General features: G+C 43.0%; 5 protein-coding genes across 5 annotated transcripts; 4 read left to right on the top strand and 1 right to left on the bottom strand.

The window, feature by feature from the left end:
• The first annotated feature begins 18278 nt into the window (after positions 1–18278).
• Positions 18279–19196, top strand: LOC148092546 (uncharacterized). Its single transcript, XM_087819963.1, has one exon. The coding sequence runs from the start codon at positions 18279–18281 to the stop codon at positions 19194–19196; it is 918 nt and encodes a 305-aa protein (XP_087676089.1).
• A 3822-nt stretch (positions 19197–23018) lies between these two features.
• Positions 23019–29268, top strand: SPATA3 (spermatogenesis associated 3). Its single transcript, XM_016204620.2, has 4 exons — positions 23019–23119; positions 23231–23430; positions 26751–26925; positions 29163–29268. The coding sequence occupies exons 1-4, from the start codon at positions 23019–23021 to the stop codon at positions 29266–29268; spliced, it is 582 nt and encodes a 193-aa protein (XP_016060106.2).
• Positions 29269–44630: 15362 nt separating this feature from the next.
• Positions 44631–50737, top strand: LOC148092545 (uncharacterized protein C2orf72-like). The gene is made up of 3 exons (XM_087819362.1): positions 44631–45219; positions 47664–47777; positions 50534–50737. Exons 1-3 carry the CDS (start codon positions 44631–44633, stop codon positions 50671–50673), a joined length of 843 nt encoding a protein of 280 aa, XP_087675488.1. The 3' UTR covers positions 50674–50737.
• Positions 50738–58906: 8169 nt separating this feature from the next.
• PSMD1 (proteasome 26S subunit, non-ATPase 1) lies at positions 58907–133151 on the top strand. The gene is made up of 25 exons (XM_016204679.2): positions 58907–58991; positions 63019–63062; positions 63707–63780; positions 63970–64139; positions 68212–68417; positions 70608–70751; positions 72725–72951; positions 74888–74948; positions 76132–76260; positions 76801–76889; positions 77571–77649; positions 78145–78318; positions 79927–80038; positions 80551–80747; positions 81638–81733; positions 82717–82781; positions 110067–110181; positions 113056–113172; positions 119678–119780; positions 122929–123098; positions 125727–125819; positions 127230–127316; positions 127823–127969; positions 131269–131424; positions 132937–133151. The coding sequence occupies exons 1-24, from the start codon at positions 58976–58978 to the stop codon at positions 131413–131415; spliced, it is 2862 nt and encodes a 953-aa protein (XP_016060165.1). The 5' UTR covers positions 58907–58975; the 3' UTR covers positions 131416–131424; positions 132937–133151.
• On the bottom strand, positions 89215–119147 carry HTR2B (5-hydroxytryptamine receptor 2B). Its single transcript, XM_016204680.2, has 5 exons — positions 119091–119147; positions 102178–102334; positions 100725–101315; positions 93889–94089; positions 89215–90265 (listed from the first exon to the last, which is right to left on the bottom strand). The coding sequence occupies exons 3-5, from the start codon at positions 101071–101073 to the stop codon at positions 89376–89378; spliced, it is 1440 nt and encodes a 479-aa protein (XP_016060166.2). The 5' UTR covers positions 101074–101315; positions 102178–102334; positions 119091–119147; the 3' UTR covers positions 89215–89375.
• Positions 133152–143218: the final 10067 nt, after the last annotated feature.

Genomic DNA, 143218 nt, shown 5'->3' with positions numbered 1-143218 from the left:
CTGTTCCTGACACGATCCAAAAACAAGCCTCCTGCTGGTACAGCTCAGAGTCTCAGGGTCTGTTTCCTGTCCTCTGGCTCTAGTGTCCCTGACTTCAGTGACGTTCGGTGGAAGCAGCTTAACACCTCATGATCTACCTGGAAAGGGCTTCGCGGTTAACGGAAGGAGCTGGAAGGAAAGAACAGGGTGACCTAGGTGCCACGGTCTGGTCCACTGGGGACATTTGGTCACATTTTCAGCTGTCGGCGGGGATTTTTTAGAAGCATTCACAGAAACTTGTTTTCTCAAAACAGAGGATGACGTTTCTACTGAAGGACTATAGCAATACCGCAGAACCACTGAAAATGAAGATGGGGAATTTTGCAGTGGCATTTAATTCACTCTGGTGCGTGCATTTCTTCTAAATAATGATTTGTCAGAGAAATACTTCATCATTTACACAAAGGAAAGAAAGAAGTGCCCTATGTAGTATATTAATCAAACGATCTAACTTAGCTACATGGAAATGCACAATGCATACAATCTGGGCTCCGCAGTGAGGTAAGGTAAAGGTAACGAGAGTTAAGCTAAATCTAAGTTCACTGCATGACAATCTGGTCTCCGCCAGGGCTGCTGAAATATTAGATCATTGTTGTACTTGCTGAAATGGCAAAGAAAAAAGGCGATTTATTAGAATTTCCATTTAAAGGATCCTGGATCCTGGGACAGGTCAGCACCTGCCGTCTCACAATTTGGGAATCCCTAAGGAGACAGATCATTTATGCTGCCTAACGATTGCTCCAGTCAGAGATTATGCAACTGCAGTTTGTTATATAAATGAGGTCCATCTAGCCCAGGACAAACATACTTAGAGATGTCTCACTGACTCTAGTCAGTGGGAAAGCTAGAGCGCCCCACTAATAAATCAGAAACTGATAAATCAGCATTACATGTGTTCAAAATTTGTTTATTCAGATCAAACACAAAAAATCATTGCAGTTTTGCTCTTCTAAGGCATATAGAACAAACTCCCTCTCCATTAGAACCTGTGATTAATCACCAACAGCTGTGCCTTGTGCAACTCTATCTATGAACCAGAAGATACCACCTCTGGGAGCCCAGTATCTTAATCTGGGAGTGTATTAAGGTCTGGGAGTGTATTGACGAATGCATGTGTGCTGAGAAGCAAATATAATCGTTGAATTAACATCCTACAGCTGAAGTTTGCCTTTCTTTCATTCTTACTGGTAGTAAAGAAAAAATATATAGATTTATGAAAAGCATTTGCGTTTGAATTCATTCTATACATATGAGCAGTTACATTTTATTTATAATATATCCATTCTATGTGTGTGTAGTAACCTCAGATCTACCGAAATTGAAGTGATGTAAAGGCCTATAACTTGTCATTGATGTTCTTCCTTAGGTCAAATTAGAAGGAACAATCAGAGAATTTATTATTCTTGAGTCAACAAATGGCCAAACTAATGTTGTTAGCCATGGTGACAACCAGGAAAGAAGCCAGGATTGGGGACATATAAATCTATATTACTAAAAAAAGACTATAAAATACAGACCACTGAAAATCAAACTTTGTGACTAGACAAATTCATCTAGTAATAATGACAGGAAATGTTGTGATAAAGATCAGATCACAGGATCTAATAGCCCTAATTTTCAGGCTTTACATTTTTTTTAGGGCATTGCCTTTGGAAGATCATGATTTACAAGTAATTCATTCAAGAGGGATTATTTGCAGCCCCCATGTGCCTAGTGTTATGTCGTCACGGGGGATACAAAGGTGATTAAGGCGAAATCTTGCCCTCGAGGAGTTTTGTTTGGAGGAGGAAAGGTAAGTCAAGAAATAATGACAATAAAATAAGAATAAATACTATAACAAAGGCACAGATTGCTATGATAGCACCGGCAAGGGGAAATTAATCCTGCCCAGGTCAAGGGAAGGTGTGGCTGAGGTTAAGACCTGTGAAAGGGAGATTAAGTAGAATTTACAGATGGTCAAGATAGGAGGGGGAATTCCAGAAAAGGGAGCCCGTGGGACTAAATCACCGAGGCCTGGAGCGTACGGCAAATTCTAGAATGAACCAGGGGAAAGTGGGTGAGGTGAGCTGGAAAGGTAGCCTGAAATCTTTATTGAAGTATAATAATATCTATTCTTCTACATTATACACCATCTTTCAAATTTCTATGGCCTTTATATTAAAAATAGCATTTCAAACAATTAATTAGTAATGATGGCTCCAATCAACCAAATCACTAAATTAAATATATATATATATTGATCAACTTCACAATTGCTTGATCTCTGAATGTCTCATTAAAACTCAGTGTATCACAGAATTCCACTGAGTTGAGAGTTAGGAGATCTGAGTCCCTCCCACAGACAAAATAAATCATTTCACTGCCTCGAATGTCGGCTTTTTACTCATCAGTAAATTGCTGGTTTGAGGTTCAATTTTGCCTCAAGGTTTCTTGCAGTTCCAAGAGCCTGATTCCTATTGAACTGAATTTCAACCCTAAAAGAAAGCCCGCTAAAGGGAAATTGTTTTTCTGAAAAGGAGAAAGGCAGGTTAAGTGAAAATACAATAGGCAAGGATTCAGGGGTCAAACGGAGAACACACTGAAGATGAGTTGTAAACACCATACTCCTTAAAAAGTTAACCATTTCTATTAAATGGCAAATCCTGCTTTTTCCAAAGGCTGCATGTAGAAAGTTCTTTGAAGGTAATTTGAAGTATATTTGCAATTTCCCTTTCATCTAGTTATAAATATCTATACAGCATCTACACTCCCTTTGGGGGGTTTTGATAAACGCGATTCCTAAGTGCTGACAACAGGCTCTTGTGAAAGGCTTCCTGGGGTAACAGAGGGCATTGGCTCTGCAACCTGGCTCCTGACTTCTCAAGGCCATGGCCTCGGGCAAGGACGACACCTCCTCTCTAGGCCCCAGCCCTTTGATATGTGACCGTGGAATAAAAATGTTAAAACCAGCCCCTGGAGTCACAGAGAAGAAAACAAGGGACAGTCCCTGTCGTACACTAGCAGGCACCTGGCAAAGGGGTGGGCCCGCGGGAAGCACTGGCTCGCGCTGGTGTCCGCGAAGGTGCTTTCTGTCACTGCGTCAGGTCCCATTAGTGATCAGCGAGAACTCTCTTCTTTGGGTCAGACCTAATCGGGTTCTTCAAAAATAATATTAAAAGATAAAATTTCAAAACACTGATAAGTTTAGAGACAAGTCAAAAAGACTTTTATACCCCCCTCTCTTTTTTACTCAAAACAGCACCATAGAACTTCCAGGTATTTATAACTATATTGATTTTAAACGTCTGCTGGTGAGAGATACGTGTATATTGATCTGGATATTTCCCCACCTTTTCTAGATGCAAATAGGATTTTTCTTACGGTTGGACGTTTACCTGAAAGGAGGAGCACACACCAATGTTTATTTGTTTTAGTGTCAGCCCCTTGTGATGACTCAGACACGCGGATATGTAATCTAAACCACACATTTACACATAGGAATTGTTAGACTTAAGTACAATACTCAGCCATGCACTGAAAATCTGGTATGAGGATCTTATCCATTGGCTCAGGGGGGGGAAATAAATGATTTTCTGGTCATGTGAAGGAGCAGACACATTGCATCAGCCAAGGGACATGCACAATATGTGTTGAGATCTTTGTACAGATTCTGCGTAACACTAAATAAGTGGCTAAACAGGCATTTGCTCCTCTGTCCAGAACACGCTCTCCCGCTCCAAACACAGTGAGCCTGTCGCTGTGAAACCCCCTCATCTTTTCTCTCCCCTGGATTTCCCCTGACGTCCCCCCCCTCTGGGCAGGCAGTGCTGGGAACATCAGCGAGAGAATTTTCAGAGGAATACGGTCCCTTCCAGGCAACCTAGGCCACGCACGCACACAAGTTTACAAATAAGTATGCTCTTCAAAGACACTCTTTTAAATCTTCTCTTGAACAGCGGCATCTCTTTCTCTTTAACTCTGTGTCAGGTTGACGTCAAAACCATTAGATTATTGAATTGTTTTCCCTGTTTGGAGCAGCTTCTTGGCTGGAGGCCACAAACATAGTTTCAAGACTTATGAGGCAGATAAAAGAGACCTATTTAGGCTGATTTCCCCCTCCAAGGACAATCTAAGGGAGTTTGCCCGGGCACAGTGGGCAGTGCCCACATGAGACAATGGCCATCTGACTCGAGGGCCGGGAACTGGGTGTGCCCATGCCGAAATAATCCGTCGGTAACCTGCTGTTTTAATGACTGGGAACTGCCTTACGAATGACACAAATAACAACGTCACAGCTTAAGAAGGGGGAAAGTTATCCTAATTGACCTTGGGAGAATTCCTCTGTCTTAAAATAGTTAAAGTACACCAGTTTGCACAGGTAACATTAACTCTGTTCTAATTAGACGGTTTTTCCCCCTGAGAAATTGATAGTATACAATATCATAATAAGAAAGCTTAAAAACAGGTTATTTGGCAGATTGAGTTATTTATAATGATATTTTATATTTATTCTGCTCATTATTTTCTTTATTTCATCTATCTATAATCAATTCTTGACTTTATCTCCTACAAATTCTTGCATAACTTAACCTTTTCTATTCAATGCACACTTAAATTTCCTGTCTCCATTTCTATTTCCTTTCTTATGTATTTTAAAGGTTTAATTGTAGCATGTAACTTGTTACAGTATTATCCAGAAGAACAAATGATAAATAATGATATTATAGAGGCCAATAAAACTGTACTAAGCAGTATCACTTCCAATAGGGGTCAGCAAGCTTCTTCTGGAAAAAGCAACGTGATAAATATTTCAGGCTTTGTGGGCCATACATCTCTGTTTAATTCTGTTGCAGCACAAACCGCAGCCACAGACAATAAATGGGATGGTCTGTGGTCTAATAAAATGTAGTGAGACCAGGTGGGCAGGCTGGGTTTGGTGGTGCTAGTGAGTTTGTTCATCCCAGACGTAGGTCATTAAAAATGGGCCTGGAGATGGAAAGGTCCCTGAGAAATGAAAACCACGCTCTAAGCACTAGGAGGGAAGTTCAGACGGAAAGGTTCCCTTCAGTCCCAGCAGTGAAGCTCAGTGCCGGCCTGGCTCAGCCTCTTGCAGAGCTTGTCCACGTTTTTATTATGAAGGGGAGAACCTCACCACGCTGCAAATGCTTCTTCGACGTGTTTAAATCTGTCCCTACTCAATGTGAAGTTAGGAGCCCAGGAAGAGCTGAGGGGACTGACACCAGCCAGCTTCCTTTTTTTGGGCATGTTTCTCCAGGTTTCCCTCCCACCCACCTTGGCTGCGGCCCTGCTCAGGTTCTTTCTCCCCGTGGGCACTGCGCTCCCGCCCCCACCAGCCCCCACTCCTGTGCCGGTCTTTCAACACCTCGCTCATGTATCTGCCTTTTTGGTGAAATCTCTGACTCCCCCTAAGTTAGGTACCTCTCTCTGAGTTTCCATTGCTCTTAATATTATCATCGATCAGATGCAGAGTTTATAAAGTTGAATTGTAATTCTTTGCCTTTTTTCCTGCAATTACACTGTGAATTTCTTGAAAACAGCGGTCACGTGTGGTTGCAATTTTTATGTGTGCCAACACTTAGAAAACCGGTGGGCATATAGTAGCCCCTGGGTAAATACTAAATAAGTAATTAAGGTAAGTACAAAATATCAATGAAATCAGAAAATCTGTAAATTATTATGCAGATGGTAGAACTCATTAGTTTGTTCAAAGTCATTTTCTTTCTTTTAAAAATTCCAACAGGGAGCTGTTTTTCTAAATTGATATAGAATCTTTGCCTATCTTCGCTTTCCAATGGTTTAGAGTAAGTCAAAGGAATTAGCCCAGATTGTCTCTTAACCTTTAAATTTAAAAGCAAATTTAGGATTTTACATGTAATATATACATATTGCATTTATAAATACATGTAAATAAGTGCAAATGGTAGTGAATTTTCACTTTTATGTAATATTAGTAAGAGTTTTCAATCATTGCAGTTCTCATCAGAAACTCCCGCAACACAAAGTAAAATGCTTAGACCGTGACTTTATCTAGACTATAAACCAATAACATTTTAACTGCCTGCATTTGCGGGCTTGGTCATCTTTGTTTCTCTCCTCTTGGTCTGAATCCTACCTGGCAGAAGGGTTTAGCCTTGAGACTGCAGACCACAGGTAATTTCTAAGTTCTTGCGTAAATTGCTTGCTGAGAATTTGTCAGGGTCTTTGTCGGAGGCTTGTCCCCCTCGGTGGCCAGGGTCCAGCTGCGACAGGCCCTTGGCGGCCCCTGGTGGCCAGGAGGCAGCACTGCTCACGTCCCACGCCGCCCCCGAAGCCAGCTCCTCTCCGCGCTCTCCCTTCAGATCTTTCCTTTCTATTTTGCGGAGAAACAGGTCACTAACTAACAAAGTTTCCCAACTGTGTACTTCTGTTCTAATAATTACTTTAGCCTTGGCCTTCCCGACTATAAAGTGAGCTGCCCACGTAAACCAGCACAACAAAAACCAAGACTGAGCTCAGGGGGAAGGCTCTGGGAGAGGAGACAGCTCCCGGGTCTGAAGATTTGGCAGGAAAAGGAGGCACGTTTACGCCACATCACCCCCGAGGGGAGTGTACTGAGCTACACAGCCCCCTGCCGAAGGCGGGGGGAGCATGCACGAGGCTGAGCTTTGGAGCTCTAGCTGGGGAGCTGTTTGCCAGGCAAGCCGGAGGCCGGAGGCCGAGCTGCGCACTGGCCCCGCCACCCTGCAGGCTCCCTCCCTCCGGTGCTTGAAAAGGTTCGTCTACAGTTCAATCCACCCTTGTAAAAAAATCCTATTAATAGTGTGTCATTTGTATGAGCCACATACAGTTACAAAATTAGTTTTACGTGTAAATTTAGGTAAATTTCTTCTTAATCTGGGACTCGGTTGTCTCCTATGCCCAAATGAGGAGCTAATCGACACAGGTCCTGAGCATCAGAACTGGGCACAGAGCCATACCCCCTGCCCCTGAGGCCTCCAGGGGGGATTTTTTAAAAGTTTTTAACTGTCTCTCTTTTTTAAAATTTAATTTAGTTTTATTGTTGACAGTATTACAGATGTCCCCCAATTTTCCCCCTTCACCCCCCTCCTGCTATCCCCTGCCCCACCCCAGGCCTTCACCACACTATTGTGTCCATTGATTATGCATTTATGTATAAAAGTTCTCTGGTTAATCTCTTCCACCCCCCACCCCACCCCCCACCCCCGAGATATGCCAGTCTGTTCCATGCCTCCATGCCTCTGGACCTATTTTGTTTGTCAGTTTATTATGGGCATTAGGATCCAGGGCTTCTGCCATCAGGCTTGTCCCCTATCCCTACCTGGAGGCTGCTGGCCCAGCCTTGACTACACAGGTTCCAGGCCTCGGGTGCCCCTCCTTGGGAAGCGGTAGTGAGCCTCTTGCTTCTCAAGAGTTTCCAGGGGAGCTTCCCTGCCCTCATCCAGGCCATCTATTTTCCCACAGCCTCTGGAACAGTGTTTCCCAGCCTTGATTGATTATTAGGGTCATCTGGGGACCTAATTAAAAGCAAAGACTCCCAGAATCCTCTCCGAGATGGATCCCTAGATGGGGGCAACCTCAGGGATATAATTGTATTTACAATGACTGCCAATGACACTTAGGAAGGGCAAGTTTGAGAATCATTCCTCTAGAAAAATATTTGTCACAGTACAGTCTGCAGAGCACCTGCAGAAACAGACAGGAAGCATGTCAGAAAGCCAGATGCCTGGACCCCATCCCATCCTTATAACCATGGAAACCACGCTAGTCTTGCGAAGAGGATTTTCTCGGTGCCTGGAAGAGCACAGCTTACAGTCACAGAAGAAGGTGGATGATTTTAAAAGTAAAAGGCGATTCTAACGCCCGAGGCCAGACAGGATGGTGACTGGCAGTAGAAATGGTAAGAAGTAAAAACATTTTTCAATGCTTCTTAAAAATATACACAAAGCACTGGATTTTGGGTTAAACCTGTAAAATGTGGGTTTTTATTCTTCCTTTATGTTAACATCATCAGTAGATGCCACCTTCCTTTCATTTTCTCAATTGTAGGATGTATTTTACAAGTAAAATTTTATGTTACTCTTAATTTTTCAAAATAAAGTTCTACTCAGAATCACAAAACAACACTAAAAGCTGAAAACAGGAACAAATTTTTTGTCACCACAATGTGTAATATTTACAAGAACCATTGCTATAAACAAATCGCCAAACACCATGAGTATTAGAACTTGGTTGGGTAAATGCCATACATAGTCTGGCAACAAATAATAAATCTTCAAACTGTGCAGGTCTCACTTTCATATATGAGAAACAAATACCGTTTTGTGACCCAACAACTATAAGAGTAAACAGAGTTTTTTTCTTCAAAAGTAGAACAGAGCACCTTTCAAAAATTGCCATAATCTTACTACTTATACCCCCTCAGAATTAGCATTTTGTTATACGAGTAGAGATCGCCTTTCCCACAAGCAAATGTAATGATTCGGAAATGAGTATTAGAAATTTTGCTATTATTAGATGGATCACAATGTTGAAAAATCTGTTATTCTAAAACTTAAATGTCTGAATAAAAATGTTTCTGTTAAGATGTTCTACCAAAAAACAAAAACCAAAACCAGCAACCCTAAACTGCACAGGCATAGATTGCTCTCCGGTTTATGGAGACAGATGCGGCTCTTCCCATCACGTCTCATTCGCGGCCTTTCCTCTCGGCTCCTGGTTGCCCTGCCTCGTCCGACAAAAATGAGTCACATTCTGCGCGGTGCCAGGCGCTGCCAAGCGCTGTGTATTCAAATGCATTAGATGAGGCGGGGCGGGTTGGGGGCCCCCAACTCACAAGGTGAGAGAGGCGAGGGTGACCTCTGCCAGACGGGCAGTGGGTGAATCTTATCAGACGCAAGGCTCAGCCGGTCGCCCCGAGCCGTGGCCGAGCCCCTGAGGTTGGAGCGAGGACCGGGCCAGGGACGGGCCTTCCCACGGGCCCTCGCTCTGGCCGGGGTCCGAAGGGGTGCAGGAGGGGGTGCAAGCGCAGGCGAGGCAGGAAACACAAGCACACGCATCTCCTCTCGGCAGAGGCCGGCACAGAGCCAACAGGCGGCGGCCCACGGCGTCAGCAAAGCAGCTGAGACATTCGCTCCAAGTGAAACAAAAACGGGGCGCCCCGCAAATACTTTTAAATAATTCTGTTTATCACCCTTACGGGGCGTGAGGAAGAGACAGCACTCGGCAGAACGGAGCAGGAACCTGAGAGCAGCTGAGTCCAGTGTTCCTTCTCCGCTTTCCAGCAGTGGTGATGGTGACTCGTCTTCTTCTGGCCTGTTCAGTAGGAAGTGAACTACCTGCAGCAGAACATCATTAAAACCCTTCACATCTTTGTCTTCGACAGCTTCAGGGGCTTACGTTGTGGCCCCCGACATAGACTTTTACAAGTGTTATTCTGATCAGCCTGTGCCAAAGTCAGTGCCAGAGTATTCACTGGTAGCAGAAGAAGGAAAAGTATTTTCCATCTGTGATCACGCCCGGAGAGACAGAAGGAGTAACATCTGCTTCGCCCCAGAATCCTAGAGAGGAAAGTTACCCTGCAATTTACGCCAGAATACATTTTACCCAAACAAAACATACATGTTAGAGGGTATCGAGTACCTGCCAAAACCTAAGTATTCACCTACCAATTTCCTAAAGATCTCATCAAAAATAATTTCCTCCCATCTACTATCCCCAACTCATGACCCATCTTTTCAACAACTTCTGCCTTTAACAGCTTTCAACCCTAACCCACTTCGTGGAAGAGCAGCAAGCTGTACCTATGCGGACTTCCCTGCATCTGGAATTAACTACATCACTGCTCACCAACTTCAAACATGTTCCAGATTCCCCCACACCAGTATATCTACTATCCAATAACCACAACGGCCATTTATTTCACCAAATATACCAAAAAAAACCACCAACCCTTCAGGAAAAAACCGCCTTCCTAAGGACTTCAACCATGGCCTTAAAACAAATTGTGCCTTCCTTTCCACATTCAAAATTGATTTTATGAGCTGCTATCATTTCCCTTAGCACGTCTTATGTGATAAGCCTGCCTCAGCCTTAACGACTCAAATGTTCCAACTTCTTCTTATCCGGGCTGACTTGCTTTAATACTTTAAAACCCACCGCCAGGGTCACGCAGTAGCTTGATTTCCCCACACTTATTTTATAACAGCCTTAATGGAGACAGTCAACAATGTTAAAATATGGAATTAATTACACTGCAATAAGTACTTTATCTTTCATGAATAAACAGTGCCGTCCTAAGGTCTTCAAGAAAGATTCTCCACTTATTTCTATTACAGAAATGCAAGCCAACAATTCTGAGCATAAGGTTAAAATATATACAGAAAGGAAAAAGGTGAGCTTGGCCATAACTGAATCCGTACTGAAATTCCTCCTGGGTACTTACGCAGAATTAAGCTGGGTACATAGCACACCACTTCAGGTTTTGTGATAAAAGCAAGTGCCCCCCGTGGGCCCCAGACGTCCTGTGTGATGTGGCCTCTGGCTCCTCCCTTTCTCCAGCTGACCTCACGGTCCTGAAACACTTGGAGTCCGTCCCGGCCCCAGAGGCCGGCTTGCCCGTCCGTCTGCCTGCAAGGCTCTCGCTCCCAAGTTTACACTTAGGCTACAGCCCGTCACCACTGCCTCTGTTCAGTCGTTTTTCTGGAGCCCTCCGCTGAATTACTATGTTTACGCAGGTTCTGCCCCACATCTCATTTACACCTGCACCCCATAGACCAACCTACGCTCCCCCAGTAACGTCCTTCGCGGTGTTACCGCCGCCTGACATCCCCTGCCTGTTAGCTCACTCTCCTCACCGGGACACAAGCTCGAAAGCCTGGGATCTGACACTTCACCTCCCAGGCCAACAGCGCTTGGTGCACAGAAAACATCCACTATTGACTGGATGAACGAAACGTCTCCTAATCCGCATCCTTCCAGTACATGATAAAGAAGAGCTATGAGTGGGTCTAAAATCCAGGCCCCCACAGCGAGGCCTGGTCGGGCTTCGGAAAGCTGTGACCCCCGCAGCGCTCCGAGCCGGGCGCCGCCTCGGAAACGCTCGGGCACCACCAGGAAACACGCTCGCACTGCAGCAGCCCGCGTACAAGTGCCGCGTGCCAACCGCAAACGTAAAATATTTAATCATGGATTTTAAAAACGAGTATGTTTTGTGGTAAGGCAACTTTTCAGAACGTTAAGACTCAGCCTACATTTTAACCAAGGAAATGAACTATTACATTTTTTAAGTGTCGGGTATCTTCCAGCGATGCCATAGCTTTACCTTGACGCATAGTTTTACCTTGTGCTCGAGTCCACGCAAAAAGGCTGGCGATAGCGTTAGCTCTAAAAACTACTTCTATCTGATCAGCATAGTTTTTTTCAAAAGCCTTTCCCTTCTTAATTTGTCTAACAGGTGAAACTGGGTGTGACCGTAACAGTATGGATCTGCTGTCCTTGAAGAGCAAAAGAGAAACATGTGACATGAAATGACATGCAGAGAACACCTGGAGCACCTGTCCTCAGTAGTTGCTCTAAACCCATCCCTCGCCTCTGTACATCACGTGACCAGTATTCAAAATGCACAAACGGGAAGGTCGGTTTACTTACTGTATTGACTGTAATAAAGTTACATTTCACAGGGAGGTACAGTCTGCTAGCTTTCACCAAGCAGCTCACCATGACACAGGATCAGCCAAAAGAATGTAAAATGAATTTTAAATTCCTATTATTTCAGTTTTTTCAAATGCATTAGTCATAATAAGGATACACACACTTCGTGACTTAAAAACTTACCTTATGCCCAGCCGGGTGTGGCTCAGCGGTTGAGCGTCGACCTAGGATCCAGGCGATCAGGGTTTGATTCCCGGTCAGGGCACATGCCCAGGTTGCGGGCTCGATCCCCAGTCGGGGGCGTGCAGGAGGCAGCCGATCAATGACTCTGTCATCATTGATATTTCCATCTCTCTCTCTCCCTCTCCCTTCCTCTCTCTGAAATCAATAAAGATATATTTTTTAAAAAAGTATTGTGCATAGTCAAGAATATTGTAATAACTATGTGTGGTTCAAATGGGTACTAGACTTAGTGCTGTGATCACTTCATAAGGTCTGTAAATGTCTAATCACTATGTGTACACCTGAAACTAACACATATAATATTGTATGTCAACTGTAAATGAAAAATAAATTTAAAAAAACAAATAAAAGTATTGTACAAAAGTATCATAAAAAACACACATAAGCAAAAAGAAAAATCTCCATATCAGGTTGCCAGATAAAACACAGGATATCCAGTTAAATTCAGATTTCAGATAAACAACAAATAATTGCATGGAGCATGCTTGTTCTAAAAAATTATTCACAGTTCACCTTAAATTCAAATTTAATTGATGTTCTGTATTTTTATTTGCTAAATCTGGCAAATCTATATTCATAACCTAGTTATACTCTAATAAACATATTGAAGTGTATTTGCACAGCTTTTTAAAAATTATCCCTAGCCCTGGCCTGTTTGGCTCAATTGGTTGAGCATGGTCCCATTTACCAAAAAGATCATTGGCTCAATTCCCAGTCAGGGCACAGACCCAGGTTGTGGGTCCAGTCCCTGGTTGGGGCACATATGGGAGGCAGCCAATCAATTTTTCTCTCTTATATCAATGTTTCTCTCTCTCCCTCTCTCTTTCTCTCTCTCTAAAATCAATTTTTTTAAAAACTTGTGTTTTTTTAAAAGTATCCCTATATACACATTATTTACCAAAAAAGAGGGGTGGGGGGCTCTATAATGTAGACTGTTTTGCAACCCAGTTTCTCCATTTACCAATTTCCCATGAACACCTTTTCATGACATTGAATGTCCTTTTACAGCCCAGTTTTCCATGCTGACATAAGTAAGACTTTTAGACACCTGAAGGCCATCAGTTTCCCGACCCCCTATTCTTTTTTCGAGCACAAGCTGCCCTGATTTTCCTGTAGTTCCCAGAACTGCCCCAGTGGCTCCCTTTCCTCCAAGCTTGCCGCAGGCCTTCTGCAGCGCATGTGACAGGTGCGAGCCTGAATTCTGCAGCAGGGAGCAACAGGAGGGGCTTCTTCCGAGAAGCACCGCGGATCCGGCTTAGGAACCAGACCGTGGGGCCGGATGCCTTCCCTGGGGCTCCTGACTCATTACTCCACGGCCTCAGCCAGAGCCTGTAACTGCTCAGCCCCGCAGCCTCCCTGACTGCAAAATGGGCCTGATGATCTGATATTGTGAGGATTCGTCCTTTTCCTCCCCGCTAGATGGCAACCTCTGCCTGGACAAGAAGCTCCCCTGTGGATCACAGTGACCTTTGTAGCCTCAGAGAATATGCCCAATGTTTGGACATCACAGGCAAAAATACATGTTGTCTAAATGACCAAATGACAGTGCCTTTACACACGAGGAAAGGGTGCGACTGTCCACTTTGGGGGAGATAATGCAGTGCCATTAGGATCTGGTAAAAGATAAACTAAGGCATACTAAAAATTTTAAGGGTTTATTTGAGCAAAATCAACTCGAATTGGGCAGCCTCGAACTGGAAGGGGTTAGGAGCGCTCAGCCGATTGGAGCCATGAGAAAACATAGAGAAGGTGCTGAAGGGAAGAAAGGAAAGTATTTAATTGGCTCCAGCTTCAAGCCTTCGTGGCCGTTTGTAATTGGTTGTCAGCGTGTTGATGTTGTAACCCTGAGGCATTTCCAGGTTTAGACTGTGGTGAGCTTACCTAGGCCTCGAGGGCCTTACAGCCACCTCAGTCTCCTGTTTACTTAATTTACCGCATCTGACCTGTGTTCTAACCACAGGCTCCTGAGAAGCCGGGCTGGCCTACCTGCCCTCGCCCACAGTAACGCAACTCCCCACGCTTCCCACTCACTACTCCGTTATCAACATGCCCTGAGCTCCTTCTGCAGCAGAAAAGGTGAGTCTTTCCACTAAATGGGAGCCAGGGCAGGATGGGGTAAAGGGTGGGCTTCGGGTCAGATCTGAACCCTTGCTCTGCCACTTTCTGGCTCTATGACCTTAGGTGGTTTCTTCTTGCTGCAAATTGCCACACACTCAACAGCTTAAAACAACACCAATTTGTTATCTTACAGTTCTGTGGGTTGGAAATACGGCACAGCTCTCTCTGGGCTCATACCAGCATGTTGGCACAGCTGTTCCTTCCTGAAGGTTCGAGGGGAAAACTCATTTCTGCTGAGGACTGAATGTCTATGTTTCTCAAAATTCACATGCATGTTGAAACCCAATCCCAATGTGATGGTATTTAGAAGTTGGCCCTTAGGGAGGTACTTTGGCCATGAAGGTGGAGCCCTCATGAATGGGATTAGTGTCCTTATAAAAGAGACCCCAAAAAGATCCCTTGTCCCTTCTACCAGGCTAAGTCACAGTAAGAAGGTGGCTGTCTGAGATCCAGGATGTAGGCCCTCACCAGACACCAAATCTGCCAGGGCCTTGATCTTGGATTTCCCAGCTTTTCAGAATCAGGAGAAATAAATTTCTACCGCTTCCAAGCCACCCAGTTTATGGTATTTTGTTTTAGCAGCCCAAGCTGACTAAGACAGTTTCCTTTTTTGCCTTTTTCAGTTTCCAGAGGCTGCCCACATTCCTTTGCTCATGGCCCCTTTGCTTCATCCTCAAAGCCAACACTCTGATGTTCTTCTATAATCACATCTCCCTCTGAGTCACCCTTCTGCCTCAGTTTTCAATACCTTGTGGTTTTATTGGGCCTACCTGGATAATACAAAATAATCTCCCTATTTTAAAGTCAGGGATTAGTAACCATAGTTCCATCTGACACCTTGATTCACCTTTACCAGGTAACCTAACATATAAAATATATTCACAGTTTGCAGGAATTAGGATGTGGGCAGCTTTAGGGGGGCATTATGCCACCTACCACAGACCTAGAGTAATTATATCACTCCTAAGAATCCATTTCTTTATGAAGTGGAGTTCCTCCAATAGATGGAACAGAGATTAGAGATGGTAATTATATCAGTCATCTATTGCTATGTAACAAATTACGCCAAAACTTAGTGGCATAAAACAATATTATCTCACATTCTTTATGAGGGTCAGAAATTAGTGAGCAGCTGAGCTGAGTAGTCTACTGTGGGCTCTTTCATCAGGTTGCAGTCATCTGAAAGATTGGCTGGGGCTGAAAGCTTTTAAGACGGCTCCCTCAGTGGCTGTTGGAAGGATGCCTCAGCTCCTTGCATGTCGACCCTTCCAAAGGGCAACTGGCTCACCCTAGACAGAGTGACCCAAGAGAGCAAACTAGATGCCTCAATGTCTTTTTTACCGAGCCCTTTGGAGCTATGCACCCATATTACCTATTTAAATAATTTTTCAAAATAAATAAAAATTACCCATAACATTACTTAGGTTGGTCTACTTCAGAAGTTTCCAAGCATTATCAGCAAAATCCTTTCCTGAAATAAAATTTTCCAGAGAATCACAGTATAGCTACCAGATACAACAGCAAGTGGCTCCAATGGGCGCAAGGCCTGGGGACCATCTCTGCACCTCTTCTTCCTCAGGGTATAAGCCTCTGGACTCAATCTTTTATCTGAGCAGGGACTTCCTGACTTTCCATAGCTGGAAATAAGAGCTTTTATGAGATTTAAAATGGTAAAGAGACTACTCTCCCTTCCTCCCAGAGTCCTTTCTTTTCAGTGTCCCTTCCTTAGGAAAACATTCAATTTTATAATTTTTTTAGTATGAAAGTTACAAACCTTCAAAGGAAGAAAGGAAAGATTAGTCATTTAATTTGAACAGTTTATTCCCAATCTTTATTCACTGTGCCCTTAAAACTGTGTACACAGAATGCTATGCAACCCGAGTGCCTAAAACAAATGGGGGTCTTGTCCTATCCCCCCACCCTTCCCCTTCCTTCCCTATACACCCCCCACCCCACTCAGGATTAGCCTCAGAAGCCCTTTAGACAGAAGGTCAGCCCCACCTCTCAGTCTCAGGTTGCTGTAGCACTTACTATGCCCTGGTGGTCACCTACAATTTGCAGCCAGTCAGGCCTGGGTTTAGATCCCAGACCTACTACTTAATGATTGAATTTGCACAAGTCACTTAACCTGTCTGAGCCTTGGTTTCTGCATCTGAAACTTGGGGACAGTGCCCTCACCATTGCTGGGCTGCAGTAAAGATGACATATGTAAAAACCCAGCACACAGAAGGGCCCCAATTAATGGCCTCTTGCCAATACGGGACTCCCGCCTTTACCTGCTTTTCCCAGGCTTCCTGGCCTGGGGCTCCTGGAACGTTAGCAGGATTCTGGTTGACAGCTTGCTTTTCAGAGTCTTTAATTTTTATATTTTTCAAAATAATTTTTTTAAACTTAGTTAAATGCCCTGGCAGGTTTGGCTCAGTAGTTGGAGCGTAGGCCTGCGGACTAAAGGGTCTCGGGTTCCATTCCTGGTCAAGGACACATACCCAGGTTGCAGGCTCAATCCCCAGCCCCAGTCAGAGCATGTGCCAGAGGCAACCAATCAATGCGTCTCTCTCTCATCGATGTTTCTCTCTGTCTCTCCCCCTCCCTTCTCTCCACTCTCAATTAAAAAAACAAAACAAAAAACAATGGAAAAAGATCCTCAAGTGAGGATTAATAAAAAACAACAAAAAAACTTAGTTAAGTTCATTTTTTTTTAAATTAGCAAAGGGAAAAAATTTCCCCACCATTGTGTTCACAGTCACTGAGGCTGTTCTGGGTACTCTGTCCCACCTCCCCAGGGCTCCGCTCACCTCACGTGCTGGGCAGATAAGGACTTTTAATCCGTTTTGCTTTGTTTTCCTGAAGATCGTTCCTGTAGGTACTTCAACAAGCCTCCGGTACCCTGTGAAATAGTAGAAAATATATATTGGCCTCTGCCCCCTGTTCCTGCGACAGAGCTCTGAAACCCTTGTAATTTCCTAAGTGATAAGAGCACTAGGAGCATCTTTTGTTCTAATATTTGGCCTTTGACTCCTTCCTGACACACAGCTCCTAAGTCCCTTGGAATTTCCTGGGCGATAGGAGTGACTTTTGTTCTGAGGCAACTCTGGCTGGGCTCCTGGTCACCAGAAAGACCAAGCCATGATGAGAAGCTTAGAATTTTCAGCTCTACCCCCGTCCTCCAGAGGCGGGGCTCGAAATGGAGTTAATAAGTGATCATACTTCTGTGAAAATCCCAATAGTATGGGGTTTGGAGACCTTCCAGGTTGGTGAACTCAGGTGCGGGCAGAGTGGTGACCTGGAGAGGGCATGGACGCGCCGAGCCCCTTCACACATACCTCGCCTTATGTATCTTTTCCATCTGGTGGTTCGTCTGTATCCTTTATCTTATCCTTTTATAAGAAACTGGTAAATAGTAAGTAAACTGTTTTTCCTGAGTTCTAGGAGCCACTCTAGCAAATTAATGGAACCTGAGGAGGGGGTCATGGGAACCCCCAATTTCTAGCAGATGGGTGAGAATCACAGCTAGACTTGTGATTGGTCTGTGACCCGAGGGGGGGAGGGGGTCTTTTGGGACTCAGCCCTTAACCTGTGGGACCTGCTGCTTTCTCCAAGTAGATAGTGTCAGAATTCAGTTAAATTTTAGGCCTCCCCAAAGTGTCAGCGATGATATGTTCTGTGTGAGTAGTAAGGGAGAAACATGGGAGAGAAAGACTGGTTTTCAAATGCACACCCACAGAAAAAAGGAATACCCCCAAACCATCTCCTGCAGTCCCATCGCTTTCAGTAGCCCAGGGCCCTGGGCAGTGGGCTGAGCCTGGATGGAGCCTGTCTCCCAGGCTGCTGCGGTTTAGAACCAGCCTTCGCCCCTCATTACTAGCCCGGTGGTCCAGGTGCAGGGAGCATCCGGGTCCACTGCTTTTTAAATGTCCTGGTTCCACAAAAAATCTATTTTACTTGGAGACTTAGACATAACAGTCCATCCAAGGGATGAAAGGATGTGTCCTTTTGACACCAAGGAACCTACAAAATGATAGAGAAACGAAACACATCCAGCATTAGGCCAGCGCCCCAAGGCCACTTCCCTATGTTGGAAGGTTTCCAAGAAATAGCGGGCAGAGACCCTCGGTGGCCACAGGAAGAGGTAGGGCGCAGGGGTATTGTGACATGCTCCGGGGAAGGGCAGCTTTCCCGCTTGGCCAAGGGAGGCCTGGGCTCAGAGGTGCAAGGGAGCCGGACCGGACATGGAGCCCCCCGGGGCGCCGCAGGACGGGCGGGCCCCGCCGCAGCCACAGGCGGCCACCCAGGCCATCGAGGGCCACGGCCAGGTGCTGCTGCTGGGCGAGCTCTGGCAGGACGCGCGCTTCCTGACCCTGCAGGACATTCTGGAGCAGACCCTGGCCAGCGGGCCCGCCGGGCCCTCCTCCACCCGGGCCACCAGCGGTCACAGCAGCTCCAGCAAGGGCTCCAGGCGGTGTCTCAAGCGCCCCTGCGACAGCTCTTTGAAAGGCACCGACGGCCCCGCCGCCGGCCCCGCTGCGAAGTCCAAGCGCCCCGCCCAGAGGCCGCCTATCCACAGGCTCCAGGCTGAGGACCTGCGCGAGTGCGAGCTCGAGGCCGCGTGGGGCTCGGCCGGTGCGCCCGGGGCCCCGGGGCCGGAGGATCGCGCGGCGGGCTGCCCGGAGCCGCCGGCGGCGCGGGAGCGCGCGGAGCCGGGCGCGCGCCTGCTCCTGGTGCTGTGCCGCGCGTCGGTGCTGCGCTCGCAGCTGCCGCGCCTGCAGCTGCTCCTGCAGCAGGTGCACGCGCGGCACCGCCGCCCGCCCGCCGCGCTCGTGGGCATCGTGGTGCAGCCCGCGCGCGACGAGGAGGCGGAGGCGCGGCGCCGCATGGAGACCCTGCTCCGCAGCGCCTTCGCGCCGCGCGGCCGCGCCGTGGAGGTGCACACGGCCGTGTTCAGCCCCAGCCGGCCCGAGGGCGCCCTGGACGTGCGGCGCGCAGCCAGCCGAGCGCACAATGTCGCGGCGCGGGGCTGCGTCCCCCTCGTGGAGCGAGGGACTCAGACGGATGGTGAGGGGCCTGAAGGCGCGGGGTGGGAGCCCCAGGCTGCCACCGACGTCCCCAGGGTGGGAAACTTCAAATACGGAGGGAGGCCTGGGCCCTGACCCCGCTGGTCCCAGCAGTGGACAGGTCCCTAATGTCATGGTCCCGCTCCTGGCGCTTCCACACACTGTTTGGGTGAAGGTGAACTAGGTTTCTGTCCCCAGGGGTGCTGGCTGGGATAATTTTGGGTCAAAAGTGTTCGAATTCGTTTAATTTGTTGCTACATTTCCCACCCACCCACGTGCCCCTTTACCCCCTTGCTCAGGACTGGGAATCAGCCCTTGTAAGGGACAGATTTGGGAGTTTGCAGGCCCCAGGCCCAGCCCCTCCTCTCCAGGCCCACTTGGTCCTTGCTTGGTTCCCCAATCTCCTCGCCCAAGGGAGCCACAATTCCAGCAAAGCAGCCTCTGTGAGCCGGGCACTGTGCTAAGCTTTCACCTCTACTCCTCACAACCTCAGCAAGGTACTGGCTAAGAGCAGCTGGCACACTGTACAATTCTTACAGCCCTCGTGGCCCTTCCTGTGGAGGAATCCAGGCCTGTGGCCCCAGAGGGGTAACCTGTGGGCCTAAGGGCCCAGGGCAGCAGGCTCTTAAATGAGCACCAAGTGCCTTCTGTGGCCAGGAGCCCCTCGGGGCAGCGTGGGGAAGAAGGAAGTGCTCTGTGCAGGGTGGTCCAGCTGGGTTACTGAAGGCTCTGCCACTGCCCTGCTGGAAGCCAGAGCTAGTTGTCCCCTCTGTGGGCTAGCTGCCCTCCTCACATGTGGGGGCCAAGGCCAGTGTCTGTGTTAACATCGAGTTCTCAGATGTTAGCTTCAAGACAAGTGTTGACTCGCCTGTTCTCAGATGTTAGCTTCAGGACAAGTGTTGACGCGCTTATTCTGGGTGCCCAGGATGCTCCCAGAAGGCCAGAACCACTAGGGACGGTCTGGTCAGGACCTTATGCTGATGACCTAACTTTGCATGCCCTTAGACTCTTCTCACTCTCCTAGATAATCCTCAAGATTTTCCCATGGTTGCCAAGCCTGGTTAGGGAAGCCTTTGACTATGGACTGCTCTAACTGCGATCCTCAGCCAAGGCCAGAAAACCCTAGACCACCTTTGAAAACAACCCCTTAGTAATGCGGTCTCTGAGGTGCCTTGTCCCCCGTCATCCATGCCCACCCTGTGGTCAAACAGTTTCCCGCTTTCTTTGTCTGCTTTCTACTCTCACCTTCGAGCAGCTTACATTGAGCTCTTTCTCTGGACATTGGCCCTTCGCAGTCTCCACAGTGTGGGAGTGGGGACCGCCACAGAGGACAAGGGTAGACGCCCTTCTAACACCATGCAGAATGGGATCTGGGCTCTGAGAGGGAGAGGTGGCTTCCAGTTGGAGATCCTGAGAAAGGCTTTACGAGTTGATGGGTCCACTGGAGATGGATCTGGTTGATGGGAAGTGTCCTGACATGGAGGTGGGGGTGGGGGACTGCATGGAGGGGGAAGGGCTTCCACAATGCAGGGAAGTCACCAGATTTCCAGTGCTCATGGCTGGCTAGCTAGAGCTAGACTCGGCAGCATCAGCCGGGGACAGTGGGCTGTGACTGTGCGATAAAGGAGTCAGGCTTCAGGCTAGGAAAGTGCTCCAGCCAGAAGGCAGAGAGCATGAGAGATGTCCTAGCAAAGAACTATGACAGTGCCATTCTTCATTGTCCTTCTGGCCCAACCTGGTACTCCACCAGTGCCCTCCCCTGCTTCTTCAGACCACCCTTACTAAGGAACCCACACATATTTTCTCTACTGCCATAGAAAAACTCCCACTCCTCCCAAAGCCTGGCCCTCTGTGTTTCTTCCATTGCTCTCCTGGGGAACAGGGACCTGCTTTCTGTGCCCTTTTTGGCTCCTTGGTGTGAAATTAAATGCTTCTTTCATTCCTACCAGGACATTCTACCCCTGTGGGTCTACACCCATTTAATTAATTTAAACCAGTGGTTCTCAACCAGGGGCAATTCCCTCTCTCTCTCTCTCTCTCACACACACACACACACACACTGACATTTACCAACATCTGTAGATATTTTTGGTTTCACAACTTGGAAGGAGCAGTAGTTGCCACTGGCATCTTGCGGGCAGAGGCCAGGGCTGTTGCTAAACTTCCTACAATGCTCAGGACAGCCCCAAGAACTATCTGGCCCAAATGTCAATAGGGCTGATTTAAACCAGGTTGAGTCCTGGCCGGTGTGGCTCAGTTGGTTGGGCGTTTTCCCATGCAGAGAGGTAGCCTGTTTGGTTCCCTTCAGGGCACATGCCCTGGTTGTGGGCTCAATCCCCACCCAGTAGGGGGCGTGCAGGAAGCAGCTGATCAATGTTCCTCTCCCTCTCTCTCTAAAATCAATAAAAACATATATATTAAATAAAACAAAAACGGGGGAAGAAAACAGGTTGAAACCCTCAGTCAAAATCCCGTTGGTGCCTGAAAATCCAGTTTTGTGGAGATAAATGCCTTAGGAGGAGTGACCTGTCTGCCAAATCTGGACAAGGTCCCTGACTGGGTTCCAGTCTCTGATTCTGAAGTGAGCCCCCGGAGGGATCCATTGCTCTTGACTTCAGGGAATTACCACCTTCTTGTAGCCTCACCTGCTCTCTGAATTTCCTCACACCCAGGTTCAACCCAATTCAACCCAGTGTATTGATCTGAGCTTCCCTTCGATGCCCCCGAGCTGTGTGACTTTGGAAAGTCATTTAACTTTGAACCTCAGCTTCTCTGCAGAAAGAGAATCAGCAAGGTCTTTTAGGCTCGAGAATCTCCAAAATATTTCCCGTCATTTCACAATTCACGTCAGGCCTGACCTTGTGTGGAGATTCCTCCTCGCCAGGTCTACCCTAAACCCTCTCCCGGGGCCGGGGTCACCCCTGACTCAGGGGCTGCCGGGGGAATACTCACCACCTCGCGGTGCACTGACGGCCGAAGCAGAGTCTTCTCACGTGAACAGATTTCATGTTGGAGTCAAAATGTGAAGCTTAAGGCTGTCTTTTTAAAATGTTTTTTCTCTCCCACCCTAAAAGGAAAATCACACTGTTGACTTGGACAAAGACTCATAATCTCCCAACTGAGCCAGTGGTTTGGGGTTCGAAACGTAGTCTGCTGTGGCTGGCCTAATGAAACCGAGAAAAATGTGGTTTTCCAGACAGCCGTTTCATGGTTAGGGGAAATGCTTTTGCCAAATGCAAGGGTTCTTATCGAAGTTGGGGATCCCCAGCCCCTTCCCGCAGTGGGGGAAGGCAGGTTGGGGAAGAGGTGGAAGCTAGTCTCTGAAGGTAATCTGGGGGGAAAGCTGAGATGGTAAGAGGCCTTGGGCTTTCCATGGACCCCCAAGTCTTCAAGAAAGTTACCTAAAACACAAAATGCATGGTGAAGCAGTGCTTTGGGTTTGGTTTTTGGCTTTCAGTTTTTCTGGTATGTGGAAACCAGTGACAGGGCTGAGCACCACAGCCAGGGTTTCTTAGAGCGAATGGATAGCTCTCGGGGGACCCAGGATACACCAGCAGGGAGGTGCCTGAAGGAGGCACTCCAGTTGCAGAATCGTGAGGGACCAGGTTGTCATGGGCTCCACGGCCAGGCTTAACCCAGGTTCTCCGGGGGTCTGACAGCTGCCCCCTGCCCATCCCAGTAGCTAGGGAAGGAGGACAGCAGCCTGGGCAGAGAAGGCTGTCCCCGGGGCACTGCCATAGGAGCCACCCTGGCGTTTGTGACCTCACAGGAGGGGTGTGGGTGACCTTCCTTTGTGGTGCCTCGGTCCAGCCCAAGGCCAGAGCGCTCCCCCAGGACAGAGGCAAACGGCCCCTCCAGGAGGGAGCCGGGAGGTTAGGCAGCTCCATGTAGGGCCACATCTAGGGCGGGAGACCCACCATGAAGAAAGGCAAAAAGAAGAAGCCAGAGTCCAAACACCGGGGCTCCACCTCACGGCACTGTAGCTCTGAGTCCACCCCCCAACAGCAGCAGAGCTCTGAGTCCACCCCCCAGCAGCCCAGCTCGGGGTCCACCCCCCAGCAGCCCAGCTTAGAGTCCACCCCACAGCAACTACTGAGCTCTGAGTCCATCCCACAGCAGCCCAACTCGAGGTCCACCCCACAGCAGCCCAGCTCGGGGTCCGCCCCACAGCAGCCCAGCTTGAAGTCCACCCCACAACAGCCCAGCTCGGGGTCCATCGCACGGAGGCCTGTGCCCCCGGCCCTCCCAGCTCCCCAAGTCAGCCAGTCGGCTCAGGGCCTGCTGGCTCAGAACACCGGCACAAAAGCATCCCCTGGATCCAAGAAAGCAGGTGAGCAGGTTTCTAGCTCCACAGTCCTAGCCTTCCTGCTGCTGGAGCCCCAGGGTCACCCCGAAAGCTGGTTCTTACTGGGCAGTGACGCATGGTTAACGTGTATTCTGGAACTGTGCTTGCGGAGCGTGAGGATTTTCGGCTTTGTTTTTACCAGGAGACCAGGACTCCCGGGGGCTGTCATTCCTCACCATCCTGAGGCTCGCTGAAGAAGGCAGCCGCACATCCGTATTAACACCTAGCGTGGCTCTGTGGCATTTCTCGCTCATTAGAAATCAGGGTGATGTGTGTGGCTGCTCAAAAATAAAAACCAAGGATGCGTTGATAAAATTACATGGTTTAGGACCAGGGAGGTGGCCATTCTGCTCTACTCTGTCCTCATTAGGCTATCCTCGAATGCTATAAAAGATACCTACAATCTAATCCAAAGAAGAAAGGCCAGGTTGATGTGAGATGAGAGAAGCAGGGGGAGGCAAGAGCCACTTGGTGTTTGAGATTTGATAAGAGAAGTTGGAGGAAATCTGTCAGGGGGAAGATGTGAGTAGACTTTTTCCACATTGTCCTCAGATGTCTAAGGGCCCACGGAGAGAGTTGCCAGTAAAATACAGGACACCCAGTTAAATGTGAATTTCAGATAAACAACAAATAACTTTTTTAATTAAAAAAATTATTTTAGTGTTAGTGTGTCCCAAATATTGCAAGGGCATCCTGTGTTTTTATTTGCTAAATCTGGCAACCTTACCTATGGAAGACAGAGGGAGATTTCTCTCCTCAACATTAAAAAATCTCCAACAATCAGCTCTGTCTGACAAAGAAATGGCCGTCCAGGAAAAGTGGTCCCCCATCTTCTTGAGTAGCCACAGTCTGAATGAGCATTGGATTGTGTAGAAGAAATTCAAGTGGAGTTCAAGAGGTGGGCTGGTTAAAACTACTACTAATAATAATGGTAATAGCTAACTAACATCATCACCAAGCATTTACTGTGGACCCAGCATTCAGCTCAGCCGTCTATGTTAATTTTCTCATTTAACAACTCTATGAAGGACATACTACTATCACCATCTCCGTTTTATAGATGGGGAAACTGAGGCTCAAAGAAATCAAACAACTCACTCTCAAGCAGGCACTGGTAGCACTGAGGGGAACCTCAGTCTATTCTGACTCCACAATCCTTGCTCTTAACTGTAGCCCCAACCTTCTGATCCCAAGAGGTGTAGTGGTCTCCCCTGGAGGAAAACCACCCTTCTCTGAGCTTCTCCTGGATCTACCGTGAGCCAGTGTCCATGGCTCTGTGGTCCTGAGCAGGCCATACTCCCCAGGCCACAGCGTATCCCTTTGGGATAATGTGGACATAAAATAAACAAGAGGTGTGCGTATATCCAAGGTATCGCTGTGACATGATATTTCTGTGGGTAGGAATCAATCCGTTCTTAACATCTGAAAGCGGTTAAGATGTTAACCACTTATAATACATACAATTATACTAGGTATTGTATACATTATGATCATCCCCCACTGAGCTAAACATTTCTGGATTGTGGCCTTTAGAACTGGTATCTGTAGAAAACAAAACTTGACATTCCCAAACCTTTTAGTGAATGCATGTTACTCACCCCCATAGGGATTTCTACTTATGGAGGTGGCAGAGCAGGAAATGGTGGTGGTTCTGCAGTGGTTCTGATGGACTCCTCCTCTCCTGCCAAAGGAATGTTCTCCCTTTGAGCCAGAATGGGAAGGAATGTTGGCTATTAGTGACAGGGGCCTTGAAATAAAGGATGCCATTTCCTACAATCTGAATCTTCTGTATGCAGAAAATACTGTAGCTCAAGAAAATACAAGTCCTCCACTATAATCAAAAGATGGACATTGACAAGTTTTGGTGAGGCTGTGGAGAAATCGGGAGCTTCGCACACCACTGGGGGGAGGTAAACGGTGCTGCTGCTGTGGGAAAGTCTGGCAGTTCCTTGAAGGGTTAACCACGAGGTTACCATAGGGCCCAGCAAGTCTGCTCCTGGGTAGATGCCCAAGAGAATTAAAAACATGTCTACACAAAAACTTGTACACGAATGTTCACAGCAGCATTACTCAGGATAGCCCAAAAGCGGAGCCAACTCAATGTCCATCAGCTAGTGAGTGGATAAACAGCCATGCAATGAAATACTATTTGGCAATAAAAAGAGTCAATATGCTGATACATGCTACAACATGGACCGCCCTCAAAAACAGTAGGCTAAGTGAAAGAAGCCAGTCCCCAAAAGCCTACATGTTGTAGGATTCCATTTCTGAAATGTCCAGAATAAGCAAATCTATTGCCAGGACCTGGGAAGAGTGGGGTATAGGCAATGACTGCTAATGGGCACGGGGTTTCCTCGGTGGGAAATGAATGTATTCTGGAATTAGATAGTGATGATAGTTGCACGCCTTTGTGAATATACTAAAAACCACTGAACACATTAAAGGGGCGAATTTTATGGTATGGGAATTATATGTCCTCTTCAAAAAAAAATTCAACTAGAAACAGGAAAAAAGATAAATTCTTGCCTTTAGAATCTCTTCCTTCCCCAGTCCAGGAAAAGTATCCATCGCGGGCAAATCTAGTCAAGAAGTGTGCTGAGACTGCCCAGGCTGACCACTGGCTTCATGGACCTCTGGTTGGAAGAATCCACAGTTCCCTCAGGAAGCCAAGGTGGAAGTAGCTGCGAGGGGAGGCAATTATGTGCCAGAAATCATCTTAAACAGCAGAGGGCTATCTCTGAGTCCCGCTGGGATCCACTACACAGGACAGAAATGGAGATAAGTTAGGGAAAGTCTTCCAAGGACAGTAAACTGGAGCAGCAGTTGTCATCTGGATGAACCAGTGAACCCCACAAAAATGAGACGTGGCAGCTCCAAGTGCGGGAATCATGGTGCCACCTCCCTCGGCAGGGCAGTCATCGGCTGCCACCACTTCCTCCAAATTCCGCAGAGAGAGCAATGAATCGAGGGTTAGAAATCCTGAATTGAGGCCCACTTCTTGGATCGTAGGTCATGTCCTTCTGAGCCTCAGTTTCCTCATTTGTAAACTGAGAATAACAATATTCCGCCTCACAGGATTGTTCTCACAATTAAAGGAGACGCGTGAGATGTGAAGCTCGGAGCACCGTGAGGGGCAAAACCTCTGCATCATTGTTTTGATTGTGCCCAGGTCGCAGCAATCTGCGATACGCCAGTTTCCCACGCCCTTCGTTTCTCTCCGTGTCTTCCTGGCTGTCCCCGAGCCTCCTGGAGGCCGGGCGGGGGCGGAGGGGGTCCCTCACCTCTCTCTCTTTCTGTCCACCCAGGGCCTCCGACTCGGGCGGGCCCGCGCCCCTTCTGTTCCTGTACCACTTGCCCCGGCAGCTCTACCTGCTGGCGTCGCCTGGGCTTGTGCCACAGCCGCATCTTCGACGTCCTCCTGCCTCGGGTCTGGCTGACCGTGTCAGGGAGAGGATTCCCAAACCTCCTCACCTTCTACAGGTTCTGGAGCACGCGGAGGGCTGGGCCCGCGGGGCGTCCGGGTCCCAGGGCCAGGCTCTGCCCCGGATCCTTTTGCGGTCATGTGTAACTTCCTCTTGGGAATCCTAGGCCAAAAGGAAAGCCTCTCCCTCCGGTGGCCACAACCTAAGGTTTGGCACCAGCCCTTTCTGATCAGACCCATGGCACCCTCCTTTCTCAGAACACGGCCCCTCACAGCCCTTCATAAATGCCGCGTGACTCAGAGCTTTGTGACTAAATGTTCTGTTTGGGCGTCCGTCTCCTTCCGTGGCCCACACCCCAGCTGAGAGCTTTAGATTCTTTTCTTTTTAAAAACACACACACATGTTTTTATTGATTTCAGAGAGAGGAAGGGAGAGGGAGAGAGAGAGAGAGATAGAAGCATCAATGATGAGAGAGTCCTTGATCGGCTGCCCTCTGCACACCTTCTCCTGGGGATCGAGCCCACAACCTGGGCATGTGCCCTGACCGGGAATCAAACCGTGACCTCCTGGTTCATAGGTCGATGCTCAACCACTGAGCCACACCAGCTGGGCGAGCTTTAGGTTCTTGACCTGCATCTGAATTTCCCCTGGAATTTAGTCACAAATACTGACTGTAGCTCACATGCCCCTTTGGTAATAGCAAGACCTCGACCCATGCAGAGGATCTCAGGCTATTTCTAATAGCCCCAACAGGGAACAATACCCCCAGGCCGGTCTGTCCATGGCAGGGCACCCCCTGCCCCCAGCATCATCTGAAGTTCTGCCCTTCTTTGCCTTTTCCTAGAAACCACCAGGTGGAACCTTTTCCTGTGATGCCAGGCTGTATTCCAGGGCTGGGAGAAGGGCCTCTGCCCACCCCTGGCTCTGGGCCCACTACAGCTCTGCTTGTACTCAGGGTCTTACAAATGCCCAGGGAAGAGGTCTTCCAATTGGCTATGTCATACCCCTGACCCAGGAACAGAGCCCACCCATCCCCTACCTTCCTCCTGCCCCTCTTCCCAGCCCCTCCCCCTCTCCTGCCTATCCTTGAAAAGCACCATCTCTTAGACCTATGAAGAAAAACAAACAGATACCCAGGTGTGTTGGAAAAACATGCCTAGAGCTAAAAAATACTCTATAACCTGGTAAGTCCCTGTCAAGGAAGGGCCTGCCCCCCCCCAACACACACACACTCATTAACTGTCTTCCAACACACTTAGTATTTCTGTCCACCTGGTGCCAAGTTGTGCCATGGATTCATATCACTTTAAAACCAACAAGTAGGAAAACCTAATCTGCACAGGATGCTAGGTACTAAGAGGGAAACAGAACAGGGAACTTTATCCTTAAAAACTGTACAGCCTGCATGGTAAGCTAAGACATGCCCATTGAGAAACTAAGATGCGAGCCAGGTGATCTGTGTCCCATAGGAGATGTTCAAAGAACTTCAGGAAAAGAGATGCTCGCTCCTAAACTGGGGTCCAGGCAAACCATGTAGTGTCAATCATATCCGAGCTGAGTCTGAAAGGACCTTAAGATCCTCTATGGCTTATTTTAAAGGGAGAGCATTCTAGATGGAGGAAAAGGCAAGTGCAAGGCTCAGAATTAGGAGAGTGGAGGGGAAGGGGCAGGGATCCAGTCTGGCGGGGGTAAGACATATTCTGTGCCAATTTTAGCACCTGCTTCCATAATCTTTCCATTTCTCAGTGGAGCGGAATGCTGCCTCTCGGCTGCAAATACACATTCACGTTACATAAGAGCCACTACTTGAATGGGATTTCTGTCGAAATGGTTATCGCATAGGTGAAAGCCTTCCTCACAATGGTTATCATGCTCATATGTCTTCCTTGCCTTCGTGGTGGGTGTAATATGCGCTTCCTCGGATTCTTGGTCCCCAAATGGAGCTACCTGGTAGTACCTCCTCCACAGGGCCATTGTGAGGCTCGAGGAGACACGGGGTGTGAGGTGCTCAGCACAGGGCCTGGCACACGGGGGCTTTGACCAGCTTTGTGACCTGGCTCCCTGAGTGTCCCGGGGAGTTGGCATCCCAGGCCAGCCCATCCTCAGATCCTTGGGTCCTGTGGTAGGGTGTTATTGGCAGGGGTGGGGGGAGTTGTGTTCCCTTGAGAGGAGGGTTGGTAACAGGGAGATGGGTATTCCTGCAATCCTGAGGGGACCCTCAATCTTCCCTTTCCCATAGACAGGCACTAGAGCCCAACTTTCTCCAACCTGTGGGCTTTCTACTTTGCTTCACAGACGATCTACCAGGAAACACTCCAGTCATCGTAATTCCCATGCTCCAAGCTCTCGGGACTGTGGCTGCAGCTCTGGGAGCCCTGGCAGCTGCCTACTTCGTCATTGAATCCTTGTGAACAAACCCCCAGGCTCATGGCCCAGCAGGTAAGTGGACCCTCTTGATGCCCACTGACCTTGGCAGAAGGAGCCCTTGGGCCCCCTGACTTGCCAGCCCTACGCACAGGGCTGATGGAGTGCCTGTCCCTTCTCTGGGGGGGGAGAGAGGTCTGCACTTTCTTCCTGCCTAGCAAGCTTTTTCCCTTTCCCTGTACCACACCCCACAGCCTCTCGCCGGGAGCTTGAGGACTGAGTGAGCTCTCCTGGACTCAGAGTGGTCTGACGTGGCTCTCTCAAGCAGCCCTGTGAATATTAGATTCATTATTGGGATTGTCAGGACAGAGCTCCCGCCCAGCTGGTGTGGCTCAGCAGCTGAGCGTCATCTCAAGCACCAAAGGTCACGGTTCCATTTTCCGCTCAGAGCACATGCCCAGGTTGCAGGCTCAGTCCCAGCAGGGGGCATGCAGAGGCAGCTGATCCGTGATTCTCTCTCATCATTGATGTTTCTATCTCTCTCTCCCTCTCCCTTCCTCTCTCTATAAAAAAATCAATACAAACATATATATTAAAAAAAAAAATGGCAGAGTTCCCCAAACCCCCACTGACCTGGGATGGTTCTCCTAGTCACAGATACCAGACAGGAGGAAATTGAAGAGGTGAGGGCAGAGGTTCCCACCCTTCTTGGGGCCTTTCCTTGGAACTTGCTTCGTGCCTAGAAAGCTTTTTTCCTTTCCCAACATTTCAGGTCCTACCTGTCCTTCATGGCCTAGTCCTATTTCTTCCATAAAGCCTTCCTCCCACACTGCACCTCCAGTGATGTCTCCCACCTGTGTCATCACTGTCTCCAGCCCAGTCCATCCTGTACTGTGGATGATCGTTTTGTGTGTGTGTGTGTATGTGTGATCTATCTCCACAACTATATTGCAAGATCCTGGAGGGCAGGGAGCATGCCTCACATGGCATCTTCAGTCCTCCCTGTTTCAGGCTGGGCTCCCTAGAGGCAGAGCCTGAGACAGGGTTTCGAGTGCACAAGATTTATTGAGGAAAAAGGGAGTGAGGGAAGCAAGGGAGGTCGAGGGAAGGAGCAGAGCAAGGACAAGGTCAGCTGAAGTCCAGCCTCAGCCTGAACCCACAGGTCTCTGGAGCATGAATTACGCCATAGAACTGGTCTCACCTTGAAGCAAGAGGCTTGGCTTTTTGTGCCCCTCTGTCACTCAGCCACTAGCAATAGGGGTGGGGGTGGGGAGTGCACGTCTTTGTGGAAAAACGCTCCCATTTGGCTGAACACAGTCCCTGGGGAAAGGGGCAGTTCTGAGTCCTTAGCAGCCAACATCCACAACTCACTGGAGCTGAACAAAGGGTGCACCAGTCCAGAAAGGGGATCTGGGCAGATGCCAAGAGCACCCACAGTTGTCCCCATTGTCAAGTCCACCCACAGGAAGTGCCTCATAAGTGATGATGGGGGGCAATAATGGCAGCCTTTCAACCACCCCCAGACCTCCACCAGCCACAGGAGTGGACAGGGAGTGGCCACAGTAGGGCACACGGTGTAGGGCACGCAGTGGGAGCAGATGAATATGTACCTCCCAGGGCGATGGCTGTGAGGATTAAATGAGGGATGTGCAGGCATGCGGAGCCTGGTCGCAAGGGTTCGGTGGACGGTGGCAAGTGGCGATGTGAGGACCGCACTTGAGGGCAAGCATTTTGTCCTAGAGTCTCCTTAAGGCAGAACCCACTGGTGCGAGTTCCGGCCTGGGGGCAGGCAGGCTTGGCCCATACCCTCCCTTCAGCATTCAGGATTTCTGGGGCCTGGGCAGGTTCCAGAACTCGTGAACTGGTCGGTTTCCATGTGCAGAGAGGCATTTTAGATCGATTTAATAAGTGGATTATGAGTTTGATTACTTGGTGCACATTTCAGAAAACCTAATTGAAAATGGTAGTAAGGAGATTATCTCACACAACAATAGGACAGTTGGGAAGTGTCAGGGCTGGTTAAGTCAACAGTGTCATCTGAGAGTTGGGGAGGGACTTTTCCAGCTTTGGGCTCTGACACCCTCAGCAGGGGGCAGGCTAGTCTGTTCTGTGGGCAGATGGCTGCAGAAGCTTCCGGAATCACAGCCTCATAGCCTTGCGGCCAGAAGCAGGAAAAAGACTGCCTCCTCCTTGTGTCTCTTCTTGAGCTAAGAAGCTCTTCCCAAGAGTCCCCTTGCCCAGCATAATTGCCATCTCATTGGAGTGACATGCCCCTGAATTGGGCCTCATGTCTCTTAAGCAAATTAATAGCATAGGGGCTGAATTATCATGGTTGGATTAGATCCACTTAGATCCATCCTCACTCTCTTCTCTGGCCGGGGCTAGGGGTTGCTTCTGTCCAGGACAAGCCTGGGCAAAGGAGTGGAGCAGCCTAATAAAATGGGGCCCCTGCCAGGAAATAAGTGAGTGGACTGGGGGGAGCAGCCAGCAGCAGCCTCTGCAACAGGAAACAGCATTTTAGAAGGTGACATGGTAGCCAGTGTGAGATGGACCTCAGTGTGCAGACCTGTTGGCTGACAGGCTGGAGACCTGTTGGCTTAGCCACTGAAGGTGCCCCTGAGGGCGCGAGAGTCTGTATGCATGGGGGTGGGGGTGCATGGTGGGGGTGCACTGTGAGTTCTGTAGGCTCAGCTCTTAGATCCTCAGGGAGGGAAACAGGTAGTTTGGTGTCCTTCTCAGTCCAGACAGTGAAAAACCATCTGATGACAGTGGCCAAGTCTACTCTCTGGGAAAAGATAGTTCTGGAATTTTCTTTCCTAAAGCTTGGTGCACCTACCTCTCAGCATCCCACCAGCAAAGGATGAGGCACTAAAACAGCAAGAGGCTGCTTCCTCTCTTCTTTTGAGCACTGAACACAGTAAAACTCCCCACCAGAGCCAAGCTCTGGGGGAGCGAGGTTTCATCTTAGCTTCTGGGGGCCCTGGGGCGGGAGGAGGAATGGAAAGTGCCAGCACCTCTGAGTCAGGAGCAGGCCAGGCACTTTGCATAAGTTCATTATGGCCGAAGGGAAAAACGAAGTCTCGGGTGACTGTGTTTGGATGAAGGAAGAGTGCACACAGAAATGGAAGAAATGTGAATCCTAACTCATTTCTCTCCCCAGGAGGACCGTCGCTGCTGACCTCTCACCATGAGGCGGTAGAGCTGGAAAGCCACCAGCACTCCGGAGCCATGAAGCCCCTCGTAAGCTAAGGGCTCAGTTCTTGCTTTCCTTACAGGTCCAGCTTCCATCAGGGATCTCTCTTGTCACCAAAATAGAACAGTAAAAACATAAAAGAATTTTGTTTCTTGACTGTTTTACCCAGAGACACGAAAGCTGGGCTTGGCAAAGGACTTGGTAGGGAGGTAAGGGGGGGTGGGGGAGCGGCTTGGTGACTTCCTGAGGTAAACCAGGGTGGGATCCTGCCTTCCTGTTGGGGGCCACAGACCCAAGTGGAGGCAACTTTCTCTGCACGCTCACAGAGCAAACCCTTTCAGATTTTCCCACTCTAAAAGCAGGAGTTACACAACTTAATTCAATACCTAGCATAACTAGTCAACCCTACTTCTGTCCCGTGGTGATCCTGGTTAGTGGGGGCAGGAGGAATGTGCTGGCTCCTCTCCAGGCCTGCACCTGAAGAGGGGCCCTGTGCCAGGAATGCTCAGTGTCTGGGACTCGGCTTCATTCAGCCTCACCTGTGATGGGCAGGGGCAGGGGCAGGGGCAGGGCGAGGCCAGGCCTGCAGTCTGTAGTCTGTCCGGTGACTTGTCCTGCTGACTTCGCTGCACTCAGCCAGAGCCTGGATCCTGAGCAGCTAGGGCAGAAGTCTTAATTCAAGGTGATCCCAGGAAACACCAGTAAGGGAGAGGCATGTGAGACCGAAGAGGAAGATTCTTAATCCTGCTGGGGCAACTCTGGGAAACAGAACACACACCAGAGAGAAATTTCCCCCGAGGGAGATGGTTTACATACCTGTCCTGTCAGTCATCAGGAGGGAGGTGGTTAATTCCCCTGCACCTTGGGCCGCTCTAGAGAGGAAGTCCCCAGGCAAAGAGATGCAGATGGTGGATATTGGAGGTCCAGAACCCTAGAGCAAAGGCCAGGGGATGTGAGGGGGGAGGGGGCGTGTAAGTGGGGGCAACCCTGAACTCGAGGAAGGGAGTGCACAGAGCCAGGCCTTGTGACCTGCTGCGCCTCTGTGAGCTGATCAGGCCAGGACCAGAAGGACAATCCTTGGGGGGGCAGAAGCAGCCCTTGGGAGTGTGACTGGGCAGGAGGCCAAGGCAGGTACGAAGATCCCAGAGCCCACTCACCACCTCCCAATCCCAAGATTTCCTTCCCTCACAGGCTCTGGTAGACTGGGAGAGGGTACCCCTGGAGTGAGTGACAGGAGGCCTTTCTGGGATGGCAGCCTCCCAAAGGAAAATGCTGACTTCCAAGTGGAGTGGGATCGTGTTCTGGTTCCGTGTTGCAGGTAAGAGTAGACAGGCCCCGGGGCTGCTGCCTCTCATCAGCCTGGCTCCTGTCTGACCAAAGATACTCAGCTCCTTTTCCTGGCACATTAGTTAGGTCCCCTTTTATTGTCAGTGTTGGACAACCTACCCCAAACTGGTCTGAGCAAACGAGAATGTACTCACTCCTATGAAAGTCAAGAAAGAGTTCTGGGTCAGTTGTGGCTTGTTCCAGGGGCGCAGACCATGACCCAGAACCATTTCTCTCTCTCTGCTTTTGCAGCCTTGGTTTCATGCTCAGGCCAGAAGGCTGGAGCAGCAACAGCCCCCAGCCTCTGAAGGTCAAGCCTGGCAGGGAAGGCAACCTGTCTCCCAGCAGTGAAAGGCCTAGGACCAGGTTCTGAGTAGATCCTGGGTCCACCCTGGAACCCATGATCTGCTCAGGGGAATACAGTGCTCTGATTGACCAAGCTTGTCCTGCACAACCAGCTTTGGAATTGAGGCTCAGGTCCATGGAAGGTATGAGGGCCGAGAGCAGGGAAAAGACAAAAACAGTAATTTTTGGTAATCTGTTCCCAAAAGAAATGGGAGTGAATGCTAGGCAGCTAAAAACAGCAGATATCTACTCCAAATGGGTTTGGGCCTGCGGCCCTGATACTCCCCTCCCTCCCCTCCCCCTACCACCATCACCACCGCCGGAGTGAAAGCCTGAGTAACCAGGAGCCAAGAATTCACAGCAGCCTGGAGCCGTGGGCCCCTGGTGGTTGGATTCCCCGGGGCAGCAGTGACCTGGGCAGCACCGCTTCCCCCCCCAGAGGGAGGTATAAGCAGTGCTGGTTATCACAGTTACTGGGGGATAGCACGGCTGTTAGTGGTGAATGCCTAGGACGGACCCCATGCTACAAACTTTTCCCACCCACAATGCCCATAACATCCTCATTGGCAGCCACCACTGGGACTCGTTTGTGGATACCCCCCTCCACTGCCCTTGCATCGGTTCTCACAGTACTTGTCAAGGCAGGAGTTTAAAACTAGAAAGAGGAATGACCAAGTATATTCTGAACTCAGTGCAATAACCGAGGCTTCCATGGTTGTGAGTCTGGGGACAGCCTGGCTGAGGCGAAGCCTGTGGGCATCTTCACCAGGCTGGATTCAGACCTTGACTCTGAACATGGTCTCCAGACCACAGATTGGTTATTCTTGAGAAAATTGGATCTGTCTCACTGGGTGGGACAGATCCAAGGGTGGGAGAGATGCACAGGATAAGCCTGCAAGAAGGCAAAAGGCAGAGCCAAGTCGAGACGCCCAACCCTCCTGCAGCTGTCCATCTGGTCCACCAGGCTCATTGGCGCCAGGAGCCGAGGACCAGCTGGAAGGTCCTGAACTTTTGTGATACTACTGTGGTCTCCATTCTTTCCACCCCCACCTCCAGAGGACAACCACTCTCACACGGGCCGAGGAACCTGGTGGGCTACAGTAACCGGGATCTAGAGAACTGAACTGATAAATCCAGTCCTAGAACTCAGGTGAAACACCTAAGTGCAGCCTCTTCCGTTTCTTACCTGGGTCCCAGGCACAGTGCCATGCAGGCCTGTAGTCACTGGTAACCCACAGGAGTTAGGACAGCTCTTTATGCTGCTGTTGCAAGGTTCAGCTCCACAGGAGACTCAATAAGACCCCCTGTCCCTAAGCAACTCCTGCTCTGTATATACAGTGACAGCAAATACATTAATAATATGTAGATTATATATGTTGTGAAGCCTCACACAGCCAGTCACAGAGACTCAGAACAGGAATTTGAACTGGCAAAGTGCCCTTGTCAGCAGTCCCAAGACGCATTCTTCGCCAAAGCCAGGAGAAATTGAGCTGTGAACTGGCAAAAGGATTGGGACAGAGAAGGCTTGAGGCACCTCCTTGCTAGGAGTGTAGCACCGTTTCCTGCCAAGAAGGAACAAATATATCTAAGGAAGAGAGCCAGTTGGTTCTAGCTACAGGGCTGGGGCAAGGAATCCAGGCTCAGACTCCAGGAGATTGAGAGCTAAAGAGTTCCTTTCAGATCTGGGGTGACTGATCCCAGTTAAGGAATGTGTAAAATAGGTGAATGGGAAAGCCCACTTCCACTGCATACAGGATGAAGGGTCTGGGTTGACCAGTTGACCAGCTCCACAAAAAAGCTGGTTCCCTAAATTATATATATATATTTTTCTTTTCTTTTCTTTCTTTTTACCCTTTCATTCTTTCTGCCCCAGTCCTTTTGCCTACCCACCTCCAATGTGCAAGATAAACTGCTTGTACCATGTTCTAAGGAATCTGGTTATACCCACAACGTTGATATTTGGACTGGAGAATGGCACTGGGGTTTGGTTTAGTTTTATCCTACTGTGCTCTATTCTGCAGGTGTGGCAGGAGGTTCCTTTAATGCAGTGATAAGCCATCTTCAAAGAGGTGGCCTGCGTGGAATATTCCCAAGGCTACAATTGCTCAAAGAGCCCCAGGCTCCCAGGAGGCCCCTAGGTGAGGCCCTGGAGCTGGACAGAACTAAGGCACAATGGGCTGGAGGATTATTTAGGGTCTATTTTGCACTTTTGGTGATTACTATTTCACACATCTTTGGGGGTGTTGCTTTCTCTGCGGAAACAGCAAAAGGAAAGTCTTTTTGTTCTGATGGGATTAGGAATTGATTTGGAGTAAGAAACTTCAACTTCCTTGCCCATTTCCCTTCATCTTACTTGGCAAAGCCACAAGCTGGTTCGATCCAGTTTTCTGTCTCCTGTGCATGCGACTTGTGCAGCTGAACTTGGGGAGGCCCAGCCATGTGTGCCCCCAGATCACTCTCCATCCATGAGCTTAAACTCCAAGTGGGTTTCAATGCTGCCGGGGATCAAATTGCCTCACATTCCCCAAGGCTTTGTCTTGAAACCTCCCACACCCCTCCTGAGACTTCTAAGTTCCCCCCCAACCAGCCCCTATCTAGTCAATACCTGCCCCTCTGCACCCGAGACAACGACTGGGTGAAGACAGACGCGCACCCTGCCTGTCCTGGACACTCGCGTGAATGGAAGCGACCAGCACGCACTCTGTGTCCAGCTTCTTTTGTTCAACGTTGTGTTTTGAAACCAGTTCATAGTCTTGTATGTGTTGACAATTTCTTTTTCTTCCTGAGTCATAGCTCCTGGGTGACCATATCAGTTGTATGTATCCACTTACCTGCTAATGGACATTCAGATTATTTCCAATTGGGGGATTTTAAAGTTGCTATGAGGATGTTTGTACAATTTTTTTTGCAGACTGAAGTTTTCATTTCTCTTTGGTAAATACCCAGGAATGAACTGCTGGGTCCTAAGGTTTACAGCTCGATATGAAGCTACCATGCTGGTTTTCGAAGTGGCTGCTCCATCTGATCCGTTTGCACCAGCGTGAGAGCGCTCCAGGCGCAGCACACAATCTGACCATTTAAAAGAGTAAATCGGAGCATGTCACCCTGCTGCAAAAAACCTCTAATGACCTAACAGCTGAAAATGTAAAGAACTATTATAAATTTTTAGGTGTGAAAATGTTATTATGGTTAGGCTTTAAAGTAGTTCTTATCATTCAGAGATACATGTGGGAATACTTATGGATGAACTGATGTGAGGTGAGGAAGGCAGGAGATGGGGTACAGATGAGACAGACTGGCCATGAATTGCTCGTTGTGGGAGCTGGGTGATTGGTACACGCCTTCCTTTCTACTCTTAGGTTGTCAACACCAGAACCAGATGGAATTTAAGCAGTAGAGGCAAAATTTATTCAGGAACTGTTGCAATAGGGGAGAGAGACCTCAGTGTAGCCCTGGGCTCCATTCCGAGTACAAGGACTAGCCGGGATATATATCCAAGAAACAGGGTGGGGCCCCTGGATGGAAAATGACTGAGAGGAAACATGGGGGTAAGGGAGGGTCTGGCTAAAGCAACTCCACAGGACTCTTCACTGAGCAGTCAGGCTGAGGGGTGAGGAATCTGATCAGATACCGAGGGTGGTCAGATACCAAAGGTGGAGGATTCTGGCTAAACTGACCCAGCAGGATTCCCACAGAAACTGGACCAAACAGGCCAAGGGCGGAGACTGAGGTCAAGGCCCAGAAGAGCCTGTCAGATCAAGAGAGAATCTTCCTCAGCTTGCTCTTAAAGAAAGAGTTCTTTAAGACCCTCCAGGGGCTCTGCATCTCAGAGCAAAAGTTGGGTCTTTACAGGCCCCATCCTCTCTAACTGCATTTCCTGTGCTCCCGCCTACCCCACTCCAGCTGGGGAGTCCTCCCGCTGGTTCTGGTCCGCGCTTGGCACCCTCCCCGCTGGCCCGCTGTGCTCGCCAGTCCTGCTCCTGGACGCTGTTCCCAGATCGCCCGTGGCTACCTCAAGCTGAAGGCACTGAGACACAGCAGGTGCAGGAGGAACTCAGTGCCCTTCCCCTGAAGCAGGCCATAGACCCTCATGTGAGAGGTGGCTCTGCACCCAGGGGAAAGGAGCAGCCTTATGTCCTGTCCCATTTTCTCACAACTTTCCAATCATCAAACTAGCACAAAAAATAAATGCTCAGGTTTGTCTGCTTCCTCGGGCCTTCATTTCCTTATGAAGGCTCCGTGTCGCATAAAGCTTCTAGTAAATAAGTTTGTATGCTTTTCTCTTGTTAACCTGTCCTTTGTTACAGGGGCCCCAGGTGAGAACGTAGAAGTGTCGAAGGAAAAGTTCTTTTTTCTCCCCTACATTGGCCTTCGACTCCTCATTCAAATGTTCTTTTCTCAGTGGGGTTCACCCTCACCACCCTGCTTAAAACCACACACCTCTCCCCCGTGGCCCTTGGTGCCGTCCATGTGTTGTAAAGTTTGCTTATTGCTTATGGTGATTATTTACTGCCTGTCTCCCTCCTCCAGCCTGTAAGCCCTGCTGGCCAGGGATCTCTTGGTGTATCATTCACTAAAACATTGCCAACTCCTAGAACAGTGCTGGCAGATAGAAGGCAGTCTGTAATCCTTTGTTTGGGGTGCAAAGAAAGGAAGAGGGGCACAGAAGGAGAGAGGGGAAGGGAGGAAAAGGCAGAGGAAGAGACAAAGAATAGGGTATAGTGTGACATTTTTCCAAGGGAAGGAGGCGACATACAGAGGCATTTTGTTCTGCTCATTGGTTGTCCATTTTATGACCTTATTTGGTTATTTAAAATCAGAAATAAAATCAAGGGTAGTTTTTGGTCTAGTACATAAGCTGGTCTTAGAATAAACTCACCTGAAATGATGTCCCATGCATGCTGGTGGCTTCCCGGGGGCATCCTGAAGTTACACGTCTGGACCCCTCAGCTCTTTGGTCCCAGGTGCACGCATGAAACCTGCAGCAAGAATTGTGCCGTAGCCACCACAGGTCCCCACTGAAGTGAGAAGAGATGGAAAAGGAGCCCATCTGCTTGTGGGACTGAATCCCATACAAACACCAAACAGCCAGGCTCCACCCACCCCTCCCAACACTGCCCATTTGGCTACAAAGGTGCTCAGAACAGGCTCCCCAAGACGTGCCACTTGGCATGTGAATTCTTTTGAGCTGAAGGCAACCGAGACCATGCAGGTTCACTTAGAAACACTTACCTCTCCCTTAAAGAATTTAATGTGAGGCCTTGTCCATAATAACAGTTATTACCAAAAATAACTTTTTATAACCTTTTTTATAAGACAGGGCAAACTTCTAATTCCTGAACATCTCTTCTTATTGTCCTTTGAATGAACTTCCTCCCCTCTGAAGTCCCAGGCGCCTGACCCCACCCCTAGATCAGAGTGTCATAGCTACTTCACGTTCCCTTTCTGTCTCTGAACCTCCCATGTCTGTGGGATCTCTGACTCTCATGCATGTGGGGTTCCCATCCGTACGTAGGTAATTAAATTTGGTCATTTTCTCTTGTTAACCTGTCTCATGCCTATTTGATTATCAGAACAGCCAGAAGAACCTAGAAGGGTAGGGGAAAGTTTCTTCCTCCCCCACAGCTACCCTGCCCCTTCCCGCAACACCACCTCCGTGAGGCGAGAGGAGGCCACAGAGCATGGAACAGCGGCCCTTGGTATCGGGAATCAGGATGCATGTTTACCTCATGCAAACCAGCTCCCTGGAAACCTGCAGGGGAGACTCAACACACACATCCCAGAATCCTCCCTGCCTCTTGGCAAATGTGCCTCCCTCCCCAGCAGCAGCTGCGGGGAATGCAATGAGCCTCCTTTCTTTTCTCCTGCACTGTTCACAGGGAGCAGCAAACACAGAAAGACTTCATTCATGGGCTCCATCGCTGGGCCTCTATTGAAAGTTTTCTGAAAATGCAAATTCCTCAGAAGTGGATTCTTTTAAAACACTTTAAAGTTGTGTATTCCCACTGAGAGCAGCTAAGCAGACCAAGACTTCCCTGGGCTGGAGGCTCCTTAAAGATAATATTTACATTCAAAGAAGAAACTCCAAACTGGCCAGAAAACAGAACTTCTGGCTGTGAAGTCAGGCTTGGTGACTGCAAGGTGGGAATGTAGTTTCTAGGTCCTCACTCCATTGGGAATGCACTTGCATGAAGCCCGAATTTTTGTTCCCTGTGCCCCACCCCCACCTTGGCCTTGCCTCCTTCAACCTTTCTTTCATTCAGCACTGCCCAGCGCTGGTGCTCACATTAGTCCTGGAGGACTGGGCACTCAACAAGACAGAACTGTTGCCCACCAGACATTCAAATGCAGTGACCTGCACAAACCTCCACATGAGCCAACGCTCCCTTCTCCAGGGGCCCTGCGTCTGCCTGCTTCTTTCATCCTAGGGCCAGGAGATTGTAGTTTCAGTCCCTCCTCAGAGGAATGGACCCCCACTGGGATGACTTGTGTGCATAAGCATTGGACATTTTAACACCTGTACTGGCTGAGGGGATTAGGGGCAGGGGGCCAATTCTCTGTTGTCAGAAACCTATACTCAGATCGTGCTTGAGACATCTCACACTGCTGACCCATCCTGGGCTGGGCAAGGATAGAGCAGGGGCTTAACCAGGGCCTGTGGCTCACAGCATTTCCTCCCTTCTTTACAAACCTTCATTAAACCTCTGAAGTTCAGGTAAAATTGAGATGCTTGACCCCCACAGGAACACCTACTGTCGTGGAGATCTGCATTCCCAGTGCCCTGAGGGAAACCTGGTAGATAGCGAAGGGGAGCAGACTATCCCACCCCAAAATGTGTCACTTTAGCATCTGGACGACTTTGAGCCCAAAGCCGTCAAGACCCAGTAGACTCAGGAAAAAACTTTTTACCTCCCGCTTAACTGCCTAAAAGAATTTAGACAGGTGGCCTGTACCAGCAAGAGAGCTATTACCAGAGATACCTTTTTTTTTAAATCTGAAAAACAATCTGCATGGCAGGGTGAATATCTGATTGCCAAACATCTTTCTCATCTGCCTGTGAGGGGCCCTCCTCGCCTGTGAAGCCCAAGTCCCCACCCCTGTCCTCAGCTCCGGATGGCTCATAGGCTTCAATGGCCTTTTGAGTCTCATCTCTTTGTGGGGCTCCTGCACATATGTAATTAAATTGGTTTTCCTCCTGTTAATTTCTCTTATGTCTTTTTGATTATTAGAACAGCTGAAGAACCTAGAAAGGAGAAAAAGACATTGTTTTCTGCCTCCACCTAGAGGAACTGAAGTCCTAGCATAGTGGGGCCCTATTTGGTCATCCAGCAGCTAGACACGGCCCGGGAGCCGCTTCACTGCCCAGCTCACAGCCCCTTGAGCCCTAAAACTTTCTGCCACACCTCCCCCACCCCAGCCTGGGGGCTCCCCCAATTTCCTTTCCCCGCAGGATCCCCCTCGCATTTAAGATCTCTCTCCCTCTATCTGGCTCCCCAGGAAGCCCATAAAATCTCCCCAAATGCCACATTTTTTTTGTAGCTCCCAAAACAATTGCCTTAAGAGAGAAGAGAGGGTGTGGAGGGAGAAAAGAAAAGAAGGAAAGAAGAAAAGAAAGTGATGGAAAAAGGGAAAGTCAAAGGTGGGGACAAGGGAAGGGGAGGGGAGGGGAGGGGAGGGGAGGGGAGGGGAGGGGAGGGGAGGGGAGGGGAGGGGAGGGGAGGGGAGGGGAGGGGAGGGGAGGGGAGGGGAGGGGAGGGGAGGGGAGGGGAGGGGAGGGGAGGGGAGGGGAGGAAGGAAAGGGGGAGACTGGGAAGGGGAAGGAGAAGGAAGAAGGAAAGCAGGGGATGAAAGAGGGAGAGGAAAGAGAGAGGAGGTACCACCACAGGACCGAGGCTATTCCTAGTTTTCCAAATCAGTACTTTCCCTACCAAGCACTGCTTGAGTGAGCGTGAAAAGCAAATTGGTTCAGAAATCCTAGTTTCACTTTATATCTTGGTTGAAAACCAGAGAAATCAGCAAAGGCCTATTTGTTTTTTGATATTTTCTAGGGCATGGACAGCGAGGAGGAAAAAATAGTCTTGGCATAGGGCCTTTTTTTTTTTTTTTTTTTTTTTTTTTAGGCCTTTGTAGGTCCTGTTAATTTAATACCTGAACCTTCACCGTGTAAACAGCTCGGGTGAAGATAAACTTCGCTGGCCCTGGACTCTGCCCTTAGTTCGGCACCCAGCCCCCGTCTGATCCATCCTCTGTTGCATCACTGGGAAGGTTGGAGTTGTTAACCTGTAGCCTTGGAGCCAGAGAATGAAGAGACAGGGCGTGTGGGTTTGAGACAAGCCTTGCAAGAAAGGACAAAAATAGCAGCACCTCTGAGAGCTCTTCCCTGGTTAGCGGCTGGCTTCCTCTCTTCCTCAAAGGGGTGGCTTCCACGGGTCAATTCCCTTTCCTTTCGCTTGGTAGGATTCCCAGGCTCTGCCACCCTCTGCCCACCCAGACCGTGCTTTGCTGGCACTGCCCTGCACCATTTCCTTAGACACGCATCATTTAAACAAGTGATTTAATCCTTCTACTCACTTTTTTTTTTTTTTAATCTTCCCCCAAGGATTTTTTTTCATTGCTTTTCAGAGAGAGTGGAAGGGAGGGGGAGAGAGAGAAACATCGATGCGGGAGAGACACACCGATTGCTTGCCTCCTGCACACGCCCCAACCAGGGCTGGGGATCAAACCAGAGAACCCTTCGGTCCTCCGGCTTATACTCTAAGCACTGAGCAAACCGGCCAGGGCTCTCCTCACTATTGTCCAGCACCCTACAGTATTTATTTCTCCATGTTGGAGCACTTTCTCTAACAGTGTTTTCAAGGGGGGCTCTGTGACAAACCTCCCACCCTCTGAATACCTGACAATTTAGCTAGAACTCAAAACCCAACTTCAAAGTTCTTTCTCTCTGATTCTTTACAAATATTATTCAGCTATCTTGTTACAGTCCAGTGTTGCTGATAGGAAATCCCAAGTCAATCCGATTTTTGTTCCTTCCTCGGCCCTCTGCCATCCAGCAGCCTGGAATACAGATGTGGTGCTCAGAAAATGCAGGTTGAGCGACGGAACCACTGAGCAGGTCCTGGAACCCCTCCCTCCCCGATTCCAGCCCAGGCTTCTTGCTTCAGCCCCAGCTTTTCCGCCCTGGGCAAAGTCGGTACCCAGAGGCAAGAGGACATATTAACTAGAACCCCAACAAAGATATGGGGCCCTTCCCCCAAACATTGGCTGAAAACAACTGCCGGATGATCAGACTTAGGGCAAGGTTGCTAGTGCATCTTTGTATCCCCACTGTTTGCACACAGTAGGTGCTCAAAAAAGGTTTGCTTTATTGAATGGGCATATGAACTCTCCAAGAGGAGATGGTTCAGCATAACTATAGAGGGCAAGACACAGGGTAACTAGAAGAGCAGATTGGGAGTTTTATGGTAAAGGCGAGAGCTGACTATTAACATGTTTTTGACCCAAAGGGCCTTGGGTCTATACTGTGTAATAGAAGGGAAGTGGCTGCTTCCAATGATGCAGCCACTAACCACACGCAGCTAATTCACATTTAATGCAAATGAAATAAAATGTAAAACTCAGTTCCTCAGGTGCACTAGCCAGAGTTCAAGCCCTCAATAACAGCCACACGTGGCCCGCGGCTACCGCTTTGGACAGTACAGAGAATATAGAGCACTTCGGTCATCACAGAATTTCTACTGCACAAAGCTGACCTAGACCCTTAGAAGGAAAGGAAATGCATTCCTGCTGCTGGCCTGGCCGACTGGCATGCTGCTGACCCCTTCCTCCCCCAACGGAGATCGGAGCACCACCAGGCGCTGCTTCTTTAGGGGAGCAGGAGCAGAGCACTGCTCCCCTCTGCCTGTTTGGTTTACACCCGCCAGTGCCCAGGGCAGTGCCCTGCCAGTAGTAAGCATTTGTTGAAATAATGAGCCCTCAGTTCATTTTAGTTAAATACCAAAGGCCCAAAAGGTGAGTTAGGTGACGGAAGTCATGAAGAAACCCCTGCCTCCTCGCTCTGCTCACCCCCTTACCCCTCCTCGGGTGCCCACCACCACTCCAAAGCGGCGCAGGAGGCGCAGGCCTGACCCTAAACGCTCCTGTCCCAAAACCATGTGGACTCCACAGACGCATCCGCTCCAGGTCTCAAAACGACCTGAGAGTGTATTTGTTCACGTGATAATTTTCTGTCTTCCCCTCTGCGCTACCCTGAACCTAGTAGGCGCTTTTATTAAGTATTTGTTGGACGGATGGACAGATGGCTGGATGGGCGAACGCGCGGCTCAGATTGCGCGGTTCCCCAGCCCGGTCCGCCGCCGGCGCTGCGGGAGGCGCCAGCCTTGCGGGGCTGGGGGGCGGGGAGGCCCCTGCGCGCTGCCCGCTCCGGGCGGGGGTCGCGCGGGCCGCAGCCCCGGGGGCGTGTCCTCCCGGGGCGGGGCGCCACCGTGCGGAGAGGACCGCGACGGCGGCGCCGGGCGCACAGGACCCGCGCGGCGAGCATGGAGCGCGAGCTGGAGGCGCTGGCGGCGCGGCCTCCCTTCCAGGCGCTGGTGGAGGCGGCGGGCGGGCGCGGGCAGGTGCTGCTGGTGGGCGAGCTCTGGGAGCGCGAGCAGAGCCGCGCGCTGCTGCGGGACTTCGCCCGGGCGCTGTTCCCGCCGGAGCCAGCCGCCTGCAAGCCGGGCGACGCGGCGGCCGAGGGCGCGCGGCCCGGGGCGCGGGGGGCGCGGGGGGCGCGCGGGCCAGCCAGGGCGCGCGCCATCCGCTCCGCGCTCGTCTTCGTGCTGTGCCGCGCGTCGTCGCTGGCCGCCGGGGAGTCGCGGCGCCGCCTGCGCGAGATGCTGCGGGACGTGCGGGAGCGGCGGGCGGCCGGCGCGGCGCTGGTCGGGGTGCTGGTGGCCGAAGCCGGGCCCGAGGACGCGGCGGCGCCGGCGCTGCGGCTCCTGGAGGCGCTGCTGCGCACGGTGTTCGGCCGCCAGGCGGGAGGCCCGGTGCAGGCGGTCGCCTACTGCCCCGGCCACCCCGCCTCCAGCCTGGCCGTCCAGGCGGCCGCCAGCAGGGCCCTGCAAGCGGCCGGGCCCGCGCGAACGGGTGAGCGGGCGCCGGGCCCGGGAGGGCGCGGAGGGCGGGGGAGGCCAGCGCCCTCCAGGTGCCCCGAGGTAAACGGAGGCCCGGAGCGGGGAGGTGCCCGGCACTGGTCCTCCCAGCCAGCGCGGTGCAGGCCTGGGCCAGGGGCCGAGTCTGTGCCGCAGGACCCTCAATGCGCCGGGGGCACGGCTTAGGAAAGCCGAGGGGGCGCGCAGAAGGCGGGGCAGCTGGCGTCCGGAGAGGCTCGTGCTGGGCTGGTCAGAGAGCTGGGCGCTGGGGGGAGGGAGGCGGGGCGGGAGATGGGAAAGCCTCGGGCTTTGCGAGTTTCCCGGAGGGGTCAGAACGGACCAGGGCCTGGAGGGAGGGGGTCGGCAGTGCCAGGAGCCCCTGGGGCGCTGCGCAGCGAAGGATGCGGGGGTGGAGGCTGTGTGCGCGCAGCCCGGCACAGGAAGAAGGCAGAGTAGATGCCGGACTTGGAGGTGTGGGGAAGGGTGCGAGGCACTGACTGAGGGCACAGGACTAGGTAGTCCGTCTTGACTACCCACCCTGGGTGTGCCTCCCTCCCTTCCCCTCACACTCCCCTGAAAGCTTGGGGAGGAGAGTGAGGGTCTTTTTCTGCTGCCATCTGCAGAAGGAACAGAATCTCCTCCACCCTGGTTTTCCAGGACCTTTCCAGTGTCCTCGGATTAAAATACAGACATTAAGTACAGCTGGATCTGGCAAAGCTGGGAGACCTGGGAGCATTCTTTGCACTCCCGCCCCCCCTCCCCCCAGGAGCACCTGCTCTTCTCCAAGCCCTGCAGCTTCCCTCCAGCCCCTGCCAAGCTTTCCTGTGGAGACAGAGGCTGTGCTCTGCCTCCCTGGGCACTGCTGTGGTAATCAGCAGGCCAGACTTGCAGGGGGGCCTTGTCCAGCAAGGAGACCTGGTACCTCTGATGTCACAAATGTCACAGACCTACCTGCCAGCCTGGCCTGCCAGGGTGAAGGCTGTGCATCTCAGCTTTGAGCCTGCCCTAACCTTCCCCGCCCCACCTCCCATGCCTACAACCCCTCTCTGCTGAGTCTGTGGGGAAGTTGGCTAAATTTGAAACTCCACAACCTGCATCCTGAAAGATATGGGGGTGTCCTGAGGTGGATTGTCATTCTGATCATTGATACTTGGCCCCATGGGGGCGGGGGTGGGAATTTTTTACCCCCCATAATGAGCTGGTGCCTGGAAATTCTTTGAGCCCTTAGGTTCTTCGCCTCTCCCGTTCCCAAGGAGTAGCTTTTAATTCCCCAGAGCCAGGCTTGCTCTGGCCTCCTAAGCTTTTGTACACACCTTGCAGTTGCCTGGAATGAAAAGCTGTAAAAGCTTCTTTGTCCATTCCACCTCTTCGCCTGACCAACCCCATCTCGTCATTCAGAACTGTACTTCCTCCTCCAGGAAGTCTTCCCTGACCTCCCTTACTCCTTTGCAAGTTCAAAAGTGAAATCCCAAAACCCACCTCCGCTCTCTAATCTCTTACATGGTTTTGTCACCTTCCCTTGTGTGTTTCATCCCCACTGTATTCCCAGCCCCAGCCCCTGCCTGGCATACAGAGTCTTTGCCTCTTTTTTAGACACTGAACTCATCTCCACTGCTGTAAACTCACTTCTACATTTATAAAAACGTACTAAACAGTATGAAGCCTTTCGCTAATGACTAAAGGTCGTGAGTATGATTATAACTCCCTGTCCACTAACTTCTTCCCGGCTTTGGCAGCGGGCCGCACCACACGTTCATGCTGCTAAGGCTTTGCTAGCAGTTGCATCTGGCTTTTTCAGGTCTCCCAGTCGCCCTCCTCACTGCCTCATGGCTCTTCTTATACTTTTAGGTTGCCTGCCTCTTGGCATGCCCTTTTACTCAATTTATGCCTGATCCAGCTGCCTTTGGGTTGAAAAACTACAAATCCAGTCTTGTTAGAACTGGGTGCAAATTAAGAGTAAATAAGCCTCAAGTAAAGAAAAATGAATAAGGATTTTCTGTGTTTTGGCTGCCTGGAGTCTTTTTAAAAAAAAAAAAAAATGCATTACAGTTACCTTGCTCCAGATGGTTGGGTCTCTCAGGTGGCCCCCAGAAAACTTAGGTGGTACTATAATAAGAAAACTAGAATCGACTTGCAGTATAAGTGTTTTATGTGTGGTTATCAAAAAATATTAGATCTATTTCATTCAAACCAGAAGTCAAACCGGAAACCTTTTGGTGTACAGGAGGATGCTCCAGCCAACTGAGGGCCCTGTTTTTGTTTTTGTTTATTAAGTACAAAAACTCCGCCCCTTTTGCAAATCAGAATCCTTGTTTATAATCAGACAGTTGAAACTAGGGCAGTTGACAGTTGAAGCCCTTGGTTTGCTGAACAGAAAATCTCTCAGTCTTGTCAAGCACCATGTGACCTGCTGCCTCTGGGACTTTGTGTTTCTTCTAGGGGAAGGAGCCTGGGAGAGACCCGGCCTCCCAGCGCTGCTGGCGTGCTTCTCCTGGGGTCCCTGGAGCCGGGGGAAGGACCCATATGCCACTGCCCCCAGTGGCCCAGCTCAGGGTGAGTGTGTTGCTTCCTGCTCCTGGACTCTTGAGGGCCGGGTGCTTGGGATTATGGGAGTGGTCACATGCACAGGGACCTCAGGGAGAGAGAGGACCAACATGCGTGGAGCGCTGGCCATGTGTGCAAGGTGGGGGTGAGCAGTGTGAGGTGCTCCAGCCACCAGGAGCCAGCACACAGGCTCAAGCAACGGGTCTCTAGCCCAGGAGTCTCCACCTAGTGGAGGGGATGTGGGCAGGGCCGTCAGGCAGGTGTAGGCCATGCGCATGGTGAGGCACATGGAGCTAGATGCATGGTCTCACGGAGCAAGTGACATTTGAGTGGGGGCCGGGGGATATTCTTGGGCAGGAATGGGAAGATTTGAAGAGGGAGCATCGTGAACAAAGGCTTAACAGAGCTGGGACCAAATGAGAACCCTGGGCCTGAGTCTCAGGAGTAGTGAGCCACTGGTGACTCCTGAGCAAGGGTATTGAGACTAGGGCTGTGTTTAGAGATGTTACTGGACTGGAGGAGCAGGGAGCCACCAGAGGCAGACTCAGCTAGGAGGGGACTGCATAGACCCAGGAGGGACCACGAGCAGCCTGGGCCCAACGGGAGCAGCGCTGGAATGGAGAGGAAGGAGCTCACCAGTCCGGGAGCCATTTCTAGGGTAGAATCATCAGGCTGCTAAAAGAAGGGGAGAGAGAAGAGAGAAAGATAGCGAGGTCTACAGAGGCGCTCCATAGGCTGAGAGTGTCGCAACCCAGATAGGACTAGAGTCATTTGCTGCTTAACCACAAGAAAACATTCTGAGAAATGCATCTCGGGTGATTGCGTCGCTGTGCGAACATCGCGGAGTGCACTTACCCAGGCCTAGACGGGCTAGCCTACTGCGCGCCTGGGCTGCGTGGGACAGCCTGTCGACCTCAGGCCTTGAGCCTGTGCAGCGTGTTACTGTATGGAACAACTCAGGATTAAATCAAGCGCAAGAGCAAATGATGCAAGCAGAAAGAGTATGCCCTAAAATAACGATACATAGTATAGTCAAAATATAAACCGGGAACACAGTCGTTTATTATTATCATCAAGTATTATGTACTGTACATATCTGTATGTGCTACACTGAGACAACTGGCAGCCAGTAGGTTTGTTTACACCAGAATCACCACCAGGCCATAGGAATTTTTCAGCTCCATTGCAACCTCATAGGACCACCATCGGATATGCGGTCCATTCCTGACCGAAATGGGGCGCTTGACTGTCCTCAGGGGAGCAGGTTAAAACCAGTTGAATGTACATGACCCCACCCCCAGAGTGCACTGAACAGTATAGCTGTTATAGAAAAAGTGAGTAGTACTTTAAAATGAACTTTTATTGTCTTTTTGTTTTGTAATCATTAGCTGATGTTATCAGTCTCCTATTGCCTCATAACAAATAACCACAAATTTAGCAGCTTAAAACAATGCCCATTTATTCCCTCAGACTTTCCAAGCGTCAGGAGTCTGGGCACAGCTTAGCCGGGCCTTCTGTTCAGGGCCTCGCAAAGCTGCCTCAAGATGGGCCCAGTTGCCTTCCTTTCTGGAGCCTGGGTCCTCCTTCCAGCTCACCTGGCTCTTGGCAGAATTCATTTGTTTGTCACTGTAGGACTGAGGTCCCTGCGGTCTTGCTGACTGTCAGCTCCGAGGGGCCCCGCAGTTCCCTCTTCTCCTTCGTCCTACGGGACTCCCCAGGCTCCTCTGACGAGAGTGACTCTCCATCACGTCTGTCAAATGAGGCGCCCAAACCAAGGGAGTGACTATCCTATCATAGTCACAGGTCTCACCCACGCTCGAGGGATGGCATTATGCAGGATGAGCACCCCAATGGGTGGGAATCTTTAAGGTCATCTTAGAAAGCTCAGCAAGTACAACAGAAGGGACACAAATATTAAAAAATCATTCATTGAATTCCATCACTCAAAGGTAAATACAAATCCATACTTGGGGTAGACCATTTGGTCCATCTATCTGTCTATATATCCTCGTAATATTTAAATTTTAATAAATTTGCTTCTATATAATATATAGATAATCTGCATCTGATATTTAAAATATTTAATTGCAGAAATGTTAACTTTGACTTTTCTATCATCATTTTGGGATATTGACATTGAAACAACCCACAGATCTTGATATTCATGTTTCCCCAATTTCACTTATAGTTATGTGTGTGTGTGTGTGTGTGTGTGTGTGTGTTCAGTTCTGCAGAACTATAGACGTCCTTCTGAATGCCCGAATCCCAGTATGTGGCTGAGCCACTTAATTCATCCAATCCTTTTGTTGGACTTCAAATCAGTTAGGATGTAACTGATTACAGTTACAGGTAAAGAAACCATGACTCAAACTAGCATAAGCAGCAAGGGCATTATCTGGCCTAAAAGAACGTCTAGGTGGATCCAGCATCAGGGCTGATTGACTCCGGGGCCCAGTGACCCCATCGAGGACTCAGGTTCTTCTCTTCGCGAGGCCATCCTCGTGTCGATTCATCCTTAGTCTGGTAGCAAGATCACTGCAGCATTTCCACTAATTATTCCTAATTATTTCCTTAGGATAAAATCCTAGAAGTGGAATTGCTGGGTCAAAGGGTATGTACGTTTTTAAGGTTTTTGATACGTATTTTGTTGTGTGTGTGTTTTTTAAGTAGATAGTCACTGGGGCCAATTTCCTCCCTTTCATTCCTAGCTTACTCACTCATAGACTTTACCTTCTGGTTGGGTGATTCCCTGTCTTGTGTTGCAGGTAACTCTCAGAAGCCTGAGGAGGAACTGGCGCTGACAGTCATACTTCCCATTGGAGACGGTGAGAACCCTGGAAAGGGGCCGGGAGCCTGTGACGGAGCCGTCCACACTCCCGCAGAGCCCGCTGGAGACTCGAGATGAAGCCTGGACCCCTGGGCTGCCCCAGCTCTGACCAGCAGAGTGGGGGCCGGCTCCTCCTCGCTGGGTCCCCAGGCCTCCACGTTGACCTTGGAGTGGCGATCATATGAAGGCCTCACCTTCCAGGGGGGTGCGCATGGAGGTTACCAGCAAGGCAGTGGGACTTACTAAGCTAAGCTGGACCTAGGAAAACGTATCCTCTGGGAACTTGCCCCCACCTGGCATTTGGTCACTGTAGTCACAGTGAGGTGGTTTTTTCTATGCCTTGGTTTCTCTGTGCCACTGAGACAGACGGCTGCCTGCTTTGAGGCTTGCGGTGCTGTGGTCTCCCGCGGCTGTGTGCAGGAGCACCCATCATTTCGAATGCTGCTGAAAAGAACTCTGGACCAGCAGTCATCAGATGAGGGTGGGCAGGAGCTCTGAGACCTGTCGCTCAACCAGCAGCACTGGAACTGTGTGCGTGTGTGCGTGTGGCGCGAGGGTCACTGTGACTGTGGGTCACCCCTGCATTTAGTGGGCACCTCACACTGTGTAGGACAATCTCCAACGGCACAGAATTGTTCCACTCAAAATGCCAATCTGGCACCTTCTCTTCTCCCTGTCAAATTCTAGGAAGAGTCCCCCGGAGCAGAGAGGGTTGGGCTTCCTGGGACCTTGGCTCCTGAGCAAGCCAGAATAAAGACTGCACTGCCACCTGGGGGCCTCGGGGACAGAGCCAAGATGCTCGGCGTGCTGCTGGCCCAGGACAGAAATAGCCTTGCACGCCCTGAGAAGAAAGGGCCCTCTTTCTTCCTCATGTTCACATTGACTTTCTTTCTGTGCCAAGCTCCTCTGAGAATACAGTGCTGGGAGCTGTCCGTGGCACCAAACAGAAGGAAAGTTAGGTTATGAATTAATACAAGGGCATAGGGCTTGCTCTCAATCTCAGGTCCTAGTCCAAGGCCAAAGCCGACCCAGAGGTGCCGAGTGCCTGAATCCTTTTTCCTGTTTGTGAGTCAGACAGGGTCAGTGATGCTCCCTTAAAAGCCAGGAAGGCCATCTGTTCACTTAGAGGGACCTCTGCATCACCTCCCTTGTCTTCCTCACCTACCCCTGGAGAAATCCAGTCTTTGGATTGGCAAAGACAGCTCCTGATTTCCCCTAGTAGGAAGTACTATCTAAGGGAAGTCGCGAAATTCATTCATTCCTGCCCGATTCACTCGGCAGACGTGCAGCTGTGCCTACTATCTGCCCAGCGTCTGCCAGGTGCTGCGTGACTTCCTTGAGTTGTTTCTGCGCTCTCTGTGATGGTGCCAAATGTGGAATGGCAACCTCCTGTGGCTCAGGGCTCTGCGATGTTGAGGAGGACCCTCGCTGCTCTCTGCCTCCATTTCTTCTCTACAGTAGGGAGCCTAATCCCTATTGGAGTGAGGGCAGGTAGGATGACATCTTATCTGGGGTGGGTTGACAGCATGTGCCATTTTAATAATGCAGAACTATCTCGCCCATAGAAGGACCCAGCTGACTTCCTTCTGCACAAGAATGAACTCAATGGATTACTGTTGATTTTGTTTTAAAATAGGGGGACTGGTATTGTTGAAGCTGCTATATTTTTCTATTTATCCATTAATTTCTTTGTAATGATTTGGTTAGAATTTTATTATTTGGTTGTGGGAGGGAACTTTTCTTAAGGTAGAAAATTGTCTAAGGCAGAAGTAACAGGCAGCAGCCTCTGCTGCATCGAAAAACTCAGGAGTTCATTGCCAATATTTCAAAATTTGCACATAAAAAAGCTTGTTTTCTGGTGAGAGGATGGGCATGCCGTCATCTCTGTCTTGCTGTAATTCCACCCCGCACACTTGAGCCCCTCTCCCTCCCTCCCACCCCACCCCTCTACTGCTCTTCAGTCATACGTGCCCCCTGCCTGGTCCTGGTCCTGGTCCTGGTCCTGGTCCTGGTCCTGGCCCTGGCCCTGGTCCTGGTCCTGGTCCTGGTCCTGGCCCTGGTCCTGGTCCTGGTCCTGGCGGGCATTTGAGTTTGCAAGAGGCTGGTGTAAAGGGTGGTTTGCCTGTTTTTTCATTACCTTCAGTATTTCCTGTGAACAGTTGGAGAGAGAGCATCTTTCTTGACTGAGATTTGGGTTCTGCCTTCCAACTGACAAAGACAGGACCGAGATCCTTCCAGGCCCATCTCGGCTTCCATGACACAGGGCTAAGACAAGCACCATTCTTTAGGAGCCGTCTAGTTGCTCTTTTCTAGCAACTTGGTACTGGGAGGGACCTTGATGGTGGGCCTCCTCCCCCAGGGCTATTTCAAGGCCTGAAAGTTGGGGTGGGCCTGAGAGTAGAGGCCCCAGGTTAGGTCAGTGGTACCAGAAGCCATTGATGAGGGGCCTCCATCGGGTCACGGTCTGGGCTCTTGGGTACTAATCTTTCTAACAGGGCAGTTGTACTGCTTCTGACTTGAATCGATGATTCCTTAAATCTAATAAAACCAAACAGTACCTCGCTGTTGTCTAATCAAAAACACAGTGGATCTTCCCTTTATTGTCTTGAGGTGTTCCTCCTAGGAGCCCTGAGAGCAGGGTTTCTGGGCAAATGGTGGGAACCTCTGGGATAGTTTGGCCTGAAAGTCCCCCAGTCCACCCTGAGTGACATATCCACAACTTTATTGGCTGGGGTCAGAAAGTAAATATTTTAAAAGAGATTGTTTAAAATGGGTGGGGAACGTCCGGCCCGAGGGCCATATACAGAATCATTTGGTCTCGCCCTGCCAAGACAACCATAGGCAGGACTCGAAATTCAATAAATGTAGGAGCTTTTCTCATAGCTAACTTTTAAGTTGATAATTTTGTATGGCCCAAGAATGGCATCATAAATATCCAAATGGCCCGTGGCAGAAAATGGTTCCCCACCCCGGTTAAAAAGATAGCATTTAGCTTGGTATTTAATAGGGACATAGGTTTCGTATGCACACGCACATGTTTCACATGATTAAATGGCCTTCACTAAGATTCAGTCCTTTTATAATATTTGTGTCAGCTTCTCTCCTCTCAAAGTATTTGTCTCCAAGATCAACCACACAAGAGGAGTTCCCAGGTTTCAAGCCAAAACCATGGCAAACCTGAGAAGGGGCCAGTGACTGTGGCCCCCAACCCTGTGGTCTACACAAACCCCTTACCCCAGACAGAGAACCAGGGCCCTCATTTTGAGTCCCAGTTGTAGAAATTGGGTCTCTGTCTTCTCACCCTGAGTTCCTTCTCTCCCTCAGTGGTCACTGAGGTCTTCTCAGAGTGGGGCTGGTCATTACTCCAACCCCACACTACTCTTACCCTGACCACCTACCACCCCAGGTCTACTGCCTGCTCCAGAAGTCCTGGCCACCAGGGCAGCCTCTCCCAGCCCCTTGCTCCCTGACAGGAGCAGGTCTCACCCTCAGCCTCTGGGCCTGGACTGGTCTGGTCTGGACACGTGCCAGAACCAAAGAGCAGGCAAGACCCAGAAGCAGGTAATAGGGCCGGGGCCAAGTGGGATGTCGGAAGGAATTGGACCTTGGACGAGCCTAGACCAGCCCTGCCCAAGAGAAATCTAGGGCCAGGCACATAGGTAGCTTTAGATTTTCTAGTAGCCACGTTGGAAAAACAAAAAGAAACAAGTGAAATTAATTTTAATAATATATTTTATTTAGCCCAATATATCCAAAATAGTATCATTTCATCTGTAAATATTAAAAAATGAGACATTTGCATCTTCAAAAATCCTGTAAGAATTTTACACCTACCGCCCAATTCAGATATTAATTTTTTATGTGAAATACTTGGTCTGTCTTTAGATTTTGTTAAATATGCAGTTGAGAAAATAGATTCACATCCTCAATTTGTTTCAAATATACTTAAAAGTTCTCCTATAACTGAATGGGTATCAGTCTTTAAATTTCAGTGACAGAAAGTTAAATTGAAAATAAGTTCCCGAGTTGCACTAGCTGCATTTCACGTTCTCCATGGCACCCAGGGCTAGTGGCAAAGGGGTGGGATAGTAAGGGTCATGAAGACCAGGAACCTGCAGAAGACCTGCCTTGGAGGTCCACTGTGGCTCCTCCCATCCCTGGCTGCGTACCCAGACCTGGCTAGTCATCCCAGACACCGGGCAAGCGGATGACAGTGGCTTCCAGGATCATTCCGGGCAACCTTCCAGTTGCCCAAGGTAGGAGTTGCCCTCACAGACACCATCATTAGAGGAGGGGAAGCCCAGCATCTCCCATGGCTTCCTTGGTCCCTTTGTGCCTCAGTGCACCCAAGCCAATTCCAGCCCTGGCCAGGCATTTCCCTCCCACCCAGCACCCACCCACGGGAGGGAGGCCTCTGCCTCTGGCTGCATTTCACATTTCTGCTCCCATGAGTAAATGTTTTTACCCTAAAAGCATGGGGCACCGGCCTCCTGGCCATGCTCAGTGACATAATATCTGAGGTTTATTGAGCGCTGCTCTATGCCAGACCCTTGAAGAGAGCACTTCCCCTCACAGCAGCCTTGCCAGGAGGTGCCCTACCCCCCCCCCCCCCCCCCCCCCCGTGGCAGGGCTCAGCTGACCACGCGGCCACAGCGCTGCCAAGTGGCAGAGCAGGGACTTGATCTCGGCCCCCTGGCGCCGACGCCTGCCCTTTCCACCTGATCGCACTGTAGCTCAAAAAGCAGTCGAGCCCGGTTCTTGACAGTTGGGCAGAGGGTGCCTAGGACCCAGGATTTCAATGCCAGGAGGCTGGGAGGCTAGGGTACAGGGGTAGGCGGTGGGTCGCCAGGTGCACGTCCCGTCCCGCGTCGCTCGCCGCCTGCGGAGCGCTGTGGCCGCTAGAGGGCGCGCGGGTGCGGAGGTGCTCGGGCGCAGCCTCGGGCTGGACCCCGCCGACGGCGCGCACGCGGCACCGAGAGCGCCCCCTCCGGTTCCCTCCATCCCCCGACGGAGGCCCCGGCCACGCGCCGCCCCGCGTGAGCCCGCCGCTGTCCCGCTTGGGCTCTGGGACGTTTTGTGTCGCTCTTAAAATTGGAGGAAGGTAGTTGTTTATAAACAGAGCCCTCAGTAAGAATTCTTTCTGTGATTGTAGCGTGTCCTAAACCTTCTCTGAAAGTAAAGAGAGCTTGTTTTAGGGTCTTGGAGATGGCAGGGGCTTCTGAGACAGAGGTCTGAGTTCTAGCCTGGTGCCAATAGCTAACTGACACTGAGATGATTGAGTTGAGATGAGGCCGTGCCCTTCAGTACTTCCTTGCTCAGTTGGGACATGGGAAAAGAGATAAGACTATAGCTGTAGTGGGGTAAAGGCTGTAAGGGGACACGTGGTGGAGTAGTCAAGGAGGGCTTCCTGAAGGAGGTGCTGCTTGGCTGGGACTCAAGCAAGTCATGTGAGACAGAGGTGAGGGGGAGAGAGCCTTGAAGACAGAAGGAAGAGCAGATACCAAGGTCAGACGCAAAGTACAGAGCCTCATGGCCACTCTGGGAGTCGCAGGAGTTCTCCATGGCTGGAGCGTGGCATGCCAGGGCAGAGGGGTGGGACATGAAGATGGGGGGTAAGCAGGGTTGGGTGAAAGCCCCGGAGGAGCTTGGAGAAGAGAGGCCTTGGCTTCCTTGTTCCCGCTAGTGCTTCTAGCTGGCCGTGCAGAATGGACTGGAGAATTGTGCGATGGTAGACAGGAAGTCAAGGCTGTTGGAAGCTGTCGCAGCTGGAAAAGGAGAGGGGAAGCCAAGAGTGAGTAATAGAGCGACATGGGAACTGGGCTGGTGTGAGAGGAATTAAGACCGGATCTGCTGCAGACCTGGTCAAGGGTGCCTCCCAGGGTCCTGCTCCAATCGCTGATGGATGCCCCTCATCACAGTGAGATCAAGCAGGAGACACGGGGGGGGGGGGGGGGGGGGGGAGGCATGAACAAGTGTGTGCAGCTCTGAGATCAAGCAGAGATGTCTGGTAGGTGTGGGGAGTCCAGTGCTCTGGAGGGAGGGGAGGCTGCAGGGTACATTTCAGGAGTCACCCCCTTGTCCATGGCAATAGAAAGCATCGCTCTCTCACAGGGAGAACGGGGTGAGAAGATGGCTGTGGACGGAAACACGGAAGAATGAAGCATAAGAACAGAGCCCAAGATGGGGCTCAGGGTTTCGAGGAGCAGAGGCAGTGGTCGGAGGTGAGTTTTGAAAGTATTTCACTGATTAAATGGGATGGAGAGGGAGAAGCCACAGGCGCGGGGCGGCCATCCAGGTGGGAGAGCAGCATCCCCGAGGAGAGGGGGGCCTCTCCCAAGGTTGCCGTGGGGCTCAGATGAGGTTGTGGCGATCACAAGCACAGCATCCAGCCAGAGATATGATTGTGCTCCCTTAGAAAAGGTCTTCTCTTTGAAGAGCGGAGGTGGCAAAGTGGCCACCTCTCCATTTTAAAACATTTGGAACTAGTCGCCAACATATTTTTTTAATTGAGTATAATTGGCATGAAACATCGTGTTAGTTTTTGGTATACAACATAGGGATTATATTGCAAAATGATTACCACAGTAAGTTAGTTGATGTCCATCACTGCACACAGTTACAATCGTTTTTTTCTTGTGGTCAGAACTTTTCATTTTTACTCTCATAGCGACTTTCAAACATACAATACAGTATTGTTAACTACAGTCACGGGGCTGTACATTACATCTCTAGGACTTGTAACTGGAACTTTGTAACTTTCGGTCACCTTCACCCATTTTGCTAAAGTTGCCAACATTGGAAATTCAGAAGATTTCACATGACATTCTGATTTTTGGCTTTTCTTGGAAGAACCATAAGCTCTTATAGCAACAGCCCTGCATTTTTGCACGGCAACACTGCAGGAGCCGAATAGCCACTGCCCTCTCCATGGGGCATTCACTCTTCATTTTGCCACAGTTACCACCACCCCCTACTGTCTCCCCAGGTGTCCGTTGCAATTCACCATCCTGCTGAGCTAGCACTTTCTTACTCTGCACCTGCTTCACTCATTTCCACTACGTGTTGGTATTTGTTTGTGATTCCTCTAGGAATTTGGGGACCAGGAGTGTCTATGCGAGGAACTGGCCAAAGTGCCTCTGTAAAATGATCCTCAAAAACATCCACTCTTAAAGAGAAGTGCCTTTCTATCTCAGCTACGGGCTCTTCAAAGGTGTTTAATAATTACATTTAATATATTTTAACAACCACAGCTTAAGAATACTAACTTTTTAAAAATTCACACATACATTCAAAGGTGTTATCAACCAAGTTTTAACTGAACCACAAAACACTGGCTGTGCCACTAGGTTGCAGTGTTTTGAGAACTAAGCTTTAGTAGCTGCTGTCCAATTAAATGCAAGGCTAGTGGCTTTAAAATGCCATCATTGGCCACTAGTATTTGTCAGTGCTTATTTAGAACTATTGCGGTAAGTTGGCTATTGAAGCTGGTCTAAGACTGCACGTGGCGATCACAACTGCCATTTCAAATTTCTAAAGATGTGTTAAAAATCAAGAACCCGTAGCTGGGGGGGGGAGGGGGGGGAGCAGCCGGGCAGATGGAAAGCAAAACTGGATATTTTTCCCCCTTTTGAAACTTTTCACTGTATATCTTTTAATACTTAACGATTTTTCAAACCATGTAATTGTACAGGATTAACTATTCCAAACATAAAAACTGTCACTGTTCAACTTTATAATAAAGTAAAAATAGATTCCTTATTACAATAAAGCATTTCTGTGAGGGTTTCTTTTGAAGACGGGCTCTGCTTTTAAAATTTTTTTGATTATCACTTTTTTTAGAAAACGGTCTTTGCCGCGCGTCCTTAGCACCCAAAGGCTTGGCTGGGTGGGCGCTGCTGCAGTGAGACCTCCCAGGCAGCAGGTGGCGCGGCACGCCCAGCTCGCACTTCCCCTCAAAGCCCTTTCTCAGCAATGGCGGGTGACGGGAGCGGGGGGGGTCCTCTTTCTAGGGGTAGCCGTTCTGAAGCCTGATCCCAGGTGCAGACGAGTGTCCCCATCACGTGGGAACTCTGACCCCGAGGAGGGCTAGAGAAAACAGTGGAGCTCTCTGTGCATCCTCCCGCGAGGGCCGGGGCGGCGGTGGCGGAGCGGAAGACGTAGGGCCGGGGAGAACTCTTGCCAGGCGGCAGGCGGGGCGGTGGACAGCCCCAGGGCTGGCGGGGTCCTGAGCGAGAAGTGAGCCGGCGGCCCGAGGAGGCGACTGACTGAGCGGCGCACCGGGGTAGTGAGAGGCGCGGCGGAGCGTGCGGGTCCTGAGCTGACAGATACACTGCGGGGCCCGGACGGCGAGCGAACAGGCGGGCTAGTGCAGGGCGCAGCCATGATCACCTCAGCCGGTGAGTGCGACCGCAGCGGGCGCCAAAAGGGAGGAGCCGCCGCGCCGGCTTTTAGCTGAGTCAGGGCGGGTGACTGGGCACCTCCCGGCGGAGCGCCGGCCTGTGCGGCCGCTCGCTGCCCAAGGCCCACTCCCGGGCCGGGGGCTGGCAGTCCAGCCAGGCCTCTTTGCGGGCCCGGGACCCCCTCAGGCCCGGGGGGGTGGGGATCGCGCCAGGTCGCCGGCCTCGGCATCCCTCCCGCCACACCCCCGTGCCCGGACCCGAGGGGCTTCCGGGGCCCTTCTCCTACCCGGAGGAGTTTTCCCTATTAATCCCCAGCCTCCCGAGATGGACCACGTGGGGGACCCCAGCCCCTACTCGCAGGCGGTTGGGGTGGGACGGCCCCCCCGGGTGGCGGGGTCGTTAGGCAGCCTGACTCCTACCTAACGAACGCTTCTGGACCTGGCCCGGCTCCGTTCGCCTTAGAGTGAAACCTGGCGTTAGATTGGAGGCGGGTCGGTGCTGGGCCTCCCGCGAGCGTGTTCAGTGACAGCACCCGGAGGACTCCTGTGTTCGGCGAAGGCGGCTTTATCCTGAGAAGCAAGCTGCGGGGTTTTTGAGGCTAGGTGCTCAGTAAATACTCTGCATTGGAGAAAGAGCCCAAAGGTGTGCGGGGCAGGTTTCGTGCGCTTACTGAGCGCCGCATCCACGGATTGGTGTCGTGGCGCTGGAGACTGGGACAAGTGGTGGCTTTTAAGCGCCCTCACTACCCATCGATTCGCTTAGAGCTGTCCGCAGCCTTGGTGCTTTTTCCTTGCCTGCCCGCCCCTTTTCTCGTCCTGTTTTATTCTACACTCGTCCCCTGAGTACTTTGTTGTAAACAACCGGTGATCAGAAGACAGTAACTTGTCTTTGGATGGAGCTCACACCCCCGTTTTTGTGAGGGTTGCCTAAAGAAATTGGTGGAGATGCTGGGAGGTGTCAGTCATTTTGAAAGCTTTGAAGAGCTGCCACCTGTCCTTGGAATTAAGCATTTATCTCCAAGAGATACAGATGGCTGGAAGATGAATTTTAGTTTAATAAGAGGAACAGCTTTACCAGTCAGCGCTCTCTAAAGGTAAAATAAGCACTAAGTATCCAGCCACCTGTAAACGACGGCCTCGTTCTGTTTCATATGTATCCATTACCAGTTCTCGGCGGGCCTTCCCTCTTCCCTGGCCGCCCGTGACTGTAACAGCCTCAGGACTGTTTTTCCACCGTTACTTCCCAACCGTCCATTCTTGTAGTGGTCAGAATATTCCTTTTAAAACTTGAATCACTTAATAGCAGTACTTTGCTTTAAATCCTCCAGTGCTTTCCATTGTGTTTAAAGTAAAACCCAGGCCCTTAACCAAAGGCCTCGCGATGTGATTTCTGCCTTGTCTTGTGCCACTCTCTTCCTCCCTCCCGGCCCCCTAGTCGTACTGGCCGCTTCAGTTTCTCTCCTACTTCAGGGCCCCTGCACATTCTGTTCCTTCTTCCCAGGCTCCTCGACCTCAAGTTTTCTCTTAGTGTCTCAATCTGTAGTCTCAGCTCAAATGTTAGTATTTCCTGGTCACTTTATTAAAACATGCCACCCCTCTACCCCTTAGCTGTCCCCTTCCTTCATCACAGCCCTGTTATTACTTTGTTTACTTGTCTGACTACTGTCTTTCTCTCTGGTAGAATTTTGGGTAGGAAACGTTTTCATAATCCTTAGAACATTACCTAGCCGGTGGCCAAAGTTCAAAAGTATGTCTTGAATGAAGAAGTCAGTCCCTGAGTGTTTGAAAGTAGAGGCTGAAAGAGCATTGGTGGGAATATAATACAGATAATTTAAACCTATCCAGCGTGGCAGGAGTAATGATTTTTAGGTCTCCTACCCTGAGACTTCTGATGATAGTATAGGGTGTATTTGTTACTATTATTTGTTACATTTACTGGATTACATATCAGCTTCTGCTCCAAACATTTTGTCACCTGTTTCCTGTCCTTTGGCTCACTTTGGCTTAGGATCGGCCCCAGGTGCTGCACAGGCTAGCAACATGGTTCTGGTGTGGAGTAGTCCGTTTATGTGTTCATTTTATCCACGAGGCACTGAAAACACAATAGTGAGTAAGAGGTCAACATATATGTTAAGTTTTCCAAGAGGCTTGACAAAGAGGGAGTGGAGAGAGAGAAACAGGTGTTTCCTGGAGGGGGATGAGAGACTGAATGGGGTTTGAGGTGTGTGTTTTCTTTTTTAACAACATAGGCATATAAAAGAAAATTATGCTAAAAAGCTTTAAAACCATAGTCTCCCACTCCTCTTTCCCCTTCCTCATCCCCAGAGGCAACCATTTTCAACTTTTAAGCAGTTTCTTCTGGAACATACCATCATATTTATAAATAATGTCCAAATATTGCTATAAATTGATGCAACAATTTTAAATACTATCTGCTGATTTCCTATTACGAGATTTTTTTAGGGCCTGTAACCTTTCCCATTCCCTGTTCTTCCTACCCCACTCTAAAGGAGAGCTGTTTTGTTTTTAAGATGGGAAATATTCATGTATGGAATGTAGAAGTTGATTTAGTTGTGTTTGGGGGACAATGGCTTTATTTCTAAGCCAGGACAACTGTGTAACAAATTAATCAGAAGTGAAACCAAACAGGAGAATATAGAAAAATCTATCACCTCTTTTGGTAAAAGCAACTTATAACACACTCTTGGTTGCTGATAGGGAATGGGGTAGCCTTTTTAGTATTTTGATGAAGTATTAGCTATTCTACATCACGAGTTTGCAGTCCTCCCTCCCAACACACACACACACACTCTCTCTCTCCCTCTCTCTCCCTCCCTCTCTCTCTCTCTCTCTCTCTCTCTCTCTCTCTCTCGATTGCATTCTTTAATTTGTCTTCTTTCCATGCTGTCAGTTCAGTCTCTATTCTGGATTTGTCATACCAACCTAGAAGTTCTTTTTATCTGCTTTTATGCTTTTAGAATAATAGTATGCCCTAACTGGCACCATGGCATAGTTTTGTTTGCTAAATTTTGTACCTTTTACTGTATGACTCTCTAAAGACTGCTGAATCTGTTTGGCAAACCTATACTTATCAGTTAGTAATGGTTATATTTCCTAAGTAAAGTTGCCTCAACACTTTTTAATCAAATCACAATTTCAACTCAGTGTTCTAGAATGATTTTAAGACCTACATGGTATATTAGAGACAGTGTGGTTTCCTTTTCTTTTATGGCCTAAGGACAATTCCCATATCTTTATTCTAATATTCCCTTTAGCATATGACTATATTTGAAGGTGTGTTTTTTGAAGAGGACAGTTGTTTCCTTTACTCTCCAGTGTTAGTGCTAACCCCTCAAGGCCACATGGGGAACACTGTGCTTGCGCACTTCAAGTCAGAATAAGTAAGATTGCTCATCATTTAGCAAAGCCTAGGTTACTTGTGATACGAAGGTGGTGCCTTTATATCGGCATCTTGAAATAATTAAAATCTTGTATCCTGATGAGTCAGTGACTAAATATTCCCTTCTTTTGTGTATAATTGTATAACTGTTTGGTGTATTTTGTGAATAATTTTATTCTAAAATTGTATGGGAAAGCTTCCTGTTTTAGTCAGTAAATTAGGCTTTTGATTTTCAAACTAAGGTGAGCATCAGTATCACAAGGAAGGCTTGTGGCCCCTTTGGTGGACCCCATCCCTACAATTTCTGATTCAGTAGATCTGGGATGGGGCCAAAAATTTACATTTTTAACCAATTCCCAAGTAATGCTAATGCTATTGTTCCAGGGATCATACTTTGAAAACCACCGAATTAGGAAAACAATGTGATATATGTAGTGTTATGAGGGTTTGATAACAGTTAATTCTTAAACTTCGAAATATAAACCTTTATAGTTTTAAAGAAAAATAATCATTCCTCTAGTGAAGTCACCCCTCAGAAAATACTTATTTTTTCCAATAATCATATTTTTTACTAAGTTTCTGTCTTAGCATATATTTTATAATCATTATGTCTTTTGTCTTATAGCTGGGATTATTTCTCTTCTGGATGAAGAAGAACCACAGCTTAAGGTATGAGTTGAAGGAAAATTAATTCGGCTAAGTATGAATACTGTGAAGCTCTTTAAATTCAGTGGTATCTGTATATCTTCCATCATTTAAAATAGCCATCCTGGCCAGCCCTTACCCAGTCATTGAAAGCTAGCCCCAGAGGACAGTGCTTTTTGAGAACAGCAGTGGGTTTTCCCTAAGTTTAACAAAGCTAAGGCAAATAAACCTCAACATAGCACTTGAGCACCTCCCACACACCTCTCAGTTTATCAACAGCACAAAAAATTTCTTCTGTGTCACATAGTTTAAAATTATTTTCATTTGATAAAAATTTGGAATATACTTTAAGTGGCTCTAGACTCCTGAATTCATTTACATATAGTCAAACTAGCAACTGAAGTCAAACTTGTATGTTCAAAGAAAAAAAGTTCATTAAATTAAGGAATGACATTATATGGTAGCCTGATGTTTGATGATTGGAAACAGAAAGGAAGTGTGTAAACTGAAGAGGAAATGTAAGTCAGTTGGTAAATTTTTATATTTGTCACAGATTAAAAGTTTTAGTAAATGTGAGAATTTGGCCATCAATTCATTGGAAACTATTTTTTAAGGAAGTGTAATGGTGAGTCTGTCTCAAAATTGAATCTTGGTTTTATCTTCTACAGGAATTTGCACTACAGAAATTGAATGCAGTTGTCAATGACTTCTGGGCAGAAATTTCTGAGTCTGTAGACAAAATGTGAGCATTACTTTATTTCTATAAATTGGGATAAAGTAGACCAACTTAACTTATCTATAGATGTGGGTCTTGTGGTTTATAAATTCATTTAGAAATTTGCTGCTACTGAATTGTGGCTTGAATATTTAGATTGGGGATTTTTAAGGAAAACCAGACTTTGAACTAGGCCTATACTTCCTATTCTTTCAGAGAAGTTTTGTATGAAGATGAAGGTTTCCGGAGTCGGCAGTTTGCAGCCTTAGTGGCGTCTAAAGTATTTTATCACCTTGGGGCTTTTGAAGAGTCTTTGAATTATGCACTTGGAGCAGGTGACCTCTTCAATGTCAATGATAACTCTGAATATGTGGAGACTATTATAGGTAATTATCTTCCATCTGCTAAAGCTTTATCTTGTCAGCTTCTTTCTTTCTTTAGTGTGTATAGCATTTTTTTTTCTGAATTACTTTTTGATGTTGCCACATTTTGTTTTAATTGGAAGTTCATCTTTCCACAATAATTTTATGCAGACTGAGTTTTTAGATCTAATTTTCAATTCTGTGCTTTATTATTTTTTATCATAATGAACAGTAATAATGATGCTTTATTATTTTTGTCATAGTGAACAATAAATTAATAACAGTAATAATAAAGACACCTCACAAAACATTTTAAGAATGAATCTAAGAAATGATTCTGAAACAGCTAACTTAATAAACACAAAGATAGATATCTCAGTGATTATGGTTCTCTCTAGCCCAATGAGCATAGTGTTATGAAAAAATTAAATCAGATTATTATCAGTAACAAATTAAATGATAGTAATTTATAGAGTTGCTTCTAATACAGGAAACCATTATTGAGTATCTCCATTGTGCTAGGTACTGGGCCAGTAATGCTTCATACTATGATTTATTCCACAGCTGCTCTGTGAGGAAGGATCTAGCCCTGTTTTACAAATGAGAAAACTTGAGTTTCAATATGATAAGTACACATGGCTATTAAATAGGAGGGTCAGAATTTAAAACCCAGGCTTACTTTAGAACCCATACTGTTTCTACTAGTAACCATTGATTTCTCGTTTGCTTCTTTATTTTTGAAATGAGGGGATAGCACACAGGCAAGGCTTCTGGTTTTCTGTCTCAGCATTTTCAACCTTTTTTATCTCATGGCACACATAAACTACTAAAGTTCTGTGACACACCAGAAAATATATTTTTTGCTGATCTGACCAAAAAAACAGGTATAATTTTTATTGATTTACAAAAAAAAATAATAATAGTAATTACCTTCCCTTTTTGCTCCAGAGTAACTTTAAAAAATCAGGTGCCTATACTTGTATATAAGGATTTCTGGTACCAAGAATTAACCAATCAGACACAACCTTATTATGCAAAGTGACTAATAAGATACAACTCTATTATATAACCTATATATTTATGGTTCAAGACAGGATATTCACACCAGACGGCTATTGTTTTGTTGGCTGTTTTCATTTTTTTATTTGACAATCTAAGGGAAAAGAGGTCAGTGCTTCTGACTAAATAGTCAGGTATTGCATGTTTTTAAAAATTCTTGTAGTACACCAGTTGCAAATCGCTGCTATATCTTGTAAGTTGATCCAACTATTTAAGATTTTGTTCAAAGATTTTGTAGTTTTAAAAAGTATTTGGAAACTTCTGATCTAGTAGATGAAAGAAGAGACTGCAAACCCTTCAGATATGTCTTTATGAAGAGCAAGCTTTAGATCATAGTTACAGAGAGCCCGAGGGTGTGTTGTCTGAGTACAGTATGACTATTTTTTTAATTCCTGATTAAGAGGAATTGCATTATCTACCTGAACCCTTAAAAGGAGAGAGTTGGTATTCTTTCAGAAGTTGGGAAATGCTGCACAAGGTGGTCCAAAGGGGTGCTTTCAAATGTCCCTGAAGTTCTAAGTAGGATTCTGTTTTCATATTTTTAAAGTTTTTGCTTTGATGGTGTGAAAAAGGTTGCAAGTAACTTTACTGCTGTTAGATGCTCATTGAATTGGAGTTTTCATTTGTGGATCCTGTGGAAAGAACAGATGGTTTTATTTTATTTATTTTACTTTTAACCCTCACCCAAAGACATGTGTTTTTTTAATTGACTTTTAGAGAGAGAGGAAGAGACATGGATCAGTTGCCTTCCATGTGCACTCCGACTGGGGATTGAACCAGCAACCCTTTGTTGCACAGGACTGCGCACAGACCAGCTGAGCCACTCAGCCAGGGCAAGAACAAATGGTTTTAAAGAATAGATCATTATATAATTTGAAACTAGAGCACTTTTCCTACATTAAGTTATATGTGAGGAGTTGCACTTACCTCTTTTCTCTTATTTGAAGGATTTTTTTTGATGAATGTTGATAATTCTTTCCAACAGTGATCAAGTGCTTGTAGTGGTGTTATTTTAAAATTATGCTCTATAAAAATTTTCTTTTTTATATATTTTTATTGATTATAAATTATGCTTTTAAACAGGACTGTTGGTCTGTATAGGGCTGTGAGGTGGTAGATGCCCTCTCTGTCTCTAAAACACTATTTATCATCTTTGCTTGTAGGAGGTGATTGTTGATCAACAGGTGTGTTCTGTTTGCTTTTCTTTATGTGGAAGTAGGGCTCACCCTTCTAGTGTTTTGTTTTGTTTTTAATCCTCCCCTGAGGATATTTTTTCCATTGCTTTTCAGAGAGAGTGAGAGAGAGGAAGAGAGAGACACATCAATTGTTTGTTTGCTGCATGTACCCCAACTGGGACTGGGGATCATTGCCTGCCACCCAGCTGGCTGCATGCCCTGGCCACAATCAAACCCGAGACCCTTCAGTCCTCAGGCTGACGCTCTAACCACTGAACAAAACTGCCTAGGGCACACCCTTCTAGTTTTATGACAGTCAGAACAGATATTTTTTAAATATCAGAGGAAGTTGTGAGAGGTTATACAAAATAAAAATTGGGAAAGGTTTCCTGTTGTCTTAATATCATAAACAGTGTACATCCAGAAAATTAAGGACTAGTAAGTCTTCTCCCAGTTCTGATAAGACTTCTGCTGGGAATGATTCTGGGATATAGTTATGATATAAACCTGCTAAGTGAGAGCACAGATATAAAACTGGTACTTACCTTTTTTCTTCTCAGTGAAAATCTAAGGAAAACTCCCTAAATTCTTTACTTCTGAGGTTCCTTTTTAATGCGTAGAGGTAATATTTTTCTTATTTAACTACATTTGGTTCAAAAAGCTTATATTAGGGCCTGGTAAAGATATTCTGCAACCAGAATTGTTTAAGGTCTGCTTTGTTACTGCCACTTTGTCTTATTAACCATATCTGAACCTGTATAGTTCTACCCGAGTGGACCTTGAATGTCATACATTTCAGTTTTTAAAAGTCCTTTGCTTCCCCCAAAGTATAGATCTATTATGGGCCATCTAATGGACAGCAGTTCTTTATGCTAGTTCAAATCATTTCTGTTTCCTGGGGCTATATTTTGCAACTGTCTTTGTACCCTTTCTTCTTTTTAAAGGAAAGAACAACAAGCCAGTGGATTATAGAGAGGATACTATTGTATATGGCATTCAAAATGGGTAGCTATTTATCTTCCATATGAAGGTGGAAGAAGGCTTAGGGAAATTTCCTTTTTTGTTTTTTCCTAAAAAGTTCAAAGTGTGATTGCAAAGTACTATAAATTATAAACAAATTTAAGTGTTTTTTTTTATCAAGTGCACTATTGGCACCCTTCAATATGTGGCCCCCTCCTCCCCTTCCACCCAAGTAATTGTGAATGTGAAAGCCAACTTGTGCACGTACACCATTGCATGAATTTTTAGACTCCTGCGGGGAGGCAGTGAATAGCTTCCACCCATCTCACACTGAAGCAATGACTATTTCAGTTGATGTACTACAATTACTGGAAAGGTTTTTGGAAATCTTTGGAATTGCCTTTAGAACCTGTGACACATTTCAGGTCATTTCACCATTATTGTACAAAGATGATTTAGACATAGTCCCTTCTGTGAAGGAGCTAATAGTTTCATTAATGTGAGGGAGTCTAATAATTTATTGCCATGTGATAATTGCTACAATAGCCTTTTTTAATATCAATAATAGCAAGTGTCTGTTTTTTTAAAGTGAAACAGCAACTATTTGTAGCCAACTCTGTTGAATAAGCAGCTTAGTTGAGTGATATAATTTTGGTCAAAATAAAGTAACAAGATAGAAATGTTTTCAGTACTATGGGCCTTGTTGGAATTAGTGTGTAGCCCTCCAGTGTAACTGTTATGAAGGGAAGAGTATTACTTTGAATGTATAACTTCTAGCATTTAAAAATTTTGAAATGTGCTCGTTACTCTATAGTCAACCCATAAGTTTTTATGATTATAAGTGTTGGCATTGTCCTTTCTAGTAGTTTGGTCCAATCAGAGTTATTTTATTTTCTTCATAGCAAAATGCATTGATCACTACACCAAACAGTGTGTAGAAAATGCAGATTTACCTGAAGGAGAAAGAAAACCAATTGACCAGAGGTTGGAAGGCATTGTGAATAAAATGTTCCAGCGATGTCTAGATGATCACAAATATAAGCAGGCTATCGGTATTGCTCTGGAGACACGAAGACTGGATATCTTTGAGAAGACTATACTGGAGTCGGTAGGTAGATGATGTGATTTTAGAGATTGTTTTGATGGGGAATCGGCAAAATAAATTATAAAAACAGAATCTCGTAGGTAGTGAAAAGAAAATCTGGTTTAGAAATAATAAGGTGCTCTTTTGCCTAATGCTTTATTTTATAATTTATATAAGAACCTTGGCTGTGTTTTGTGTTCATTCAATATCTGCTTTGGTCTTACTGCATTTATTCCTTTGAAGTCTTGTGTGGGGAAATTGAATTAATTGTCCTGACCTTTTTAAGAAGACTGTATTGATAAACTGCTGTATTATTGTACTTATGGCAAAAACTATAAACTGGATTCCTGGTTTGGGAATATTTTGCAATAATTATGACAACTGTAAATCACCAACCAAAATGGTCAGAAAGGTGCAAGACTGAGTTAGTTGGACATTGATCTGCATGCCATTTGCTGTTCTCCATTAGCTAGCTCTCTGCACTCCAGCCATTTTGACCTCCTCTCAGGTCCTAAATGTACCCTGCCTTGTTCCCCTTGCCAAAAATACTGCCTCATCCAAAATTATTTTTCTTTTTCTTTACCTGCTTTATTTCTGTTCAAGATCCAGAGTTCAGTTTAACTGTCACTTGTTTACAGATCCTTAAATCAATCCCTGCCACCCATACTCTCCTCAACGCCTGCTGCAAAGACTAGCTCCGATTCATTTGTTAATCTCTTGGAGCCCTGTATTTTTTTCATAGTGCTTACCACTATATTAATTGATCAATTGTGTTACTAGGCAGTTAATATCTGTCTTTACCACCAGATTGTAACCTCTGTAAGGACAGGTATTTTGTGCCTTGTTCACCACTGCATCCCCAAAGCCCCAGGGCAGTGTGAGAAGCAGTGGTAAGATTCTTTTAAGTGAGTAAGGGAATGAACCACCCACTGTGATAAAATGGCCCGTTTTATACTGTTTTCATTTTTGTGTTGTAGTCTCTCCTTGTCTTCATGAGAATAGAATGAAAATACTTGTTTTCATTTGGTCAACAAAGACTTTTTTTTTTTTGAGTGCCTACTATGTAGCAGACTATTCTAGGCATTGGAGATATCAATACCAATAAAGTTCCCGCCCGGATGAAACAGTCCATTGGAGGAATCGGCATCCAGGCAAATAATTACATGGGTAGACGAAGTAGGTTTACAGTTGTTAAATTACCACCCATCATTACCTAAAAGATAAATCATAAGTAAGGATATGTAATACTAATAATAATAATAATAAAAAGAAGACAAATAATAAAAGTAAATAATGTAGTAATTACTACTTTAATAATACAGAATAAACTGTTCGTGTATTTACAACTGTAAACCTTTTGCCCACCCCTGCATATAAGGTAAAGGGATGATAAATGTTTAAAAAAAGAATAAAGCAGAATAAGAAATGCATCTTACTTGGCATCCCAGTATACAGCTTTATATAGATATAACTTGTTTTATGAAAGAGTACCTACTTTTATTGCTTGTAATATAACTGATATTTTTAATTTGTATTTCATTTTAAAAAAATAACAAAAACACTAGTTTCATTAAGTTGATTTCATGAGACACTGATGAGTCATATCTCACTATTTGAGAAATACCCCTGTAGCTCTTCAGTATGCTTATTTATGTCGAAGGACTTTTATAGGTTGGTACCACAAATATTGGGCATGCTTTGGAGAATCAGAAGGAAAATGTACATAGTCTGGAGTTGAAATTTGCACCAGCCAGATGTGACAGCTCTCAAAACTTGAGTCACTTAGAGCTCAATAACAGTTCTGTCACATTTATGTTCCTGGCCAAGACTATAAGCAGTAAGTCATGGAAGAGTCTAGCAGCAAGATTGGAGACAGAAAGACTTGAGTAGACACAATTGAAAAAACATAATGACTCAGTATACAGACAGTTATATGTATCTTTTTAGAATAATTAATAGCCTTACTCTGTTATAGCGCCCTATACTCATATAGTCCTGGATGATCCTGGATGACCACTATATGTATTAAATTGTTTTCCATCCATTTTTTCATGAAGACAGGGAAATATGTAACTTCCTTTTAAGATTGATATCTAAAAGGGTTTAAATCTTTGGCTGCCTAGAATTAGTAAAGAACATAGATTAAATAATTGATTTTTAAATAGGATGCTTCAGTAATCAGATAATGATGTATCTTTAAATTATTTCTTTCAGAATGATGTCTCAGGAATGCTAGCTTATAGCCTCAAGCTCTGCATGTCTTTAATGCAGAATAAACAGTTTCGGAATAAAGTACTAAGAGTTCTAGTTAAAATCTACATGAACTTGGAGAAACCCGATTTTATCAATGTTTGTCAGGTAATTACATTATGTTACATTACTTTACACTGTACTGCTGGGCTGTGCCTCACTACATTACATAATACTGTGTTTGATTACATTACAGTACTGTAATGGTTTCATATATGTATCTCAGTTGATCTTCACTACAGCCCTGTGAAGATAAAGTATGTAGTTTATATTCCTTTTTACTTACAAGAAACTGAATCTCACAAAACTAAAAGCTTATTTTGTTAAAATCTATTCTTTCTATTCTTCTCCCCCCCCCCCCCTTTTATTGAATTTATTGGAGTGACACTGGTGGTTAACAAAATGATACAGGTTTCAGGTACACAATTCTACAACACATCATCTGTACACTATCGTGTGTTCACCGCCGCAAGTCAAGTCTTTGTCTATCATCTTTTATATCCTGCCCGTATTTTTTTTTTTTATATTTTGAAAATAATCCAAGCATTTAAGGAAATTTTGGAAACGAAGAAGGTTAAAAAAAGTAAAAGGTAGAAGAAAACATAAAAATAGTACCTATGTTATATCACTCTAGAAAGAATTTCAGGTGTAAAAATTATGTTTGGTTTCATTACCCAAACACAACCAAAACACATTTATGTATATATTTATCTCTTTTCATGTATGAATTTGCTTACACCTTTTTTAAAAATTCAGTGTAAAAAATCTATAAAATAAAATGAAAAGTGTATCTTTTCCTTTGTTTGGACCTTTTCTCAGAGGTGATGCATACGTATTTGTCCTTCACTTATTAGCACAGTGCAGCTGCTTCATTCTTTTCGGTGGCTATATTGTATTTTATTGGCTGGAGGTGCAAAGCAAGTTAGAAACAAAAAAACTGGAAAAGTTCCACATTTATATCACCCTAAGTCAGCTTAACATTTTAGTGTATTTCAGTTTTCTCCATATAGGTTTTTGGAGTTTTATTTGCTTCTAAGTAGTATTTAATAATTTTTAAATAGTTTTTTAAATTTCTATAAAAAACAGTTGTCCTCTGCCTTCTTCCTCTGTGTATTTCAGTTTTATTCCTCAGAGAGAATTTTATTTCTTTTAGCTCTTATTCCTTGTGCCTTTAAAACTTTTTAAATTTATATTTTTAAAATATATTTTTGAACAGGTAATAATACATTCACGTGATTTCAAAATTCAAAAAGAACCAAAGGGTATGCAGTGAAAAGTCTTCTTTTCCACTCATCCTAGCTCCCAAGTTCCCTTCCCTGGAAGCGAACAGTACCAATTAGACATGTCCTTCAATTTAACATTGTTTTATGTTCTAACTCTTGTTCTCTTTCTTGACTGTAGTAGTCATTTAGTGGGTGTACCTTGCCTTACTTAGCCAGTCCCATTACTTGCTACTTATTTTGTTTCCATTCTTTTCTGTTCTTAATTTGTACTAACTTTGATTATGTGTTCATTTTAAAATTGAGTTATTTGCTACTGAAGGGAACAAGAAAAGTTTAAATTAATTTTTAAAAGAAAAATTCTAACATTATTGGATAATTTTGTTAAAACATATGGCAGGTCATAAGAATAGTTAGAGAAATGTTTCAAAGTGGTCATTTTAGTTGCACCTTGTCCTGGCCCGGTACAGTACAATGTGTGTTAAATGAATGACTGACTGCTACAACTTATGGTAAAGCAGAAATTACAAGTTAAGGAGCACTTAAATGTAAATTATGGATAAGATTTAAAGAAGCCAAGATTTATTCACCAGCCAGTTACCGAAAACCGCTAATTGCCGGGCATGATATTCGGAGCTCTGAGTATAATTTGTACGGATTATCTTATGGAAGGCAGATTCTATTTTCAGGAAAACTTTATCTAGTGCCAGAATCAGAAGTAGAGTGCTAGATTAGATGGTTAGTCTGCCCCAGCTTGCCTATGCTTATATTTTAAGTTTTCCTATATGTTGACTGTTTGTCACTCTAAGTATCTTGTAGAGTTTCCGATTATTGTGTAATTGTTCTTTATCTGCATTTCAGTGCTTAATTTTCTTAGATGACCCCCAGGCTGTGAGTGATATCTTAGAAAAACTGGTGAAGGAAGACAACCTCCTGATGGCTTATCAGATTTGTTTTGATTTGTATGAAAGTGCTAGCCAGCAGTTTTTGTCATCTGTAATCCAGAATCTTCGAACTGTTGGCACCCCTATTCCTGCTGTGCCTGGATCCACCAATACGGGTACTGTTCCGGGATCAGAGAAAGACAGGTATAAGAATCTTTTTCTGCATCAGAACTGAACAACCTTTATTTTATTTTGGGAATGCTCATAGTCTGCATATTTTAAGAATAAATTTTACCGTTAGCTTTCATAGATTGTAAAGTTTTATTAAAGCTGTTCTGTTTTGCACTGTGCTGGGCACATTAAGGAAAACCAGAGAAATGGACCTTTCTGGAAAGAAGTAAAAGTGATTTTATGACAGGGAGGGCCTGCCGGACAGCATGTGTGCCATATAATCCAGTCAGTTACAAACCTCAGGACAGGCAGGTAGACTAAATTTCAGAAATTTAAGTTAATTAGAAATAAGAAACAGTCTCAGCTTTTTGTGCTTTCATTAGAACTAAATATGTATATGTCTTAGACTGCTACAGTATTAGATTTTATTTTCCTATATTTTGGTACACATTTAGGCCACTTATTAAAAATGTTCAAGTGTGTGTTTGCTGTCACCTGCTTCTTTTGACTGTTGTAAGCCTTTTTGCATTTCTGTATCAGCTTGGGATTGTGTTGAATCTCTTCAGCTTGGAGCAAACTGAAACCCTAACTTTATTGTCTTGTAATCCATAAACATGGTATTCTTCATTGTTTAGATTTTCTTTAGTTTTTCTCAGCAGTGTTTTTTAGATTATAATGCAGAGATTTTGCACATATTTCCCTAAATTTATTCCTAAGTATATTATGATTTTTGAAGCTGTTATAAGTGGTATGTTTTAAAGTTCAATTTCCAATTATTTGTTGTTAATATATAGAAATACAATTGATTTTTGTATATTAATGTTGAGTTCCATAACCTTGCTTAAATCAGTAGGTCTAATAAAATTTTTTATAGATCCTTTCATTGGACTTTCTACATAGGAATCATGTCATTTGTGACTAGATAGAAATTTTACTTCTTCCTTTATAACTTTTATACCTTTTCTCCCTTGTCCTGCATTGTCTAGAGTTTCCAGTACATTATTAGGTAGATGTGATGAGAGTGAACATCTTTACCTTGTTCCGATCTTAGTGGGTTAGTGATTAGTTTGTTTCTTTTTGACTTAAAATTTTTTCTCCTTACTGTCTCTTTTTCCTGTGCCGTAGTTATTTGTTCTCGTGTTCCTTCTGAATTAATCTTCATTTCTGAAATGATCATTTTTCCTCTTTCATTTCTGATTTTACCTAATTCTATTTCATTTCTGAGCTTTTCTAATTCTGATATATAATATTTTATACCTTGTGTAATTTTTTTAATGTCTCACCTTCTCTGAAAATTTTTTTCTTATAACATTTTATGGGATTTTACTTTGACCCTCTTCTGTAGCTTATCTTCCCTGAAATTAGTTTTCCTAAATTTTTACAAAGGAGGTTCATTTAAGAGAGGTTTTATAATTTCACTGCCCTCTAGAACTTCCTCTTCTATTGTGTTGTGAAGTATTGAACAAATGGTGTCTTAAAGTTCTGAGGTCTCCTGGCTCTGCTTCCTTTCCCACTCTTGCTTGGGCCTCTTTTTCCTTCTGATTTGGATCCTGTGCTCAGCATTTCCTCCTCAGAGCACAGTGCTTGACTCAGAAGGGAGTAGTGGCTGGTAAGTTATAAGTTGTTGCAGCCCAACTGCTTCACATCAAACTGGTCTTGTAAGCTGTTGGTGATAAATCTCCACTTGACTGTGTTTTGGGAACTTGGGCTATACTTTGTCACCTGGTTTTGTTATATTTATTGCTCATGCATTTTGCTAACCTAGTTCATTGCTTTGTGTATTTTAATGAATATATTTGGAGGAAATTCAATATCTGTACCACCTCCATCTTATTAGACTCTTTAGTTTCTTAACAACAATATTTATTAATTTGGACATAGTTCAGATCTTCAATTTGATAACATCACCCACACATACTATTCAGAAAAGATTTATCAGATTAATAACTGTTGGTTCTTTACGTTTTAGTGAGTCAATGGAAACAGAAGAAAAGACAGGTAGTGTGCTTGTAGGAAAGACACCAGAAGTGGTAAGTGTGCTTTTTGAAGTTGTGGTTGCTGTTTAACATATGGCACAGTACATTGTAAATTATTTTAAAATGTTACATACCTGTTTTTATGGAGGTTTATAATTAGGTTTTATACTGAAGTCATTTTATTTAATTTATCTTTTCTTTATCTTTATTATTGTTGAAAGTTTTACAGATGTCCTCCCTTTTCCCCCCATTGACCTCCTACACCCTACTCCTGCCCCCACCCCAGGCTTTCACCACATTATTGTCTGTGTCCATTTGCATATAAGTTCTTTGGTTATCTCTTCCCACTTCCCCCTTTCCCTTTATTATACATCAGTCTGTTGCATGCTTCAGTGTCTCTGGGTCTATTTTGTTCATCAGTTTATTTTGTTCATTAGATTCCGAGATCATGTGATACCAAAGTCATTTTATAAAACTGGATTTTCTGTAAAAAGTACAATTTTAAAGACTGATCCCAGGGAGCACCTAACTTAGGTGAAATCAATCTTTAGATTCTTACCAATGAGTGAACTCTTCAGAATAACTGAATTGCCTGTCATGGGGAAAGAAAAAGGTATCGCCTCTATATAAATGGCAACTGATTGTAGAGGGGCCAGTTTAGTTCTCTTTGTTTTTTTGTTTTTTAGTATTCATAGAAGAGTTGGCTAAATATTAGAGCAGCAATATGAATGGATATAAGTTTTTCCTTCATCAGGACTTTTGGTTTCTGATGCTCAGGTATATAAACTTCAACTGTTCTTCAACTGGATAGATAGTTTTGTTGATTGATGGCTTTGTAGTTCATGAGATCATATAGATGTGTTGATTAAAGGTGCTTTTGATTTTGTTAGTTTGGATTAGGTAGTTCCTCACCTAAAGTATAAGCTGGCTCTGTATAAAAGTTTTCCTTACATATCATCAGTAATTAGTTATTCTTTTACAGCTTGTTTTTGTTTTGTTTTGTTTTAAAATATTTTACATTGGAAGCTCATTCAGAATGAATTGCATTCTTCCATCAAGCTGGTATCATATCTCAGTGGTATCTAATAAATAAATTATACATGAGTTTTTTAGATCTTACTGTTAAATAAGTTGTATGTATGAACTATGAATTTCACTGGTTATGGGCTGTTAAAATAAAGTGGCCTTAGTGGATTTCAGTAATATATTTTCATTCTTTCTTTGTTTGTTTTGGCAGAGTCCAGAGCCCAAGGATCAGACTTTAAAAATGATTAAAATTTTAAGTGGTGAAATGGCTATTGAGTTACATCTGCAGTTTTTAATACGAAATAATAACACAGATCTCATGATTCTAAAAAGCACAAAGGTAGGAAATTATAATGGAGGCTTTTTTTATATTTCTTTGTTGAATATAAGTACTTATATTTATTTCTTTTGTTGCGTTTTATTCCTGATTAAGGATGTAAGTTTTTGTAAAAATAACAATGGGAGAAACTCTTAAACTTGTTGAAAAAGAAAGAGAATTAATATTGATTGAGCTCCTATTTTTTTGCTAATCATTAGGAAGTTCATTGGATTCTCTTTTTTTTCTTTTCATTTTCTTTAGCTAACTTTTTAATGTATTTTAATATATACATGTAGCATTTGGATAAAAGGCATCATCAGCATATTGATAAAGAGTTTATGTGTCTGTTTTCCCACTGAACTGCAAACTTGAGAGCAGAGATTTTTACCATATCATTGTAACTCTTGTTGGGATACTGCTCACAACAGTTATTAACATTAGTTTTAATTGTTGAACAGATAATATATTCTCCTGCTACAAAAAATGGTTGTGTGTTCATGGGTGAGCTTGCAAATTGTATGAATACTCTGCCAATGATAAAAATCTGTTTGTTTTTCTAAGGATGCAGTGCGGAATTCTGTGTGTCACACAGCAACCGTTATAGCAAACTCTTTTATGCATTGTGGAACTACCAGTGACCAGTTTCTTAGGTAAATATACTTGAAAGTTTCCACTTTGTACAGTCATCTTTAACAGAGACTTTGTTGACATTGTTACATGGATATGGAGAATTTCCCCTGCCTGCCAGCCCTGGATTTTAAATTTTATTTTTGCTATATTATATATTTTTTTGCATATGCCTACTTGTTTTTGTTTTTTAATTGAGGCTTTTTCTTTCATTTGTTTTTTAATTTAGCAATTTGAAGGAGAGGAAGGAGGAGAGAGAGCGACATCAATTTGTTGTTCCACTTAGATATGCATTCATGGATTGTTCCTTGTATGTGCCCTGACTAGGGATCGAACCTGCAACATTGGTGTATCGGGACAACCCTCTAACCAACTGAGCTGCCTGGCCAGGGCCCTATTTATTTTAAGGCAAAATTAATTCTCTTCATTAGTTGGCCTGAGTATCAGCTTTTGGATGAAATATATTAAGCTCAGAAATTTAGTATAGTTTTGTTTTTGTTCATAGTGGAATTACATATTATTCCTTTTTAAAAAGTCCTCAAAACATTAAGAACAACTTAAGAGGTAAAAAAGAATCAGCAGTAATTTGCGTCCCATACCATGAAATGATTTGTAATAGTTCAAGGAAATTTTTTAATACTTTGAAGTCAAAATATTATAAAAAGCTTTATGGAATTTGTTTCAGTAATTTTCTTTTCTTACAGAGATAACTTGGAATGGTTGGCCAGGGCTACTAACTGGGCAAAATTTACAGCTACAGCCAGTTTGGGTGTAATTCACAAGGTAATAATACACTGATCAATGTGAGCAGGCATCAGCACAGAGTAGTTTTTCTGGAGTTAATAAAATATAGAAGTTTACTATAATTCATTCACAAGTGCATTTTGCTGGATCAGCCCTCTTATAGGGAAGGATAAATTAATATATTAAAGTACATATATATGTGTTTGTTTTTTAAAAAAGGTGGAAATCCTTTTCCTATGAAGACTAAGCTATTTCTCAAAGGATGAATTGAAATAAGTTACTTGCATAGTCTAAGATGAATATGGGGAAATGTTATAAAATGGAGAAATTGAAGCATTTGTTTCTAAGGATGTGACTGGGTCTCTTAAAGGCTTTTCTCTCATTCAAGTGATAAAGTTGTGTAAGAGAGAGCCCCACTTCCTTCCTTCTCTCTTAGCAAGCGAGCATGCTGGAGAAAAGCAGTAATCATAGAAAATGTTAGCTCTTTTTCTTACTTTCTCTTACTGACACCTTTGTTGTGGCTCAAATTTACAGGGTCATGAGAAGGAAGCATTACAGTTAATGGCAACATATCTTCCCAAGGACACCTCTCCGGGATCAGCCTATCAGGAAGGTGGAGGTCTCTATGCATTAGGTCTCATTCATGCCAATCATGGTGGTGATATAATTGACTATCTGCTTAACCAGCTTAAGAATGCCAGCAATGATGTAAGTGTTAGATTGGAAAACTAAACTTTCATTTGTTAAGAGTCCAGAAAAACATATTTGCCAAATTATTTTAACAAATAGAAATTTTGTTATATTTGGGAATTCCCAAAACAGTGCTGTTCTCATAGAAAAATTTTTTTTAATTTCCTTTCCTTCTCTTTAAGCTAAAATTATGCTGCTCAGTCCTTTAAACCTTATGACAAGCAAAATAAAGTACTCGGTATTTGCAAAACACACGTTGCATTCCCACACTTTAGAGGTTTGTAATGTTACATAGGTGACCTTAGTGATCATTTAGTCTAATCCTATCATTTTACAGAAAGCTAAGGCCCAAAGATATTGCAATATACTCTCGGGAATCAGAGTTCTTGCTTGTTTTGATCTTTGATAAGTTTTAAAATGTAAACTTTTGGAAAAACTTAAGTAGCCCTGCCTTATTTTAAGGTACCTTGAAACAGGATTTTAGACTTTAATGTTTATATTAGAGTAGACTTGTTTATTAGAATGCTTTTAGGAGAGTAGCTGAGTCACCCAAAAAACTTTGTCTCCTTACTTTAGTGAAAAGATTGAGGCCAATAGAAACATCTGTCCTGGCTAGTAAACCCCCTATCCACAGATCGTATCTGCATTTACACATACCTTTACCTCATTTCCTCTGGTCTCAGGTAAAAACTTTCTTACCAGGCAAAGCTTTTTGGTTGCCAACAACAGAAACCACCTCTGACTAACTTAAACAATGTTTATTGGAAGTAGTTTCTGTAATTAAAGACGTTGATGAACCAGTTCCCACGAAGGTTAAGAACCAGGGCAGCTTTAGGGATCTAGATTACAGGAGCTAATGAAGTTGTCTCTTCAGGGCCCTCTGTCAGGATGAATGAGCTTGAATGTTTTTAGTCCTTGGGTCATTCCACTTAAGAAAGATTAAAATTCTAGAGGAGCATCCACTTGGCCTATCTTGGGTTATACATAGTCCAACACTTTAGCTAGAGGAAGATGGGAACTTCTTATGATAGTCCCACCAAGACTAATCAATGGGGGAGGAGGAGTCTTCAAGCAAGATTGGGATGCTATCACCAATACAGAGATGCTATGCACTCAAAAATGACAGGAGACAAAGTGTCCCTCTTCAAGTAAAGACCAACTCTTGCTCTTGATTCCATTTTCTCCCACTTTATTCACAGCTTTTTCCCATTAGATACCTTTTTCTCCTGTTCAGCCTCCCTCTATGCTGCCTTTCCCCCCAGCCCAGAAGCATATTCATGTCTCACCCACCCTAACAAAAACTTCCTTGGGCACTTGCTTCTTCCTCTTGTTGTCATCTTTCCCTTCCTCTTACATAAATGTATTGAAATAGAGTTGTAGTCTCACTCCACTTTTTTTTTCTAATTCACTTCTCAACCTATTATCATATGGTGTCAGCAAGCACCATTCTTTTGAAACTGAAATTTCTGAGGTTACCACTGGCCGCCTGATTTTCAAATCCTTTGATCATTCTAATTAGGCCGACTGCTCTACGTATTTATATCAAAATATATTTTGAAATTAGAATAAAAGCTTGGATTTTAAGTACAATGTACCACATCAATGGAGCCCATGCTTTTTCTCTAGATCGTTCGACATGGTGGCAGTCTGGGCCTTGGTTTGGCTGCCATGGGGACTGCACGCCAGGATGTGTATGATTTGCTAAAAACAAACCTTTATCAGGATGATGCTGTGACAGGTGAGTGATTCTTTCTAAACAAATTTTAGGATTACTTAATGTAACTATAATATTTGTTTTCTACTTATAATTTGTAGCCTCTTAAAAATCTAACGATTTCTGTACTTGAAGAGGGAGTGGATTTTTTCCGCATTTGTCAAACTCATAAAAATATGTTTTATGATATATAGGCTTTTAAAAATAGGATAGCCTATGTGTCTCTCTGTATAACTGACTTTTGAAATACACATTTATTAGAATGATCTACTTGTATCATAGGACTATATACTGCTTGGTGATAATGTAGAAAAAATGTCATAATGTCTCCTTTGAAATCACTATGGTGCCTTCAGTTAAGATTTTAAAAGAAAATAGCTATAAATATACATCCACATAAAATATCCTCTTTTTTTCCAGATGGTTTGGAGAACTGCACTCAGAAACTAATGGTTGTTTTGATAGTTGATGCTAATTGCCACTTGCAGTAGGATATGTTGTACTGAGTTTATGTACTTTAATTTTTTGCTCACTAGGGGAGGCAGCTGGCCTGGCCCTAGGTTTGGTTATGCTGGGCTCTAAAAATGCCCAGGCTATTGAGGATATGGTCGGCTACGCACAAGAAACTCAGCATGAGAAGATCCTGCGTGGCCTTGCCGTTGGCATTGCCCTGGTGATGTACGGAAGGATGGAGGAGGCCGACGCGCTCATCGAGTCTCTCTGCCGCGATAAGGTGAACCCACTGCACTGGTCCTCTTCTCCCCGCACTCCCTTACCGCCCAGTTAGCTCCACCATTCATGAAACACTCAGCTTCACTGGAACTTCCTCTGTTCCCTTCAGAACACCTAGCGACATTTGTTAATAAAACCTTTCACAAGATATATAAAACCCAATAGAATTTAGAAAATAAAAACACTGATTAGAAGGTGTGAACTGGAGTATTTTTAGGATTTTAAATTTAATGAAGATTTCAGATCAATGATTTTCAGATAAAGAAATCCAAAGTTTTTTAGAAATTTACAGGTTGATTCATTTTACTTCATTGTTTTTCATCAAAAAATAGTGCCAGTCTCTACTTACTTATTTGGATGAGGTTTTTCCCACTGCCTTTGTTTGATTTTCACAGTGGTATTGGTTATTATAAGTGGTCAGCAGTAATACTGTCCTCTTTAATCTGATTAAAAGAACCACTGCTATAATTTACGATAAAACTATTTTGCTCAACTATCAGACCTCCATGTCTCTTTTACTCAGCAATCAGTGCCCAAGAATTAAATGATAAAGCAAGTTAGAATGTGGAATAGAAGCAGGCTTCTCTGTTGTTCATTTGATAAATGGAAGTTGAGGGTCACAGGGCAGTAAGTGTTGATCTGAGTTTATACTTCCTGAAAAGTTCAAGACAGAACAGGCATGTTGCACAGAATGTTGGGAATTTCACGCAGTTAATTCCACTCATGTTAGCCTATGTCCCCGTTCATTTAGAAAATACCAACAAAAGAGTTTTTGAGTTCATCTTTTCCTGCCTAAAACGAACTCTCCCTGTGCATACAACTATACCCATTAGTCTGTAGAACTTACTGTTTGAAATAAGTTGGTGATTGATGTTGAATTATTTTTTTTAGGACCCAATTCTTCGACGGTCTGGAATGTATACCGTAGCCATGGCTTACTGTGGCTCAGGTAACAACAAAGCTATACGACGCCTGCTACATGTTGCTGTAAGTACTGGGACGTTTTTTGGGGATGGGACAGAAGGGAAAGTTTGCTGATGGACCCTAAGTGTCTGATTGAGTGCAGCACCCATGCCACATGACCACCAACAGTGGTCTCAGGTTCTGATTCTCATTCACAGGACATTATCAGCCATATCCTAGCAGTGTGAATGAAAGTCCTTAAAGTTATTCAGGTGCAACTTCTGAAACCTATTTGAAAGGGCACCCTCATTGTAAGAGACAAGACCATGTGAGTGTGTGCAGCCACCTAAGGATCAGGGAATCCAATGAACAATAGGAACCACTTCTTTTCATAGCCTGTGACGTTAGCTTTCACATACCCCCAAGGGAAATGCTCTATTCCAAGAGATACATTTCACAGGAAAGCCAATGCCCGTGTTTTCTAAGAGGCTTTTTCCACTCAGTCCTCCTAATCCAGATATAGCTTATCAACAATAAATAATATTACCTGGTAACACAGTAGGCATTCCACATATGTCTTAGCTCAATAGATTTCTACTCATGGTGCTGGGAGAAGATAAACTCAAGGTCATCTTCCCATGCAGAATGGGTTTAAAACTATCATTAACTCCTTCCCATAGACACATCCCACAGTACTTATTAGTAATTTATCCTTTATCATTGCAGAATGTGGTACATTCTAAGTGTTTGCATTTTGCTTGAACCTTAGGACATAAGTTTTTGAAAATAACATTGAAGGAATGGTTAGATTTTCAGTGTAGCCCACAAAAGCTATAATGCAGCTGAAATAGTCTTTAGAAGTAGCCCTGAATCTTAAACACCACCAAGTTTTAAAACTTGTAAGCCCTGAAGTGGAGAAGACAAGTTTTTCTAAATTGGGGAAAGACATTCTAATAAAGGAATAACGTATCAGTGAGGTCTGACTTATGTTTCAGTGATGTGGGCCCCATCAGTTTGCCCCAGAATAGAATGCATGGTATAATGTAATCCTTTAAATGTTTTCTTAGGTGAGTGATGTTAATGACGATGTCAGAAGGGCAGCGGTAGAATCACTTGGGTTCATTCTATTCAGGTAATAATTTCTAACTTCCAGTTCCATTTGTATTCCATTTCTTTTTATAGTAAGTAACTAAACAGAAATCTGAGGCATATATTAAGATTAGTATTGTTCCCCTGAAAAAGAAGGAAATATGTCTTGGGATTCTGATAACCTATTTGAGAAGTAGTAAAATGACTTAATTATTATTTCTCTTTATTTTTTCATAATGTTTCTGCTTATTCACTTAATTTTTTAAATCTGAGTAACACCTTCAGTACTCCTCTTTTCATATGTATTGATAATTCAAATGGAATGCTCTCTTTTTCACAGCTTTATAGAGTTCATGAAGCTTTCATGAAGGCAAAAGGTAATAGGCTTTGTTTAAATGCAAAGGGACAAAAAATTGCAGATTTTAAAATATTATTTTGGACTTGAAGATTTGGAGATACCCTTGGCAGTATAGCATAGTTGTGATTAAGAGGACACACTGAAACCAATCTGCCTGTATTGAATCCTGGCTCCACCACTTATTAGCTGAGTAACTTTGGGCTTGTTACTTAGACTCCTTGAGCCTCAGATTCCTTGTCTGTGAAAGGTATAATATTAGTACTTATTTGAGAACAGTGTTTTTTGATGATTATCTAAAGCTTTTAGGACAGGCTCTGGCAATAGTGAGTGCTGTTTAAGTCTGCGTTAGTGTTAATTATAATAGTGGTTGTAGGTGCAGTAGTACTTCTTCCAGTAGTTCTCACTGTCTGCTTAGCTCCGATCTCAGATAACACTGTTTTGTTTTTATCTTAAATATAGCAAAGGAGCCCGGCTTGGCTCGGCTCAGCCATTGAGCATCAACCTAGGATCAAGGAGATCGTGGTTCGATTCCCAGCCAGGGCACATGCCCAGGTTGAGGGCTCCATCCCTAGTCGGGGGTGTGCGGGGGCAGACGATCAATGATGACTCATCATTGATGTTTTTCTCTCTCCCTCTCACTTCCTCTCTCTGAAATCAATAAAGATATATTTAAATATATATATAGCCCTGCTGGGCGTAGCTCAGCGGTTGAGGGTTGACCTAGGATCCAGGCAATTGGGGTTTGATTCCCGGTCAGGGCACATGCCCGGGTTGCGGGCTCGATCCCCAGTCGGGGGGGTGCAGGAGACAGCCAATCAATGACTCTCATCATTGATGTTTCTATCTCTCTCTCCCCCTCTTCTTTCCTCTCTCTGAAATCAATAAAGATATATTTTTTAAAAATAAGTAAATAAAAAATAAAAAGTTATGTATATATATATATAATATATTTATATATATATATATTATATATATATAAAACAAAGGAAAATTAAAAGTACTTTTAAGCTTTATTTGGACACTGCTTGTTACAGCATATATGTGATGAGATTATACCATAAAATAAGTTCCCAGGGTACATGTTGGATGAGTCAAGTGTCTCATGTCCTTTTAATCTCTGGTAAAGATTTTCTACCCTGAGTTCCTGGGAGTGAAGCTTTGTTGTAAAGATTGGTGTATAACTTGAGAAATATTTATTGAATATCCACTGTGAACTGATTACAGGATCTTCTCCATTATATCCCAGGATAGGAAGCTATCCAATTACTGCAGGCCATAAAATATTTTCTTTCTATTATGGATAAAAATGTTGAGTGAAACAGCAAAGAACAGACCCATATGGCATGCTAATTGGTTTCTCCTTGTACCAGTCAGTTTTGTTGAGTGTGGTTGTTCAACCAAATACTAATGTTCACTGTGTTGTCCTCTAACCCCCTTTTGTCCAGTTTGTTCATGAAGACACTAGAGAGCCTTCACTAAATTCTAAACACATGGTATTACACAGCTAGTCTGGTACCTCCAAGACAAGATATGTGATTAGTGGCTTACTGTTTTTTAGTAAATCTGTAGATGTGTCAATTGTTCATTGATTCCTTTTCTAAGATCTCACAGAACCTATGTGTTAGGCTATTCTACGTTTTTTCAAAAGATCTGCAACAGAGTCCACACTTTTAATTTCTCAAATCCTGTTTCTTGAAAAGATTCTTTCTGAACATTGGAATATTGTATTTAGTCATTTACAGGCTTGTACCTTTGCCATTTTCTGTTTTTCCTCAGATTTGTCAGCAGTGGTTCCATAATTGCATTGACAAGTTCTGTTTCAGGGAGGTGGTTCATTTCGCTAGAGACTTGAACACACTTAAGGCAGTCATTCTCCTCACCTGTTTTGCATTTTGACCCATCTCACATTACTTTTTATCTTTCTCGTCTAAAAATCATTCTCCTGGGAGAAAAGATGGAAGAAGCAAAATGGAAGTTGAATAGTTCTATTTCCTTCCTGTCATCTTTGATACGTCATTCTAGCCGAACTGTGACCCTTACCTTCTTATATTTTTGCTCTAGAGTTTCCACACAATTCAAAAACAAAACAAATGATTTTATTATTGCCATCCAGAGAGGTTTGCGTATTTTAAAGGTTTTTATCAGGGACCTAGATAATTTTAGTATAGAAAGCATATCTTCTAGGTACACTCTCAGTAACTATTGGCTTGTGTAAAGAACCCTACTCATGATAATCTCTGTTTTGTTTTTTGTCAGTATTAATTCTCCCTGTGAGTGACTTTGTATTTCATGTCATAAAATCAGTTGCCTAGTGTGCATATTCGCCATATAGGAAGTTGATGAGCTAATTGAAAACTTTCTCATTGCTCTCAAATTAACAAAATTCACTTTGCCCTTGGATTCCTGTAGCTCACACATGTACTAATTCCCAGTTTCAGCAGCAGATGTCTCCCATGAGTTGCTTTTATTTTCTTATTAACTTTAATATTTGGAAAGTTTACTGTCCTGTCTTTTAAGAATAGTAAATATTTTCTGATGCGTCATCATTTACTTTCTTAATGGGTTCCATTTTATCATTTCTTCCCTGGTAGATGTTGCTTTTAAAGTAACTGCAGACATTTGGCCTTCTTGAACCATGTTTTAAGGATTTATTCCTTCATTTTTTGCTGTGATTTTTTTTTTAACTTTTTAAAATGTGTACTTACTGAACAAAACATTGCAAACATATCAGTAAATATGTATTTGTACTTCAGCAACTAGTATGAAATTGTCTCTGTGGGAAACAAAAAATTCTTATGTGTATCATCTCCTTTATTCTCCGGATAGTCCAAGGAGTCGTAGTATTTTCTCTCTTTCTCCTGATGTCTGTGGGTTATTTATTCATAGTGTATATGATAAAAGTAGAAAATTAAATTGAAAAGCATTCTTGTCATTGAAATGAGCCTAATACATTTTTTATCTAATAATTAGGTAATTGTTGGTCCCATTGTTACCAGTCTAGTCAGCAGGTTTTATTATTATAGCAAGTCTTTGGTCAGTACTGTACTTGGCATTAACTGAAACCCAATTGGAATTGACCAGAATCTGAATTATTTTAATTTGACATTGGAAAGGAAAATGAAGAAAGAAATTAAAAGAAGCATTGGTCTTTACATAGTTGAAAAAATTTTCTATAATGGTGAACAAGTTAATGACCTGATATAGATCTTAAAATTAGACAGTCTTGGAGGTCCTTGGTCATCTTTGCTATGACTTCAGCTGTTACAGTTTGAAACTAAATAATTCTCGGTGTATACGTTAATATGTTTTCAGATATGGATGGATCTTGCTAGATGTAAGGGAGATTCTTGGTGCAGGTATTTTAAAGCCACAAAAATAGGTTCCTTGAATGTAAAAATGTTGCAATACTACTGCCAGATGCATGAATTATCTTTACAATATCTCTATTCAAAATTGTATATCAATTTCATACATATTTTTGGTATGCTGTTCTCTATTTTTGCCTCAATATCTTTGTGTATAATTCTAGATGCTATAACTTTCTTACTTTTTTGTGTGTTTTTCATTCTTTTTTCTACACCTTTGTTTTTTCCTTTCTATTAATTAACAAATATGGAATAGAATGAAAACTTTTTTTCAAAATTATTTTTCTAAAGAGGTACAACCTATTCCTTTTCTTTGAGAGTAAGACTATTAAATAGAGTTTCTATGTTGCCATAGAAGTGATTAACTTTTGAGATTTGCTTAAAAATTAAAGTATTCTGAAATACAAATATCAGTTATGTATCAAAGTGGTAAAGATTTTGTGCTGTATTTCACTTTTTCAGAAGTAGTTTATGTTGGGGTTGTATTTCATTTTCTTAGAGTCTTCTGGAAGTAGTAGAATGCTCCCATTAACTATAGAAAGATTTCTCAGCTAACTGTAAGCAAAAACTTTTTTTTTAAATCCTCACCCAAGGATATTTTTTTCCATTGCTTTTCAGAGAGAGTGGAAGGGGGAGTGAGTGAGAGAGAGAAAGAGAGAGAGACACACACACACATTGATTGGTTGCCTCCCAAACGTGTCCTGACCGGGGACTGGGGATCAAGGATTGAGCCTGCAACTGAGGTATGTGCCCTTGGCCAGAATCGAACCCAGGACCCTCAGTCCACAGGCCAACACTCCAGCCACTGAGCCATACCAGCTAGGGTGCAAAGACTTTTTTTTTAAACTGAGGCTAAATAGTTTAAATGTCTAATAATTAATTTTATATGTATGCATATGTTTAAGCACACACACAGATTTGGAGGCAATGTAGAGCATGTGGGAAAACAGTCCTACTCTAGATTGTCTAGGGGTAGAGCTTGGCAGTGTGATTGCCATCTCTAGTAATTAGGTTTCCTGAAACAATTATAGATACTAGATATCTTCAGATACATAAAATGCAGTTAGAGTGGTATTTGAAAACTTAATCTCACAAGACGTGGCAAGAATATAAATATTAACATATGCCAAATCCATCTTATTAGTGACTAGAACCAAAACTGAAAAGAATGGGGTTTTTTGTTAATGTTTTGATTTGTGGTTTTTTTAGGAACATAAATTATTTTACCTCTTATTTGATACAGCCTACCTGCTGAAAAATCTTAGACTGGTGGGACAAGTGCATAAAGCTTTGATAATTCAGGAATTAAATTTGTAAGATATACTCTTTTTAGCAGATAATATGGAGCCTGTAAGATCTATGTATTAGAACCAGGTTTTAGAACCAGGTTGTAGGAAAGAATTTTGCCATTTGGAGAATATATACCTGGTTTACTTGAGCTGAGCTTCTCAATAGCCAACATATTTCTTGAAGTAATATTTTAAAACTGAGTTGCACCCTGTTGCCCTGAGTGTGGCTCAGTTGGTGGGAATGTCGTCCAGTGCACTGAGAGGTTTTGGGTTCTATTCCCAGTCAGGGCTCATACCCAGATTGTGGGTTCAATCCCCTATCAGGGCACATATAGGAGGCAGCTCATCGATGTTTCTCTCACATCGATGTTCCTCTCTCTCCCTCTCCCTTCTCTCTCTAAAATCAATAAAAAAAACACCCTTGAGTGAGGATTCAAAACAAAACTGAGTTGTATGGAGAAGGAGAGCAATAGGATAATAGGTTGAGGCATGAGAAGGGGTCAACTTGAAAAGAAAAGGCTGAGATATGGCTGTCTTCACTGCACACCCCCTCAGCCTAAATTTATGAGAGTAGCATAAAAATAAAATAACAAAAGTAAAAAGAAGTGTCTACCATTTATAGAGTGCCCACATGTATTCACTCTCCTAAGAACCCTATGAAATGCAGATGAGGAAACAGGCTCAGAGAAATTCAGTATCTTTTGTAAATTCAATCTGGTAGCTAGTGAGCGACACAAAATGGATTTATTCCCAGGTGTAGTGATGCAAAATTGAATGATGAGAAGGTAAATCAAAAATGTTTGTGCCCGAAGTTCAACCAAGTCTTTGGCCAATCTTTGGCAGCCGTGGTCTCAGTTTATGAGACCACTGAAGTTTAGGTTCCTGGATTGAGGTCTAATGCCTCCAGTTTGCACATGTTCTTTAAAGAACATAATGAGGTTTAAGGTACCCAAGACTGATTTTATTTGTTTTCTACCCCTCTAATACCCCCACCTCTGCTGAATACATCCCTGGTATGAGCCATTTAACAAACAGCTCCAGTTCTAAGACCCTATTATTTTGTATGATATCCAACTACTGTCCTCCCTACCCTTCCATCAAGGCAGTTTCCTGATCAAAGCCAGGTTGTGACTATGTCTAACTAAGCCAGACTGTAAATGGCTATCTTAACTTCTTATCTCCAGATGTGATCATTATATACTTATTGATAGGTCCTGTTCCTATCACTGTTGTTATGCCTATGCTTTTAAGGCATTGAAGACAAGGATAATACTTGTTTTATTTCATTTGTAGCACAGCTTTGCATACAAGTAGGAACTAAATAAATTCTAATGAAGACATGTTTTAGGCCTGAAATTTATTGATTTATTTAATTTTATTTCATTTGAATACCTCAGTGTTTAACCAGAGGACTCAATTATTTTAATTTGCAGCTGTACAAAATGATTTCTTTCATGTAGTAATTGTCTCCAAATAAAGAAAATTGGATAATCTTAATACATAACTCTTAGTGTAAAGAGATGATATGATACATGACTTAAGTCCTTTATATAATTCTTTGTACAGTCATATCCACTTCCTCCTCCTCCTAATCATTATATTGGATGAAAGCTGTGCCATTTTTTCTATACATAACTGACTTGCTCTTCACCTTTGTCACCTTCATTTTCGGTGAGAAGAAGTGTATCTAGTAGCATGATTGAAGAAGACTGAATGGTTGAACTTCGGAGCCTCCTTGGGCTCTGGTACATGGCAGGATTAATCCCATTTCGCATTCCACGTTTTATGAAAAACTTAGAGTTCTCTGCTGTTGGATTCCGGAAGATATTACTGGAGCATTTTCTACGAGTTTTTACAGATTTTGTGGCCCGGTAATTGCAGGTGATGTATCGGCCAAATGCATCCCTAAATGTCTTGTTGAAGAGGGTGTAGACCAAAGGATTCACTCCTGAGGAAACGTAGCCTATCCATACAAATATCTCCAGGAGCATTTTGAGAGTAGTCTGGTTGCAGGAATCACATAAAACTAAAGTTACATTTGTAATAAAAAAGGGGCACCACATAAGCAAAAAGAGGAAAAACACAATCCCTAGAACCTTTGAGGCTCTCTGTTCGTTGGAAATGTTCTGCAGTGACTTTTTTCCAGCAGTGGACATTCTTCGCATAAGCATATCGTTGCTTGAGTTGGGCAGAGTTTTGTCCTTGTGAGAACCATTCAGCATTGCCACCTTTTCAGGTGAGGAGCAAGGTGTTTCGTCCCTTTGGAAAACTGTGGACACAGTCAACCACGTTAGGCGTTGAGGTGGCTTGTTTCTGACCAAGTAAGTTTTCTTCTGTAAAGCATGGATAGTGAGAAAGTAGGTCACAATCATGATCACCAGAGGTATAAAGAAGGAAGCCAGTGAGCCGAAGAGCATGAAGTTGCCGAAACGCTCTCTTGTCATTTCACAAGTGATGTTATTTCGATTAACTACATCAGTTTTTATCCCTTTAATAGGGACTGGAACAGCAATGCCTAAGGAAAAGGAAACAAGATAAACTAAGTTAATTTTATGACCTTTGATTCTTAAATAGTTCCTTTTAGAGTTTATTTTAGTGATTTTATGTGGTTAATATATTGTAATTTCTGGTGCCCACAATACAGATTTTGTCAAAGCACTTAATCAATGGAAGATTTGACACATAGAACCTAAATAAGCAAACCTGCTGTTTTTAAACAGAGATTGGCTCTAGTGATTTCAAGTTTATAATTAAAGCGTCCCCAAGGCTATAATATTTTCATGGAATGGTAAAGAATGTCTTCATTTATTCCCCATTCCTCGTAATCTATACTTGTTTTTTTAATCTATCCTAGATTAAAGAAAGGGAATTCAGGAGAAGCTGCTTTTATCTTAATGTCCAAAGATCTAAGAGACTTCAGAGTATGTTTATGAAACATCTTAATTCTGAATCAGTATCTGTTATCTTTTTAACAGTTAGTTTTATCTTTTGATGTTTGTGAATGTCTTTGACTCTTTTCTTTGTACTTCTTAGTGAAAACTAAGGGGTTCCTTGTTTTTAAAAAATGGTACTTAAAATTTTGAGAGTATATGAATTGTGAAATTTATTTTCAGGATTGAGTTCCTCTAATAGATATGAAAGAAATATACCTCGTGCTAATTTTATAATACTTTAAATACCATAAAGTAAATATTTAAATATGATCATGCTTGGTGAAGTAGTTTATTAGGAAGACAAGTAACACAAGGGTTAGTCTGAATCTTTTTCCTTTGAAACAGCAGATATTTAAAAATAAGTCTGAATTAATCTTTAGAAACCTCTAGAATCCTTGTGTTTTATGAATCTAAAAGTACTCCATTATCTGCACAGCCTTTTGTGATAGCATTAGACCCCTTGACGAGAATGTTTTCCTCAAACCCTTTCCAAGTGGAGGCCACTGCTTTTTCTACTTTTCCACAGGACTGCCACCAGAAAGAGGATTCTGTGTACTTACTCTTCTACACTAGGGGTCAGCAAACTGCAACTTGAGCGCTAAATCTGGCCTGCCTTCTGTTTTTGTAAATAAAATTGTATTGAACCAGAGACATACTCATGGTTAGCGTATTTCTATGGCTGCTTTTGTTCTGCTGCAGAGTTGAATAGTTGTGGCAAAGTCTGCAAACCCAACATATTTACTATTTTGCCCTTTACAGAAAGAGTTGGCTGATCCCTGCTCTACCCTCTTTACTTCTAGGTAATCATTCCACTGTTCTTTGCCCCCAAAACACTTCCCTTTTCAAGTCTATTTAATTCACTTATACCACTCTGTTCTCCATTTTATCTACCAACCTCCAGGACATTTGTCCGTCTTGCTCGATAGCTCCTTGTTATAGTCTTCCTCTCCATTCTTCCATGGCTGTCATCTTCTATGTCTTCATCCCATGGATGACCCTTCTAACACCTTAATTTTACATTCTTCTCAACTCTAATTATTATTTGCACTCCTGAAACCTTTTATAAGTCCACTTAAAATTACCCCATATGTAAAATCAGGAACTCTGATAGTTGGGTTTCTTGCCCTGCCCCTCTTCATCACTTTAGAATGTCTCTTTGCTGTTACCTTGACCTCTGGTCTATCCTTCCTTCTCTGTTTTCACATTCCGTTAACCTCATCAGGGCTCACATCACCTTCTCAAGGAGATAGGCTATTGTATTGACCAGCGTGTTGGTCAGCACAGCAACGTTTACGTTTCCGCTGGTACTTTGTATACCCTCACTTATTCTCCTTAGGACCTCACTGCCGCCATTGTCACCTAGGACACCTGCAAATCCAGAGGAAAGTGAGCTCTCTTCGGCACTTTGCAGAGTTTAAAAACTGAACTAACTCCATGATCTGCTTTTTCTTTTACAAAGTTACTAAATTGTCATTGGTCCTGCAAGACAAAGTGTGATGAAATGAAAAGAGCATTGATCTTGGCCTTGGTGCTGAAAAGCTGTAAGAATTCTTAAGCCAACCACTTAAAACCTCTAGTTTTTTTTCTCATCTATAAGAGAAAAGAGTAGATTTGTAAGATCCCTTCCAAAGCTGTAAATCTGGGGTCTTTTTATTGTTTTATTCCTGCATATTTGTAACTGTATTAGTCCAATCTATTTATATATCTTCCTTCCTTGAGCGTAAAGGTTCTCTTTCTTATCATCCTCGTAGTCTTAGTACCTAGCACATCATAGGTACTCAATAAAAACTTGATCAATTTAAAAACTCATGTTATCTGGCCTTGATTGAGGTAACACATCTACCAACAGGCGGTTTATATATTGGCTTGATCATATTTCACAGTTTCAGATGTTTTAATTCTTAAGAATGCATTTCTCCCGTTTTCCTCTTGCCTTTGCCCACTTTCCCGCCCTACCCCAGCACCTGCCTCCCGTGGTCTCTCTTTCCTCTTCCTCATTGCGGTGAGCTTAACAAAGACGTGGGTCGTTTGACATGAACTTCTTTAGGTTTCCTCCTTTCCACTTTAAATTTGGTAATTGTCACCTATTATCTCCCATGCTGTTTCCCTAGCTACGTTTTGGGGATCCTCTTCTGCTCTGTCAATCAGCCTCTGCCCCCAAAACTAGCCTTTTCTCACTGTTTGAAAATCTCCATTCTTAGTAGACTTTTCCTTGACCCTGCTTTCTTCCTCAGCCAGAGAAATAACACTTCTTACTTTTACCTCTAGACTTTTCAACAGGTTTGGCCCTGATATCATTATTTCAAGAATATAAGGTCAATTTTACTGTCTTGCTTTTTTGCCCCAGTGTTCTTATTCTGATTGGAGAGAAGTCACATCTTTTTCTTGCTTTTAGCATTCTAGGTCTCTCTTGATTTTTTTTCCCCCTCTTTGAATGTTTTATACCATGAAGAAGTGAATCTGCTCTTCAGACTTGAATGATCATAGTAATTGTTGTGAATCTGTTTGTTTCTCTGATACTAACTTATAAGAGGTTTGAGCTATTTATGCTAAGGTATTATATTATAGCAGCTGTCTTTGCATATTAAAGATGGGCATAGGGGCATAAATCAGTTTAGAAGAAATCTGATTTCTTTCTATAAATTGTTTCCAAATCATTTGCACCTCTCTTAAAACTTCTGATTTGCCAGATTCAGAACACTTAGACAGTCATTTACTGCCTTTAGTAGGTGCATACTTGCTTCCATGGTGAATTTGATCTTTGATACCTGCATACGAAATACTTGAGTAGTTTTTTCTCTTTTCTATTTATCTTCTGAGATGTGATTTAAGATGCTTTTGTTGTTGTTTTAATATTTTGGGGGCATTCTCTGTGCTACCTAGACCTTAATGATCTGTTAACAAATATGAAAACTGTTTTTACTCTTCCTACACATCAAAAATCAGAGCAGGAAGGTCTCTCAGTAAACATGAAGATGGTTCTTTCTGAGTCCATGAACTTTTCTGCTTTTTCACACTTTTTTCTGATCGTATGGTTTAGAAGCCGTATGATGAATGTACTGGCATAGAAGCTTATGTTGATGTATCAGTAGGCTGCCTTGACTTCTTGTCCTGAGTTTCATGGCCTACCAGGCCTGGAATTCTCCTAGCTAACTGGAACCAAAGGCTATATACATGACCCCACATCCTGACATTCCCCACATACCTATTGAAATTAACCACACCGCTGTAATCTTGATGAATGCTGTAGCTCGTGAGTTATATTGATTGGCCTGGATTGGCTTTTTAATGGCTATGTAACGATCCACTGAAATGGCACAAAGATGCATAATGGATGCAGTAGAAAAAAGAACATCAAGAAATAACCAGGCAGGGCATAGAACAAGTGGGAGGGGCCACATAGCCTCTGAAAGAAAGAAAAACAACAAAAATGTGTCTTCAGCAAAATGGCAACCTTCAATCTGCAGTGTTTCTTCAAAAGTGCTACACATTTTTTAACCCTTTTGCTTATCTGAAATTTAATGAAAACTCTACAAGTTAATGTTTAACTTCAGATAATAGAATCAATAATATTAAATATACTTCTGTAGATTGTACCTTCTAAATACATTTTTATTGTTTTTATAATAATTACAACCCTTTTCTAAATCCGCATTGTAGCGTCATTTTTACCTTTGCTGTTTTGTCTGTTCCTTTTGTGATCTTTTAAAAATTTACAGAATGTTGCACCAGGAACTTAACCTTGCTATTCAGATAAAATTTATTTTTAAGCTGCATGATGACTGCATTAAATGAATAGAAATCTTTTATACAAAACAAAAAGAAAAAAGACTTACCTAATTGCCTAAATTGATTCAGGTAATCTAAGAATTTATACAAATTAAAAACAATTCTAGACATTCTCAGTTATAAAGGGACTTTTTTCAGTCCATATACTTTCATTCTAAAATTATTTTTTAGTTAGTGTTAATTTCATAGGCTCAAGGTAAGAATGGTTTCTTACTATTCAGAATAACAGTAGAAGATTCAGTTGGTGTGGTAAGATAGGATAACTATTCCAAAACTTTTTTATTAGGAGTTTCAATTTGCTTTAAGAATTTATTATTTCTTTTATTTCTTGTAATATATTATGTCCAGCTTATTTCCATAAGAACTTATTATTTTAAATGAAACAGTTGTAGATTTACATAAAAAGAAAGAAAAGTGTATCTAAGAGTCAATCTATGGGAAATAAGTTATTAGATATTTGAACTAAATTACTGCTACTCTGGGACTCTAAATTTGACTTTTTCATAAAAACTTAAAGACAAAAGAGGGAAAACATTTAAATTATATAGCATTTGTTGTCCTACAAAAAGAAAGCACACAAATTTTCTCTGAAAAAAAATCACATTTTGTACCTCTTTCCCCCGCCCACTTCCAAATTAAACTCAAATAAGAATTTAATTTCAATAGGGTTTGAATAATGGCATTTCTATGGTTGCCTGAAATAATTACAAATTGATAATTATAGAAGTAAAACAAGTCTTAGATGAGTCTTAGATTATAGATAGTTCATTATTTATCTAAAATATTAGTAACAGGAAGCACTTATCTCAGTCTATTGAGATCTTGCTTCCAGGTGTATCCTCTCTGGCTTAAATACATTTTTTTTTAAATATGTCTTTGTTGATTTCGGAGGCAGGAAGGGAGAGGGAGAGAGACAGAAACATCAGTGATGAGAAAGTCATTGATCGGCTGCCTCCTGCATGTCCCCTACTGGAGATCGAGCCCGCAACCCAGGCATGTACCCTGACTGGGAATCAAACTTCAGTCTCTTGGATCATAGGTTGATGCTCAACCACTGAGCCACGGCAGCTGGGTTGCTCAAATAAGTTTTTATAAAAGTTCAAAAAAAATAGTAGCACAAGTGTTTTGTTGTTTACAATGAAGACTTGTATGCTTTAGATACAACCATGCCAAGGGGTGATAGAATTGCCATTCATGTACATAAGTTTTTCTTTGTCTCCCAGACAAGGTTCAACAACCTCATATGCATTGGCCTAAGTCTGATATCTTCCTTAGAAAAGAGATCTGGCAATCATCTCAAGAATTTATACGCGTATTGGTTAAGACCCAGTTATTCTGTATCATTTAATATGAAATACAACTTTTAAAAAACACTGAGTTCTGCCTTTGTCCCTAGAGAAAATTCTATGGCTCTCTTGTTAGAGTTATTTAAGATATAAATGTTGGCTGTTTGTCAGATATTACATCTTTGGTTGAAGTAATTTCTCATTTCATTTGAGAAAGAGTAATAGAGATTAAGAGTATGTATTCTAGAGTCAGTTCTCCTGGGTTCAAATCATGTCTCTGTTATTTATTTTTATGTCCTCTCATAAAATGGGGATGGTAATACCATTTTTATAGGATTGCTTTGAGTATTAAATGCAATAATACATGTAAAGTGTTTAAAACAATGTCTGGCATAGAGAAAGCATTCAATAAATGTACTATTATTGTTTGACAGAAACTGTCCAACTAGCCCAGCCATTAAAACACTCCTACTTAGAAACAGTAAGCCATATCATCAGTTTAAAATCAGTATGTTTATCTCCTGCTTCCGTCCAATTGAACCTAAAGCTGTACTTCAAAAACAGGGTATAAGAACATGTTTAAATGTTCAACTTTTAATTTGTCATGAAAGTATGCCTTTTACTAAAGTTGAAACTATTTTATATATAAATTGCCAAGAAACACAACCTGTATACGTTGCAATGCCTATTTGTTTGTTTGGGGGAGGGTGCTTTGTACCTGATGTAAAATCCTGAATTTTTTAATCAGAAACTGGTTTTTAACAAACCAAAATCATTTCTTGATGAGAGAGATTCATTTGACCTGAAACCTGCTTACCCTTTGGGTAAGTTTTTAGTTTGGAAAGCCAAGTTATAGCATCAGTTTAGGAAGTAATTCACATCAATCTTTAAATCTGGGGCATAAGAGAGTTCCTTTTGGAGGACTTAAAAGACTTACTTTTAAAGCTATTCCTAGAAAGCTATGCCTATAGAGTTCACAGAGTTCATGAATGGATTGGAGCAAGACAAATTCGAAATAGTCCTAATACCCCAAAAGGATATCGTTTTCTAGTATACATTTTTTTAATCTCAGAAATGTTTATGTTTCTATACTTGCTTTCCAGGAAAGAGAGACATGGATAAGTACTTCAATTTTTATTATGAAGATCCTGTTTTGTATTTGTTGTTTTTCCACTACATTTGAGCATATGAAATATTCTGGGGTTAGATGTCTGATATGATAGTGTTTAAAATGTTTCAAATGATTTAATACTTATGAAAATTTTTCGTTGGTTTTTAAATTTTCCACTTTCCAAAAATAAGTGCGTTTAATTGCTTTGCTCCTTCATTTAAGAATTGGGTAGAACAGCATTTCATTGCATAAATTAGTAACTGATTTTGTTTTTAATTTTAATATACATCTGTTTCATCTCTGTTCAGACTCACATCTAAACTAAATCACATATATTTAAATATATAAACCCTTTTGCATACTGTACTAATTATTGCCAATTATTAGTGCCCATAATATCCTGGACCCTACTTAATTTCAACTGATACCTGCAATGTAAGATTTAGCATATCCATATTATAGGCAAGGCAGTTGAACTCTGATATGTTAAGTGGCTTACCTAAGTCAACACAGACCAGGATTCAAAGCCTGGGTGTCTTTCTTCAAACACCCTCCTAACCCCCCCAATCCTTTAGCTATTTTATACACCCTCTTTCAACTGTACCACAGATACTGTTTCAACTTACAGATCATGAGACATGGATTAAAATTTGTTATAAATAAACTGATAATGACAAATGGATGACCAAATGCTATATATTCTCTTTACATTCTGAATCATTTATTTAATGAGGAAAGGAAAAGTTTGGAGAAATCAAGACTTAAGCTGTAAATTACTAATTTGTGATCATGGATTTTAGGAATCTGTATTCAAGACAGTAACAAACTAGAACTGCATAATGAAGATATTAAGTCCAGTGCTCCTAGAGAGGGAGAAGTGACAGAAAAGTTGACAGAGCACAACTCATTTGAAAGACCATGTTATGCCAGGAATCGTAATCTTGGTAAAATAAACAATATATAATCAAATATTATGTAAATCATTGGTGGAATAAAATAGTCCTCAATATAAACGCCACTTTTTAAAATTCAGTGCTCTCCCTTTTTTAAAACTTAATTTTATTTGAATATTAGCTCGTATAAAGTCTTCATTGCTTTAATTGAATTTCCCTGAGATAACTAAAATCACTCATCATCATAGGGTAGTTAACTTTTTATGTGTATAGAACTAGAGATACTTTTGTTTGTACAGACATCAGAAGTTCTGAGGATTCTCTGCAATGAGAGAAAATACACAAAATCTGTTCCTACCATTTACAGTTAGAAATTCTTATAAATGCATTAATTTAGAAAGTCTTACTGATTGTTAGCATGTGAAAGGCTGTCAAAAAATCTTAGTATTTGAAGTCAGGTCTCTCTTTATAATATGTGCAATTCCTAATTTATGAATTCATTGTTTTGAAGTTTTTTAGAGGGCAGCATGCATTTTCTTCATATACTTTCTCATGAAATACAATTTTTTCAATAATGAATTAATGCAATAATGTTTTAAATAGTCGTTAAGTTCCCAGGTTGGTTCATTTTTTTAAAAAACCTAACCCTACTATACAGCTTAATTACTGATAGTAAAAGTGTTTGGGGCTATGAAAGAGTTTATTTTGTAATTTAAAATTAACAAATACTGGGTGTCCCAAAAAATATATACATCCTTTAACAGCTGATATCAATTTTGAAAATGAAATGTATATTAAACACTACCTTTATAATTATTCAAAGTGTGTGTATACACTCTTTTGGGACACCCTATATTTGAAAGAATGTAATATAGTTAAAAATCATATGTTATTTAGTACATAAACAAAAAGACGTTCCACACATGTTAAAATATGTTGGGTTTCCTGCTAACTTTTATTGCTAAGAATATCTTGGGCCCCAAAACTTTAAATAATATAACATTAGTTTCCAGTTGCTGGATACCTACTATTTTCCTGTGGAATACATGGAATTACCTCCTTTATCTGTTCTTGTGTTTCCTTTGTCACCTTACTTTAATACTATGGAACTTTGCCTTTTCAGATTCCTTAACTATTTAGCTGACAATTTATTAGTATATATCACAGTATTTTATGTATAGTAGATGTTTGATGTTTATGGACTCATGGATATTAAGTTAAAATTTACTTCCACATAACTCGCTCAATCTCATTTATTTAATATATCAATTAAATTTTATAATAGTATGAGATGAGCATTTTAACATTTTCTGTATGCCAGCAAAGTACAGCTTAAGGAGTATGATTTTACACATTAGGCCACTATTGTGTGTATGGAGGTAAGAGCTTGAATCCAATACCTGTATAATCTTTACTAAATATGCATAAATGTTCCTACCTAATCCTCATTTACTGTATTTCTTTTAAATTTTATTGAGAATTAAGATTGTCTAGGTTCTCCTTTAGAATAAGATTTCTTAATTGTTTTTCATGGTTATGTGTAGCACTAGATTATTCAAAAGATTATGTCTGACCTTATAAAAGGGAGGAGGGTGGGTAGGCAGCATGGATGATTAAAGAACCTGTTGAGCAGCAGAACCTTGTTCACTGCTTGCTCTGCCTCAGAAATTAATGCCTGGGTAAATGTTGGCTTAGAATGGGAAGTTTCAGCCTGTCACCATTCGATTATATTTGGGGGATCAAGTACTTAATTTTAGATACCTTTCTATAATTATAAAAATGTAACATTTCAACCTGAATATAATAGTTGGAATGGCAGTTTTTCTTGACCTCCTAATATGCATTGTAGTTAAACAAATTTTACTCTTATAACCTGAAATATTTTTATCTTCACCATATAAACATAATTCCAAGAAGCCCTATTCTCACACAAATAATCATTTTTCTTGAGCATTTAATGAAGGGAATATCAATTTACACCAAGCATTGAATAAGTTAAATATCCTCTTAATGCTGATTCTCAGGAATCCTCATAATTCATCAGCAGAATTATTTGTGTTTACTCACATTCTATAACTAGAGATAATATACACAAATCAGAAACAACATCACTTTAATATTGTCTTTTCATTTTAACAACTTTCAGAGTCAAACTACATTTTTTTATTGTAATAATTCAGGTATTGGTCACTTATTTTAATAACCTAGAGGTCTGATTCCTCTTACATATATATCAAGGACATGAACGGTCAGAAATCATAAAAATTAAACACATGGGTCATCTGTTGGGACACTCTGAGCCAGACTATTTCCTTCAGCAACTAAACATAATTTTTTTAAAACATGACATGTGTAAGAATTGTGTTTAAGTCTAAAGTACACAAACTATAAAAAGATATAACAAGAAGTTTTAGAATAATTCTAATTTTATGGGGGTTTAGTGATTTAAATTGAAATTTAGTGATTCAAAGGCCGTATCAATAATTAACCTAGCACATAACTGTTACAGAAGTGTCCTAGCTATGGCTTTGTAAAGAAAAAAAATATTAATAATGGGAAAGTTGGAGTATATGTCTGCTCTTCACTATAAATTTTTTGGTAATATCTGCAGAATCTATGAATATTGCTAACTTGGATGACTTGTGAAATTATTTTATTAGTTGGCTAAGGAGGGAGTAGAATTGCTTCTAAGAAATTATTTTTTGCTCTTTAAAACTGCCATAGAAAACTTGAAACTAATATAATATTGTACGTCAACTGTAATTGAAAAATAAACTATGATTTAAAAAAGAAAGAAAGAAAACTACCATAGAAAATGATGAAAAATGAACTGTTTACTCACTGTATGTTTAAATAGTCCAGGTCCATCTTTAAAGATTAAGCAAGTATTCATTTCTCTAGTACTATATCATAATTCTTTGATTTGATGACAGGAATAAAGTGAAATACTTGAAATACTTACCAAACATTATTGTCAAGAGGGCAGTTGGCATCACAAATATTCCAACCAGCAAATCAGCCACTGCCAGGGACATTAGAAAATAATTGGTAGCATACTGCAGCTTTTTCTCCAGTGAAACAGCCAGAATAACAAGTATGTTTCCACCAATTGTGGGTATTATCACCATGAGTATCAGAAGAGCTGACCAACGTGGCTTGTTTCCCTGCTCCTCACCAATCTGTTTCATTTCCTCTGGTATCGATTCTGTCTGTAATCCAGACCAGTTAGAAGAGATTAAGTGATCAGATGAGCTCTGCAAAATGAGCCCAGGAATTGTGCTTTGTTTGGATATTCTGTAAGAAAGAGCCATTTGCTACTTTTCTGTGATTTGATCCAATTCCAGACACTGGTCAGCATGGTCAGTGACTGAACTGGTCATCTGCTTTTTTAAGGTATTGGACCCATGCCAGATACTTGAAGCCGAAGTTGATTCCTTCCAGGTTCTCTAAAATGAGAGCGTACATGCATTGGTCCATGTCTGTAGATAAGGCCAAGTGTTTAGTATTCTGCAGAGGCTCAGGTTTCAGAAGGCTTAGTGAAAGAAACCAATAGCTGTAGAAAAAAAAAAAGACTTATTAGTTTCTCTTTTTTTCCTGTAATGGTAGAGTTGTGTTAGAATTTGAATGTCATAGAGTTCTCCCTAGTTATAAAAAATATATGGATTGCATTATTTTATTTATTGTCAAAAACAGAAAAACACTTGAACTTAGTAGCCTCTCCCTTCTCAATGGGTCTCTTGTGCATTTGTGACAGTGCAGCCAGTTTCCACAAACATGTTCCTGATATTTCAGTTGTTACCTTTACTTTAGAATATGTACAGAAAGAATAGAAATGTCAAAGCAAATAGTTCTGAATTGAACTTTTTGGTACACACTAGCCACACACCTAGAAACACTCAGCCCACCCAAAGTGTACCTTTTTTACCAGCTAGGAATTTTTATTTGTAGTTTGTTTTTTTCGGACCAGACTAATCTTAATACTGATACAAATGCTGTTTTCATAAAGCATTTTAGGACTCCTTTAGTTTGAAGAAGGAAAAAAATATAGGTATTACTAGGATCCAAATAATTGTTTTTAGTAATTTCATCTTTTAAAGAAAGCATGTTTCTGCAACAGATATTTTCCAAATTTATCACTTTTTGCCAAATTTGAACCAGTTTTTTGCTTGTTTGTTTTGAATAGTAATTTTTTTTCTTTACTTTCTCAGTTTCCTTGGAAAGGAGAGGAAGCTAAGAGGAAGATTAAACCATTTATTCATAAAATCTACAAATCTCATATTAAAATTTTTTCCTTTAACATTAGTAAACTTTTCATTTTGTTTTTCAAACTACTAAATAGAAATGAAAGATTATAGTAGCAAAATTTTTTAAGGGGAAAAAAAGATTAACTCTTTTATTATTTGTGAAACACTCACCTCTTATTTGCTCATTTCCGTTATCTGCTCAGACCGCTCGCTGCTGTGACTGAAGTCCTCCTCCCGTGGACTTTCTCTGAGCCTCCAGCCCTGGCACTTGAAAGTAGTGAAACTAATGTGTTGTAGAGCTGTAAGCGTGCCAGGGAGGTAATTTCCTCTTCGATACATTCGTTTTTAGAGAGTAGCAGCATTCATTATAATTCATAAAACCACCAGTGACATATGTTGAACCAGTTCATGACCCTTATTCAAGTTATATTGTTAAGAGCTCTCTTTAATATTTGGGAAATTATAATAAACTCTTGTCATTTTAACTTAAGATAGCTTTGTTTTGGATTAACCCTGGGCTGTTTTTCCCATTTGGGAAAAAATAAGATACAGTCTAGAAACTGTAGAGCTTTCATTCTGTGAAGAAGCTGCCCTGTGAGCCATGTAGCGATTTCTAGAGTTCTAATTGCTTGCAATGAAACAAGATTCTTACCCAGTTTTTTGTGCCTTTGCTATGGAACATAATTTGCTCTGGTTGCAGCCTTATATAGAAGAGCACAGAAAGGTCTGGATTCTACATGTATACATAGGCTTTAGCAGAAACTTTTTCATTGCTTATTTTTAAACAAATGGCCTCTGAATCTGAGAGTTGGTTCACTGGCAGTTTTCCCCCCACAGATATATTAGGGAAAGTATATGATACGTAATGAAAATATATTTCTGCCTTATTTCAGAAAATGGGTATAAAAATTTTAACAGCTATGTTACCTATGTTTTCTCTAAACCGTAACACTAGGTTGGTACTAGAACTTTAGCATTCTCAGTTTCCTTTTGAAAAGATCATCATAGATCACTTGTATTTTAAAATTAATTACTTCTAGATCAGCAGTAGTATTTATACCCTTTTTCCGCTTCAAATTTATATTTCTTAGCTTGTGTGATTGTTACTGGAAAATACTTGGTTCATTTCAGTTCTGCTGAGCATTTCAGATTTTATTCAATGTTTGCTGCTTTTTTAAAACTCAAAATTCAATATTTTAGAAAAAATACTTGCTAAGAATTTGAGGTGAAAACAAAATAATACTCAGGAACAATCAGATGCCAGAATTTCCCTATAGGAATATGGAATATTTTTAAATACTGCTTTATTATGAAATTACAATTTGATATCTGTGCTTGTGCAGGCAGATAGGGGGCTGCAAAACAAATAATGTCATATTGAAAATAGCAGCTCCGGTATATTCAGTGAAAAGACTTGTATGAAATAAACCTTCATTGATTTGTGCTTACAGATAAAAAATTTTTAAATATTCTGTATATTATAAAATACTACCATTATTACTATTATAATACTTTGTCAATACTAACCCCTCTCACCCACATTCACTCACTTTTTTAAAAAAAATCTTAACTAAAAATAGTTAAAATTAGTACTTGGATTATTTTTGAATTTTTAAATTAGTTTAATGGCTAAGGAACATAACTAGTTAGAACAACTACTTATTTGTCAACCTCAAGTTATTCAAAGCATAGCTGAGAATCAGAAAGAAAGCAAAATAATAATAAAGAAGTAAATAAAAGGGTAGACAATCTCAGTTTGCAACTAAACCATGTTCTAAAACTTCATGCATGTGAGATAGAAGGTAGCTTGTAAGTCCCTACTCCAGATCTTTTTGCTCTACGCACACACTCACAAAACCTCTCTTCCCTTCTTTAATGAAAATAACATTTGCACGTGGTAGTAAATCTAAATAATCCAAAAGAATGTTCAGTGATAAATTCACTCTTGAGATAGTTTTAACGCACGTTTCCCTACCCACTCCAAAGTAGAATAACAAATTAAAAATTGGACAAGCACTTTGATAATAACAAACAGGGTCAACTGAAGAAACAGGAATTAAAAAGTATAGATGTGTAGGTCTACTCAGAGACTTACAGCTCTCATATAACTCAGCCTTCCACAACTATATGTGATAGAATAATTGATGTCATAGTGGTGACTCCCACATTTATAAGGAAAAGTTAAATCATCTTTATTCAGCTGTTTTGGGTGGCAGGAATATGTGACATGCATTTTAAAAAAAGAGTTCCAGCTAGGCGTGGCTCAATGGTTGAGCATCTGCCTAGGATACAGGGGATCTCGGTTCGATTCCTGGTCAGGGCACATGCCTGGGTGGCGGGCTTCATCCCCAGTCGGCGTGCAGGAGGCACCCGATCAATGACGACTCTCTAATCACTGATGTTTCTATCTCTCTATCCTTCTCCTTTCCTCTCTCTGGAATCAATAAAGATTTTTTTTTTTTTAAATAATAGTAAAATAAATAAATAAAATTTTCTTTCAAAATGATTTAAAGGTCAAGTGACATTTCAAATATGTGGAAATTTCATTTGTGTAGAATTTCTCATTTACCAAGAACTCCAGACAAATTCTAATTAAAGTAACTTAAAGGTGAGATTCAGACTCTCTCTCTCAACATAATTATCACTGACTACTAACTTCATAAAACAAGAAACAACTAGATCTTATGTACACTGCTAGTCCTACCCCTCCAAAGAGGGGGAGGTGGAGAGGAAGGATGTGAGAGAATGCAACTATGTTTAAATGACATAAAGAAACCAATAGAGCAGATATGGAGGGAAAGAACAGAAGTTCAGTTGTAAACATTTTGAGTTTGACATTTTTTTAAGACATCTAACAAAAATATTAAGTAGGTCATTGAGCACCCAGAGGTTACCGGTTTCATTCCCGGTCAGGGCATGCCCAGGTTTCCGGCTTGATCCCCAGTGGAGGGCATGCAGGAGGCAGCAGATAGTTATCTCTCTCTCTCCCTCTCTCTCTCAAAAAAAAAAAAAATCAATAAAAACAAATTTTTTAAAAAAGAGAAAAAGAACATTCAGTGAGGTTGGAGAAAATCCAGCAGAGTGTGGTCTAGTAGAAACCAAGAGAAGAAACTATTTTTTATTATTATTATTTTAATCATCATCTGAAGATATGTTTTATTTATTTTTAGTATAAACTATGTACTGTAATTCCCAAATTTGTATCTCTAGTTTGGGCCTTTCTTCCAAATTCCAGACTCATGTTTGTTGACCTACTCAGTATTTTTGTTAGATGTCTAAAAACAATCTCAAACTCAAAATGTTCAAAACTGAACTTCTGTTCTTTCCCTCCATATCTGCTCTATTGGTTTCTGCATGCCATTTATACGTAGTTGCATTCTCTCACTTCCTACATTTTATTCATCAGGAAATCTTGTTGGTTCTTCCACCTTCTCCCACACACACGTCCATCCTTCTCTCCCCCCTCCCCTTTGGAGGGGGTAGGACTAGTAGTGCACATAAAGTCTAGTTGTTTCTTGTTTTATGAAGTTAGTAGTCATTGATAATTATGTTGAGGTCCATTAATTCATTCTAAGTTTCAAAATGGTGATGATATAATGTTATCATTTATTCATTTAACAACTTACTTTGAAAAAATTTTATGTATACATGGATTATATGCATGTATATGTTTGGATAAAGACTAATGTGCAGTTTTGCTTTCAGAAAATGTTTGCATTCTGATCATTGCTTAGATTCTTTTGTCCTTTTAAAGCTCCCTGCTAAAAAAAAATTGAAATAAAGAATATTATGATTTTGTAATCTTGAGGAGGCTGAATGTCTAAGCTAATTTGTTAAAGAGTGAGTCCTTCCTTGTCTTAACACGTCCCTGAAGAATGTGTCAGAATTGGAACTATTATTCGGCTGAGAAACTTCCAAGAATTTTTTTATGTGCTTTTGAGTTTATAGTCCTCACGACCTATTATGGTCTTTATGGTAATCAACTAGGTAGAGCTCTGCATTACACTCCCAGTGTTTATGTTCCCGGGCAAAAATTTTTCTAAATCTCATGAAATTGTTAATGCCCTATTCTAAGTATAATTTTTAGCAAGTCGGGATCATAAAATAAATGAAGTGTTAAGATACATTTAGGATAAGGTCTTTGCTGTGAGTCTGTTTTCCCTAGAATATCCCTCCCTTGCTTAGAGGCAAGTGACTAAGTGTTCTATGTGCCATTAGCTCCCTAAAAGGTTGGTGAGGTAATCTGGCAGTCAGAACCCTGAATATAACCAGATTTTTTGGTTTAATATCCAACTTGCTTTATGTTTTGAATGAATTTTTGGGCATGAGTTACCTTACCTTTTTAAAAAATAAGAGTCCAAACTATAGCATGCTAGTAGCCAAATTCCTGGTTCTGACCCAAAGACAATTTCCAGTTATGCATCTAGATTTCAGTGGTTATGGTATAGTATTATACTTTACCACACTGCCAACTCTCCCCAGCATGAATTAAGTAGAGCAGATAACATTTTATGGGTAAAGCAGTTAAGGTTCATATTGCCGCTCTGTTAATAAATGTCTGCACTAGAATTTGTACCCAGGTCTTTCTGATTCCAAGCCCATGTTCTCTCTACCACAACTGAAGACAAGGGAGAAAAGAGCAGAAGCATAATTTAAGGAATCACTGTATTATTTCCAGTGAGAAAAGATTGGAGCCTAAAACAGGCAATGAAAACAGAAGCAAGATTTAAAGGTTTCACTTGACTTGGTAGATTAGATGTGGGGAGTGAGGGAATAAAATGATTGAAGATGTGAGTTTCCTGGGTGTGTAGATGAATGGTCATTGTGGGACAAGCAATTTAAGGGAAGCGTGCTCTTTATTTCTCTTTCTGTGTGGAATTCTGTGTTGATTAAAGTGTTTGTGGTGTATTTAGCTAATGATATTCAGTAGGTCCTTTGAAATTTAGAATGCTGCTCAGATTATTTGGAGTCTGTGGTTGATATTATTGATTTGAGAGAGAGGAAGGGAGAGGGAGAAAAACATGGGTGAGAGATAACCATCTATCTGCTGCCTCCTGCAGGCCCCCTACTAGGGATTTAACGCTTGACCAGGAATCAAAATGGGAACCTCTCAGTGCATGGGCTGATGCTCAACCAGCTGAGCAACATCCACCAGGATGGGGCCAGGGGGGTTGTGTGTATTCTTAATTCCTTTGTCATTGTGTTCATCATGTGGCACTTGCCTAATGAGGATTATAAGCTCATAATTCTACCCTGAGGTTTATGGCCACACTAAATTCCCACTGTGATCGACCCCATGTGCTTAAGAACCGTGTTTCTGCCTATATACGTACATTTCTGTACTTTTTGCTCTCTAGTGAAGAGATAAGTTAGAATAAAGACACCATATTCTTGACAGCATATTGATTTATTAATATGATTTAACATTGAGGTTGCAGAAAATATTCAGTAAAGAAACAGTGGTTAATAGTCAGTATGTTGAAAGAACCGAATTCGTATGTGCAGTTTATGGTAGGATGATGTGGCAGTGACTAGTGCATATGCCCTTGCACAATTCCTGCTCTGTGGAAGGTTTATGCAAATCGTAACATCGGCAAGATGACTGTTAGCTCCAAGCCAAGAAATTTTATTGAAACTACAAATCAGAACTGCTCTAGTGTGCATTTTATTGTTTTAAAGCGGCCTTCCCTAGACTATACGTGGTCTCCCTACTGGGAACTTCAAAGCACATAAAATTCAGAGACACTCAGCCCTTATAAGTAACACTCACAGGTTCTTGTTAACTCTACCTTCTTTTATTATCTAGCTGAATTATAAACTTAAGGGGTAAGAGCAGTGAAGGGTTTGATTATTTCTCCCAGTGGTTAACCATTAGGCCTTGAACTTAGTAGAAAATACTTGTTGGTTAAGTCTCTAAATATAAATTTAGTTTGGCTCCCTTTGTCTTTTTACTAAGTAATAAAATAAAAATTATTTTATTTTTAGTACCTAGCACTGTGCTAATAATTTATGGAAATATAGAAGATACTCTCAGCTCTCGGCCCTTGAGACATGTGCAATCTTGAATGGTATTTGTAATTAATTAAACAAAATGCTTGAGCGAATTTTGGGTATCAAACTATAGACAAAGCTTTAAGTTCTTAGCCTAACAGAATTAAATAAAAGTTAAGTGGATGGCCTGTCAACTACAAGTGGCAGAATAACTCCCAACAGTCTCTTTGGGTAATACCACTTTAAATTTTATTTTTATTTCATAGGAATATTTCTCATTGAAGCCATAGAATTTTTGTAAAGTGGAGCAGATACTATGGTCTTTTTTGCAGGAGAAAGGGACCCCAAAGTATATGGTTAATTGAACCTTATGTAAATTATCCCAGCTATTTGTAGATGAAACAGAAACTCGAACATGGGTTTTTGACTGCATGGCTTCCTCTTATATAACTTATTATTTATCTCAGTGTGCATATAAGTTATTACCATATTTTTAGTTATTTGCTCATTTGCTTTTTTTATATTATTCCTGCAAAATAGTCAAGAAAAGTTTATCTCTAATTACAGAAAAGAAAATGTAAGTGACTTGCCTAATGTTATGTAGTAAGAAATTAGCAAACTAGGGCTGGAACCCAGATCTTGTTAGTATATTCCATATTGTTGCTATTAGTATTATTTCCAAGTTATTCATACTAGGAAACTTACTCAAACTGAGAACATTTTTAAGAAAGGATGATGGACTCCGTTGTATGGGGAAATAATGCTACCTTCCCTTATAGCAAAATTCCACTCTTATAGCCAGTTTCATAAACTTGGCTCTGCTCCATTTGAAATTTGAATTTACCAGTCACTGGAGTTTGAGTCTAAAGAACAGTTCCAGCATTGAATTATAGATTTGAATTGGTCTGTAGGTGATAACTGCTTCCATTCACAGTGGGATAGTCTTTGTTTTAATTTTTATTGAAATGTAAATATGAATAGTCTTTTTTAAAACAGATTCTATTGAAGTATAATATACATCTGAGAGCATGCTCATGATCATTACCCTGCAACTTGATGAATGTTCACAGCTGAATACATCTGTGTAACCAGCACCTAGTTCAAGATTATTACCAGCCTCCCATAAACTTTCCTTACACTCTCTTCTAATTACTACCCCTGTCCTGCTGCCCCTCAAGGGTAACCACTATAACAAGAGTCTTTTAGAGGTCAGATACTTCCTTAGTCAGGGTTGTCTTGTTTCTTTTCTTTGTCACAAACATAAGAGGATGACAAAAGAACAATTGCTCTATTACTTCTTATCAACACAAAAGTAATTGCTAAAGACAAAAGAATATCAAAATTTCCTCATTATCAATGCTTACTTGTTAGTTTAATATTCAACCAGGGTAATGCTGAGAGATTTAAATCTTTTATGCAGCCCTAGACGCATCTCAGGTTCCATTCCAGTCAAAGGCACTTACCTCGGTTGCAGGCTCCATCCCCTGGGAGGCAACCAATCGATGTGTCTCTCACACTGATGTTTCTCTCTCTCTCTCTCTCTCTCTCTCTCTCTCTCTGAAAAGCAGTAGAAAAAATATCCTCAGGTGAGGATTTAAAAAAATAATAAAAAATAAAAAAATAAATCTCTTACGGAGCTTTGGAAATATCCTAGAATCTCTATAAATGACTTTTGTCTTCTGAAACAGAACACAGAGAGTAAGGAAATATAAGAATGCATGTAGAGCAAGAAGTGTGCACCCCCGCCCCCCATGGTTATTCCCAACTATGGAGGAGGCACGAGGGAATGAGTAATTCTGTAAAGCAGAATTGTGATTGAGAAATCACTGATTCATTCTTCTTTCTTTGCACATATTCTCTGAATATTGAAGATAGTTTTATAATATCAGTAATTAGAATTCTGTAGATTTTTAATTCTGCATTTTCTGTGTTAAATATAGATGTTGTTTCCCAAAACTTTAAAAAACTGGTTAAAATGCTCCCATCTTGACTTAAAATATGTTATGTATAACACTGTCTTCACTTTCTGTTTCTTTTTTTTTTTTTTTCCACTTTCTGTTTCTTATCAGGACCCCTGAACAGTGCCCCAGTGTTGTTTCATTGTTGTCAGAGAGTTATAATCCTCACGTGCGTTATGGAGCTGCCATGGCCCTGGGCATCTGCTGTGCTGGTACAGGAAACAAGGTAAAGCCCAACACCAATGGGATCAGTTCTTTCCTGGCGCCAGACTGTTTTCCTTCACAGAAAAGTTTATGTAACAGCTGTAAAAATATGAGTGTGGTGTGATCTGTAAGACTTAACTTGCCTCACAAAGCTCCCCAGAACTTCCTTATTTTACTGTGCTGGATGGCTCAGAGCTGTTTAAGAACAAACTACCACATTATGAGGCAGAAAATGCTGTTGATTTTGGTTATTTTACATGTTTAATTTGCAGAATTAGTATTGTGGAAATCAAGGTTCTCATCTTAGGCCACCAAAATCAATTGATTCCTTTGGTTTGAGTTTTTGTTGTCGTTTTTTAATTTTTAGTAAATTTATTGGGGTTGGTTTGGTTTTAAGCAAATCATTTAACTGCTATTTGCCTATTTTCTCCTTATAAACTTAACGAGATATTTTTGTTAAGCCTTTAAAAGTGACAATTAGTTGGGTTAGACAAGTCAATGATTTGAAAACACAATTCATGAGATTCATAAAGAAATACATTATTATTGCTTAAATAAGTATTTTTGATTCACAGCAATAACATAATCATCATACTTTACCTTTTATAGGAAAAAATATCCTCAGGTGAGGATTATAAATAAATAATATTTTCATTTCTTTTGGGTAAGAAATTCTTATATCACAATGTATCTTCACTTTTATTAGAAATGTCATTGGGTATATAAAATGCAGTTTATAGAAATTGACCTTCATATAGTTGGATGTTGTACTGAGTATTTCCCCTCTCAGGTCTTTAGTAGACATTTTTATCAGGCCTCATAAGTTAAATATGAATTAGACTTTTGTTTTCTTTCCAGATTATTCTAAACTTAATATCTAGGAGCAAATGTTCTTTGAGACACAGCATCTGACATGTTAATTCAATGAAAAATTTTTATTATTTATACTAAACAAGTCTGCCTTATTTCCAGATAGTTTGTATGATCTTCATATCAATATCTATCTGAAGTTTGGTGCTTTGGTTATTTTTGTTTCTTAAAAACCTGAAACATCTGTTTATTCTAAAATATATATTTAATGTTATATTATACCTAAAAGGTCAAGTTAATGTCTTTTAACTTGTAAGTTGGAAATTTGGTTATATTTTTATCATGACTACTTCATAAACAATATTGACAATATATGAGTAATGTTTGAAAAACTTACTCCTCTGCACAAAATCATTACATTTTTTAATGAACTGGAGAAAGAAAGCATGTATCTGGTATGTGTAATATTTGTTAACAGCTCTCATTTTTAAAAACAAGTAAATATAGTCATGCAGCACATAACAATATTTGGATCCCATGGGATTATAATGGAGCTGAAAATTTCCTATCACCTAGCGATGTCGTAACCGCCATTGGTAAGGGCACCGCATTACTCATGTGTTCGTGGTGATGCTGGTGTGAACAAAGCTACTGCACTGCCAGTCCTGTAAAAGTATAGCACATAAAATTACGGTAGCAGGCTATGCCATCTAGGTTTGTGTAAGTGCACTCTGTGATTGCACAGTGACGAAATCACCTAACTGTGGATTTCCCAGTGCATCTCCACATGTAAAGATATCTAAAGTCATTTCCCCCAAAAAAGAATTCAATTTAGTCTTCCTTTCTTTGGCCTTGAACAAAGGATATTTGAGAAATTACATACTTAATTAAGAAATAAATTTGATAATCTCGTAAACCCTTTTCCTCTTTCCCCCCAGGTTTATACCTAAGGACCTAATAAGAGATGTTATAAAGTGGCACTTAACAAAGGGTATTAGTGTTCTGCAGGGTGTCAGTAGAAGTTATATGGGGCGAAAGAGTTCTTGGTCACATACCGTGGACAAATCCTGGGAAAAACAAAAGTTCCAGCGGTTTCTTTAACGAGGCTTCGTGGAGCTTTTGTACATGCCTAGAGCCTTTAATATGCTATGTACATTTGAATCTATAAGAGGAGGTAATATATAGTATGCAGAAACTCCCAAATTATTTAATCAAGAAATCCTTTTTTCATACTACTGATCACATTCTGAAGGATATGATATTGGGGAAATCCTGGTAACAGTTTGGAAAATCTCCATTATACATGGTCTTGTCAAGTGTAACCATGAAATCAATTCTAGTCCTATATGATTTAAATTTTTTTTTTTAACCATTCTGCTAGCAAGCACAATCTTTCTTTTTGTTTTGGGAGCTTATCTTTGTGCTTTGTTTCAATTTAGTTTTGTGGGGATTTTTTAGCTGATTGTCTCTGTGTGTTTTTTAATTTATCTTTATTGTTGAAAGTATTACAAATGTCCCCTTTTTTGCCCCCATTGACTCCCTCCACCCTGCTCCTGCCCCATCTTGTAAAATTATCTAAGACATTACCATACCCTGGTATTTGAAGGAAGTTGGATGCTTAATACAGGTTTTGGAGTCAGACTGACCTGAATTTGCTACTTAACATTTCTAATTCTCAGTTTCTTTGTTTATAAGGATTATTTTGTGTTGCTATTGTTGTTTTGTTTTTGTTTTATTTTTAGGATTAAGAGGATTATCTGGGATAACATATAAAGTACCTACTACTCACTGTGCCTGGGAAATAATAGGTGCTTATCAACCATTAATCTCATTTTCTCTTACTTTCTTTTTGACCTCTTACCTCCAGACAGGAGCAGTCGTGTTCTGCAAGCTTCCTTTTCACATACCATCAGTTATATTGAAACCTAAATAAAGAATACTCAGTTCTGAACTATTGCATCCAGTTTGTCTTAAATTAACTTGTTATTACAATGTCAGATGAAAATATTGGCTTAGAATGATAGTAACTAATTTGTAAACCCAGCTATACCAACTTTATTTAAGGATTTTTTTTTAATACTTTCAGGAAGCAATTAATTTGCTAGAACCAATGACAAATGACCCTGTGAACTATGTGAGGCAAGGAGCTCTCATAGCTTCGGCTCTCATCATGATCCAGCAGACTGAGATCACTTGTCCAAAGGTGAGCAAACAAAACAAACCTCTAGAATAGAGCTGGTTCAGGCTTTTCTTTAGTAATTTAACTTTTTTTGAGGAAATTTTTACATCAGATATGGTGAACACTGAACTCATAGGAAGTAAAAATGTTGGAGGATGGGAAAACTTTAAATATATAATGCATTTCTTACAGATTTATGGTCACTTTGTTAATTCAACTATATAGCCATACTTGAAAAATAGAATTCACAGGTTCACAAAATCATAAAAATCAACTTTAATTTTTGTCTCCTACTGTCCTTTTAAAATCTATTCAGTGGGGTACCTTGTTTCTCTAATACAGAATGTAAACTTGGGCAATACATACAGTCTCAGTTTAGAAATGACATTACCCTCTTGGGTGATCTCTTGGGCAGAGTTTCAGATGGCTCCAGGACAGCTTTCTTTCCCTCTTGACCCATATCTGTCCAAAGAAACGCTCCTACATATTTTGCCCTTCTTGTAAGTGGGAGTATAAAGGCTCTCAGTACAGCTTTGCCTGCCCCTTCCTTTGTCTCTCTCATCTTCTCTTCCTCTTTGTCTGTTTCCCTCCCACCTTCCTTCTTCCTTCACCCCCCTGTAGTGCCTCAGTCAATAGCTAATGCATCTTACTTTATGTATCACAAGTCACTCTACAATGACCCCTGGTCATATTAAGCTTTCCAAGTGGTCCCTCTGAAGCCTATTTTGTTGAGAAACAGAAAATGCATAGATCTTATTTACATGTACCAAAAATTACCATGTTTGATATATATTAAATAGATGTGATGGCTAGTGCAATAATTTTAGATCTTTTCATTCTTAACTTAAAATTTGGGCCATTAACAGCCTCATATTAATTCTGCTCCTATATGAGAAGCAGTCAAAAAATTGACAACAGAGAAAACACTGGTATAGTGTCTTCTGCCCCATCGAGCAGATGTACAGCATCCTTCTTTTCAGCAAAGTAGACTGATGTTTGGGGGGGGGGGGGTGGATAGAGGAGAAAAATTTCCGGAACTCATCGATTATTCATTCTCATTTTATGGAACTTTATTTAATAGATTTCACTTTCTAAACAGTTGCTATCATTTTGGTTTCCTTTATTTATTGCTTTTCTCTTTGTCAAAATAATTTTTAAGACATCCAAAAATTGGAATATTGCAAAGATAGCATCAGTCTTCTCATCCTGTTTTAATTATTGTCTTCTAGAACATAAATGTTTTTTCAAACAGACCACATTTCTTTCTGGTTTTTGTTTTAAATATAGCAGTTAAAATGTGAGTAGCTTTTGCATCTTTTATTTTTGCTTTTGATCTTCTGCCGATCTTTATCAGTTGGAGGTTATCCAATTGAGTAATAGCATTAGAAGAGGAAAGTTTAGCCTGGCCAGGCGTGGCTCAGCGGTTGAGCATCGACCTACGACCCAGGAGATCAGGGTTCGATTCCTGGTCAGGGCACATGCCAGGGTTGCGGGCTCGATCCCCAGTTGGGGGCATGCAGGAGGCAGCCAATAAATGACTCTCATCATTGATGTTTCTATCTCTTTCTCTCCCTCTCCCTTCCTCTCTCTGAAATTATTAAAGATATATTTTTTAAAAGGAGGAAAGTAGGCCATGAAATGCACCTCCCCTAATGGTAATATACAGATATTTATTCACTCTGACCTCACATGTCAGTTTCACATTATTTGTATTGTGAGCAAGATAATGTTTACCATCTTTCCATCTCTGGTGTAGGATTTCATTGATTTTACAGTCGTAAGCTCTGCGCCAATAATAGCAGAGTCCTTTGGAATAGGGAGGGGTGGGGTAAGGTAGGTAGACTGTAGTTTGAGAAAGCATTCAACTAGTTGTTCTAATAAGTAAAACTTTTTCATATTTAGAAAAAGTAAAAAAAATTAGTATTTTTTAATCATTCTAGAAAATATTGTTGAACCAAGTTTTAGCTGATGTGAATACATGGGGCACACTTCCATCTTCAGGTTGTGTCAGAATCTTGGGTATTGATTAAGAATGTTGAAGTACAGTAACAGCTAGTAGTTCTTGCCATTGACTTAAACTCGGTGGGGGAAATCAAGTTTTGTACCCCCGGTGACTACAAAAGCAAAACTGTGTATGACAGTATGAAAATCAAATGCTCTTTGCCCTGGCCGGTGTCTCGCAGCGCGTAGAGTGCCGAGGATTCCATTCCCAGTCAAGGGCGTGTACCTGGGGAGCAGAATTGATCCCTGGCCCCAGCCAGGGCATGTACAGGAAGCAACAAATCAATGTGTTTCTCTCTTTTCTCTCCTCTGCCCCTTTTGCCCTCCCTCCTTTCCACTCTCTGAAAAGCAATGGAAAAAATATCCTCGGGTGAGGATTAGCAAAAAATAATAATAATTACATGTTCTTTCAGGAAACACTATCCCTTAGAGTGACATTGTACTCAACTCATAAATTCTTAAAGTTCTATTTCATTGTTTTCTGCTATTAAGCATGTGATAAAGAGCTTTGTGGACTATAGTTTCTGTCATTTCTCTTTCATCTGATAATTGCTAATAAGACAACATTGATATTCTTTTGGAGTAGTATGTAACATTTTGCTGAAAAGAAAAAGCTGTTAACAAGCTTGAAGAGAATTTCTAAAGGCTACCAGTTCATGCAATAAAGTGGAAACACCTTGAAATCAAAAATCAAGTGTTAATTTCATCAAAACTATAGCCCTTCCTCGAAAGAATCCAAAAGGGACATTTCTCAGATATTTTTGTGAGATTTACAATGGAAATTTCCAAAGGAAATGTTTTTATGTAACCATGATACAGGTCACATCCTTTTACAGAATGCCATCTTAACACTTAGTTCTACACATTGTGGTCTTAGCTGATGTAACTCCAGTACATCTTCGCTTTTCCTCTGCCAGTTTTTTGCTTGCTCACTCTCACAAACTTAGACCCAGCAACACACATACACCCCTGGGTGATTACAAACTCAATTTAGAAAGCCCTTAGACCAGAGGCTCAGAACCATTTGACTAGAAAAATGTCCTTTGAACATTAACAGAAATAGGTCCTTGGAGCTGTTTTCTCTCAAGAACCCAACTCTTTATGGTGGATCTATTTTTTGGGTTTTTTTGTTACATGAAATCTACCTTTAGTAGTTATTTGAGCATGTACCTAGTATCATCTATAGAATCATATAAAAATACACTGTATAAGAATGGATCTGGTGTTCCTCCTACCTAATATCATCTGTCCTATGGTCTGCTACAGGGAAGCTTCTCCCACCACTGAGAAGATATCCTTTATTGAAGTAGGATTATATTTAGTCAAGCTTGATAAGCTTTTGTAGTTCTAAAAGAAATCCCAGTTTGGGTAGATTAGGCTTTTGTGAACTATCATGGTAACCTATAAATATTTCTGTAGAGAAGTGTGTGAATTTTATAAGATGAAATTATAAGCATGAAATTTTAATATTAAATGGTGATACGTTATAGCATAACACATTTGTAAATAGTATTCTATATTACCATACTGTTGCCTTAAGGTAGGGACTTGGACTCTAACAGTGTCAGTAGTAATATAAAGAAAGGGCTACAAGCAACTACCATGAACAAAATATTACTAATAAAATTGAGAAGGGAGCGAAAACATTATTTGGGATATTGATAATGGGGAAATCATGAAAGCATTGACAGAAATATCTTGAAAGAAGAACAAAGAATTTTTACTTTAGGTATGTGGAGTTTGAGATGATAGCAATTGTGCTGGACATAAATTGAGGGCATAGCAAAGAATCAGACTGAGGAAAGAGATTTGAGAACTAGCCACACAAAAATTTAAAAGTGCGTAGCTCTTTATCTACAATTACAAAATCAAAAAAACTCTGAAAAATAAGAGGTTTGTTCATTTCTGAAGACTCATTTGGCTATAAAACCTCACCCAATCAATATGAACTCATTTATAACCTTTATTCTGTTTAGTGTTAATATTTAAGCATTTTGCTGCTTCAGAAACATTGATTGTTTGATTATGGGACATTGCCTCCACACTCCACTGTAAGATATTGCATAATATATAGTGTATGTACCATGTTAGCTTTCTAAATCCTGAATTCCAAAATTCATCTGGTCTCAAGGATTTCATGAAAGGAATTAGAGACCTTTAGTTCAAATCATAAGAGCAGGTGTAATAGAAAGAGAAAAGAAAATACTCCAAAACTGATCCCTCATGTGCATCTGCAGTTCTATATTCAGGAAAAGAGAGAAAACTAGAAAAGACAGACATAGCCAGGTGACCAGTACCAGCAGAATGACGCCAAGAAACTTGATTCCCTTCTCTCTCTTCTTTGTTTTTCCTCTGACCTCCAAGAGTGTTTTCCCCCCAGCAGAATAAGGTAAAGTTAAAAACGGGATGAATATTAAAAATGCATTAATTTGGAGAAGGTAGATTTTAGATAATCATGCAGAGCAGAATGCATGGATCACAGAGCTACCTAAAACTTGGTTATCCCTTCTGTGAGATTATTATAATATAAAGTGGGAAATTAATGTGATTTTTCTCCTGCAGATTCTTTGTCTTATGTGGGGGGCATACTATTCAAAACAATGAAATTGAGTCAGAAAATCCTGATCCTAGACATGATTGTAGTTAGTTGTTTGTGATCACAAGTAAGCCAATCATTTCACCTATCTTACTTCAGTTTTCACATTTGTAAAATAGAGGGAGTACACCAGATGATCTTGAAGTTGACTTCCAAATTTAAGATACTATCCTAACCTACAAAAATAATAATTACTTATGAAGAATCATAATAGTGAGAATTAAGCTACTGCTACATAAGTAATAAAATGTGAAGAAAAAAATTTAAATGATTAAAAACTAGTTTTTTAAGTATACTTAATATTAATTAGATAAGCGTATATATTTGCATTACATTGATTTTTTTTTTTTAATCTGTCAGTTTCACTACGTTTTCCTGTTGTTTGGGGTATAATTTTATATTTAAATTCTTCCTTATGCACATACTGTGCTTTGTCCAGTGTTCCTTTTTAGAAGTTTTTGAAATATTTTATAAACTTTTACAACATAAAATTTCCATCCTATATAAGGTAATGTAAGTGTTCATCTAGTGTTCATCTAAAAAAAGTTCAGAATCAAAGGAATTTGACCTGCTGAACCAAAATAAAAGCATCAAAGCTTAAGGCTTTTTTAAACCAGAAGAGAATTTTGTGATGATCTAATCATGCTTGGTTTTATAGTTAGAAAAAGTGAGGCCTAGAGAAGTGATAGTAACTTACCCAGACAGCTTATTAGAGCAGAGGTATTTATAAGCCAGCATTGTCTGAGTCTATATTATTCTGCATTGTGTCACAATGAAGCCTGCCAGACCAACATGAATGAAGAAGGGAGAGATTCTGAAAGAATGTTTAATATGTATAAAGCCATCACATTAGGAAGCTCAGATTCAGTATATTCTGTGTTGGGTGGATTTGGGGGAGCTCTGTGATTATGTTCTTGAACAAAAAATTCTTCCTAGGTTCCTCCCATTTGAAAAGCACTGTGGGGCCCAGCCGGGCGTGGCTCAGTGGTTGAGCATCGACCTGGGATCCAGGCGATCAGGGTTCGATTCCTGGTCAAGGCATATGCCCGGGTTGCGGGCTCGATCATTGACTCTCTCATCGTTGATGTTTCTCTCTTTCTCTCCCCCTCCCCTTTCCTCTCTCTGAGATCAATAAAGATATATTTTTTTAAAAAATGAAAAGCACTGTGAGAAACAGAAGTGTAAGAAACATAAAATAGTTCTCTTATTGTTGTCCAAACAGTTTTAAAGGAATCACAAATACATTAAGGACATATATTTCATGAATATTATTTGCTAATTGTAAAAGTCATATATATTAATCTTAGAAAATGCAGAAAGGAGTAAAGAAGCGGACAGAACTTACCAGTAACCTGTCCTCAGCAAGTCGGCGCATGTTTGGTTCCGCATGTTCCTTTTCATAAGAGTAATTATTGTTACATAGCCTCAGAAATTAATGTGTGCACAATGAATCTTTACTGTATACATGAATACACTTAACCCAAAATATACCCCATGCAACCTCACTGGAGGGTAGTTTACTTTAGAGTAGCCTGGAAGGACCGTGCCTGCTAAGAAATCTGTAGGGTGGATGGTAAGCAGAGCAGCTACAATTCACAGAGCAATGAAAGCCTCACTGTTCCCTTGAACCATTTAAGCCTGTGAACCAACAGTGATGCCGTATGAACTTGTACTCAGCATTCCTTTGAGCCTGACTCATTCACTGTGGAACGAGGTTTGAAAACAACCGGTGCTCCCACACCAGAAAGTCATAACACCGTGGTCAGCCATGGAACTGTGTTGTCTTCAAATATGGTCCATATTCCTCTCTTTGAATGTTGTAAAATTCAGGACTCAAATTTTATTACCAATTGAGCAACCTGTTTTTCCAGCTTTAAAGTGACACAGCAAATGAATAGAATTAGTCTGTAATTCTTTCTCTTGTTCCTTCAGGTGAGTCAGTTCAGACAACTGTATTCCAAAGTTATCAATGATAAACATGATGATGTCATGGCCAAGTTTGGCGCTATTCTGGCCCAGGGAATATTGGATGCAGGTAAATGTTTTTAAGTCTTTCAGATTTATTTATCTATTTACACTAAACCTAATAAAATAATTGTATGATTCATGCAGGCAGACCTGTACTGTGTTTCTCCAACAGTGTTATACTTGGTGGTTTCTGATCAGATTATGACTTGGATGATTAGGAGTGTCTGGGGGAAAATCCACAAAATTAATATATCAAAGAAACTTTTTTCTATGAGGACATCTGTACTCCAAAGGAAAAGTATTTTCAGTATCTCCCTCCAGCCCTTGCAAATCCAGTCTCTCTCAATTTCTTGTTCAGATGTTATGGGAAGCTCACAGTGAATGATGTTAAAGAAATTTTAAGAGAAAATCTATGGGTACTAAAAGCATACTTCCTAAATACACATCAGATGTAACTGTTTATAAGGGTGTATTCCATAGCTCCATTTGTTTTGGGGTGGTTGTCATTAAAGCCACCATTCCAGTATAAATTGAAAGTTTGGAAGCAGGTTCCTTACTGGAGTTTGTTTCCTGACCAGTGGCAGTAGTGAAGGTGGACAACCTTGTCTTGTTCTTGATCGTAAAGAAAAGGCTTTTAGGTTTTCCCCAGTCAGTGTGATGCTAGCTGTGGGTTTATCATATATGGGCTTTTATTATGTTGAGGTATGTTCCCTTTATTCCCACTTTGCTGAGTTTTTATCATAAATGGATGCTGTATTTTGTCAAATGCTTTTCTGCATCTTTTGATATGATCATATGACTTTTACCCTTCATTTTGTTTATGTGGTGTATCACATTAATTGGCTTACAGATATTAAACCAACCTTGCATCCCAGGAATAAATACTACTTGATCATGGTATATTATCTTTTTAATGTAAAAAAAATAAATAAAAATAACTTATGGTGTAAATTCATAGAAAAATTTAGTAGAGTGTCTGCAGTCTGTCTCTCGGAAGTTAGTGGTGATAGAGAAGATCTGGAGAGGACAGCTTCAAAGGAAGCTGTTAGAATTCACTCAATGATTTGTTCTCTTCAGGGAGAAAATCCAAAGATTAAGGTTTATGATTCAAGTTTATAAAACTTTGGAAACACTGTCAATAGGATCAACTTTCCCTTGTTTTACAGTAAATCTCAGACTATTAGAACAAGAGTCTAGTTTAGTTTCTAAGTCTGAAGAAAAGAAAATCTAGCTTCAAAACTTAGATCAAACACCACGTTCTCTACAAAGCCTTTCCTCTCCCCTCTATCCCTCCCAGCCTTCACCCTGGGTTAGGTACCATGCTCAGCATCATGTTCCCAATAGTGCCCAGGTTTATTATACCTTTCATAATACTTTTATGCCTTCTTTTTAAATCTGTTTTTATTGATTTGAGAGAAACATCAGTGTGAGAAACATCAAGCAGTTGCCTCCCAAATGTTTTATGCCTCATTTTTAAATATCCTAGTTATCTGTCTTTTCCTCTTGACTGGAGGCTCCTTGGGATCTTTTTCAGTATTTTGTTCAAAATTTTCAGTATATGTAAGCATTTGGTGGATGTAGGGGATCTAAGAAAATCTAGATTATTGGTTAGAGAGAAGAACCCTGACTCTTATAAAAACTAAATGTTTTTCCCGGCCGGGCGTGGCTCAGCGGTTGAGCGTTGACCTGGGATCCAGGCGATCGGGGTTCAATTCCCGGTCAGGGCACATGCCCGGGTTGCAGGCTCGATCAATGACTCTCTCATCATTGATGTTTCTATCTCTCTCTCTCCCTCTCCTTTCCTCTCTCTGAAATCAATAAAGACATATTTTTAAAAAAAAAAATTTAAAAAAACAAAAACTAAATGATTTTTGGTTTAGCAAAATTAACACTCACTTCCTAACTCCAAGCAAAATATGAAGGCCTCTGTGAGATACTGAGATTCAAAGAAGTAAAATTGGAATTCACATTAGGATGGTGACTAGGCATAGATAAGTCCTATTTTTATAGGCTATATTATATAAACTAAAAGATTTGTGTCTCAGAGTTCTAGGGTTCAGCACTAACACTGTTACCACATAGACCAGAGCCTGCAACACATCAGCCCATGGGCCAAATCTGACTTAAACACATTTTATTTTGTCTGCCTAGCAGAGTTTGCAAATTTTTGGATGAAATCCAGATTCAATTCCATTTTAAAAAACAAAATTACTTACTGACCCTAGATCTACACCCCTAGTAACATATCCTCTTTAAATAGAACCTGAACTTTCCCATTTGCTTCAACCCCCACTACTTCCAGCCCAAGTTTTCTCATTTGTTGACCTAACTGGTTCCTAAAGGCATTCAAGTTTACAACTGCTAATAGCTTCCTAGAATCTCAGTCTTACAAAGGTCCAATTAAGATCCAGCTGTCTAACTGACTCTTGAATCTTAGCTCTTGTTCACTAACTTTTAAATTTTCTCTACTCCCTCAGGGGTAGTCCTCTAGACAGTAGGTAGCTAAACAGGTCAGGTTCTAAGCTGCATATCTTCTCAATAGCCCAAACTTCTGATTAACTAGAATTAGCTCTGATTTCATTTTTTCACATATTGTGCTTTCTCAAAAAAAATTTCAGTTGAATCAAGAATTGAAGATTATAAAGAACTGGAGATTAAAATTTTTCTTTGGTTAGTGGTAGTATAAGTGCTCAAGTTTAAACCCTCATTTTGCCAACGGGGAAAAAGACATTCAAAGGGAAAGTGATTTGTCCAGTGTCACAAGGCTAGTTAATATTGGAGCTGCCTGCATTCAGATGGGACTAAAGCAGGAAATGTAAAACCAAGCAAACAGTATCTACCTCTCACCTCTTTGCTATTGTCTGCAAATATGTGTATTAAAATTTTACTTTTTATTAGTACATTAAAAGCCAATGTATAATACAGATTAATATTTAATTTAGCATATAGTTTTGACGTCCTACAAGCTTAGTTTTCAAAAAATGCCTACCTCTCTAGAAAGAAGGTCTAGATTTACCTAGCCTAGTTAAAGTACAGTACTTTCTGTTTTGGATACCCTAGATAGCTCCCTGGCTAACTAATTCCATCAACTCCATATTAGATTTTACGGCCTGTACTCTTAAAATAATCACCAAATGCTTCCCTAGTGCAGCACTTTAAAATCTGTATTATTACCCTTCCAGATTCAAGCTCATGGTCTCTCTCTCTCTCTACAGGTGGTCATAATGTCACAATCTCCTTGCAGTCCAGGACTGGGCATACCCACATGCCTTCTGTGGTTGGTGTCCTTGTCTTCACCCAGTTCTGGTTCTGGTTCCCTCTTTCACACTTCCTGTCCTTGGCTTATACCCCTACCTGTGTCATTGGCCTTAACAAGGACTTAAAGGTATGTTTGTGAGACCTCAGTTTTATAGTTTATCTTCTTCACTGTATTCTGTTCACCATCCACTCACAAGTATTTTCATGAAATTTTAAAGATGAGTTATCATCCATCCCATCAATAAAATACTTCCCCTTCAGCCCTAGCAGGTTTGGCTCAGTGGTTAGTGTGTCGGCCCATGGACTAAAGTCCCAAGTTTGATTCCTGCCAAGGGCACGTACCTCAGTTGTAGGCTCCATCCCTGGCCCTGGTCAGGGCGCATGTGGGAGGCAACCAATCGATGTCTCTCTCTCACATCGATGTTTCTCTCTCTCTTTCTCTCCCTCTCTCCCTTCCACTTTATCTGAAAAGCAATGGAAAAAATATCCTTGGATGAGGGTTAATAATAATAATAAAATATTTCCCCTTCAAATTGAGTCATCACCTGTTGAGTGTGTGGAAGTTTTGAAAATGAAGTCTTCTTACTAACTTTGTAACCTTAGATAAATCTATTGAGAGGGAATAGTGGGGGGGGGGGAGCAAAATTTAAAAATATGAAAAGGCTTTATAGATTACTCTGATGAACTTTAATACTAAAAATCTGGGAGCTATTGAAGGATTTTATGCAGATAAATAATACGATGAGGTTTGCTTCTAGAAACATCATTCTGGTATCAGTGGAAATGTGTTACAATGCTATTGCAATAATCTGGGCAAGGAGAAAAGGACCTAAAGTAAATCGTAATAAAAAGAGTGAAGGTTTGCTCAATGAGGTATCACTTCACATCTGTAAGAATGGCTGCCATCAACAAGTCAACAAACAACATGTGCTGGCAAGGGTGTGGAAAAAGGGGAACCCTATTGCACTGCTGGTGGGAATGCAGACTGGTGTAGCTACTGTGGGAAACAGTATGGAGGTTCCTCAAAAAAATTAAAAATGGAACTGCCTTTTGACCCAGTGATTCCACTCCTAGGAATGTATCCTAAGAATCCTGAAACATTAATCAGAAAGAATATATGCACCCCGATGTTCATAGCAGCACAGTTTACAATAGCTAAGATCTGGAAACAGCCCAAGTGCCCATCAGTAGATGAGTGGATAAAAAAGCTGTGGGACCTTTACACCATGGAATACTATGCAGCTGTAAAGAAGAATCTTGTACCCTTTGGGACAGTATGGATGGACCTGGAGAAAATTATGCTAAGTGAAATAAGCCAGGCAGTGAAAGACAAATATCACATGATCTCGCTTATACGTGGAATCTAAAGAACTTAATAAACTGATGAACAGAATAGATTCAATGACATGGAAGCATAGATGAGAATGATGAATGTCAGGGATGGAGGGGGGCGAGGGGGTGGAAGAGGAGAGAGTAACCAAAGAATTTATGTGCATATATGCACAACCCAAGGACACGGACAATGGTGGGGAGAGGGATGGGGGAGGGGGAGGGGTGGAACATGTCATTGGGGAGAAAAAGGGACATCTGTAATATTTTAAACAAAAATAAAATTTAAAAATATTTTTTAAAAAAGTGAAGATTTGAAACAAGGACATGTTTCAGAGTAATTTGATGCTAGAGTATTTGATGGAGGAAGGGATTATTACTAAAGGGAAAAACAAAATAGAAATATCCCTTTGGTAGTGGCAGAAAACAAGACCAACAGTGAGGACCCGGGGAATCTGACAGAAACTAGTCACTTAAGTCAAGGACCTATCCCTGTCATCATACCATCCTTTTTTAAAAAATAGGGCTTGTATTTAAGTCTTTCTCAGTCCTATGGCTCTTCCATCACCTTTTTACTCTCCCATCCTCTCAGAGACCTTTTTGACCTGTAAATAACTCTTACCTGTGGCCTGCACTATTGTTTAAATACTCCATTAAGTTTTCAGAGTGGAAAAATTTTAGGCAGAACAATGGCTGATAAAGATTGAGTATTTCATTGAATTGATTTTTTCTGTATAGCTGTTCAGAAAATTATCCTTTAATTTTCAGTATTAGTTACTCACATGTGTAAATATTGAGCAGTTCTAGCTCTCAAAACAAGAACCTTTTGGTTTCTCAATCCCTAACCTTCAACATTGTGGTTAAGCGTCTTGTAGAATCTTACAGACTTTTTCCTCTGGCCCACAATTTTATGATCTCTGTTTCCATTCTTTACAATGAAAGTGGGATGGAAAGACAAGATTTCTTGTCCTAGTATATATGATGCTTATGATCATTCTTTATCAATGCAAACTTAGTAAACAGAAAAATTCAGACTAGAGAACTTTAAACCTGTTCAATAAGTGATGTGAAGCTGACTTTTCCATTAGGCTCATGTTAGAGTCTTGTAAGGTGTGATTATTAGTGTGGAAACTATACAAACTGGTATAGGTTTTTAGTGTGGTACAGGGAAGGGATATGAGTTAGATATGCAGGCTGGATAATCCAATAACACTCTAGAAAAAAGGTAATAGTTTATCCGATTCTCATACATAAGTGGGATTTGACCCACTGCACAGGGTGCATGGTCAGTAGAGAAAAGATAAAGCGATGCCTGGATTGAAACTTCTGGCATCCCTTTGCATTTGTATGCTTGTTAAGAGCATATAATACTTAGTCTTGATATTGATTATTTTAATGGAGGAGGGAAATTCTTTTATTTCTTCAGATGCCGAAAGTTCAGTATAAATCAAACTGTAAACCATCCACGTTTGCATATCCTGCCCCTCTGGAGGCACCAAAGGAGAAGGAAAAGGAAAAGGTAGGCTCCTCACTCCTTCCAACAGCGTCTGCGCTCACACGGGAGCTATGAGTGTTTTACGTGGGTCTGCTTTTAGTACTTTATATTCTAAATTAGGTATTTCTTAAGTGGTACTTCTTATGGTAAAATATAACACCATATGAGACTGTAAAGTAAAAGCCCCTTATCTCTCCTGGTCATTCAAGTCCCGTATAGCAGAAATCACAATTTGTGAATTCTTCAAATGTTTTCTCTGTATATATCAGTACTTTTTATACCACAAAATAGAATCATTCTCTAATACTGTTCTGCTTCTTACTGGTTTCAGTTAAATAATTTATGTTTAAAACTTCAGTGGATATGGATTTTATGTTTTCCAAAGCTGCAAAGCCATCCCTTTATATGTATATCATTATCTGTCTTGCTAGTTCCTTATCTGGTAGGCACTTAAGGTTATTTCAAATTTATCTCTGTTACAAATGAAACTGGAACAAGATTCTTTATACATGTATATTTATGCACATGTACAGTATATCTATAGGTTAGGACCTTAGATGTGGAATTGCTTGATCAGAAGTAATGCACATTATTTACTTTTATAGGTATTAACTAAATTTCCTTTCAGAATGGATATAACCAATTTGTACTCCTACCAACAGTGTATGAGGACACTCATTGATATGTGTTAAATCAAACTGGTAAATGAGAGAGCTGAAGTTTTCTCAGTAAAATTACTGTGTATGATACCTTGTGTTTAGGAAAGTGATTCTTTCTCTCAAGATAACGTTTCATATTAGCCAGTTGTTGATTATTTGCTGTAAATTTTTGTGTATATAGGGAAAATTAAATAATTGACCTAATTTGAGGGTGATGGGTGATGAATATCCTATAATGACAATATCTTGTTTCATCAGCTAATCATTCAGACCCTAATATTTCAGACCCTCCCGTTTAGGGTCTGAAACAAAGTCAGTTTAAATCATTACTGCTCAGCCTTTCACAGTCCTGGCTTCAGCTTTGATTTCAGTGAGACCCATCAAGGAGGATAATTCCAGACTAATTACTCACCCACTGCATATTTCCAGTGTAGGCACTAGGCCAGTGAGAATACTTCACAGCCAAGTGTGGGGGAAATTTGTGTTTTCCAGTGCTTCCCCTGTAAAGTAATAGTGGGTACAGAACTCAGCTCTTTCTTTCAGAAGCTCATGGTAGCAAATCCACATCCAGGGTTAAGTGCAAATTTTTTTAAAAGAGTTATATTGGACACAGATCTCTAAGGACTAAAGCTTTACCTGATGACCATAGTAGTAATTATGCAAGTAAATGCCCTGCTTGAGGAAACAGAATAGTATTGTAGGCCTGAGTTCTCTCCGGACTTGATGTTTACATGTGGACCAGGGGTCACAGTGATCTCCTCTGCTTGCTCCCCAGGTTTCCACGGCCGTGCTGTCGATCACGGCCAAGGCCAAGAAGAAGGAGAAGGAGAAGGAGAAGAAGGAGGAGGAGAAGATGGAAGTGGTGGGTGCGGCGTGGGGGTCGGGGGTGGTTCCTCGTCCCGCACGTTCAGGTTCCTCCTCGGTGGCCCATTACTGTGCCTTGCTCTCGGCTTCCTTTAAACAATGGGGCTGTTCAGACAGAGAGACTCGTGCGAGTGTAATTGGAAGGACTGTAGAAAGTACATTCGTTTCATGGGGAGAGCAGACTGTTTCATGGTACATGTCAGGAATGGGTTCTTGGAGGGAATGACAACTAAAGGGGGCCATTTATTATGTAGGCCCTTGTTTCTGATCTCTGGTGGTTGAAAAACCTCTCACCCTCTTAAACCAAGTTAAATACCATTCTTACCCCCAAACAGAGTCACCCCCTCCCTCCTCTGAGTCTGATATTACTTTAGTTGTACCTGTATTGTATCTAATCCTAATTACCTTTTGTACCTAATAGTTGTTCAGTAAACTTACCAAACATTATTCAGTGATATGGAACAGAAGTGAACCTTTATTGGGCTATTTTTTTATATTTTCTAGGATGAGGCAGAGAAAAAGGAAGAAAAAGAGAAGAAAAAAGAGCCTGAGCCAAACTTCCAGTTACTGGATAACCCAGCCCGAGTTATGCCTGCCCAGCTGAAGGTTCTGACTATGCCAGAGACCTGTAGATACCAGCCTTTCAAACCAGTAAGTTACTGATGGCCCTTCGCTATATAAACACGGATATTAATCCATAGGACAATATAATATTGATAGGAAATGATAAATCTCCAAAGCATTGGAAAAAGCTCTTTAGCCTAATAAATCTCTTAGCAAAAGAGAGAACATTTTCTTCCATTCCACATAGGTGTGGGGGAACTTTTCTTTCTATAACCCTGTTAAATACCCTTCATCTACCAAAGGCTTACCCCATAGAAGTTCCTAATGCAGGATAGTGATTAGGAACATAGATTCTGGAGCCAGACATCCTGAGTGTGAATCCTGATTCTACCACTTACAGTCTTTGTGACCTCAGGTCACATACTAAATTCTCTCTGCCTCAACTTCCTCTACTGTAAAGTAAAAATTATCATCCCTAGCTCATAGGAATGTTGCAGAGATTAAACAATGTAATAGGTTAATACACAACTACTTGGAGCATTGAATTTTACAATTAGAAAAGGATTGTCATGCCATTTAACTTATTCTAAGGCAGAATGTTTCATGTAAGCCCCACCCTGTAATTGGTTATTGTTATAATTATTTTTATTATATATGGCAAATAAATAAACCTTTTTAATCAAAAAAAGAGGGGGGAGAGAATCATTACTAAAATCAGGGAACAAAGGGGACATTACTACCAAACAGAAATAAAAAAGATTATTATAAGCAATTACTATGAATTACTGTATGCCAACAAATTGAATAATCAAATTCCTAGAAGAACACACACTATTATAACTGACTCAAGAAGAAATAGAAAATCTGAATAGACCTATAACAAGTAGAGATTGAATTAATCATCAGAAAACTACAAAGAAAAGCTCAGGGCCAGGTGATTTCACTGGTTAATTCTTTAAAACATTTAAAGAAAAATTAACACCAGTCCTTTACAAACTTTCCTAAAAAATGGAAGAGGAGGGGACACTGCCCATCTCATTCTGTGAGGCCAGTATTACCCTGATGGTAAAACCAGACAAAAAACTCACAAGAAAAGAAAACTGCACATCAATAATCAATGTTCCTGGGTCGGGAGATTTTTTTTTTTTTTAATATATATTTATTGATTTCAGAGAGAGGAAAGGAGAGGGGGGAGAGAGAGAGATAGAAACATCAATGATGAGAGAGTCATTGATCAGCTGCCTCCTGCACACCCCGGACGGGATCGAGCCCGCAACCTGGGCATGTGCCCTGACCGGGAATCGAACCCCGATCGCCTGGATCCTAGGTCGATGCTCAACAGCTGAGGCAGGCCCTGCCGAGCTGGGAGATTTAATATTATTAAAATGGCAATACTCCCCATTTGATCTAATAGTCAACACAGTCCTTCTCAAAATCCCAGCCGACCATAGAAATTGACAGGATGATCCTCAGATTCATATGGAAACACAGGGGACCCAGAATAGCCCAAACAGTTTTGAAAGAAAAGCAAACACAAAGTTGGAAGACTTATACTTCCCAGTTTCAAAACTTACTACACAGCTATAGTAATCAAGACTGTGTGGTATTGATATAAGATATGCATATAGATCAGTGGAATTAAGTTGAGAGTCCAGAAATAAATCCATACATTGATATAGTCAGTTGATTTTTTTACAAGAATGCTAAGACCATCAGTGGGGAAAGAATAGTCTTCAAGAACTGATGCTGGGGCATCTGGATGCTCCCTGCAAAAGAGTTAAATTGGCCCCTATCTCATATAAAAATTAACTGAAAATAGATTAAAGACTTAAATATAAGAGCTAACATTTAACGCATTAGTAAGCCTAAGCCATGTAGCTATAAATAGTTCTTTCCATATGTTGATTATACTGCAAGATTTGACTTGGATTGTTTCATTTCACTAAGCATGAAATAAGTACAGTTATAACCTGGAGCCATTTTCCAAACTGTAGGCTATCCTTTTGTGAACATGGTTATTTTCTTCTGTTTAATAGAACATGCATTTCAATTTGGTCCTTTAGAAGATTTGAGTAAACTTTTAGGCGATGGAGGATTAGGACAGTGACCACATACTCTGATTGTTCTTGGGTGAATATTGGTAGTAAAGGCAGGGTCTATTCATAAAATGGCTCCTCTTAAGAAAAGCAAGCTTTTTAAGGGCAAAAGTTATAGATTAATGTGTATGCATGTTGAGAAAAGGGAGATAGTTTAGAAATTCATGAAGGCACTACAGTTCTATAGCGTGGCAGGGCAGAGTCCTGATGAGTAAAAAATCAGATTAGGGTCAACTGCAGAGATGCTTATACGTATGCGAATCATTTAGTTAATGTTCTTGTGCTTCTTTTCCTTCCCAGTAATGTGCTTTGGTAGAAATATGTTTTTCCAGATGTGCCCTGCCTCTGGTGACTGATTTAATTACAGAGAGAGCAGCTGTCCATTTCCTTTCACACAGGCAAGCAAATAGAATGAGATTAGCACACCAGAGTCTGGTGTTTGAATTTACCTGCTTCCAATGTGTTTGGGAGAGGGCTTAATAGAATTGCTATTTCTTCATTGTCTTACATCACAAGGATTTGTAGATCAAAGTGAAAAACACTCAGATATCAGTTGTATTTAAGTTCTCTCTGTCTTTCTGAAATTGCTGGGCTTTTGATTTGTAGAAAACCAAAATGATGGTTTTCTCACATATAATAAAGTATCTACTATGAGACTAGTGTGCGTCTCAAACTTTAATGTGCATACAAATCACCTGGAGATCTTGGTAAAATGCAGATTCTGGAGGTCTAGGGTAAGGCCAAGTTTAAGCATTTCCAACAAGCTCCCAGGTAATAATGATGCTACTGGTCCCTGACCACAAGTAGCAAGGTGTGGTAGTAGAATATAGTATTAAAATACCATATTTGGACAGTAAACATTACCCCTGCAGTCAAACTGAGGCTAGTACTGGGGAACGCTATTCTTAAACTGAGACGAATTATCCAAATAGAGCAGTACCACTTGTGCTACCTTCCAGAGCCACTGGGTTGTTTGCAAATACTCCTTATAGATTACAATTATCTTTATCGTTTGTATTCAGGCCTTAGACTAACCTGAAAGAATAGGTCAGGAAGATCTTAGCCTTCTCTTACATTGAACAGTCTGGCTAAGTCAGCAGATTAGCGTCACAGAGGCACAAGTGCTAGGTTTCCTGACTTGCCTAGTAAAGTGTAGTTCTGTCCCAGTTCTTTGCTTCCAGATTATTCAGGCAGTCTTAAGATAGCACTTTTCGAATGTCCACTCTGGACTCTGGAGCAGTCTGGAATGAGTGGCACTCATGCCTCTGTGTTCCCTGCCTGTGTTGACAGCTCTCCATCGGAGGCATCATCATTCTGAAGGACACCAGTGCAGACGCTGAAGAGCTGGTGGAACCAGTGGCAGCCCACGGCCCGAAGATCGAGGAGGAAGAGCAGGAGCCGGAACCCCCAGAGCCCTTTGAGTATATCGATGATTAAGGGCCCGAGGTGCGTGTGGAACAGAATTGTGCCTCCAGGGAAAGCTCTTTGTCACTTCTTCACAAAAGTTTTATGCGGGGACATTGTCTCACTTTTTTCTTTTCTTTTGTGCTTAATCCCTGTTCACCTGAAGGGGTTAAACACCACCCGCCCCACCCCCTTCTGACTTCTTGCAGTCCTAACCACCAATTCCCTTTGCTTTCTTTGACTCTACCCTATAGTGTACAGTGGTCTGTAAACTTTTTTTTATAGGTTTGTGAGGAGGTAGAGAGCTTGCTTCAGAATGTAAATCTGCTCTGTACTTCTTTCTTCGAAAAAGCCTTGCTTCCCCCTCACCCCAAAAGAAGTCAGCTAAACTGACAGTTTGCTCAACGATGCAGCTGATTTATGTTGAGGTGTAAGCTCCTTGTTGTAGATCCGTTACAGTTTGTGGGCCAGCACTGGTCTATAGATTACACTTTGAATAGCACAGGTCTGGACTTCTCACTGATTCTTCTCTCCCTTTCCTTTGGCAATACCTTTGGCACTAAAAGCCTTAACATTCATATATTCTGTGAAACTATTGAACATCTAGTGTGTGTAAGACAAAGTGCATATAGGTACTTTGGGTCAGTTAGACCATAACACACAGCTTTGTCCAGTTGAAAAAGATTCTTATTCTGCCAGCATTCTAACAATGTTGGGGGGGGGGGGCCTTCAGATGCAAAATATTGGAATAATCTAATTTCATAAAATTGTCATTCATATGTCCCCCATTTTTTTAATGACCATTAAAATTACCATCTTCACATATTTGGAGATGTATGAGCAAGGTTCCCTAATTCCACCCTAGTTCAAATATATTGTCAAACGAATAGGAATTTATTCAACTCTTTAAAGAAAATAAGAACAGTATCATCTATTACAAGAGAAAAATACATTTACTGTCAGGTTGCAGATCTAGCACGAGTGTTATACACTAACTAGCAGTTAATGAAAGCTTTACAGAAATGTGAGGTGTATGTTAAAGCAGAAACCCTGCCATTAGTAGGAAAATATATTCAAGTCTCTGAAAGACAGTTTGGACCTTTGAGAGAGGGTAATTTATACTCACTTCCTTGCTATCTAAACTTGCTCTTGAAAATGCTCTTTTAGAGAACTTCTCTTTCAGGGAACCATGATGGTTTCTTCAGCTTTTGCAGCCAGTATTCCTACCATGAGCACTCAGTCTCTGCAGAATGACTTGAGTTAGCTCCTTCCTTTCTTTCACACACCTGACTGAAACCCCTGATTAAGTCTTTCAAGGCAGCTACTACAAATGGCTTAGAATTTGTTAGTTGGAAATTAGATTCTTGTTAGTTTTCAAAAGGATAAAATATTCAATCCAATAGAAGTTTGAAAATGAGTCTATCTTAGCACAAACTGTTATATTAGGACTGCATAGGCAGAGTTAAGGGCTAGTTTCAGACTTCAACAGCTAGTAGTTTAAAAGACAACAAAATGTTTTTAAAATAAAGAATGACCCTGGCTTCCCTTCCTCAGGATCTCATTGCTCATCTGAAGAAGGTTGTCCAGGCTCGTGCTGGAAATGCCTGTGAGGAAGTTCATGTTGAGACCTGCTATTCACTGCATGTATCATTGCCTCTGCGCCGACCTGAAGAACCCTGTCTCCAAGTCTTTGGTTGAAGAGAAGATATATGACTATTTAGTGTGCTCTTTCACAGAACTTGGTTTTCAAATAAATATATTAAAATCTCCAGATGGACAAGGACTTTTTATTTACTTGTTTTTCAGCTGGATTTTGAATAAATGGGTCTAATACCCTGCACCACCAGCACCTCCATGAAATGCTTAAACTGAAAGAGCCTAAATCCTTGATTGTTAGGATGAATATGCATGACTTTCATTTTATTTATTTATTTTTTTAAGAATAGTTTATTGATTTTTAGGAAGAGAGAGAAACATCGATGTGAGAGCACAACATCCATTGGCTGCCTCCTGTCCTGCACGCCCCCCACTGGAGATCCAGCCCACAACCGGGGCATGTACCCTGCCCGAGAATGGAACCGGCAATCATTTGGTGCATGGGACAATGCCCAACCAACTGAGACGCACCGACCAGGGCACATGACTTTCATATTGATGACAAAGTTAAAACTATTTTATAGATTATTTGAAAAATAATGGAAAAAAATAAGAAAGAAAAAAAATCAACCCTGGTTCACCTTTCCAAGAATTTTTTTTTCTTTTCTAAGGTTTTGAGGGTGTGGGGTGCCATCACTTACTGAAGAAGTCCTTTTAATGATCCAAGAGAATTGTAGTCTGTTTAGGCAATTCAGACACATTTTTTTAAATAACCTCTGCTTGTTTCCTGCTTTTGACCTTGTTAAGGACAATAGATATAAATTATTTAGTTTCATATAGCTACAGAATCTGATAATGTACCTTTTTTCATGTTTTTTTAAATTGAGGTATAATTTAAATGTAATTAAAATGCAGAAATTTGAAGTGTGTACAATTTGATGAAGTTTGAGAAGTACACATTTGATTTCTGTATTACCAGGCCTTTGTTGGATGCTGGGCTTTTGAAATAAGCAGACATGATTGTTATTCTGACAACTACCCCATTTTGTGTTCTTGAGATATGAAATGGATCTCTGACTTATTGGGATGTGGCGATAAGAGCTAGATTTGGGGGGCAGGGATTGGTTGTGGGGTTTTTGTGTCTTGGCCTTCAGTCATATAAAAGTAGGTAGTTTCTAACATTTATGCATGAGTGGTTCTTTGCTCCAACCTTGATTCTTTCACTTCTTAATTTGGGATTATAGCCTGTTGAGTCTGATGGGGTAAAAAACTATTCTTAGAGGGAACAAACTCTTGGGTAGGTAGGTCAGCCCTGATACATTTGCCTACCACAGCTTTGTTGTTAGGTCCAGGTCTAAAGGTTACTGATCCCAAAGGATGGCTCACTCATTGGTTAATTTCATTGTATCCCCTCCTTTGTAAATTCCTTATTTCCTCAATATCAGATGATTCTATAAAAGAGATTATCTCATTTCCTAGACACTAATTAGCTATGTCCTTCCTGTTCAAGCTCCTAATATTGCTTGCATTTCAGACAGAGTTATCTCTAACATTTCCCTTAATATGTGAAATGTTTAAAAAAAACAGAAATCTCTCACTGATGTCACTGTCCAAAATTGAGTAGTCTGGGAGAGGTGGTACATTCACTGGCCTCGGGCCAAAGTTATTGAATTTCTTCCAAAATAATAGACTGAACTTCAGAGAGCCAGGCAACACTAGTTCCTGATACACAGTGCAATTTAGAATTTATATTTTGGTCTTAAATCTTGAGGTTCTAGCTTTAAAAAAAAAACAAGCTATAAAATAAAGTAAAATGGCCACTTGGATCAGATTATGATGAGACTTTCTGATGGTTTTTTTCCCCCTAGATTTCCTAGGAATGCATAGCAATGAGAGCTAACCAAGAATCAAAGAAATCCAAAGTGAAATAAATCATGTATGAAGACAGGACAGGAGCTAGTATTGACACATTCTGTAGAAGAAACAGGAGAATGGCTGCAGTTACTCCCAGGTGATGTCTCTATGGCACAGTCAGAACTGAAGCCTCTTGGGATGCACGGATGGGAGGAAATTGTTTGATTTCTTGGGCTGGACTTAATCCTGGAATTGTCTTCCCAGCACCCAGTGTTTCCCCCTATTGTTCCTGTCACCATGTGTCAGGTGTGGCTTATCTTCCCCCACGTTAGTCTTGCTCACCGTCATAATCCTGGCACGTAACGTACGATCGCATATTCACTGACTACCTGTATGGTCCAGAACAGCGAAAGCCACAGGGAGCACTAAGAACAGTTGGAACAGCTCCCAGGTGCACAAGAGGTGATGCATCCATCTGTCTTCGAGCCTCCTCCCGAGGGTCTAAATGTCCTTCCTATTCCTCTTCTGCAGTGACCATCACTTCTGCTGAGGGCTTTTTCATTGGTTTTCTTTTGGGGAACTGTGCTTTCCTTCGTGTGTAGGCAAGATCGTGTCTCTGAAACCTAACCAATAAGATGAGAAGAAATGAGCTTGGGCAAAGAAGGCCGTGTGGCTTTGTCCCAGACCCTTCCCAATCCCCTTGTCTTCATAAATGAGACAACACTTCTACTTTCTACAGAAAATCCCTTAGGGGTGCTTAGTGCGATTGTTTCTAGAGCTCAAGTTCCTTTCCTACTGCAGGGAAACAGAAAATACAGGCTTCCTCGCCACCGTCTCCAGGCCAAGCCCCAGTTATGTAAACATGATATAGCAGAGTCATAACAGATGCTGTGTTAGTTGACTAATGTCTGACCCATCGTTGGCTGAGAGCCATTATTGTCTCAGGTCTTATAAGACTGGCCCAGGACTTTCAGAGGTGCAGAAGGCGGTTTTGTCCCCCAGGGGTCTGGTCTGTCCCCCAGGGTTCAGGTTTGTCCCCTGTGTATGCCCGGCTGGCTGCCACCGAGAGTGTGGGTTTGTCTATATTGCGTGCTTGGCCTGCCAGGGCCAAATAAAGGAGATGTCTCCTCCTTTGGCTCCACAGTCTTCTTCGGATTGTATGGATCTAGAGTGAACCTCCCTGGCCCTGAGTGGCCACTACAGTTGGCATGATCCATCGCCCTTACACTTGGCGTAGTCCTTGGCATTACACTACCCTCTCATTTTTTACAATTAAAAACGTAAGGGCCCGCCCTGGCCAGTGTGGCTCAGTGATGAGAGCATCGGCCCATGTGCCAAAGGGCCAAGGGTTCAATTCCCAGTCAAGGGCACCTCGGTACGCATGTGGGGGTCAACCAGTCAGTGTCTCTCTCCCCTTCTCCCCCCAAAAAGCAATGGAAAAAATATCCTCAGGTGAGGATTAACAAAAAAATAAAATAAAAGCTTAAGGGCCCTTCTAAACCAAGCTGCATAATGGAAAGATAGTGGACTTTGGTTCAGATCCTGATCTTGCTCCTCAGTGGTTTCCTCATTGTATGGAGGAAATGGCGTCCACCTCAAAGTTGCCGCAGGGATCAAATGATAGTGGCTAATTCTTCCGGGCTCACTAAGAGCTGGACACAGGACACAGCCAAGCACTGCACGTGTACCGTCTCATTCCTCACCAGCTCTCTGAGGAGGGTGTTGTTGTCTTGACATAATCTGTGTTAAAGAACCCAACCCCTAAGTAGGCATTCACTGAATTCTGTTTGAATCCCAATGGGATGGCCTAAGTCCCCATTTCACTGGAGCGAAATGGCCAGTTCAACATCAAAGACCACTGGATGTTGTGTTGAATTTCAGTTCATTGCATTAAGCTGGTCTCTGGCCTCTTTTCTGGGCTTGTTTGATCCAAACAGGCAACAGACAAATGGCAAATAGCCATTTCTTTGCCTATCCCATATCCACAATCAGCTCCAAGTTGGTGTCTTCCTCCATACTCCTAAGCCACTGTGCCTTTTCAGAGAGGGACTGTCAACAGAAGCAGTATTTCCAAACACCCCCAGCCTCTACAACACAGCCCTCTCTCAGTGGCATTTCCCATCTGTTTGCTGGGATCTGCACGGTTCTTTCAGAGCATGCGCTCAGTGTTTTCCAAATCAAGGCTATTTATTTATAATAAAATTGCATCCGGGAGGTAATTACCTTCAAAGGTCTTGAGCATTGCACAGAGCCGGGACTTGGCAAAGAGTCGGACAGAGATAAAGCATTTCCCATCAAGTAGTATTCCCATGACCTGGTGTGAGCAGCCTCTGACTCATGCCACGATCTCTCAGAAGCCCCGATTCACGTTCAGAAGATTTAAGAGGTTTACAGGCGTCCAAGGCTTCTGCTTTTGCAGGGTATGAACTAGCCTCTGCAAAGTAAGGGCGGGCAATGGGTCCCTAAGCAAGTTCCCTCCTTGGTTCCTGGATAGGAAGGCAGGTGGGGATATTCACGCCCACCTCACCACCAGCATCAGTACTCGGTCTCCTCTGAGCAACCCTCAGGCACATATGACACGTGGTTGGCACTGCAGTTCATTGTTTTCCCATGGTTCCCTACATGTGTAGGATTTTTGTTTTCCAGCCAGTCTATAAATAAGCTCCTTAACAGCAAGCCCCAAAGTATCCCCCAGAGTCTGTGCCACAGTGTTTGATAAATAACGCCTATTTGTTTCAAGCTAAATAATTGCTTCAGCTTGGGGAGTCTGATGATGCCCTTGCTCCTAACTTACTTTTCTCCATGGCACTTACATGTTCATTTAATGTCAGTCTCCCTCATTCACATATAAACTACATGGGGACCAGGGGTTTGTTTTTGATGACTGCTGTCTTCTTAGTGGCTAGAGCAGCAGTCCCTGGCTTACTGTAGGCATTCAGTAAGTATTAGATGGACAGATGGAAGGATGGACAGATGGGTGGGTGGACAGATGAGAGTGGCAGCCGTGCATGTAGCCCCTGTGTGCTGGGCACTCTGCTTACCAGTTTCTTCACATTACCCTTCTCAATGCTCACAGGTCTGTTGCAGGTAAATATTATTATCCCCATTTTACAGAAAATGAGTCTTAGAAAGGATAAGGGTACACAGTAACCCAGGTCACGCTGACTACAAAGCCTCTTTCCTTTGGGGTTTGCTTTTGTTTGTATTTTAGCTACTGTGGCAGTGATTCAGCAGATGTGGAGTCCTGCTCAGAAATCCAGCGAGGTTAGCCGGCGTTCAGATGATTCTGATACAGACGGGCCTGAGACCACGCTGAGAACCACTGTCCTACGCAGAGCTGCCTCCAGAAGACCTGAGTCCCCTGGCTGTTTAGATGGGGTGTGGATACGGGGACAGGGAGGACCCCAGAACCCCTCCAAAGCATAGCTATCAGCAAAAGCCCTCCTTAGAGGAAGGATGCCTCACTGCCAATGGAGGGTGAACATACCCAGAGAAATGAAATCTATGGCAGAAAGTGGGACAGGTCTCTGTAGTACCTCTGCTATGTGGCACCAGGCCTCCTGCCTTTCCTACCCCCAGGCTCTCCTACACTTACCACGGAAATTGCGATTCACCATCAAAAAGGACTTAGTGTGTCTAACTCTGGCAGCAGCCCATTGTGGGAGATGCTTCTTCCTCTCCTTCCCAGAGCCCTGGGGTGGCCTACTGAGGAGCCAAGAGGTTAGAAGAGCCAGCAGGGGCAACCAGGATGCACCACTTACTCTGAAAGTAGCCCCCTTGTTTGCCCCTGGGACTCGGTGGCTTGCAGTGACCCGGGGTGACTGATGCCATTGCATTCCTTGAGCAGACAGTGCCCGTGAGTGGACGCCGTGTAGTTAGGCTGGCCCCACTGCAGCCTGGACATGGGAGCTCAGCCTCTCCGCTTTCAGGGCTTTAAGGGTAACTGCGTTCGATCCGCCCAGCGACACCTCAGCCATCAGCAGCAGCAGGTGAGAGGACCACGCTCTAGGGGAGGCGAGGACAACAGGGCCAGATTTCCCCTCAGCAGACAAAGGGCCGCTGGAGCCAACATAGCAGAGGCCCAGGGGGAAATAATTTCATTTTTCTTAAAATAATTAGATCAACATATATTTGTAATTTCAATAGTCTTTATGAGGAAAATAGACTTCCTTACATGTATTTTGTGGTTTAGAAATGTTTTTCTTTTTAATGCGGACAGGGAGTAGTTAAAGGTCCTAATCCAGCCCTGAGCAGAGCCGCTTAGTCTGTGCTCCTTCCCTCGCGTCTCAAACCGCTGGTTCAACGGTCACGCTCTGGCGGCGGAGCTGGTGCTAAGGAGGGAGACTGACGAGCAGTGCGTCTCAGCGAAAGCCACTGGGACCAGGCCCGCTGGAGACTTAAATCCATAGATGGCTCGATTTAGCTCAGACTCCTGCACCGGTCAGAGCAGGTCTAAGACAGGCTCATTCACGCATTCATTCGCCCGTTCTCCAGAGACCCGCTGGAATGTTTGCAGCCCCGCCGCTGTTTGCGTTCCTTCTGGTAAATGTCTGTACTTGCATTTGTCGCTGAGGGAACTGGTGACCTCCTGGCTCAGCCCAGAACTGATTTACTACACTCCTTCCGTGGGCCACCGTGATTGGTTCAGGGAAGAGCACGCAGCCCAAGTCAGGCCGGTGGGAGCCACCAGGACCCAACTCTGGGGCATCTGTTCTAGCCACTGGGCACCACTCGCTCTGACATGGCCTCAGCTGAGCCTCCACCACGTGAGCCCCAGTGTGGCTCCAACCCATCGGACCCGAGCGAGAGGCAGGTGCAGATGGCATCGCGAACCCAGCCCTACCTCTGCCTCCACACTGCGAAGTTCCCGGAGCAGTAGGTTCTCCTTCGCTTAAACAAAGCACGAGCTGCGTAGAGTTGAATTTGGCATTTGATACCAGAAGAGGAGGGGCGCTATGGGCTGAACTGTGTCCCCTCAAAATTCGTATGTGGAAGTCCTGACCTGCAGCGCCTCAGAATATGACTGATACGGAGAAAGGGCCTTTCCAGAGGCAAAGTTAAAATGAAGTCACGAGGGTGGGCCCGAATCTGAAATGACTGGTGTCCTTACAAGAAGAGATCAGGACACGGGAGACCACGGGAGAAGGCGGCTGTCCGCCGCCAGCCCTGCCTGCACCTTGACCCTGGACTTCCGGCCTCCAGGACTGCAGTACATTCCTGTTGTTTAAGCCACAGGTCTGCGGTGTTTTGTTACGGCAGCCCTGGCAGGCTCACACAGGGGGTTCACCGGCGGAAAGATGAGGCGACTGAACGGGGGGCATGGAAGAGGGGAGTCAGGGTGAGGAAACCATTGCCGTCATCTCCCAGGCAAATGAGGCTTGAGCCAAGGAGGAGAAGGTAGCAATAAACAGAAGAACATGCACATGGATTTGAAAGAAATTTTAGGCCAAATCGACACAACTTGGTTACTGATGATGCCTAAATGAAGAGAGGGACATCAAGCTTCTGGCTGGAAGCTGATGGCTCCACGCCCACTAGGGGAGGGAGAGAAGTGGTGACTGTGGACTGTACTTGTTTGTCCTTTCTGCGTCCTGTGCATCACCCCCCAGCAGGCCTGGCCTTTGCTGTTGGCCGCCTCTCCCCTGTAAGGCCATGTGAGTGCTGAGCAGGCAGAGAAAATGAATGGGCTCCCCTCACTGTCACCTGCAGCTCTCAGGGCTTCTCTGAGAGCAGTGGGTGGGGGCTGCACAGGGCTAGGGGCCATGCAGCTGCCCAGGAGAGGGCCCCCTGGCTTGGGCTTCGATGTGCCCCCTGCCCCTGAGGGGTCCTTGATCAGAAGATCAGGAGTGAGCCAGACTTTGAAGTGCAAGAAAGGGACATTGCCTGTCCAAAAGCCCTGTTACTTCCCTCTAGACGTGTGTACACACATTTTCATGGTACAGAGGGTTCTAGAAAATGTGTCAGGACAGACCAGAGCCCTTAGGGCTCTTGGGACCAGGATGAAGGGCAGGGAGAGAAAACTATCCCTTGTCTTGGCCTTTTCCCCGGATCTGTGTTCTGGGTTTGGCACTTCCAGCAGAGATGGCAAAAGGCCTGGCTGGTTGGTTGTGTGGCCACAGCTGGCCTGGTCTGAGACCTGGCCCTCTGAAGACCCAGACAGCTTAGACACAAAGACCTGGATACTGCAGGGCCGCCACAGTGCACCTTTAGCCAGGGGGCCCCTGAATGTAGCAGTGGTCCTCCACTTCCCCAGAGAGCCAGGGCCAGCCTCCTGATGCTCCCAGGACCCGTCCCCAGGCTCCACCTCTTAGACCCATCACTGGATGCTTGGCTCCTTTGCTTGGCTCTCTCAAACCAGAGTGCTCAGCACAGGAAGTGCTGCTCAGCAGACACGCGGCCCATCCAGGCAGATGTCAGCTGCTCCTCCTCAGGCTCCAGCAACCAGGTACTCTCTTGGTTTTTCACCCGGTGCCCATCTATAAAGAGAACTCAGCTTGCCGTGGCCCGTGTAGCATCATCCTGTGCACCAAAAGGTCGCTGATTAGATTCCCAGTCAGGGAACATGCCCAGGTTTCAGGTTCAGTGTCCGGGTGCTCATGGGAGGCAACCAATCAATGTTTTTCTCTCTCTCTCTCTCTCCCTCTCTCTCTAAAAAATCAATAAAAAGAAAAAAGGATTTTTTAAAAAGGAGACAGAATTCAGCTCCCCCTTCAAGGGCCCCCACCCAAGAACACCCCCCACAGAGGAATGTGCAGATGGCATGAGCGGCTCTGAGGAGCTATATTAGCATGAATTAGATTTGACCACAGGTCTCTGAACACCCAAAGTGATAGCCGCTTAAATGAGACAGATGTTTGTTTCCCTCTGTTCAGCAAACGCGCTGGTAGTTGGTGCAGGGCTGGCCGCTGTCGATGCTTCCCCTTTCTTGTTTTCCTAGACTCAGTTTCCTGGACCTTCTCAAAGCAGGAGGAACTCAGGGGAGGGGGTGACAACTTTATCTACCAGAAACATCTCAGCCAGGACAAGAGGCTGCTCCATCTCTGCCTGCTTCAGCACCTCCCCCCGGATCCTGGCAGGCCCTTCTGGGACCCTATCCAGGCAAGGAGTCGCAAAAGGAGACCTGACTCCAAGTGGGAGGTAGGAGGGGGTGGAAGAGCTGGAGGCTGGGGCATGTGTCTGTCACCCTCCTGCTCTGCCCCCAAGAAGCCTGTGGGAGTCCAGACTCCTTGCAAGTCATCGGCTCAGCACAGGAGACTTTACCCCATACGCACAAAGCCAAGGGCAGGGTGCAGCCTCCTCAGGAAGCACTGCAATCAAAACGGGGTCCCCAGACTCCAGGGAGAGCCCTCCTGGGGGCTTAGCTCTGCGCAGGCCTCCCACTGCCCTGGGCTCGCACGGTCCAGGCCCAGCCACAGCCAGTACTGATGTTCAGGCCGCGTCCCGGGGTGGGAGGCAGAGCCCGGAGAGAAGAGACAGGGCAGAGCCCAGGCCCTCCGCTGGGGCGCCGCGCCCAGCCCTGTCTGGGGGGCCGGCTCCACCTCCGGCCTCCCTGTGACGTCAGCCAACAGAGCCCCTTTGAGTCTAGACTGTGCGGAGACGGGTTTCTGTCCGGGCTGCGGGGGCTGAGGCCCGAGGGGAGGGAAGGGAAGGGCGGGGGGCCCCACAAAAGGGAGGGGGGCCGCCGGGGCGGCTGGGCCGGGGCAGCTGCCTGCGTTTCCGGTCGTTTCTTCCCCCCCGGGGTGGGGCCTGGGGGCGAGGGGGCGGTGTCCGGGCGCGGAGGGGGCCGGGGGCAGGGACGGAGGGAAACGCTGGTGCCCAGACGGCGGGGCGGGGCCGGCTGCGCTCCGGCGCGCGTGTGGTTTCTGGGAACCTGTCCGCGCCCTGACCGCGGGGCTGGCCCCGCCGGGCCGGGTTCCTGGAAGTGACCGCCGGGGGGCGGGGGGCGCCGCCCGGGGCCAGGCCGAAGCCGACCTTCCGCCGGGCGGGGCGCAGCGCGGGCTGGCAGGGCGGGTGCCCCGAGGGTACCCAGGCCCCCGCTGGTCCCCCCCTCGCCGGCGGAGGGCCTGCGCCGAGCCCCGCGCGCAAGGTGCGGCCCCGCCCTCGCCCGAGACTCAACCCCGGGGGCCGGCTCGGCGCCCCCGCGCGAGCGCCCACCGCACCCCGCCTCCCGCTGCCCGACGGGGCGGGCTGGGGCGGCCTGAGAAGGTGCGCGTGCGGCTAAGGGCCCCGGGGCGCCGCCGCCGGGCGCGGGGACACGGGGCGCGCCTGGGAAGACCAGGGCACTTCCCACGGTCTCTCCTCGCCGCCCACAGCTCCGCCTGTGGCTCCCCGTGTCCGCATCTTGACTCTGAGCTCAGCCCAGCGGGGCGCGGGTCTCATTCCTGGG

This window comes from Miniopterus natalensis, chromosome 8, assembly GCF_054644295.1.
Source record: "Miniopterus natalensis isolate mMinNat1 chromosome 8, mMinNat1.hap1, whole genome shotgun sequence".
Taxonomy (NCBI): Eukaryota; Metazoa; Chordata; class Mammalia; order Chiroptera; family Miniopteridae; genus Miniopterus; species Miniopterus natalensis.
The sequence above is the reverse complement of the archived record's forward strand: the minus strand, read 5'-3'. Positions and strand labels throughout refer to the sequence as shown.

Coding starts and splice junctions, on each gene's coding strand:
- SPATA3 (XM_016204620.2), top strand. CDS start 23,019: ATGAAGAAAGGCAAAAAGAAGAAGCCAGAGTCCAAACACCGGGGCTCC. Junction 23,120..23,230: donor CAACAGCAGCAGAGCTCTGA/GTCCACCCCCCA, acceptor GCCCAACTCGAG/GTCCACCCCACAGCAGCCCA. Junction 26,926..29,162: donor AACCTCCTCACCTTCTACAG/GTTCTGGAGCAC, acceptor TTTGCTTCACAG/ACGATCTACCAGGAAACACT.
- HTR2B (XM_016204680.2), bottom strand. CDS start 101,073: ATGGCTCTTTCTTACAGAATATCCAAACAAAGCACAATTCCTGGGCTC. Junction 94,090..100,724: donor CCTCTTGACAATAATGTTTG/GTAAGTATTTCA, acceptor TCTTTCTTTCAG/AGGCTATGTGGCCCCTCCCA. Junction 90,266..93,888: donor GGTGTGGTTAATTTCAATAG/GTATGTGGGGAA, acceptor CCTTTTCCTTAG/GCATTGCTGTTCCAGTCCCT.
- LOC148092545 (XM_087819362.1), top strand. CDS start 44,631: ATGGAGCGCGAGCTGGAGGCGCTGGCGGCGCGGCCTCCCTTCCAGGCG. Junction 45,220..47,663: donor GGCCGGGCCCGCGCGAACGG/GTGAGCGGGCGC, acceptor TGTTTCTTCTAG/GGGAAGGAGCCTGGGAGAGA. Junction 47,778..50,533: donor CCCCAGTGGCCCAGCTCAGG/GTGAGTGTGTTG, acceptor CTTGTGTTGCAG/GTAACTCTCAGAAGCCTGAG.
- PSMD1 (XM_016204679.2), top strand. Junction 76,890..77,570: donor ACCAGTGACCAGTTTCTTAG/GTAAATATACTT, acceptor CTTTTCTTACAG/AGATAACTTGGAATGGTTGG. Junction 127,317..127,822: donor AGGAGGAGAAGATGGAAGTG/GTGGGTGCGGCG, acceptor TATATTTTCTAG/GATGAGGCAGAGAAAAAGGA.
- LOC148092546 (XM_087819963.1), top strand. CDS start 18,279: ATGGAGCCCCCCGGGGCGCCGCAGGACGGGCGGGCCCCGCCGCAGCCA.